Source organism: Chiloscyllium plagiosum, unplaced genomic scaffold, assembly GCF_037043375.1.
Source record: "Chiloscyllium plagiosum isolate Xiang-an unplaced genomic scaffold, Cpla_swu_hap1 HiC_scaffold_13, whole genome shotgun sequence".
NCBI classification, from domain to species: domain Eukaryota; kingdom Metazoa; phylum Chordata; class Chondrichthyes; order Orectolobiformes; family Hemiscylliidae; genus Chiloscyllium; species Chiloscyllium plagiosum.
In genome coordinates, this window is record NW_028270151.1 from 78827907 (window position 1) to 78941204 (window position 113298).

The window sequence follows — 113298 nt, forward strand, 5'->3', positions numbered from 1 at the left end:
TTCAGTATTCATGTATTTTGATTTTATTTTGGCCTGTAGTGTGTATTTGGTAATAACCTTCTCAGAAATCCAGACAGAGGGGTCAAGGAAAGGAAGAGTTGGACATGGGGAGTAAGAAAATACCTTAATTGAGATTTTAGGCACTGCAACCCAGATCCTAGCCACTCATAACCTGAACAAAATTCTCATTTCACCGTTGCTTCATTTGACAATTACCCTAAATCTATGCCCTCTGGTTCTTAGACCTTTCACCAATGGGAAATTTCTCCTATACACACTGTCCAAACCCCTCTCAATTTTACATTTCACCAACAAGTCTTTAGTCCTTCTGTTTCCCAGGAAGAACAGTTCCAACTGCTGAAGAAAACTTTATTTCCTCATCCACTTTGGTGGATCCTTTGCTTTCTTTAATGCCCTCACATTAACAGCACCAATACAATTGCCATCCTTGCACTTCTAAAGGTGAGAGTCTTTTTTTGTTTTAGAATCCGTACAGTGTGCAAACAAGCCCATCAGCCCAACAAGTCCACATGACCCTCTGAAGACTAACCCACCCAGACCCATTTCCCCCTACCCTATATTTACCCCGACTGATACACCTAACTTACCCATCCCTAAATATAATGAGCAATTTAACATGGCCAATTCACAAAACCTGCACATCTTTGGAATGTGGGAGGAAACCCACACAGACACAGGGTTGGGGGAATATGCAAACTCCACACAGACAGTCGCCAAAGGCTGAAATTGAACTCAGACCCTGGTGCTGTGAGGCAGCAGTACTAACCATTGAGCTACCATGCGACTCCACTAAATTAGGTAACTGGAAAGACTTATATGAGAGATGATTGTCCACAATGCAAAAAATTGAGGGTTTTAGACAAAGGGCAACCAAACATTTACACGTGACGATGCAAGAAGCTGAAGCCTTGGAAATATTGCAAATTAATTCAGCTCAGGAAGTAAGGGGTGGTAACGTTGGAGCTCCTGGCACTGAGGTAGATCCCTTCTGAATTGACCATAAAATCTTAGATTGGTTGGACAGCAAAAGAAGGCCATTCAGTCTGCAGTGTCCATGGCAGCCCTCTGTAAGTGCCCCTCAAATAGTCTTATTCACCCAACTTTTTCTCTGAGCCCTGCAACGTTTTTATCTTCAAACGTTAATGTAGCACCCTTTTGAAAGGCGTGATTGAGTCTGCCTCCTCCACACTCTCAGACAGTGAATTCAAAATCCTAAAGTCACTTGTTGTTCAAAAGGTGATTACTTCTGTCATCTTTGTTGCATACGAAAATATGATTAGGAACAAAACTAGGTCATTCAACCCTCGATTCTGGATTAGTGGTGCTGGAAGAGCACAGCAGTTCAGACAACATCCAAGGAGCAGCGAAATCGACATTTCGGGCAAAAGCCCTTCATCAGGAATAAAGGCAGAGCCTGAAGCATGGAGAGATAAGCTAGAGGAGGGTGGGGGTGGGGGTGGGGAGAAAGTAGCATAGAGTACAATAGGTGAGTGGGGGAAGGGATGAAGGCGATAGGTCAGGGAGGAGAGGGTGGAGTGGATAGATGGAAAAGGAGATAGGCAGGTAGGACAAGTCTGGACAAGTCATGGGGACAGTGCTGAGCTGGAAGTTTGGAACTAGGGTGAGGTGGGGGGAAGGGGAAATGAGGAAACTGTTGAAGTCCACATTGATGCCCGGGGGTTGAAGTGTTCCAAGGCGGAAGATGAGGCGTTCTTCCTCCAGGCGTCTGGTGGTGAGGGAGCGGCGGTGAAAGAAGCCCAGGACCTCCATGTCCTCGGCAGAGTGGGAGGGGGAGTTGAAATGTTGGGTCACGGGGCGGTGTGGTTGATTGGTGCGGGTGACCTGGAGATGTTCCCTAAAGTGCTCTGCTAGGAGGCGCCCAGTCTCCCCATTGTAGAGAAGACCGCATCGGGAGCAACGGATGTAATAAATGATATTAGTGGATGTGCAGGTAAAACTTTGATGAATGTGGAAGGCTCCTTTAGGGCCTTGGATGGAGATGAGGGAGGAGGTGTGGGCGCAGGTTTTACAATTCCTGCGGTGGCAGGGGAAGGTGCCAGGATGGGAGGGTGGGTTGTAGGGGGGGCGTGGACCTGACCAGGTAGTCACGGAGGGAACGGTCTTTGCGGAAGGTGGAAAGGGGTGGGGAGGGAAATATATCCCTGGTGGTGGGGTCTTTTTGGAGGTGGTGGAAATATCGGCGGATGATTTGGTTTATGCGAAGGTTGGTAGGGTGGAAGGTGAGCACCAGGGGCGTTCTGTCCTTGTTACGAGGACCCCTTCGCCCACCTCTAACACACTGCATCCACCTGGACACCCCGCGCTTGCCTATTACCTGCCCTCGACCTCTTCATTTCCAACTGCCGCCGGGACATTAACCGCGTCAACCTGTCTACCCCCCTCCCCCACTCCAACCTCTCACCCTCACAACGCGCAGACCTCCAATCCCTCTGCTCCAATCCCAACCTCACCATCAAGCCAACGGATAAAGGGGGCGCAGTAGTAGTCTGGCGCACTGACCTCTACACCGCTGAAGCCAAACGCTAACTCGAGGACACCGCTTCCTACTGCCCCCTCGACCATGACCCCACCCCCCATCACCAAACCATCATCTCCCAGACCATACAGAACCTTGTCACCTCAGGAGATCTCCCACCCACAGCTTCCAACCTCATAGTCCGGGAACCCCACACTGCCCGGTTCTACCTCCTTCCCAAGATCCACAAGCCTGACCACCCTGGCCGACCCATTGTCTCAGCATGCTGCTGCCCCACTGAATTCATCTCTACCTACCTCGACACTGTCCTATCTCCCCTAGTCTAGGAGCTCCCCACATATGTTTGAGACACCACCCACGCCCTCCAGCTCCTCCAAGACTTCAGTTTCCCCGGCCCCCAACGCCTCATCTGCACCATGGATATCCAATCCCTCTACACCTCCATCTGCCATGACCTGGGCCTCCAAGCCCTCCGTTTTTTCCTTTCCAGACGTCCCCAACAATACCCTTCCACCGACACTCTCATTCGTTTGGCCGAACTGGTCCTCACCCTTAACAATTTCTCCTTCGAATCCTCCCACTTCCTCCAGACCAAAGGGGTAGCCATGGGCACACGTATAGGCCCCAGCTATGCCTGTCTCTTTGTTGGCTACGTAGAACAGTTGATCTTCCGTAATTACACCGGCACCACTCCCCACCTCTTCCTCCGCTACATTGATGACTGCATTGGCGCCACCTCGTGCTCCCGCGAGGAGGTTGAGCAATTCATCAACTTCACCAACACATTCCACCCTGACCTTAAATTTACCTTGACCATCTCTGGCACCTCCCTCCCCTTCCTGGACCTTTCAACTCCATTAATGATGACCAACTTGACACTGACATTTTTTACAAACCCACCGACTCCCACAGCTACCTGGATTACACCTCTTCCCACCCTACCTCCTGCAAAAATGCCATTCCGTATTCCCAATTCCTCTGCCTCCGCCGGATCTGTTCCCAGGAGGACCAGTTCCACCACAGAACACACCAGATGGCCTCCTTCTTTAGAGACCGCAATTTCCCTTCCCACGTGGTTGAAGATGCCCTCCAACGCATCTCGTCCACATCCCGCACCTCCGCCCTCAGACCTCACCCCTCCAACCGTAACAAGGACAGAATGCCCCTGGTGCTCACCTTCCACCCTACCAACCTTTGCATAAACCAAATCATCCGCTGACATTTCTGCCACCTCCAAAAAGACCCCACCACCAGGGATATATTTCCCTCCCCACCCCTTTCCGCCTTCCACAAAGACCGTTCCCTCCGTGACTACCTGGTCAGGTCCACGCCCCCTACAACCCACCCTCCCATCCTGGCACTTTCCCCTGCCACCGCAGGAACTGTAAAACCTGCGCCCACACCTCCTTCCTCACCTCCATCCAAGGCCCTAAAGGAGCCTTCCACATCTATCAAAGTTTTACCTGCACATCCACTAATATCATTTATTGCATCCGTTGCTCCCGATGCGGTCTCCTCTACATTGGGGAGACTGGGCGCCTCCTAGCAGAGTGCTTTAGGGAACATCTCCGGGACACCCGCACCAATCAACCACACCGCCCCGTGGCCCAACATTTCAACTCCCCCTCCCACTCTGCCGAGGACATGGAGGTCCTGGGCCTCTTTCACCGCCGCTCCATCACCACCAGCCGCCTGGAGGAAGAACGCCTCATCTTCCGCCTTGGAACACTTCAACCCCCGGGCATCAATGTGGACTTCAACAATTTCCTCATTTCCCCTTCCCCCCCCCCCCACCCAGTTCCAAACTTCCAGCTCAGCACTGTCCCCATGACTTGTCCAGACTTGTCCTACCTGCCTATCTCCTTTTCCACCTATCCACTCCACCCTCTCCTCCCTGACCTGTCACCTTCATCCCCTCCCCCACTCAGCCATTGTACTCTATGCTACTTTCTCCCCACCCCCACCCTCCTCTAGCTTATCTCTCCACGCTTCAGGCTCTCTGCCTTTATTCCTGATGAAGGGCTTTTGCCCGAAACATCGATTTCGCTGCTCCTTGGATGCTGCCTGAACTGCTGTGCTCTTCCAGCACCACTAATCCAGAATCTGGTTTCCAGCATCTGCAGTCATTGCTTTTACCTCATTCAAACCTCGAGTCTGTTTCCCCATTCAATAAGATCATGACTGACTTGGCTGAGGCTCCAAGGTCACATTGCCCTGATAACCATTGACTCTTTTGTCACCTATGTTAAATCTTTGCTTTCTGGTTCTCTCTGTACAGCTTCTCTCTGTCTACTCTGACTAGATCCCTCATAATTTAATATCACTAGCAAATCTTCTTTCAACTTTCTCCAAGAAGAGACCCAGATTCTCTTTGCTGATAGAAGTTGGTGTAACGGAGACAACTTCAAGCCATATATCTTTGAGAGAGGTGAGGGAATGGAGACAATAATCTGTAGATGATTATTTTTACCTGTGAAGAGTGAGTGGCCATTCAAGCATAACAAGAAGGCCCAGTGATAATAGCGAATGGGAGCCTCTGAACACACTAGATATTTCCCAGATTGCCCCATGCACTCCTAGCACTCAACACTGGAAGAGACACATAGAGTTAGCAAGTTAGTTTAGATAAAGAGTCGTCATTGAGTCAGTCATTCGATGCAATAATGCCAGAGGATGTGAGAGGGAAAGAAGTATCTTGCCATTCCTAAGTAGAGATCCAGGAGCTATGATATTCTGTAGCAAAAACACAGCAATAGTGAAGCCTTGGTTCAGTTGTATCAGAAATTGGTTAGATTGCACCTGGAGTATTGGGTGCAGTTTTGGTCTCTTTACCTCAGGAAAGACATTATTGCCATAGAGGAAGTACAGGAAGGCTCACTCAACTTGTTCTCGGGATGGCGGGACTGCCCTATGAAGAAAGACTGGGAAAACTGGGACTGTGTTCTCTAGAGTTCAAAGAATGAGAGGTGATCTTGTTAAAAGTTAAAGCAGTACTTAGAGACATTGAAAGGATAGATGTAGATAAGATGTTTATTCTGGAGAGGGATCTAGAACCAAGGGGCACAATTTAAACATAAAAAGATCTGCCAACAAGATGATGAGATTTTTTTTTTACTCAGAGGGTCGGGAACTTTTGATAACTCGACCATAAAGGGCTATGGAAGTTTAACCTTTGAGCATGTTTAGGGTTGAGATTGATTGATAGATTTCTTATTCCCAGTGGTGTATAGGATTATGAGGAGGGGGCGGGTAAAAGCCATTGAAGGGTTCAGTTGGCCATAATCCTTCTGAATGTATAGCAGGCTCAATGGGCTGAATGGCCAATTCCTGTTCCTATGTTCCTGAGAGTAAAATAGGCAGATGTTTAATCAGCAAGGGAAAAAGTAGAAAGTGGAGTTGAGGACTTTATCAAACTATCCACAATTCCATTGACTTTCAGAAATGCAAATTATTCCATTAAGTTTGCTCACCCTTAGCTCAGTGAGGGCCTCTACCTTGGTGCTAATTCCAAAGGAATTACAAGTACTAGAAATTCCAGTTAGCAGTGACTCAAGTTCCAAAGAGTTTGGATTGTGCCATTGAAACCTGGGATGACCTGTGATCATAAATTCATAGGGTGCGATAAGTGTGAGGAAGCCTGATGAAGATTCAGAAAGGCCATATAGTCCTAGGCCTTCATGCTCATGATGTTTCTGAAGATATGAATGGCAGAAATCCAACATTGCTAGCTGTCTACCTACTCCAGGTCCTACTGAAAAAACAAGAAGGTGATTTTAGTGTCCGAGGTGCTGTTAACGATGTCCATTCAAAGTCTCCACAAAAATGGTGAGAAGAGAATTTCATTTCAAGTGAGTATTTGTTATTGTACTAATCCTTATTGTTTGCTGATGTCGGTGATTAATGATGGAAATGCTGTCACTATATACTGGAGAAGTCAGGTCTCAGAATGAAACCTGGCTTGATAGACCATATGTTTGATGTTTGCAGTTTGATTAAGATGGTGGTCAGCTACTGAACACACTCATGAGGCTATCAATATAATTTTATCTAAAATCACAAGTTTATTACATAAAAAGAAAAGCTATATATATATATTAAAAACACAATTTAGAAAAATCTTAAAATAAGCAGCAAGAGGAAGAATTCAACCTTTTCCTCAGCAATGTTCTTCACAGTCACTCAACCCCAGCAATCTCTCCAATGTTAACTCTTTAATTTTTGACTCAATTGATTCTTTCCAGCTGTTTCCTCTTGGGTTGTAGAAGCAACTTTCCAATTCCAATAGCCCCTGGAGATTTCCACTAGCTCTTGCCATCTGAGAACTTCGATAAACAACACTCTCAAGTCTGGAGATTTTCAAAAACCACTTTCCTATCAGAATGACTTCTTTCCTTATGCATTCAATCTACTAATGGTTCCTGTTCATTTGTTTCTCTGTGGTAAAGCTCAACTTTGTAAACATTCAGTAATTGTCTCCTCAGATAGCCGATCGAGTCATTTAATTTAAGTCATATGCTTCCTTGGAAGGACTGTCTCAGATTCACTTTGCACAAAATGACTTTCTGACCTTTATTTAAAACAAAGTAACCTTCAAGAACTGAAGGCTAAAATCTATTTTTCCTCCACTTTTGAACCAAACTTCCTAAATAATAACCACATACCAAAGACCAGTGTCACACAGGTTAATGTTGACTTGAATATTTTAGTTATGATAGCGCATTCAAATCTGTTAAGTATGCAATTTCTTAGTAATCAGTGGTTGTTTGAGATGCATAGCTACTGGAACAGCAGCACACAGGTGGGGATGTTGTGGGGTGGTTATGCTGTATGTCTGTCCAACTCGTGCTATGTGAATGTTCCTGGGGCCTCATTGGCAAATGGTAATGGTGAGGAGAGCACTGCGGAGGAGAAGTTATTAGGGCCGGGGCAAGGAGGGAAGTGTTCCTTCAGGTGGGAGAGTGTGGTCCTTGGTAGGCTTGCATGGGTGGAAGTCAGGGTAGCAGGAGTGAGCTGCAGCTTGAGCAGAGGCATCAGGCAGAAGGGACCATGAGTGAAGAGTCCTGTCAGTATTTGGAGGATCAGTGGGGTGAACTGGAGTTGGCATCCAACTACTAAGGACTGGCAAGGATGACCTGGGCATGAATGAACCCCCCTGAGTTTGACATAGCACAAGATGCAGAAGGTCTGGATGGTAAAATAATCTGACTCGGTGTCCAGGAGGAGCCAGTGACAGGAATACAAACAGTGTACTGACCTTCAGCTTTATTTCTACGCTGCACTTCAAATCCAATTGTAACCCCAAAATTAAATGTGCAAAGAGTGGAGATAGGAGCTACAGAGAGAAATGTTCAAGTTTGCTACCTGTCACCCCTGCTGAGTACAAGGCATCCTTGCTCTCATTGTTTAGCAACCAGTGCAAACTCCAAACAAAGAGCTGAGCTCCTCTCAATGTGTTTTTCTGTGTTTGGTGTGATCAGACAATGGTCGCCCATGATAAGGAGTTGTTTCTTTTGACGAAGCTTTTCATGAATGTTTTCCAGGTTCGATGCTGAGGAAGTGAGGGATCACCAAGTTGGAAGATATGTGCATTCCAGATGCTTTCTCCTTGTGTTATATTTTAAAGCAGAGGCTCTGAGCTGCCTGATGGCTCAATATTTGCTCCAGCAGGCAGCCAGTCTGCCTAGGCAACAACTCAGCAAAATCCAACACACAAAAGCTGCGAGGCTGTCCAATAACAGGCAGCACTACAAAGGAACAAGTTCTTAAAGCAAATGTAATGTTGTCATTTATCTCAAGAGGGTCGGAATGTAAAAGCAGCGATGTATTACTGAGACTTTATAAAGCTGTAGTTAGGCACCATTTAGAATACTGTGCCCAGTTTTGGGCCCCACACCACAGGAAGGACATACTGGCACTGGAGTGTGTCCAGCGGAGATTCACACAGACGATCCCTGGAATGCTAGGTCTAATATATGATGAATGGCTGAGGATCCTGGGATTGTATTCGTTAGAGTTTAGAAGGCTGAGGGGAGATCTAATAGAAACTTACAAGATAATGCATGGCTTAGAAAGGGTGGATGCTGGGAATTTGTTTCTATTAGGTGGGGAGACTAGGACCTGTGAAGTAGAGTGGGTCAATTTAAAATGGAAATGAGGAGACATTTCTTCAGCCAGAGAGTGGTGGGCCTACGGAATTCATTGCTATGGAGCGCAGTGGAGGCTTGGACGTTAAATGTCTTCAAGGCAGAGTTTGATAAATTCTTGATCTCGCAAGGAATTAAGGGATACGGGGAGAGTGCTGGTAAGTGGCATTAAAATGCCCATCATCATGATTGAATGGCAGAGTGGACTCAATGGGCCAAATAGCCTTACTTCCACTCCTATGTCTTATGCTCTTATGAGGGCATCACTGGCTAGGCAGCATTTATTGCCTATTCCTAATAGCCCAGAGGGCAGTTAAGAGTCAACCACATTACTGCGCATTTGGATTCACATGTAGACCAGACCAGGTAAGAATTGTAGTTTCCACCCGTAAAGGGGATTAGTGAACAGGATGGATTTTTCTCACAATAGACTCATGATCAACATTAGACTCCTTATCCCAGATTTTTAAAAATTGAATTCAAATTCTACCATCTGCCATGCAGTAACTTCAACAAACTAGGCACAAAACAATGACATTGCACCATGTATAAAAGAACCAGGAGACGATGCATGTGTCAGAGTAATAGAGGAGGAATGAAGATAGAATAAAAATGGACAGGATGTAAAGACAAACTCCAAAATGCTGCAGCTGCTGGAAATCAGAAACAAAAACAGCAGTGTAAAAATACGCATGCCATGAAATGAAATGAAAAGATGTTGATAGTTCAGAGTGGGAGTTGGCTATCTGGGCTGTGTGAGTACGATGCAGACTGATGCCGACGGCATGGATTCAGTCTCTAAAACAGCAATGTGCCCTGAAGTGGAGTGGAATCTGCCAACTTCTACTCTGACAGGGAGATCCTTCTGTTGCCAGGTCGACGAAACAGGTTTTCATCAGTTCTGGAACAGCATTTTAGGAATGTACCTAAGGCAATGGAACATTAATGCATAAGTGCAAGATATTGTGGATGCTGGAAATCTGAAGTAAAAAAAACAAATATAAGTCAGGGAGATGTGTGGAAAGAAGCAGAATTTATGTTTTAGACACTCGACTCTCACTCCGCCAATTTAAAGCTCCAGTTTGCAGTTATAGAGTCCAAAATGACTCTTAGCCACTTGTGTGCCATGTTTGTTTACATTTTTCACATTGACCTCATGGTCTTGTGCTATAACTAAACTTATGTCCTGTTTGTGGAACTGGAACTCAGTGTATTGTTGAGAAACATCCTGCTATTTAAACAGTTACAGTGAGAGGTTTGAGAGTGACTAACAGCCTGAAATTTCATCTATTCAGAGCTCATAATTTGTCTCTTGGTGCTTTTTCATTCATAAGTGCTACTATTGAAATTTGTTTCAGTGAATCACTGCGGGTGTCAACGGTAACTGGTATTAATTAGAACATAGAACATGATAGCTCAGGACAGACCCTTCGACCCTGGATGTTGTACCAACCTGTGAAACCAATCTGAAGCCCATCTAACCTATGGCTATTCCATTATCATCCATATATTAATCCAAATGACCATTTAAATGCCCTTAAAATTGATGAGTCTGCTACTGTTATAGGCAGGATGTTCACAACCCTATTACTCTCTGGGTAATGAGCCTACCTCCGACATCTGTTCTATATCTATTACCCCTCAATTTAAAGCTGTGTCCCCTCAGGCTAGCCATCACCATCTGAGGAAAAAGGCTTTCACTGTCCAGCCTATCTAATCCTCTGATCATCTCATATGTATCTATTAAGTTAGCTCTCAAACTTCTCTCAAATGAAAACAGCCTCAAGCTCCTCAGCCTTTCCTCGTAAATTGATCTTCAGAAAGTGGTCATGGTCTATCACCTTGGAGCTGGATGCCTAGGTGGTGAAGATATTTCTATTGTGCTGGTACTCAGCAATGATAGAAAACTGACTATTTGATCTGGACAGGAACTTGTTGGTGCATCCCATGCACATACTACCCTTGTCTTTTAAGGTGGTGAGGGCATTGCTTCAGAAAATTTGAAAAGCTCCAGCGATAGAGTCATAGAGTCATAGAGATGTATAGCACGGAAACAGACCCTTCAGTCCAACCCGTCCATGCAGACCAGATATCCCAACCCAATTTAGTCCCACCTGTCAACACCTGGCTCAGATCCCTCCAAACCCTTCCTATTCATATACCCATCCAAATGCCCCTTAAATGTTGCAATTGTACCAGCCTCCACCACTTCCTCTACCAGCTCATTCCATACACGTACCACCCACTGTGTGAAAAAGTTGCCCCTTAGGTCTCTTTTATATCTTTCACCTCTCACCCTAAACCTATGCCCTCTAGTTCTGGACTCCCTGACCCCAAGGAAAAGACTTTGCCTATTTACCCTATCCATGCCCCTCATGATTTTGTAAACCTCTATAAGGTCACCCCTCAGCCTCCGACGCTGCAGAGAAAACAGTCCCAGCTTGTTCAGCCTCTCCCTATAACTCAAATCCTCCAACCCTGGCAACATCCTTGAAAATCTTTTCTGCACCCTTTCAAGTTTCACAACATCCTTCCGATAGGAAGGAGACCAGAATTGCACGCAATATTCTAACAGTGGCCTAACCAATGTCCTGTACAGTCGTAACATGACCTCCCAACTCCTGTACTCAATACTCTGACCAATAAAGGAAAGCATACCAAACACCTTCTTCACTATCCTATCTACCTGCGACTCCACTTTCAAGGAGCTATGAACCTACACTCCAAGGTCTCTTTGTTCAGCAACACTCCCTAGGACTTTACCATTAAGTGTATAAGTCCTGCTAAGATTTGCTTTCCCAAAATGCAGCTCCTCACATTTATCTGAATTAAACTCCATCTGCCACTTCTCAGCCCAATGGCCCATCTGGTCAAGATCCTGTTGTAATCTTAGGTAACCCTCTTTACTGTCCACTACACCTCCAATTTTGGTGTCATCTGCAAACATACTAACTATACGTTTTATGCTTGCATTAAAATCATTTATATAAATGACAAAAAGTAGAGGACCCAGCACCGATCCTTGTGGCACTCCACTGGTTACAGGCCTCCAGTCTGAAAAACAACTCTCCATCACCACCCTCTGTCTTCTACCTTTGAGCCAGTTCTGCATCCAAATGGCTAGTTCTCCCTGAATTCCATAAGATCTAACCTTGCTAACCAGTCTCCCATGGGGAACCTTGTCAAACGCCTTACTGAAGTCCACATAGATCACATCCACCACTCTGCCCTCATCAATCCTCTTTGTTACTTCTTCAAAAAACTCAATCAAGTTTGTGAGACATGATTTCCCATGCACAAAGCCATGATGACTATCCCTAATCAATCATTGTCTTTCCAAATACATGTACATCCTGTCCCTCAGGATTCCCTCCAGCAACGTGCCCACCACCGAGGTCAGGCTCAATGGTCTATAGTTCCCTGGCTTGTCCTTACCACCCTTCTTAAACAATGGCACCACGTTAGCCAACCTCCAGTCTTCCAACACCTCACCTGTGACTATCGATGATACAAATATCTCAGCAAGGGGCCCAGTAATCACTTCTCTAGATTCCCATAGAGTTCTAGGATACACCTGATCAGGTCCTGGAGATCTATCCACCTTTATGCATTTCAAGACATTCAGCACTTCCTCCTCTGTAATATGGACATTTTTCAAGGTGTCACTATCTATTTCCCTACATTCCATATCTTCCATATACTTTTCCATAGTAAATACTGATGCAAAATACTTGTCATTAATGTATTTGTAAAAAATCTTTGGATTCTCCTTAATTCTATTTGCCAAAGCTGTCTCATGTCCCCTTTTTGCCCTCCTGATTTCCCTCTTAAGTATACTCTTACTGCCTTTATACTCTTCTAATGATTCACTCGATCTATCCTGTCATATCCTATCCTGACATATGCTTCCTTCTTTATCTTAACCAAACCCTCAATTTCTTTAGTCATCCAGCATTCCCTATACCTACAAGCCTTCCCTTTAACCCTAACAGGAACATACTTTCTCTGAATTCTCGTTATCTCATTTCTGACGGCTTCCCATTTTCCAGCCCTCCCTTTACCTGCGAACATCTTCCCCCAATTAGCTTTCAAAAGGTCTTGCCCAATACCGTCAAAATTGGCTTTTCTCAATTTAGAACTTCAACTTTTAGATCTGGTCTATCCTTTTCCATCACTATTTTCAATCTAATAGAATTATGGTTGCTGGCCCCAAAGTGCTCCCCCACTGACACCTCAGTCACCTGCCCTGCCTTAGATCCCAAGAGTAGGTCAAGTTTTGCACCTTCTCCAGTAGGTACATCCACATACTGAATCAGAAAATTGTCTTGTACACACTTAACAAATTCCTCTCCATCTAAACCTTTAACACTATGGCAGTCTCAGTTTATGTTTGGAAAGTTAAAATTCCCTTATTATTATTATTCTTAGAAATAGCTGAGATCTCCTTATAAGTTTGTTTCTCATTTCCCTTTGACTATTAGGGGATCTATAATACAATCCCAATAAGGTGATCATCCCTTTCTTATTTCTCAGTTCCACTCAAATAACTTCCCTGGCTGTATTTCTAGGAATATCCTCTCTCAGTACAGCTGTAATGCTATCCCTTATTAAAAACGCCACTTCCCCATCTCTCTTGCCTCCCTTTCTATCCTTCTTGTAGCATTTGTATCCTGGAACATTAAGCTGCCAGTCCTGCCCATCCCTGAGCCATGGTTCTGTAATTGCTATGATATCCCAGTGCCATGTTCCTAACCATGCCCTGAGTTCATCTGCCTTCCCTGTTAGGCCTCTTGCATTGAAATAAATGCAGTTTAATTTATCAGTCCGACCTTGTTCTCTGCTTTGTCTCTGCCCGCCCTGACTGTTTGACTCGCTTCTGTTCTCAACTGTACCAGTCTCAGATTGATTTCTTTCCTCACTATCTCCCTGGGTCACACACACACCTTACTAAATCCTCCCGAGCAGCTCTTGCAAATCTAGCTAACAGTATAAACCACCTGATGAAGGAACGGCGCTCCGAAAGCTCGTGCTTCCAATTAAACCTGTTGGACTATAGCCTGGCGTTGTGTGATTTTTAACTTAGTATATTAGTCCTAATCCAAAAACATTTAAAATCACACTCCAAAGAAAAACAAGACCTGTTGCAGAAAAGTGGTAAAGTAACATCCTTTAACCATAAAAGAAGCAAATTGTAAAAGTAGAGAGGTTTTGTCAAACTATACAAGGCACCAGTCAGACCACTGCTGGAATTCAGTGATCAGGTTTGCAGCTCCTTGGAATTATAGAGTCACAGGGATGTACAGCATGGAACAGATCCTTCAGTCCAACTCATTCGGGTCGATCAGGTATCCTAAATTTGTCTAGTCCCATTTGCCAGAATTTGGCCTATATTCCTCTAAACCCTTCCTATTCATATACCCATTGACGTGCCGTTTTAATACTGTGATTGTAACAGTCTCCACCACTTCCTCTGACAACTCATTCCATACATGTACCACCTGCTGTGTGAAAAAGTTGTTCCTTATCTAAGGAAGGATATACCACCTATGGAGGTAGTTCACAGAAGGTTTGCTCAGGTGATACCAAGAATAGAGGATTGTCTTGTGATGGGGGGTAGGATGGGTTAGCCCTGTACTTATTGGAGTTTAGAAGAATGAGAGACAGCTTTATTGAAACACGCAAGCTTCTAAGAAACCTTAAAAATCACACAACACCACGTTATAGTCCACCAGGTTTATTTGGAAGCACTAGCTTTTGGAGCACTGCTCCTTTATCAGGTGGTTGAAGAAGCGATGCTCTGAAAGCTAGTGCTTCCAAGTAAACCTGGTGGACTATAACGTGGTGTTATGTGATTTTTAACTTTGTACACCCCAGTCCAACACCGGCATCTCCAAATCATGACTAAGAAAACCCGACAGGGTAGGTACAGCAAGTTTCCCTTTGCGGGAGGGTCTAGGTCCAGAACCTTAGAAAAAAGGGGTTGCACATTTAAGACAGAAATGAGGTGGAATTTCTTCTCTTTGATGGTAGTGAAACTATGGAATTCTTTACTGCAGAGGACTATGGAAGCTATGTCATGTTGTATATTTGAGGCTGTGGGACGGTTTTTAACCAGGAAGGGAATCAGGGGGTATAGAGAAAAGACAGGAGGTTGGAGTTGAAAGCCATGATTGCATTAAATGGCATTTCAGACTCACCTATTTCTGCACCTACTGTTTATATTCTTATGGTCTTTTCTAGTCATTATCACATTGCTATTCATGGATTGTTGCTATGCATAGCTAAGCTGCCATGTTTCCTACATTACAACAGTGCTCATATTTGGAAAGGACATGCTAGCTGTCAAGTATTCTGGGAGGTTTTGAGAGTATGAAAGATGCTATATCATTACAGCTTCAAAAAGGGAAGGGAGAATTTTGTGAAAATAAAACTGCTTCATCAAGAGAAAGGGGCTATGTCAGAGAAAAACATTAAAACCAATACAGACTGACACTTCAAATTCTGTACACAATATAAGCCACAATAAGTAATACATAAAGTGCACCTGGATGCTCTGTGTTACAGACCCATATTTCTCAAACCGGAGAAGTATTCATTCTTGGAATCTGTTGTCCGAGACAGGTTGATGAAAGAGTTCATTGTGTACTGTGACAAAGGAACAACTCTTGGCAATGATTGAATCATTCATTGATGTCAGCTCAGGTACTCACTTCATAGACTTGGCTAAGTTATAACTTTCTCTAACATATTAAGAAGAGTGAAGCAATTATTTTCAGCCTCTTGCTACAAACTCCATAATCACACCACAATTTCCATCCCTGTTCATTGTCTCAGGCTAAACTAACTTGCTCAATATCTCAAATGAACTACCAAAATAATCCCCTCTTTAACACAAAGAGCAGTAACTTCCACCTCTAACAGTGCCTTTATCTGTGCTTGTTCCATTTTTGCTGCTGAGAACAGTGTTTACTCAAAGGTTTTCTTGACTGGCCCATCACTCTGCACCTCCATTGAATTAAATATTGCCCAAACCTCTGCAGGCTACGTCCAATGCTGCATTAAGTATCATTCACCCATCACCCATCCAAGGGTGGTGAGAAGGCTCATTGGTCAGTACTGCTGCCTCACGGTGCCAGGGACCCGGGCTCGATTCCAGCCTCATTTGGCTGGGTGGCATTTGTACATTCTGCCTGTGTCTGTGTGGGTTTCCTCCAGTTTCCTCCCACAGTCTAAAGATATGCAGGTTAGATGGATTGACCATGTTAAATTGCCCATAGTGTCTAGGGATATAAAGGTTAGGTGGATTAACCGTGGGGATTGCAGAGTTACAAGGATCGTGTAGGGGGTTGGGTCTGGATGGGATGCCCTTCAGAGGGTCAGTGTGGATTCGATGGACCAAATGGCCTGCTTCCACACTACAGGGATTCTCTGACAATTCAAAAATCTGACCCTTATTATCCGTGTTGGCTGTGAAGCATCATATATTATCCTGTGTTTACATCTCTCCTATAAATTTGCCACAGCTCACTTGCATTACACCTCTGCTTAAATCCTCCACTCCTATGTCTCTGACCACTTCACCATTTACCCCCATGACTGGCAGCCATGCTTTCAGCTACAACACTCAGGAGCCTGAATTATTTCGTCCACTTCATTCAGATTCTTTAAGATCAAACTTCTAAACAAACTTCAAACTTTTGGCCACCTCTCCAATTCTCTCCTTTGTTGACTCTTTGCTCATTTTCTTTTCTCATTATGGTCTAGTCAAATGCCTGGGATGCTTTTCTCTTTTTTTTATATATTTCAAAATTATACTTTATTCAGAAAAAATATTTTGATGATCTGTACAATTGGTCATGCCATACATACGTCAACATCTTTGCCTACAGAGATCGAGTAATCATTCATATATACAGATCTGTACATTTACCATCCATATGTTTAGTTGAGGCATCAGCAGAACCTACTGACTGCGTGGCCCCCTGTTCTTAGGCAGGCAGGTCTTTCCCCACCGCGCCTTGGCGGCAGCTGCCCCAAACTTCAGCGCGTCCCTCGACACGTAGTCCTGAACCTTGGAATGTGCCAGTCTGCAACACTCAGTCGGGGTCAACTCCTTCAGCTGGAAGATCAACAGGTTTCGGACCGCCCAGAGAGCGTCCTTCACCGAGTTGATGATCCTCCAGGCACAGTTGATGTTCATCTCGGTGTGCGTCCCGAGGAACAGGCCGTAGAGCACTGAGTCCCGCGTCACGGCGCTGCTCGGGACGAACATCGACAAACACCACTGATTTCTTTTCGTCAGTATTCACTCAGGAACAGGACATTGTTGCCGATGTGAATATTGAGTCACAATTAATTAGAATGGACGGCTTTGAGGTATGTAGGGAAGAGGTGTTGGAAATTCTGGAAAGGGTGAAAATAGATAAGTCCCCTGGGCCTGATGGCATTTATCCTAGGATTCTCTGGGAAGCAAGGGAGGAGATTGCAGAGCCATTGGCCTTGATTTTTATGTCCTCGTTGTCTACAGGAATAGTGCCAGTAGACTGGAGGATAGCAAATGTGGTTCCCTTGTTCAAGAACGGGAGTAGGGATAACCCTAGTAACTATAGGCCGGTGAGTCTCACTTCTGTTGTGGGCAAAGTCTAAGAGAGAATTGTAAGGGATAGGATTTATGAACATCTGGATAGAAATAATGTGATCAAGGATAGTCAGCATGGTTTTGTGAAGGGCAGGTCGTGCCTCACAAACCTTATTGAATTCTTTGAGAAGGTGACTAAGGAGGTAGACGAGGGTAAAGCGGTAGATGTGGTGTATATGGATTTTAGAAAGGTGTTTGATAAGGTTCCCCATGGTAGGCTACTGCAAGAAATACGGAGGTATGGCATTGAGGGTGAGTTGGAGGTTTGGATTAGGAATTGGCTGGCTGGAAGAAGACAGAGGGTAGTAGTTGATGGTAAAGGTTCATCGTGGAGTGCAGTTACTAGTGGTGTTCTGCAAGGATCTGTTTTGGGACCATTGCTGTTTGTCATTTTTATAAATGACCTGGAGGAGGGGCTAGAAGGTTGGGTGAGCAAGTTTGCGGATGATACGAAAGTCGGTGGAGTTGTTGACAGTGAGGAAGGATGTGTCAGGTTACAACGGGATATAGATAAGTTGCAGAGCTGGGCAGAAAGGTGGCAAATGGAGTTCAATGTAGCTAAGTGTGAGGTGATTCACTTTGGGAAGAGTAACAAAAAGACGGGGTACTGGGCTAATGGTCGGATACTTGGTAGTGTGGATGAGCAGAGGGATCTTGGTGTCCATGTACACAGATCTCTAAAAGTTGCCACCCAGGTAAATAGTGCGGTGAAGAAGGCATATGGCGTACTGGCTTTTATTGGTAGAGGAATTGAGTTCCGGAGCCCTGAGGTCATGTTGCAGTTGTATAAGACTCTGGTGCGCCCGCATCTGGAGTATTGTGTGCAGTTTTGGTCGCCATACTATAGGAAGGATGTGGAGGCACTGGAACGGTTGCAGAGGAGGTTTACTAGGATGTTGCCTGGTATGGTAGGAAGATCGTATGAGGAAAGGCTGAGGCACTTGGGGCTGTTTTCATTGGAGAAAAGAAGGTTTAGGGGTGACTTGATAGAGGTGTACAAGATGATTAGGGGTTTATATGGGGTTGACCATGAGAACCTTTTTCCACGTATGGAGTCAGCTATTACAAGGGGGCATAGCTTTAAATTAAGGGATGGTAGGTATAGGACAGATGTTAGGGGTAGGTTCTTTACTCAGCGAGTCGTGAGTTCATGGAATGCCCTGCCAGTAGCAGTGGTGGACTCTCCCTCTTTATGGGCATTTAAACGGGCATTGGATAGGCATATGGAGGATAGTGGGCTAGTGTAGGTTAGGTGGGCTTGGATCGGCGCAACATCGAGGGCCAAAGGGCCTGTACTGCGTTGTATTCTTCTATGTTCTATGTTCTATTCCTCTCCAGACTTCTTCTGCGCAAGCACATTCCAGAAGGAGGTGTGTGACAGTCTCATTTCCCCCCTCCCCTGCAGCCACTTCGAAGGCTGTGTGTGGTGCGGCTGAGAGTCCAGGCATGCATAAAGGATCTCACAGGCAGAGCCCTTCTCACCAGCAGCCAAACCATGTCTTGGTGCTTGTTGGAAAGTTCTGGCGATGAGGCATTCTGCCAAATGGCTTTGACAGTCTGCTCAGGGAACTGCTCGATAGGATCCGCCCTCTCCTTTTCCCGAAGGGTTTCAAGGACACTACGTGCTGACCACTTCCTGATGGACTTGTGGTCAAAGGTGTTTTTCTTCAAAAACTTCTCCACGAAGGACAGGTGATATGGAACGGTCCAACTACTCGGAGCGTTCCGCGGCAGCAAGGCCAGACCCAACCTTCGCAACACCGGGGACAGGTAGAACCTCAGTATGTAATGACACTTGGTGTTTGCGTACTGGGGATCCACGCACAGCTTGATGCAGCCACACACAAAGGTGGCCATCAGGGTGAGGGTGGCATTGGGTGTATTTTTTCCCCCGTTGCCCAGATTTTTGTACAGCGACTTCCTTTGGACCCGGTTCATCTTTGACCTCCATATAAACTAGGGGATGGCCTGGGTGACTGCAGCGGCACAGATTCTGGGAATAGGCCAGACCTGTGCCTCGTATAATAGCAATGACAGTGCCTCACACCTGATGACCAGGTTTTTTCCCGCGATGGAGAACGACCGTAGCTTCCATCTGCCCAGTCTCTGCCTCACTTTGCTGATACGCTCCTCCCAAGACTTGGCGCACGCCCCAGCCCCCCCGAACCAAATACCCAACACCTTCAGGTGGTCAGTCCTGACGGTGAAGGGGATCAAGAATTGGTTGGCCCAGTTCCCGAAGAGCATGGCCTCGCTCTTGCCTCGGTTTACCTTGGCCCCCGAGGCCCGTTCGAACTGGTCACATATGCACATGAGTCTGCGCACGGACAGCGGATCCGAGCAGAAAACGGTGACGTCATCCATGTACAGGGAGGCCTTTACCTGCAGGCCCCCGCTGCCAGGAAGAGTCACCCCTCTCAGGCTCGCATCCTTCCTGATGGACTTGGCAAATGGCTCTATGCAGCACACAAACAAGGCAGGAGAGAGGGGGCAGCCCTGCCTGACTCCAGATCTGACTGGGAAGCTATCTGATTCCCACCCATTGATTGAGACTGCACTGACAATGTTGGTGTAGAGCAGTCTGATCCAATTGCAGATTCCCTCCCCAAAGCCCATTTTGGAGAGAACATCTCTCATATACCTGTGTGATATCCTGTCAAAGGCTTTCTCCTGGTCCAGGCTGATCAGGCAGGTGTCCAACCCTCTGTCCTGCACGTAAGCGATCGTATCCCTGAGGAGTGCGAGACTCTCAGCGATCTTCCTGCCCGGCACAGCACAGGTTTGGTTAGGGTGAATCACCGACCCCAGAGCAGACCTGACCCGGTTGGCAATTACCTTTGACAGAATTTTGTAATTCGCATTCAATTGTGAGATTGATCTCCAATTTCTGAGTTCCTCCCTCTCCCCCTTCCGCTTGTAGATGCGGGTGATGATGCCTTTCCTCATAGATTCACTCATGGTACCTGCCCGAAGCATACTGACATACACCTCCAGCAGGTCCTGGCCAATCAAGTCCCACAGAGCAGAATAGAGCTCGACCGGTAAGCCGTCGCTTCCGGGAGTTTTATTCTTTTCGAAGGACTCGAGGGCCTTGGTCAGCTCGTCCAGAGATAGCGGCTGGTCCAGCCTCTCCTGTGTTCTGTTGTCTAAGACCTACGTGATAGAGGACAGGAACGACTGGGAGGCCGCGCTGTCGCTCGGCTTTGCGTCATACAGACTGGCATAGAAGGATTTGCTGATCCTCATGACGTCAGCCTGAGATGACGTTATCGAGCCATCTTCTTCCTTCAGGCTGCTGAGCACAGAGCTCTCTTTGTGCACCTTCTGGAAGAAGAAACGTGAGCACGTCTCATCCTGCTCCACCGAGCGGACCCTGGACCGGAAGATTATCTTGAAGGCCTCCGAGGCAAAGAGCGAGGCTTGCTGGCCCTTCACTTCCTTGAGGTCCTCTGTGACATCGACCCCCATCGTCTGCAGCAGGAGCAGGTTCTGCATACTTTCCTGGAGCTGGGACAGTTTTCCCCACCTCTCTCTCGCCTCCTGAACACCTTTGAGGATGAAGAACATCTTGATGTTCTCTTTTACTGTTTCCCACCAGTCCGCTGGGGACTCAAAGAGGGGCTTCACAGTTCTCCAACCTGCAAAGGCCCTCTTGAGCTCCTCAATGTTTCCCAGGGTCAACAGCTTTGTGTACAGCTTCCACATTCCCTTACCAGCCCACTGCTCGTCCTGTAGGTGACAGTCAGCCAGCAGGAGGGAGTGGTCAGAGAAGAACACCGGCTTGACGTTTGTGGATCTGACCGAAAGCGCTCGGGACGCAAACAGTTAATCTATCCTTGAGCGGATAGACCCATCTGCCCGTGACCAGGTGTATTACAAACTTTTTTTTTATTTCAAAAATATACTTTATTCATAAAATACTTTGATGATCTGTACAACTGAACATGCCATACATATGTATACATTCCGTTTGTTTGCATACCGAAAACAGAGTAATCATTCCTATTTACAGGTCTGTACGATTACATTTTTAGCTGAGGCGTCAGCAGAGCCCAAGTGACTGCGCGGGCCCCCTGTTCTTCTTTAGGCAGGCAGACATTACACGGTGGTCTTTCCCCACCGCCCCTTGGCGGCAGCTGCCCCAAGCTTCAGTGCGTCCCTCAACATGTAGTCCTGGACCTTGGAATGTGCCAGTCTGTAACACTCAGTTGGGGTCAACTCCTTCAGCTGGAAGATCAACAGGTTTCGGACCGTCCAGAGAGTGTCCTTCACCGAGTTGATGATCCTCCAGGCACAGTTGATGTTCGTCTCGGTGTGCGTTCTGGGAAACAGGCCGTAGAGCACCGAGTCCCGCGTCACCGCGCTGCTCGGGACGAACCTCGACAAATACCACTGGCATTTCTCTCCAGACTTCTTCTGCGTAGGCACATTCCAGAAGGAGGTGTGTGACAGTCTCATCCCCCCCGCAGCCGCTTCGAGGGCAGCATGCGGTGCGGCTGAGAGTCCAGGCGTGCATAAATGATCTCACAGGCAGAGCCCTTCTCACCACCAGCCAAGCCATGTCTTGGTGCTTGTTGGAAAGTTCTGGCGATGAGGCATTCTGCCAAATGGCTTTGACAGTCTGCTCAGGGAACCGCTCAATAGGATCCACCCTCTCCTTTTCCAGAAGGGTCTCAAGGACACTACGTGCTGACCACTTCCTGATGGACTTGTGGTCAAATATGTTTTTCTTCAAAAACTTCTCCTCGAAGGACAGGTGATACGGAACGGTCCAACTACTCGGAGCGTTCAGCGGCAGCGAGGCCAGACCCAACCTTCGCAAACACCGGGGACAGGTCGAACCTCAGTACGTAGTGACACTTGGTGTTTGTGTACTGGGGATCTACGCACAGCTTGATGCAGCCACACACAAAGGTGGCCATCAGGGTGAGGGTGGCATTGGGTGTATTTTTTCACCCGTTGCCCAGATCTTTGTACACCGAGCAGACCTGCCTGAGTGGAAAGTGGGTATTACAAACTTTTTTTTATTTCAAAATATACTTTATTCATAGAAATAAATCTTTGGTACTTGTACAATTTGTCATGTCGTCCATAGATATATACATTGCATGTCTTAAACATTACAAAGAACAGATTGAATTACTCTAATTTACAGTTATCCTATTTACAATTCCCTTTATTAACCATCCAGTCTCTTGTTATTTAGCTGTGGCTTCAGCAGAACCCACCTACTGAGTGGGTGCCCTGTTATACTAGAGCAAATGAACCCTTTTTAATCCCCAGTTTATGGGGTTACCGTTGTCCATTTGACTGTCCTGTCTCTGGGGAAGCTGTCTGCATCCCCATGGTGAGCACGAACTGCTGGACCTTCGCTGGGCTGAGGTAGCTATCCAGGCCCTCACTGGGGTCATTTACCTGCTCTGGAGTCATTGAGCCAAGGCAAGGGTCCGCACCGTCCAGTTCTGTGTCTGACAATGGGACTGTCAGAGGATCACAGCTCTCAGCTACCTGTAGTTGTGGGACAGTGGGTACCCCCTGGTTCTCAATGGGTAGAGGGTGGACTTCGGGGGGTCCGTTGTTTCCTGGTTGGGAGGAAATGCCCTCCTCTTTATCTACGGCGCTCTGTCTCTTCTTCTGGTGGTGATGACATTCTGTGCGCCCGTCTTCCCCATCTGAAGAGCTGGCCATCCCTCCCTCGTGCAGCTGTCTTTTCCCCCTTTGCTGGGAGGCTTTGGGGGCCTGGCCGGATTTTCTCTTCCTGTTTTTAACAGGTATCCACTCCTCTGCCTGCTCGATTACCTTCTCCTCCATTGCTTCCATCTGCCCAGCTAGAGCTAGGATCAGCTGCTGTGTCTCTCCGCTGGTTGCCACCTCCTCCACTCCGGCCTGTTCTTCTTTCTGGGTGCCACCAGACTGTTTCCCTGCTGTCTGGGTGCACATTACTGGTCTTTGGGGGTCCACGGCTCGCATTGCCACCTCCAGCCATCTGTGCGTAACTGGGGCCCCCCCGTCTTGGGAAGGTCTTGTACATGTGGCCTGCCTCTCTGCACAGGTTGCAGCTCTTTGCTTCCTGACAGTCCTTAGTCAGGTGACCCTCCTGTTTGCAGTTTCTGCAGATGGTCCCCTTGCAGTCCGCCGCCACGTGTCCCGACTTCCCGCAGGCTCGGCACACTTTCGGCTGCCCTGCATATGTCAGGTAGCCTCTGTTCCCTCCAATTGTGAAGCTCGAGGGTGGGTGAAGAGTGTTCCCATTGCCATCGACCTTCAGAGTCACCCTGACCTGCCACTTACTGGTCCAGATCCCAAAGGGGTCGATCACATCGGTGGCTTCTCCCTCAATTTGGACGTACCTTCTCAGGAAGGTCAGGACATCAGCCGCTGGAACATAGGGGTTGTACATATGGATTGTAACAACCCGATTCCTCTGTGCAGGAAGCACACACAATGGGGTTGCCGACAAGATGGAAAACAGCGGCTCCCCTTCCTTCTCCTTGAAGACCTTCAGGAGCTGTTCGCACTGCTTCACACTCCTGAAGGTCACATCAAAGTAGCCTGCCCTAGGGAAATCCTATAGGCAGTACACATCCGCTGCAGCGAACCCACAGCATCCCAGCAGCACTTTCTTGATAAACAGCATGCGGTCAAGCAGCGTACGATCCTCTATCTTCTTCACAGTCACCCGGACGGTGTTTCGAACCCCCTGCCCAGGGTTGCGGGCAGCTGTTGAGGCCATAGCTCTGAGGTTGGCTGGTCCCTGAATTGGTGTTAGGCTGAAGCCAGCATGAAGATCCACCAATAGCAGGTCAGCACAACCAAACGATCCTCCAACATCCAATCACAATCCAGCGATGATCTCCACTAGCTCTGATGACTCACAACTCGACCCCTGTCCTGATAAGAACAGACACTTGATCTTAGCCAAAAGGCCGAGAAGCAAACACTCAATAAATGCCAGTTGCTGGCTTACTGAGGTCCTGAAACTGATACAGTCTTTGTTACAGAATGGCTTTAGGGCGCAAGTGAATGAGTGGACACCTGTTTATTCACAAAAGCAACTTGTGTTGATCAACTTGGGAAAAATGTTCGAGGTTAGATGGTGTCATTCCCTTAGAAAGTCTGGAAGTGCTTCACAGTCAATGCGATTATTCAAATATAGCCAGCACTGGGTTGAAAAATAAACAGAGGCTATCCATTCCCACAAACAGCAAGGTGATCGCGACCACATGATGTCTGGAAGATATTAAGGATTAAATATTAAATATTGGCCAGGACATGGAGAGAACTTGATATATGCTGTGAGGCCATAGAGTCATAGACATATACAGCATGGAAACAGACCTTTCGGTCCAACCTGTCCATGCCGTCCAGATATCCCAACCCAATCTAGTCCCACCTGCCAGCACCCGGCCCATATCCCTCCAAACCCTTCCCATCCAAATGCCTCTTAAATGTTGCAATTGTACCAGCTTCCACCACTTCCTCTGGCAGCTCATTCCATACACGTACCACCCTCTGCGTGAAAAAGTTGCCCCTTAGGTCTCTTTTATATCTTTCCCCTCTCACCCTAAACCTATGCCCTCTAGTTCTGGACTTCCCAACCCCAGGGAAAAGACTTTGTCTATTTACCCTATCCATACCATTCATAATTTTGTAAACCTCTATAAGGTCACCCCTCAGCCTCCGACGCTCCAGGAAAAACAGCCCCAGCCCGTTCAGCCTCTCCCTAGAGCTCAAATCCACCAACCCTGGCAACATCTTTGTAGATCTTTTCTGAAACCTTTCAAGTCTCACAGCATCTTTCCGATAGGAAGGAGACCAGAATTGCATGCAATATTCCAACAGTGGCCTAACCAGAGGCAATATGACCTCCCAACTCTTGTACTCAATACTCTGATCAATAAAGGAAAGCATACCAAACGCCTTCTTCACTATCCTATCTCCCTGCGACTCCACTTTCAAGGAGCTATGAACCTGCACTCCAAGGTCTCTTTGTTCAGCAACACTCCCTTGGACCTTACCATTAAGTGTAAAAGTCTTGCGAAGATTTGTTTTCCCAAAATGCAGCACCTCGCTGAACACAAAGCTGTTGATCCCGGGACAAAGCCATGTTGACTATTTCTAATCAGTCCTTACCTTTCCAAATACATGTACATCCTATCCCTCAGGATTCCCTCCAAGAACTTGCCCACAACTGAGGTCAGGCTCACTGGTCTATAGTTCCCTGGCTTGTCTTTACCGCCCTTCTTAAACACTGGCACCGCATTTGCCAACCTCCAGTCTTCCGGCACCTCACCTATAACTATCGCAGATGCAAATATCTCAGTAAGAGGCCCAGCAATCACTTCTCTAGCTTCCCACAGAGTTCTCGGGTACACCTGATCAGGTCCTGGGGATTTATCATCCTTTACCCGTTTCAAGACATCCAGCACTTCCTCCTCTGTAATCTGGACATTTTGCAAGATGTCACCATTTATTTCCCTACAGTCTATATCTTTCATATCCTTTTCCACAGTAAATACTGATGCAAAATACTTGTTTAGTATCTCCCCCATTTTCTGTGGCTCCACACAAAGGCCGCCTTGCTGATCTTTGAGGGGCCCTATTCTCTCCCTAGCTACACTTTTGTCCTTAATGTATTTGTAAAAACCCTTTGGATTCTCCTCAATTCTATTTGCCAAAGCTATCTCATATCCCCTTTTTGCCCTCATGATTTCCCTCTTAAATATACTCCTACTGCCTTTATACTCTTCTAAGGATTCACTCGATCTATCCTGTCTATACCTGACATATGCTTCCTTTTTCTTAACCAACCCTCAATTTCTTTAGTCATCCAGCATTCCCTATAGTTACCAGCCTTCCCTTTCACCCTGACAGCAATATACATTTTCTGGATTCTCATTATCTCTTTTCTGAAGGCTTCCCATTTTCCAGCCGTCCCTTTACTTGTGAACATCTGCCTCCAATCAGCTGTCGAAGGTTCTTGCCTAATACCGTCAAAATTGGCCTTTCTCCAATTTAGAACTTCAACTTTTAGATCTGGTCTATCCTTTTCCATCACTATTTTCAATCTAATAGAATTATGGTCACTGGCCCCAAAGTGCTTGCCCACTGACACCTCAGTCACCTGCCCTGCCTTATTTCCCAAGAGTAGGTCAAGTTTTGCACCTTCTCTAGTAGGTACATCCACATACTGAATCAGAAAATTGTCTTGTATACACTTAACAAGTTCCTCTCCATCTGAACCTTTAACACTATGGCAGTCCCAGTCTATGTTTGGAAAGTTAAAATCCCCTACCATAACCACCCTATTATTCTTACAGATAGCTGAGATCTCCTTACAAGTTTGTTTCTCAATTTCCCTCTGACTATTAGGGGGTCTATAATACAGTCCCAGTAAGGTGATCATCCCTTTCTTATTTCTCAGTTCCACCCTAATAACTTCCCTGGATGTATTTCCAGGAATAACCTCCCTCAGCACAGCTGTAATGCTATCCCTTATCAAAAATGCCACTCCCCCTCTTCTCTTGCCTCCCTTTCTATCCTTCCTGTAGCATTTGTATCCTGGAACATTAAGCTGCCAGTCCTGCCCATCCCTGAGCCATGTTTCTGTAATTACTATGATATTCCCAGTCCCATGTTCCTAACCATGCCCTGAGTTCATCTGCCTTCCCTGTTAGGCCCCTTGCATTGAAATAAATGCAGTTTAATTTATTAGTCCTACCTTGTCCCTGCTTGCTCTGACTTATTGACTCACTTCTGTTCTCAGCTGTACCCGTCTCAGATTGATCTCTTTCCTCACTATCTCCCTGGATCCCATCCCCCCCACCTTACTAGTTTAAATCCTCCCGAGCAGTTCTAGCAAATTTCCCTGCCAGTATATTAGTCCCCTTCCAATTTAGGTGCAATCTGTCCTTCTTGTACAGGTCACTTCTACCCCAAAAGAGATTCCAATGATCCAAAAGTGTGAATCCTTCTCCCATACACCAGCTCCTCAGCCATGCAGTCATCTGCTCTATCCTCCTAATCCTGCCCTCACTAGCTTGTAGCACCGGGAGTAATCCAGATATTACTACTCTTGAGGACCTCCTTTTTAAATTTCTGCCTAACTCTGTGTAATCACCCTTTGGAATCTCAACCTTTCCCCTTCCTATGTTGTTGGTTCCAATGTGGGCAATGACCTCCTGCTGGCCCCTCTCCTCCTTGAGAACATTCTGCACCTTCTCTGAGACATCCTTGATCCTGGCACCAGGGAAATAACGCACCATTCTGCTTTTTCTCTGCTGGCCACAGAAACGTCTGTCTGTACATTGGACTACAGAATCCCCTAACACAATTGATCTCTTGGAAGCTGACGTACCCCTCGTTGCATTAAAGCCAGTCTCAATACCAGAAACTTGGCTGTTCATGCTACGTTCCCCTGAGAATCCATCACCCCCCCACATTTTCCAAAACATCATACCTGCTTGAAATGGGTATATCCACAAAAGACTCTTGCACTAGGTGCCTACTATTCTACATTGACCTGAGAAAGCAGATGGGAGTTTTGTTTGACATTTCGCCTGATACTCCCTGGCACCTCCAGCAGCCTGGACTCCTTCAGCTCTCTAGTGAAGGGCCAGTCTCGCTCCTGTTCTCAAGTGACTGGAAGGGACTTCGGCCTATAAATTTCCGAATGAGAGGCAAGATTGCTACTAATGAACACAGGTTAGCGCCACACATGCCATGTCTCAGCATGTATGATATTTAAATCTTCTCATTCAGATGTGAGAATGTCACCAATTGAGCCAAACGGAAGAAAATTCAGTTTTTAGACATTGGAATTAGAACGTAAGAGGTGGAATAGGCAATTCAGCCCTTTGAGCCTGCTCTGCCATTCGATATGATCATGGCTTGATCTTATCCTGGTCTCAAATCCACTTTACCTCCTGATCCCCATAGGCCTTCATCCCACTTTCCATCCATTTCTTTCTTGAACCTGTTGATTGACTTTGTCTCTGCACTGTGGGGCAGTGAGTTCCGCAGATTCACAACATGTATAACCTGACATTCCAGATCTTAACTAAGAAGGCTGACCAAAATCTTCATCAATATGGTCCATTTAAGCACAGCCTTTGAGGAAGGTAATGAGAAAGTGGTTTATGTTTGACTTCCGGACATTGAGATTTCCAGGATGATATGAGGGCTGAGGGAGCAGGTGCATGAGAGAACAGAATGAGACAAACAGAGAGATTCGGGGTTGGGGCGTTGAATTAGGATGTTACAGAGAGCGGGAGGATGGAACTATACAGAGCATTAAACATAACATTGAGAACTTTGAGCTTGAGATGTTGATGGACAGGCAACCAATATGGATCAATGGGTACAGCAGAGATCTATGTGCAAAATATCTGGTGCCCTTACAAACAGTCGTGATGAGATCTTGACAAGCCAGGAGTAGAGGTTGGGAAAGGCAGAAATTTGGAAATCAGTCCCCAAGCATATATTTACTAATATTAAATTGATGATGCATCTTTAAACAGAAAAGCTGGAAATGTTTTACTTTTTAAAAAAAAATTGCCTGCTCATTTCCCAAAATGAAGGGTTTATCTGAATTGCTAAAGTTGGTTTGTTCCGGTAAGTTTTTGTGAAATACTCAGTAAACAGAAGTCTCCATTGTCATCTGTTGACATGTTAATTCGGATCATTAAAAGGAACCAAAGAGCATAGAGATCTCCCGAGAGCTGCTGGAAATAGATTGTCTCTCACTTTCACCAGTCTTTCAACATATGGGACGGGATCAGGCTGCTGGCTTTTATCTTGGGAATTATTGGTCAGTCACTTTCTAATTCTTTTAGAGTAAAATTTGCTTAGTTTGAACGCTCACATTTTGGAATTTGAGCACTGTATTGGGGAAAGCTGTTAGCTTCTGTATTGTATGCATATTTTTGCCTAAGAGGGAGATTCATTGGGGTGGGGGGAGGGGGCGGGGTGTAATTTTGCATTGTATTTATCAAACGCACTTAAAAAACCACTACACACTACACACACACATACACTTTCTCACACTCACAACCCCCAACCCAGACAGACAAACACACACAGACAGACAAAGACCCACATGCACACATATATTTTGTGGGGTGAATTTGTACTTTCAGGATTACATTGTACTTTGCTCAAAAACTGCATGCATTCATGTAGAACTCTGAGCTCAAAAACTGGATGAATTTATGTAAAACTCCATTATCTCACTTTTTAGAATCAATCTAAACATCATGGCATAGACAGAGAACACAGGGGGCCCACACCTTCAACATATTGTCTAGCTATCACCATTATTAACAGCTAACCCGAGAATGCAACTTTTTTAAAAAAAGATTTTGTGATTTACACATGAAAGAAGTGAAACCATCACTGTATTTTAACAGATGAAAGGCTTAACAGACAATCAATTTTTCAATGTATAATTTCAGTTACATCACACTGCTATAAATTCTGTGTTAGGATTGAGCCATCCACTACCACCTGATGAAGGAGTGACGTTCAGAAAGCTAGTGTGCTTCCAATTAAACCTGTTGGACTATAACCTGGTGTTGTGTGATTTTTAACTTTGTACACCCCAGTCCAACACCGGCATCTCTGAATCATGACTTAAAAAACCAACATCACTGGCCTCCTAAATAGAATGTTGATTATTAACAGATAGCATCAATTATTTCTCCAGTTTAAACAATGACTGTCCTTTTGTTTGAGGTCTGTGGTGCCATCCTGTCTGTAAATGTGTTTGGCTGCATCATCCCACAATGATTTCATCTGGCTCAGAGTTAGGTTTCTGCTTTTTTGTGTGAGAGGAAGATCTCTCTTGTCCTATTGGCAACACTGGAACTGCAGACAGATCACTGCAGTCACTGCGGAAGGCAGGTTAGGAGGTAAATTGGAATCTTTTGCTGGGCCTTTACTGGAAGGCCCTGGTGAGCGAGGTGTGTGACCCGGATTCAGAACAGTGGGTACATTATACTTGGGAGAGGGGTGTGAACAATTGGGGAAATAACTCTGTCAGGCAAAGGGAAACCAAACTGTAGGAACCCTCCTCTCAGCCTGCAAGAAAACGGCCACCTACTTTCCCAGGACAGCTTGCTATATAGTTATTAGAATAGGAGACCACAGGAGCAGATGTAGGCCATTCAGCCTAGGGAGTATGCTCTGCCATTCAACAAGATTGTCACTGATTTGATAATCCTTCACTCCACTTTCTTGTCTCTTCCCAAAATTCTTGATTCCCATGATGATTAAAAAAATTGGGGCAGAAGGTGATCATGGGAAGGGGTTGCTGTGACGGCATGTTCACTTTGCTGTTCTTTCGCCTGGCTTCTGCTTCTTCCTGACGGCACATGTCGAGATCCTTGACCCCTTCCCAGATGCTCCTCCTCCACTTTTGACGATCTTGGGCCAGTGATTCCCAGGTGTCTGTGGGAATGCTGCACTTCACCAGTGAAGCCTCAAGGGTATCCCTGATGCGCTTCCTCTACCACCTCAGCCTTGAATATATTTAGACGCCCTGCCCCTGAATTCATCAAATTCACTACCCTGTGGTTGAATAAATTCCTCTTCAACTCAGTCTCAAATGTGCAAGCCATTACTCTGAGATTATGCCATCTGGCCCCAAAGTTTCCCACAGGAGAAACAGCATTTCCGCATCTACCCTGTCAAATCCCCCAGGAATCTAGTGTTTCAATAAGATCACTTCTTGTTCTTCCAAACTCCTGTGAGCATAGACACAAACTACTCAACCACTCCACAGAAAGCATACCTGGTTTCAGCCGAGTGAACCTCCTCCGAACTGCCTCTATCACCAGTACGTCACTCCTTACATAAGGGGCAACAAACTCTTTACAGCTGTGGTCTAACTAGTGCCTTGTATAGTTTTAGCAAAACCTCCCTGCTTTTATGTTTCGTTCCCTTTGAAATAAAAGCCAACATTCCATTTACCTTTCCTATTACCCAATGAATTTGGATGTTAGCATTTTGTGATTCATGGGCAAGATTCACGAATCCCTCTGATCCGTAGCTTTCTGCTGTCTTTCTCCATTTAAATAATGTTCAGCTGCTCTACTCTTCCTTCCAAAGTGCATAACCTCACATTTCCGCACATTATATTCAACCTGCCAAATTATTCCCACTCACTTAACCTATTCATATCTCTCTGCAGACTCTTTGGGTCATTGTTACCACTTGCCTTCTCTCCCACCCCCCTTGCTATTTTTGTTTCATCTGCAAACCTGTCTATTGTACATTCACTTTCCTCATCCAAGTCATCAATATATATTGTTAATAACTGCCGTCCCAGCATTGATCCCTTTTGCACACCATTAGTTATAGGTTTCCATCCTGAAAAACTCCCCCTTATCCTGACTCCCTGTCTACTACCAGTTAGTGCATCTTCTATCCATGTTTCCATACTACCTCCAACACCATAGGCTGTTATCTTATTAACCCAGTTTGGGTTCCACTAGGGCCACTCAGCTCCTGATCCCATTGCAACCTGCGTTCAAGCATTGATGCAATGTATGAAAACTAGAAGTGAGACGAGCATGACTGTCCTTGACATCAAAGCCAAGTGTGATCAAATGTGGCATCAAGGAACCCATCAAAACTGGAGTCAACAGGAATCAAGAGTAAACTCTCTGCTGGTGGAAGTCTTACATGGCACATCACAGAATGGTTATTGTTGGAAATCATTCATCTCAGTTCCAGGCCATCTCTGTAGGAGTTCCTCAGGGTAGTGTCCTGGGACCATGCATCTTTAGCTGCTTCAACAATGACCTTCTCTCCAACATAAGATCTACAAGGCACAAGTCAAGAGGGTGATGGAATATTCTGCACTTGCTTGGATGGGTGCAGCTCCAATAAAATTTCAGAAGCTTGACACCATCCAGGACAAAGCAGCCTGCTTGATTGACACCAAATCCTTCCACCACTGCCTCTCAGTAGCAGCAATATGTACTATCTACAGGTTGCACTGCAGAATTTTACCAAAGATCTTTAGACAGCGCCTTCCAAATCCATGACCAATTCCATATGGAAGGACAAGGGCAGTCGATACATGAGAATAACATGCCAGTTCAGCTTCAAGCCACTCACCACCCTGACTTGGAAATATATTGCTGTTTCTTCAGTGTTGCAGAGTTAACATCTCAATACAGGAATTCCCTCCCAAAGGACATTATAGATAGCAGATGGACTGCAGCGATTCAAGAAGGCAGCTCACCACCACCTTCTCAAGGGCAACTAGTGATGGACAATAAATGCTGGCCCTGCCAATGATTCCCAAAGCCAATGAGTAAATGAAACAAAGTAACCTAATGTATGGTATCTTATCAAATGCCTTCTGACAATTCAAATATGTTGTATCGACTGCTTTGCCCTTATTTATCCTGCTTGTTAGTTCCTCAAAGAATTCTGGTAATTTCTCAAGAATATTTCCCCTTCATTAATCCATGCTGACTCAGCTTGATCATATTATATAGTTTTAAATGCTCTGCTCGTCCATTTTTTAAAATACAAACCAGTACTTTTTCCATAACAGATGTTAAGCTAACTTGCCTGCTTCTTGTTTCCTTCACTTTTTAATTAATGGTACTACATTGGCAGTTTTCCAATGTGCTGGAACTTTCCAGAATCCAAGGATTCCTGGAAGATTTCTACCAATGTGTCTACTTACTCTGTAGCTACTTTCTTTAATACCCAGGATGCATTGAAACCTGGTTTTATAGATCATATTGATCCAAATCATCTGCTATTTCCTGGTTGACCATTATTATTTCCCTCTACCTGTATTCACTTTACCTTCTCTCCTTATTTTTATCAACTGAAAGAAGCTCTTACCATCCTTTTTGATGTTACTTGTCCGTCATGACGTTACCTATATTTACATTTCCCTATGCAGATAAAATATCAACAGAGGTAGGTGGCTAAAGCCTTGGATCTAGCATCAGCGCTGTGGCACCTTTTTTCATAGCCAACTCCGATGCATTAGGAGAATTGAAAATCTGAATCATTGTTCTCCTCTCCCACAGCTGGGGTCATCTCATCTGTCGATGATAAATTACGTTGGTGCACCACCAGTGAGCAAGAAGGGCAGCAACTGGACATCAGTCAGCTGTGTCCAGGCTGACTCCATGAAGACTGCATTCAGAAAGTTGGGGTAAATGTCAACAGCATATTTAACAAGCTCATTTTATATAGTGTGAAGCGTATTGGATTGTCCAGCCTATCCCTGTTGTTTCAACAGGGGATCAATACTTGAAAAACTTGGTTGCTTTGTCAACATTAATTAAGTAAGCTAGGTAGAAAGGAGTGTGGGAATTCTATTGGAATGTGTATTTTGACGTGAGTGGTATTTTTGGATTTGAGAATTTGGGTGTATATTTGGAATGTTGGATGTGTTTGTGGAAAGTGCTGGATTATATTTGAAATGCAAGAGCCGGGGTTAATTGGGCAAATGTAACTATAGGGAGAACTGGTAGCAAGCTTTATTTGATCCTGACGTGAACTCTCAGTTTGGTGGTTTCTGTACTAAAAGTAAAGGAAATCTCCCTTCAAGACAGCCCAACAAATAAACAGTCATGCAAAGATAGTAGAATTTCACCTTGGATTGGATATTCCTTCCATACTTTAGTTCACAAAACAAATCAACTTTTTCTAGGACCTGTTCCCATTTTGAAAAGTACTGCCTGATTTTCATTTGAAGAACAAGGCCAAGTGTAGTCTTTAGGTGGGTCTGAGGGAGAGATGGGAGTAAGATGTCAGAGTTTATGGATAAAGTTTAATTCTTTTTAAAAATCAAATATCCTGTTCTCATTTGGAAAGTTCTGTTCCGACATCCTCAAACTGGCATTGCTGTAATTACACTCTTACACCAATAGTGGGAGTATGTTGAAGCCGCCATTAAGCTATGTTAAAGTTGTAGCAGCGATCCAGGCCACTTGCTACAATCAATGGTTACCGGAGTTTGCCTTTCATTCAGAAATGGTCTAAATCCTGTTTATCTCTTCTGTTCCTCAATTGCTTTACCGGTGGTTACTTTCCAATCAACTGCCTTGATCTTTCCCAGTTCATGTGGTTGCTGCCTCCACAAACATTGGAACAATATTCTACAGCCTCCCAACTCCCTATGTGAGGATTTTGTTCCTCCTCTGTCTCCTGAATCTCTGATATTTCCCTCTCTGTCCTAAATCTCTGATACCTTGTAGCTATGGCCTTTTGTTCTGGGGCTACTGGCCATCAAATACTGGGAATATCTGGTGTCCAGCTATCCTGTCCCTTCCTGCATCTTGTGAATAATAATCCCACTGTATTATTTATTCTGATGGAAAATAATTAAGTTTTCCTTTGCATTCTGATTCCTTCATACTAGGCTTCAACCCCAGTGAATCTGTGTTCTCTTCATTGCAACATTACAGATCATTTCTGAAGTGTTATGAACTTCACTGATGTTATTATAGGGCAAGTCAGATCCCTGACTGAAACCTGGCTTTATAGATCATATTTTGATTTGGTTTGGTTTTTAAAAATGGTCTTTCCCCAAAACAACTGCACACAATGCAGCAAATACAGCTTGATAATAAAACAGGATATATTGACAAAAGAAATGAAAGTAAATAGATTAAACTGGGCTGTCTACTCATGACAAAAATTCAAAGATTTTTAAATGCACAGTAAAAAGCAGAATTCCATTAATCCCAAAACAATGCTTCATAAATTTAAAAACAATAGCTCTGCATAGTACCCAAAAATATCACTTGTCCACTAACCAAACTGAGGTTGTAAGCTTTCTAAAAAAAAATCATTCATAGGAAGTGGTTGTTGCTGGCCAAGTCAACCTCAATTGCCCAGAGGTAATCACATTGATATGGGTCCAGAGTCACATGTACACTGGACCAGCTAAGGATGGCAGATTTCCTTCCTAAATGACATTTGCGAACCAGGTAGGTTTTTATAACAATTGATAGCAGTCAGTTTTCAGCTTGATTTTGCTTCGGAATTTTATTTAATTCAAATTTACCATGATGGGATTTGAAGCCCTCAGAACATTAACTCAGAGATTTGAATTATTCGCCCAGCAATGTTACTAATACCCTGCCACCTCCCCGTGAATTCTGTATTTTCTGTCATTAATACCTTGAACACCACTAGTTTTTATGGAAAGTTTTATTAAGTGTCTATTTCTAACTAAAGTTTGGATGTACAAATTGACATCAGAAAATATTGACAAACTTAAAATCTCTTGAAGAATTTCATCAATCCTCTACCTTACTGGCCCACTCTATAACCTTGACTACAGTCAAGAGAACGGATGCACCCTATCCTTGCCCGCAGATTCTAATCCATACTCTCTCTATGCTAAGAGAAGTTTTTGTCAAGGTTCATCCCGAGCAGCTCTGTGACACAGGATGCACACTGAGAAAAACATTGACTGTGTCTGAAGGACCAGCAACTTGGTGAAAGACATTCATTGGTCTGCCTGAAACTTGTTGGTCTTCCAGAGCAAGGAGTTGACCCCAACTGAGTGTTGCAGACTGGCACATTCCAGGGTTCAGGATGACGTGCTGAAGTATGCGCAAAAGCTTGGGGCAGCTGCCGCCAAGGCGCAGTGGGAAAAGATCACTGATTGTGGTCATTCTGCTGAAGTTAAATGAGAGTCCGTTCAGTTATCAAACCTTCCCGGTACCTCAAATGTATTTAAATATCATCTTGTACAAGTAAGAAATGCCTTTGGTTTGTTTGTTGGATAGAATCAAACTCCAATCTTTGTCTTGTTTCTTCATATGCCACTGTACAGAACTGTACTGCTTAAGTGACTATGTATGTATATAAAGCTATTTTGAAATTAAAAAATACACTAAGCTTCTCAGGTATACAAACTACTTTGGTTGACACAAATGTTAGCTTTGTACCTTCCTTCCATTCAGAAAAAATATCTGCGTCATTTATTTTGACTGGGCTGAAATGAGGTTTGCACCCATAGCTGGGCACAAAGAGTATAAGAATATGAAAGGATAAAACTCAAAGAAAAAAGAAAGACGCACACAGATTCACATGCACACACAGACAAATGAGGAAGAGAATGAGTGGACTGAGACAAGAATCTGAGATATAGCTGCACAGATAGAACTGAGGGGTTAGATAGGGGATCACAGTGGAAAGATTTGAGAGGAAAGGAGGCACTAAAGGGAACATGCCCTCAGTAGGAATGAGGGGAAGAAGAACATCAGAGGGACAGAGAAGTGAGATGAGACCATATTTCCGACTAAGGGGTGGGCAATACCAAATTCAGCAACGTGTAACAAACACACTGAGAGAAGCAGGCATCTACTCTGAGGAAGTCAGTTCACTCACAGAGTCTTTTGTTTTGCAGCTGGCTGAAGCTGATGCTGTTGTTCTTCACAGCTCATTAATGATTATTGCAGAAAAGTGCGGTCTAGTCCCAGTTATGACTGAATATTACAACAAAGGTAGGTGTGTCTCCGCACTGACTCTCAGACTTACCTTCCTCTCTCTGTGCTCGTGGATAGTAACAATCTTCATTTCCCACCATCGACCGACCTGATAATGTGTCAGTAACTGATCAGACAACGGTTCCTCTCCATTCCCCAGTCCCCTCCACAATCAGCCGATGTTCTGGTGCCATTTCCCCCACATTTACTCAGCGAGTCGTGAGTTCATGGAATGCCCTGCCAGTAGCAGTGGTGGACTCTCCCGATTTATGGGCATTTAAACGGGCATTGGATAGGCATATGGAGGATATTGGGCTAGTGTAGGTTAGGTGGGCTTGGATCGGTGCCACATCGAGGGCCAAAGGGCCTGTACTGCGCTGTATTTTTCTATGTTCTATGTTCTATGTTCTATGTAGTGATCCTCAACCTCACCCAGGCTGACTCTCCACCAGCCATACCAAATAGTATCCAGTGTTGTCTTGGTGTTACTACAGAGGCAGGTATAAGTTCAAAGGGAGGGGTTCAAATCTTTTTTATTCTATTTGTCTAAAATACCAGCTGCTTGTGCATGATTTTCTCAAAAGCCCGTGCACTGGCATTCTGGGGAGGGCACAGTTACTTTGTCACTTGGAATAAGAGCACAGCCCTGGACAGTTGCACAGATACACCAGGGGCACGTGCCACCCAGAAGGATTCCTACATTTAGGAGCACTGGCTGTGACTGAAACTCCATTCACAAAGGGGTGATCAGACAGCAATGTGACAGTGAACCATGTCTCCACTGTACACACGGTCTGGCAGGAGCTGGCAGGATCACTTTTGCCTATGGGTTTTACCCTGTGGGCACCTTTCAGGCTGCAGAGTCTGTAACCCGTACTGAACAGCTGCACTCAAGTCAAGCAAGTAACTGAGCAAGAGTTAATCTTCCTTGTAATTCTGTTTCTATATCTACAGATAATCTTGAACCATGCAGGGACCCGGCTGCACACACAGAACGTTGTGAGATTCAGAAATTATATTTCTGTGATCAATGTTCCTATGGGGGAGGTGATGGTCCAGAGAGACAAGTAACGATTGAGAGATCCAGGATCTATGAAAATGCAGAATTATGAGTCTAATAATGACCCATGACCACTACTAATTGTAGATAAAACATATCTGGTTCTCTAATCCCCTATAGGGAACGGAACTGGCGTCCTTACTTGGTCTGGCATACATGGGACTCCAGGCCACACGGCAATGTGGTTGACTCTTAACTGTACCCTGGGCAAATTGGGGTGATAGTAAATGCTGACCTAGTTGGTGATGTTCTCAGTCCAAAAAAATGGTAATGGCATTCTCAAACTTGCAGGCACCTCTGTTGAACTTTACCTCCTCACTGGGACTGGGGCTGTATCTCCTCACTGGGACTGGGGCTGTATCTCCTCACTGGGTCTGGGGCTGTATCTCCTAACCGGGACTGGGGCTGTATGTCCTCACTGGGACTGGGGCTTTATCTCCTCACTGGGACTGGGACTGTTGCTCCTCACTGGAACTGGGGCTGTATCTCCTCACTGGGTCTGGGGCTGTATCTCCTCACCGGGACTGGGGCTGTATCTCCACACTGGGATTGGGCTGTATCTCCTCACTGGGACTGTGGCTCCTCACTGGAACTGGGGCTGTATCTCCTCACTGGGACTGGGGCTGTATCTCCTCACTGGGACTGGGGCTGTATCTCCTCACTGGGATTGGGCTGTATCTCCTCACTGGGTCTGGGGCTGTATCTCCTCACCGGGACTGGGGCTGTATCTCCTCATTGGGTCTGGGGCTGTATCTTCTCACTGGATCTGGGGCTGTATCTCATCACCGGGACTGGGCTGTATCTCCACACTAGGACTGGGGTTGCATCTCCTGACTGAGAATGGGGCTGTATCTCCTCATTGGGACTGGGGTTGTATCTCCTTACTGGGACTGGGGCTGTATCTCCTCAATGGACTGGGGCTATATCTCCTCACTGGGACTGGGGCTGTATCTCCTCACTGGGACTGGGGCTGTATCTCCTCATTGGGACTGGGGCTGTATCTCCTCACTGGGATTGGGCTGAATCTCCTCACTGGGTCTGGGGCTGTATCTCCTCACCGGGACTGGGGCTGTATCTCCTCATTGGGTCTGGGGCTGTATCTTCTCACTGGATCTGGGGCTGTATCTCATCACTGGGACTGGGCTGTATCTCCACACTAGGACTGGGGTTGCATCTCCTCACTGAGAATGGGGCTGTATCTCCTCACTGGGACTGGGGTTGTATCTCCTCACTGGGACTGGGGCTGTATCTCCTCAATGGACTGGGGCTGTATCTCCTCACTGGGACTGGGGTTGTATCTCCTCACTGGGACTGGGGCTGTATCTCCTCACTGGGACTGGGGCTGTATCTCCTCACTGGGACTGGGGCTGTATCTCCTCATTGGGACTGGGCTGTATCTTGCCACTTGGTCTGGGACTGTATCTCCTCACTGCGACTGGGGTTGTATCTCCTCACTGGGACTGGGGCTGTATCTCCTCAGTGGGACTGGGCAGTATCTCCTCACTGGGACTCAGGCTGGGATGTGTCTCCTCCCTGGGATTGGGGCTGTATCTCGTCTCTGGGACTGGGACTGTATCTCCTCACTGGTACTGGGCTGTATCTCCTCATTGGGATTGGGGCTGTATCTCGTCACTGGCACTGGGCTGTATGTCCTCACTGGGACTGGGGCTGTATGTCCTCACTGGGACTGGGCTGTATGTCCTCACTGGGACTGGGTTGTATGTCCTCACTGAGATTGGGGCTTTATCTCCTCACTGGGACTGGGACTGTGGCTCCTCACTGGAACTGGGGCTGTATCTCCTCACTGGAACTGGGGCTTTGTCTCCTCACTGGGCCCTAGCTGTATCTCCTCACTGGGATTGGGGTTGTATCTCCTCACTGGGACTTGGGCTGTGTCTCCTCATTGGGACTGGGGCTGTATCTCGCCACTAGGACTGGGACTGTATCTCCTCACTGGGACCGGGACCGTATCTTCTCACTGGGACTGGGCTGTATCTCCTCACTGGAACTAGGGCTGTATCTCCTCACTGGGATTGGGGTTATATCTCCTCACTGGGACTGGGGCTGAATCTCCTCACTGGGACTGGGGCTGTATCTCCTACTGGGACTGGGGCTGTATCTCCTCACTGGGACTGGGCTGTGTCTCCTCACTGGGACTGGGATTGTATCTCCTCACTGGCACTTCGGCTGTATCTCCTCACTGTGACTGGGGCTGTATCTCCTCATTGGGACTGGGGCTGTATCTCATCACTGGGACTGCGCTGTATCTCCACACTAGGACTGGGGTTGCATCTCCTGACTGAGAATGGGGCTGTATCTCCTCATTGGGACTGGGGTTGTATCTCCTTACTGGGACTGGGGCTGTATCTCCTCAATGGACTGGGGCTATATCTCCTCACTGGGACTGGGGCTGTATCTCCTCACTGGGACTGGGGCTGTATCTCCTCATTGGGACTGGGGCTGTATCTCCTCACTGGGATTGGGCTGAATCTCCTCACTGGGTCTGGGGCTGTATCTCCTCACCGGGACTGGGGCTGTATCTCCTCATTGGGTCTGGGGCTGTATCTTCTCACTGGATCTGGGGCTGTATCTCATCACTGGGACTGGGCTGTATCTCCACACTAGGACTGGGGTTGCATCTCCTCACTGAGAATGGGGCTGTATCTCCTCACTGGGACTGGGGTTGTATCTCCTCACTGGGACTGGGGCTGTATCTCCTCAATGGACTGGGGCTGTATCTCCTCACTGGGACTGGGGTTGTATCTCCTCACTGGGACTGGGGCTGTATCTCCTCACTGGGACTGGGGCTGTATCTCCTCACTGGGACTGGGGCTGTATCTCCTCATTGGGACTGGGCTGTATCTTGCCACTTGGACTGGGACTGTATCTCCTCACTGCGACTGGGGTTGTATCTCCTCACTGGGACTGGGGCTGTATCTCCTCAGTGGGACTGGGCAGTATCTCCTCACTGGGACTCAGGCTGGGATGTGTCTCCTCCCTGGGATTGGGGCTGTATCTCGTCTCTGGGACTGGGACTGTATCTCCTCACTGGTACTGGGCTGTATCTCCTCATTGGGATTGGGGCTGTATCTCGTCACTGGTACTGGGCTGTATGTCCTCACTGGGACTGGGGCTGTATGTCCTCACTGGGACTGGGCTGTATGTCCTCACTGGGACTGGGTTGTATGTCCTCACTGAGATTGGGGCTTTATCTCCTCACTGGGACTGGGACTGTGGCTCCTCACTGGAACTGGGGCTGTATCTCCTCACTGGAACTGGGGCTTTGTCTCCTCACTGGGCCCTAGCTGTATCTCCTCACTGGGATTGGGGTTGTATCTCCTCACTGGGACTTGGGCTGTGTCTCCTCATTGGGACTGGGGCTGTATCTCGCCACTAGGACTGGGACTGTATCTCCTCACTGGGACCGGGACCGTATCTTCTCACTGGGACTGGGCTGTATCTCCTCACTGGAACTAGGGCTGTATCTCCTCACTGGGATTGGGGTTATATCTCCTCACTGGGACTGGGGCTGAATCTCCTCACTGGGACTGGGGCTGTATCTCCTACTGGGACTGGGGCTGTATCTCCTCACTGGGACTGGGCTGTGTCTCCTCACTGGGACTGGGATTGTATCTCCTCACTGGCACTTCGGCTGTATCTCCTCACTGTGACTGGGGCTGTATCTCCTCATTGGGACTGGGGCTGTATCTCCTCACTGGGTCTGGGGCTGTATCTTCTCACTGGATCTGGGGCTGTATCTCATCACTGGGACTGGGCTGTATCTCCACACTAGGACTGGGGTTGCATCTCCTGACTGAGAATGGGGCTGTATCTCCTCACTGGGACTGGGGTTGTATCTCCTCACTGGGACTGGGGCTGTATCTCCTCAATGGACTGGGGCTGTATCTCCTCACTGGAACTGGGGCTGTATCTCCTCACCGGGACTGGGGCTGTATCTCCACACTGGGATTGGGCTGTATCTCCTCACTGGGACTGTGGCTCCTCACTGGAACTGGGGCTGTATCTCCTCACTGGGACTGGGGCTGTATCTTCTCATTGGGACTGGGGCTGTATCTCCTCACTGGGACTGGGCAGTATCTCCTCACTGGGACTCAGGCTGGGATGTGTCTCCTCCCTGGGATTGGGGCTGTATCTCGTCTCTGGGACTGGGACTGTATCTCCTCACTGGTACTGGGCTGTATCTCCTCATTGGGATTGGGGCTGTATCTCGTCACTGGTACTGGGCTGTATGTCCTCACTGGGACTGGGGCTGTATGTCCTAACTGGGACTGGGCTGTATGTCCTCACTGGGACTGGGTTGTATGTCCTCACTGAGATTGGGGCTTTATCTCCTCACTGGGACTGGGACTGTGGCTCCTCACTGGAACTGGGGCTGTATCTCCTCACTGGGACTGGGGCTGTATCTTCTCATTGGGACTGGGGCTGTATCTCCTCACTGGGACTGGGCAGTATCTCCTCACTGGGACTCAGGCTGGGATGTGTCTCCTCCCTGGGATTGGGGCTGTATCTCGTCTCTGGGACTGGGACTGTATCTCCTCACTGGTACTGGGCTGTATCTCCTCATTGGGATTGGGGCTGTATCTCGTCACTGGTACTGGGCTGTATGTCCTCACTGGGACTGGGGCTGTATGTCCTAACTGGGACTGGGCTGTATGTCCTCACTGGGACTGGGTTGTATGTCCTCACTGAGATTGGGGCTTTATCTCCTCACTGGGACTGGGACTGTGGCTCCTCACTGGAACTGGGGCTGTATCTCCTCACTGGAACTGGGGCTTTGTCTCCTCACTGGGCCCTAGCTGTATCTCCTCACTGGGATTGGGGTTGTATCTCCTCACTGGGACTTGGGCTGTGTCTCCTCATTGGGACTGGGGCTGTATCTCGCCACTAGGACTGGGACTATATCTCCTCACTGGGACCGGGACCGTATCTTCTCACTGGGACTGGGCTGTATCTCCTCACTGGAACTAGGGCTGTATCTCCTCACTGGGATTGGGGTTATATCTCCTCACTGGGACTGGGGCTGAATCTCCTCACTGGGACTGGGGCTGTATCTCCTACTGGGACTGGGGCTGTATCTCCTCACTGGGACTGGGCTGTGTCTCCTCACTGGGACTGGGATTGTATCTCCTCACTGGCACTTCGGCTGTATCTCCTCACTGTGACTGGGGCTGTATCTCCTCACTGGGACTGGGGCTGTATATCCTCACTGGGACTGGGACTGTATCTCCTCACTGGGACTGGGACTGTATCTCCTCACTGGGACTGGGGCTGTATCTCCTCACTGGGACTGGGGCTGTATCTCCTCACTGGGACTTGGGCTGTACCTCCTCATTGGGATTGGACCTGTATCCTCTCACTGGGACTGGGACTGTATCTCCTCCCTGGGACTGGGGCTATATCTCCTCACTGCGACTGGGGTTGTATCTCCTCGCTGGGACTGGGTCTGTATCTCCTCACTGGAACTGGGGCTGTGTCTCCTCACTGGGACTGGGGCTGTATCTCCTCATTGGGACTGGGGCTGTATCTCCTCACTGGGATTGGGCTGTATCTCATCACTGGGTCTGAGGCTGTATCTCCTCACCGTGAATGGGCCTGTATCTCCTCATTGCATCTGGGGCTGTATCTTCTCACTGGATCTGCGGCTGTATCTCATCACTGGTACTGGGCTGTATCTCCACACTAGGACTGGGGTTGCATCTCCTGACTGAGAATGGGGCTGTATCTCCTCACTGGGACTGGGGTTGTATCTCCTCACTGGGACTGGGACTGTATCTCCTCACTTGGACTGGGGCTATATCTCCTCACTGGGACTGGGCTGTATCTCCTCACTGCGACTGGGGTTGTATCTCCTCACTGGGACTGGGGTTGTATCTCCTCACTGGGTCTGGGGCTGTATCTCCTCACTGGGACTTGGGCTGTATCTCCTCACTGGGATTGGACCTGTATCTCGTCACTGGGATTGGGACTGTATCTCCACACTGGGACTGGGGCTATATCTCCTCACTGGGACTGGGGCTGTATCTCCTCACTAGGACTGGGGTTGCATCTCCTGACTGAGAATGGGGCTGTATCTCCTCATTGGGACTGGGGTTGTATCTCCTTACTGGGACTGGGGCTGTATCTCCTCAATGGACTGGGGCTATATCTCCTCACTGGGACTGGGGCTGTATCTCCTCACTGGGACTGGGGCTGTATCTCCTCATTGGGACTGGGGCTATATCTCCTCACTGTGACTGGGCTGTATCTCCTCACTGGGACTCAGGCTGGGATGTGTCTCCTCACTGGGATTGGGGCTGTATCTCGTCACTGGGACTGGGACTGTATCTCCTCACTGCTTCTGGGCTGTATCTCCTCATTGGGATTGGGGCTGTATCTCGTCACTGGGACTGGGACTGTATCTCCTCACTGGGACTGGGGCTATATCTCCTCACTGGGACTGGGGCTGTATCTCCTCACTGCGACTGGGTCTGAATCTCCTCACTGGGACTGGGGCTGTATCTCCTCCTGGGACTGGGGCTGTATCTCCTCACTGGGACTGGGCTGAGTGTCCTCACTGGGACTGGGGCTGTATCTCCTACTGGGACTGGGGCTGTATCTCCTCACTGGGACTGGGCTGTATCTCCTCACTGGGACTGGGACTGTATCTCCTCACTGGGACTGGGACTGTATCTCCTCACTGGGACTGGGACTGTATCTCCTCACTGGGACAGGAGCTGTGTCTCCTCACTGGGACTGGGCTGATTCTCCTCACTGGGATTGGGGCTGTATCTCCTCACTGGGTCTGGGGCTGTATCTCCTCACTGGGACTTGGGCTGTATCTCCTCACTGGGATTGGACCTGTATCTCGTCAATGGGACTGGGACTGTATCTCCTCACTGGGACTGGGGCTATATCTCCTCACTGGGACTGGGGCTGTTTCTCCTCACTGCGACTGGGATTGTATCTCCTCACTGGGACTGGGTCTGTATCTCCTCACTGGGATTGGGGCTGTATCTCCTCACCGGGACTGTGGCTGGGATGTGTCTCCTCACTGGGATTGGGGCTGTATCTCGTCACTGGGACTGGGACTGTATCTCCTCACTAGTTCTGGGCTGTATCTCCTCTTTGGGATTGGGGCTGTATCTCGTCACTGGTACTGGGCTGGGTTGTATGTCCTCACTGAGACTGTGGCTTTATCTCCTCACTGGGACTGGGACTGTGGCTCCTCACTGGAACTGGGGCTGTACCTCCTCACTGGGACTGGGGCTGTGTCTCCACACTGGGACTGGGCTGTATCTCCTCACTGGGATTGGGGCTGTATCTCCTCACTGGGACTTGGGCTGTACCTCCTCGCTGGGACTGGGGCTGTATCTCCTCACTGGGACTGGGGCTGTATCTCCTCACTGGGACTGGGCTGAGTGTCCTCACTGGGACTGGGGCTGTATCTCCTCACTGGGATTGGGCTGTATCTCCTCACTGGGACTGGGGCTGTACCTCCTCGCTGGGACTGGGCTGTATCTCCTCACTGGGACTGGGCTGTTTCTCCTCACTGGGATTGGGACTGTATCTCCTCACTGGGACTGGGACTATATCTCCTCACTGGGACTGGGACAGTATCTCCTCACTGGGACCGGTGCTTTATCTCCTCACTGGGATTGGGGTTGTATCTCCTCCTGGGACTGGGGCTGTATCTCCTCACTGGGACTGGGCTGAGTGTCCTCACTGGGACTGGGGCTGTATCTCCTACTGGGACTGGGGCTGTATCTCCTCACTGGGACTGGGCTGCATCTCCTCACTGGGACTGGGACTGTATCTCCTCACTGGGACTGGGACTGTATCTCCTCACTGGGACTGGGACTGTATCTCCTCACTGGGCCAAGAGCTGTGTCTCCTCACTGGGACTGGGCTGATTCTCCTCACTGGGATTGGGGCTGTATCTCCTCACTGGGACTGGGGCTGTATCTCCTCACTGGGACTTGGGCTGTATCTCCTCACTGGGATTGGGCCTGTATCTCGTCACTGGGACTGGGACTGTATCTCCTCACTGGGACTGGGGCTATATCTCCTCACTGGGACTGGGGCTGTTTCTCCTCACTGCGACTGGGATTGTTATTCCTCACTGGGACTGGGTCTGTATCTCCTCACTGGGATTGGGGCTGTATCTCCTCACTGGGACTGGGGCTGTATCTCCTCACTGGGACTGGGGCTGGGATGTGTCTCCTCACTGGGATTGGGGCTGTATCTCGTCACTGGGACTGGGACTGTATCTCCTCACTGGTTCTGGGCTGTATCTCCTCATTGGGATTGGGGCTGTATCTCGTCACTGGGACTGGGACTGTATCTCCTCACTGGTTCTGGGCTGTATCTCCTCATTGGGATTGGGGCTGTATCTCCTCACTGGGATTGGGGTTGTATCTCCTCACTGGGACTGGGACTGTATCTCCTCACTGGGACTGGGGCTGAATCTCCTCACTGGGACTGGGGCTGTATCTCCTACTGGGACTGGGGCTGTATCTCCTCACTGGGACTGGGCTGTGTCTCCTCACTGGGACTCGGGCTGTATCTCCTACTGGGACTGGGGCTGTATCTCCTCACTGGGACTGGGCTGTATCTCCTCACTGGGACTGGGACTGTATCTCCTCACTGGGACTGGGACTGTATCTCCTCACTGGGACAGGAGCTGTGTCTCCTCACTGGGACTGGGGCTGATTCTCGTCACTGCGACTGGGGTTGTATCTCCTCACTGGGACTGGGGCTGTATCTCCTCACTGGGACTGGGATTGTATCTCCTCACTGGCACATCGGCTGTATCTCCTCATTGGGACTGGGCTGTATCTTGCCACTTGGACTGGGGCTGTATCTCCTCACTAGGACTGGGACTGTATCTCCTCACTGCGACTGGGGTTGTATCTCCTCACTGGGATTGGGGTTGTATCTCCTCACTGGGACTGGGACTGTATCTCCTCACTGGGACTGGGGTTGAATCTCCTCACTGGGACTGGGGCTGTATCTCCTACTGGGACTGGGGCTGTATCTCCTCACTGGGACTGGGCTGTGTCTCCTCACTGGGACTGGGGCTGTATCTCCTACTGGGACTGGGGCTGTATCTCCTCACTGGGACTGGGCTGTATCTCCTCACTGGGACTGGGACTGTATCTCCTCACTGGGACTGGGACTGTATCTCCTCACTGGGACTGGGACTGTATCTCCTCACTGGGACAGGAGCTGTGTCTCCTCACTGGGACTGGGCTGATTCTCCTCACTGGGATTGGGGCTGTATCTCCTCACTGGGTCTGGGGCTGTATCTCCTCACTGGGACTTGGGCTGTATCTCCTCACTGGGATTGGACCTGTATCTCCTCACTGGGATTGGGACTGTATCTCCTCACTGGGACTGGGGCTATATCTCCTCACTGGGACTGGGGCTGTATCTCCTCACTTGGACTGGGGTTGCATCTCCTGACTGAGAATGGGGCTGTATCTCCTCACTGGGACTGGGGTTGTATCTCCTCACTGGGACTGGGACTGTATCTCCTCACTTGGACTGGGGCTATATCTCCTCACTGGGACTGGGCTGTATCTCCTCACTGGGACTCAGGCTGGGATGTGTCTCCTCACTGGGATTGGGGCTGTATCTCGTCACTGGGACTGGGACTGTATCTCCTCACTGCTTCTGGGCTGTATCTCCTCATTGGGATTGGGGCTGTATCTCGTCACTGGGACTGGGACTGTATCTCCTCACTGGGACTGGGGCTATATCTCCTCACTGGGACTGGGGCTGTATCTCCTCACTGCGACTGGGATTGTATCTCCTCACTGGGACTGGGTCTGAATCTCCTCACTGGGACTGGGGCTGTATCTCCTCCTGGGACTGGGGCTGTATCTCCTCACTGGGACTGGGCTGAGTGTCCTCACTGGGACTGGGGCTGTATCTCCTACTGGGACTGGGGCTGTATCTCCTCACTGGGACTGGGCTGTATCTCCTCACTGGGACTGGGACTGTATCTCCTCACTGGGACTGGGACTGTATCTCCTCACTGGGACTGGGACTGTATCTCCTCACTGGGACAGGAGCTGTGTCTCCTCACTGGGACTGGGCTGATTCTCCTCACTGGGATTGGGGCTGTATCTCCTCACTGGGTCTGGGGCTGTATCTCCTCACTGGGACTTGGGCTGTATCTCCTCACTGGGATTGGACCTGTATCTCGTCACTGGGACTGGGACTGTATCTCCTCACTGGGACTGGGGCTATATCTCCTCACTGGGACTGGGGCTGTTTCTCCTCACTGCGACTGGGATTGTATCTCCTCACTGGGACTGGGTCTGTATCTCCTCACTGGGATTGGGGCTGTATCTCCTCACTGGGACTGGGGCTGTATCTCCTCACCGGGACTGGGGCTGGGATGTGTCTCCTCACTGGGATTGGGGCTGTATCTCGTCACTGGGACTGGGACTGTATCTCCTCACTAGTTCTGGGCTGTATCTCCTCTTTGGGATTGGGGCTGTATCTCGTCACTGGTACTGGGCTGGGTTGTATGTCCTCACTGAGACTGGGGCTTTATCTCCTCACTGGGACTGGGACTGTGGCTCCTCACTGGAACTGGGGCTGTACCTCCTCACTGGGACTGGGGCTGTGTCTCCACACTGGGACTGGGCTGTATCTCCTCACTGGGATTGGGGCTGTATCTCCTCACTGGGACTTGGGCTGTACCTCCTCGCTGGGACTGGGGCTGTATCTCCTCACTGGGACTGGGGCTGTATCTCCTCACTGGGACTGGGCTGAGTGTCCTCACTGGGACTGGGGCTGTATCTCCTCACTGGGATTGGGCTGTATCTCCTCACTGGGACTGGGGCTGTACCTCCTCGCTGGGACTGGGCTGTATCTCCTCACTGGGACTGGGCTGTTTCTCCTCACTGGGATTGGGACTGTATCTCCTCACTGGGACTGGGACTATATCTCCTCACTGGGACTGGGACAGTATCTCCTCACTGGGACCGGTGCTTTATCTCCTCACTGGGATTGGGGTTGTATCTCCTCCTGGGACTGGGGCTGTATCTCCTCACTGGGACTGGGCTGAGTGTCCTCACTGGGACTGGGGCTGTATCTCCTACTGGGACTGGGGCTGTATCTCCTCACTGGGACTGGGCTGTATCTCCTCACTGGGACTGGGACTGTATCTCCTCACTGGGACTGGGACTGTATCTCCTCACTGGGACTGGGACTGTATCTCCTCACTGGGCCAAGAGCTGTGTCTCCTCACTGGGACTGGGCTGATTCTCCTCACTGGGATTGGGGCTGTATCTCCTCACTGGGACTGGGGCTGTATCTCCTCACTGGGACTTGGGCTGTATCTCCTCACTGGGATTGGACCTGTATCTCGTCACTGGGACTGGGACTGTATCTCCTCACTGGGACTGGGGCTATATCTCCTCACTGGGACTGGGGCTGTTTCTCCTCACTGCGACTGGGATTGTTATTCCTCACTGGGACTGGGTCTGTATCTCCTCACTGGGATTGGGGCTGTATCTCCTCACTGGGACTGGGGCTGTATCTCCTCACTGGGACTGGGGCTGGGATGTGTCTCCTCACTGGGATTGGGGCTGTATCTCGTCACTGGGACTGGGACTGTATCTCCTCACTGGTTCTGGGCTGTATCACCTCATTGGGATTGGGGCTGTATCTCGTCACTGGGACTGGGACTGTATCTCCTCACTGGTTCTGGGCTGTATCTCCTCATTGGGATTGGGGCTGTATCTCGTCACTGGTACTGGGCTGGGTTGTATGTCCTCACTGAGACTGGGGCTTTATCTCCTCACTGGGACTGGGTTCTGTGGCTCCTCACTGGAACTGGGGCTGTACCTCCTCACTGGGACTGGGGCTGTGTCTCCACACTGGGACTGGGCTGTATCTCCTCACTGGGATTGGGGCTGTATCTCCTCACTGGGACTTGGGCTGTATCTCCTCATTGGGACTGGGGCTGTGTCTCGCCACTAGGACTGGGACTGTATCTCCTCACTGGGACTGGGGCTGTATCTCCTCACTGGGATTGGGCTGTATCTCCTCACTGGGACTGGGGCTGTAGCTCCTCACTGGGACTGGGGCTGTATCTCCTCACTGGGACTGGGCTGTATGTCCTCACTGGGACTGGGGCTTTATCTCCTCACTGGGACTGGTGCCTGGTCTCCTGACAGGGACTGGGGCTGTATCTCCTCACTGGGACTGGGCAGTATCTCCTCACCGGGACTGGGGCTCTGTCTCCTCACTGGGACTGGGCTGTTTCTCCTCACTGTGATTGGGACTGTATCTCCTCACTGGGACTGGGACTGTATCTCCTCACTGGGACTGGGACAGTATCTCCTCACTGGGACCGGTGCTTTATCTCCTCACTGGGATTGGGGCATTATCTCCTCACTGGGATTGGGGCTGTTTCTCCTCACTGTGATTGGGACTGTATCTCCTCACTGGGACTGGGACTGTATCTCCTCACTGGGACTGGGACAGTATCTCCTCACTGGGACCGGTGCTTTATCTCCTCACTGGGATTGGGGCTGTATCTCCTCACTGGGATTGGGGCATTATCTCCTCATTGGTATTGAGACTGTATCTCGTCACTGGGACTGGGCTGTATGTCCTCGCTGGGACTGGGGCTGTATCCCCTCACTGGGACTGGGCTGTATCTCCTCACTGGGTCTGGGCTGTATGTCTTCACTGGGACTGGGGCTGTATCTCCTCACTGGGACTGGGGCTTTGTCTCTTCACTGGGATTGGAGCTGTATCTCCTCACTGGAATTGGGCTGTATCTCCTCAATGGACTGGGGCTGTATCTCGTAAATGGGACTGGGGCTGTATCTCGCCACTGGGACTGGGGCTGTATCGCCTCACTGGGACTGGGGCCTGGTCCCCTTACTGGGACTGGGGCTGTATCTCGTAACTGGGACTGGGGCTGTAGCTCCTCACTGGGACTGGGGCTGTATCTCCTCACTGGGACTGGGCTGTATGTCCTCACTGGGACTGGGGCTTTATCTCCTCACTGGGACTGGTGCCTGGTCTCCTGACAGGGACTGGGGCTGTATCTCCTCACTGGGACTGGGCAGTATCTCCTCACCGGGACTGGGGCTCTGTCTCCTCACTGGGACTGGGGCGGTATCTCCTCACTGGGACTGGGATTGTATCTCCTCACTGGGACCTATGCTGTGTCTCCTCACTGGGACTGGGATTGCATTTCCTCACTGGGATTGGGTCTGTATCTCGTCACTGGGACTGGGGCTGTATCCTCTCAGAGGGACTGGGGCTGTATCTCCTCACTGGGACTGGGCTGTATGTCCTCACAGGGACTGGGGCTGTATCTCCTCAGTGGGACTGGGATTGTATCTCCTCACTGGGACCTGTGCTGTGTCTCCTCACTGGGACTGGGATTGCATTTCCTCACTGGGATTGGGTCTGTATCTCGTCACTGGGACTGGGGCTGTATCCTCTCGCAGGGACTGGGGCTGTATCTCCTCACTGGGATTGGGATTGTATCTCCTCACTGGAACCTGTGCTGTGTCTCCTCACTGGGACTGGGGCTGTATCTCCTCACTGGGACTGGGATTGTATCTCCTCACTGGAACCTGTGCTGTGTCTCCTCACTGGGACCGCGGCTGTGTCTCCTCACTGGGACTGGGCTGTATTTCCTCATTGGGACTGGGGCTGTATCCTCTCACAGGGACTGGGGCTGTATCTCCTCACTGGGACTGGGTTGTGTCTCCTCACTGGGACTGGGGCTGTATCTCCTCACTGGGACTGGGTTGTATCTCCTCACTGGGACTGGGGCTGTATCTCCTCACTGGGACTGCAGCTGTATCTCCTCACTGGGACTGGGATTGTGTCTCCTCACTGGGACTGGGCTGTATCTCCTCACTGGGACTGGGATTGTATCTCCTCATTGGGACTGGGTTGCGTCTCCTCACTGGGATTGGGGCTGTATCTTCTCACTGCGACTGGGTTGTGTCTCCTCACTGGGACTCGGTTGTATCTCCTCGCTGGGACTGGGGCTGTATCTCCTCACTGGGACTGGTGCTGTATCTCCTCACTGGGACTGGGACAGTATCTCCTCACTGGGACCGGTGCTTTATCTCCTCACTGGGATTGGGGCATTATCTCCTCACTGGGATTGGGGCTGTTTCTCCTCACTGTGATTGGGACTGTATCTCCTCACTGGGACTGGGACTGTATCTCCTCACTGGGACTGGGACAGTATCTCCTCACTGGGACCGGTGCTTTATCTCCTCACTGGGATTGGGGCTGTATCTCCTCACTGGGATTGGGGCATTATCTCCTCATTGGTATTGAGACTGTATCTCGTCACTGGGACTGGGCTGTATGTCCTCGCTGGGACTGGGGCTGTATCCCCTCACTGGGACTGGGCTGTATCTCCTCACTGGGTCTGGGCTGTATGTCTTCACTGGGACTGGGGCTGTATCTCCTCACTGGGACTGGGGCTTTGTCTCTTCACTGGGATTGGAGCTGTATCTCCTCACTGGAATTGGGCTGTATCTCCTCAATGGACTGGGGCTGTATCTCGTAAATGGGACTGGGGCTGTATCTCGCCACTGGGACTGGGGCTGTATCGCCTCACTGGGACTGGGGCCTGGTCCCCTTACTGGGACTGGGGCTGTATCTCGTAACTGGGACTGGGGCTGTAGCTCCTCACTGGGACTGGGGCTGTATCTCCTCACTGGGACTGGGCTGTATGTCCTCACTGGGACTGGGGCTTTATCTCCTCACTGGGACTGGTGCCTGGTCTCCTGACAGGGACTGGGGCTGTATCTCCTCACTGGGACTGGGCAGTATCTCCTCACCGGGACTGGGGCTCTGTCTCCTCACTGGGACTGGGGCGGTATCTCCTCACTGGGACTGGGATTGTATCTCCTCACTGGGACCTATGCTGTGTCTCCTCACTGGGACTGGGATTGCATTTCCTCACTGGGATTGGGGCTGTATCTCGTCACTGGGACTGGGGCTGTATCCTCTCAGAGGGACTGGGGCTGTATCTCCTCACTGGGACTGGGCTGTATGTCCTCACAGGGACTGGGGCTGTATCTCCTCAGTGGGACTGGGATTGTATCTCCTCACTGGGACCTGTGCTGTGTCTCCTCACTGGGACTGGGATTGCATTTCCTCACTGGGATTGGGTCTGTATCTCGTCACTGGGACTGGGGCTGTATCCTCTCGCAGGGACTGGGGCTGTATCTCCTCACTGGGATTGGGATTGTATCTCCTCACTGGAACCTGTGCTGTGTCTCCTCACTGGGACTGGGGCTGTATCTCCTCACTGGGACTGGGATTGTATCTCCTCACTGGAACCTGTGCTGTGTCTCCTCACTGGGACCGCGGCTGTGTCTCCTCACTGGGACTGGGCTGTATTTCCTCATTGGGACTGGGGCTGTATCCTCTCACAGGGACTGGGGCTGTATCTCCTCACTGGGACTGGGTTGTGTCTCCTCACTGGGACTGGGGCTGTATCTCCTCACTGGGACTGGGTTGTATCTCCTCACTGGGACTGGGGCTGTATCTCCTCACTGGGACTGCAGCTGTATCTCCTCACTGGGACTGGGATTGTGTCTCCTCACTGGGACTGGGCTGTATCTCCTCACTGGGACTGGGATTGTATCTCCTCATTGGGACTGGGTTGCGTCTCCTCACTGGGATTGGGGCTGTATCTTCTCACTGCGACTGGGTTGTGTCTCCTCACTGGGACTCGGTTGTATCTCCTCGCTGGGACTGGGGCTGTATCTCCTCACTGGGACTGGTGCTGTATCTCCTCACTGGGACTGGTACTGTGTCTCCTCACTGGGACATGGGCTGTATATCCTCATTGGGATTGGGGCTGTATCTCGTCACTGGGACTGGGCTGTATGTCCTCACTGGGACTGGGGCTGTATTTCCTCACTGGGACTGGGCTGTATCTCCTCACTGGGACTGGGCTGTGACTCTTCACTGGGACTGGGGCTGTATCTCATAACTGGGACTGGGGCTGTATCTCGCCACTGGGACAGGGGCTGTATCTCCTCACTGGAACTGGGCTGTATGTCCTCACTGGGACTGGGGCTGTATCTCCTCACTGGGACTGGTGCCTGGTCTCCTGACAGGGACTGGGGCTGTATCTCCTCACTGGGACTGGGCAGTATCTCCTCACCGGGACTGGGGCTCTGTCTCCTCACTGGGACTGGGGCGGTATCTCCTCACTGGGACTGGGATTGTATCTCCTCGCTGGGACCTGTGCTGTGTCTCCTCACTGGGACTGGGATTGCATTTCCTCACTGGGATTGGGTCTGTATCTCGTCACTGGGACTGGGGCTGTATCCTCTCACAGGGACTGGGGCTGTATCTCCTCACTGGGACTGGGCTGTATGTCCTCACAGGGACTGGGGCTGTATCTCCTCACTGGGACTGGGATTGTATCTCCTCACTGGGACCTGTGCTGTGTCTCCTCACTGGGACTGGGATTGCATTTCCTCACTGGGATTGGGTCTGTATCTCGTCACTGGGACTGGGGCTGTATCCTCTCACAGGAACTGGGGCTGTATCTCCTCACTGGGACTGGATTGTGTCTCCTCACTGGGACTGGGGCTGTATCTCCTCACTGGGACTGGGCTGTATCTCCTCACTGGGTCTGGGGCTGTATCTCCTCACTGGGACTGGGGCTGTATCTCCTCACTGGGATTGGGGCTGTATCTTCTCACTGCGACTGGGTTGTGTCTCCTCACTGGGACTCGGTTGAATCTCCTCACTGGGACTGGGGCTGTATCTCCTCACTGGGACTGGGGCTGTACCTCCTCGCTGGGACTGGGGCTGTATCTCCTCACTGGGACTGGGGCTGTATCTCCTCACTGGGACTGGGGCCTGGTCTCCTCACTGGGAATGGGGCTGTGTCTCTTCACTGGGACTGGGGTTGTATCTCCTCACTGGAATTGGGCTGTGTCTCCTCACTGGGACTGGGGCTGTGTCTCCTCACTGGGACTGGACTGTATCTCCTCATTGGGATTGTGGCTGTATCTCGTCACTGGGACTGGGGCTGTATGTCCTCACTGGGGCTGGGGCTGTATCTCCTCACTGGGACTGGGGCGGTATCTCCTCACTGGGACTGGGATTGTATCTCCTCACTGGGACTGGGGCTGTGTCTCTTCACTGGGACTGGGGCTGTATCTCCTCACTGGAATTGGGCTGTGTCTCCTCACTGGGACTGGGGCCGTATCTCGCCACTGGGACTGGGGCTGTATCTCCTCACTGGGACTGGGGTCTGGTCTCCTCACTGGGACTGGGGCTGTGTCTCCTCACAGGGACTGGGGCTGTATATCCTCACTGGGACTGGGGCAGTATCTCCTCACTGGGACTGGGATTGTATCTCCTCACTGGGACCTGTGCTGTGTCTCCTCACTGGGACTGGGATTGTATTTCCTCACTGGGATTGGGTCTGTATCTCGTCACTGGGACAGGGGCTGTATCCTCTCACCGGGACTGGGGCGGTATCTCCTTACTGGGATTGGGTTGTGTCTCCTCACTGGGACTGGGGCTGTATCTCCTCACTGTGACTGCGCTGTATCTCCTCACTGGGACTGGGGCTGTATCTCCTCACTGGGACTGGGCTGTATGTCCTCACTGGGACTGCAGCTGTATCTCCTCACTGGGACTGCAGCTGTATCTCCTCACTGGGACTGGGCTGTATGTCCTCACTGGGACTGGGTTGTATCTCCTCACTGGGTATGGGGCTGTGTCTCCACACTGGGATTGGGGCTGTATCTCCTCACTGGGACTGGGGCTGTACCTCCTCGCTGGGACTGGGGCTGTATCTCCTCACTGGGACTGGGTTGTATCTCCTCACTGGGACTGGGTTGTATCTCCTCACTGGGACTCGGTTGTATCTCCTCATTGGGACTGGGGCTGTACCTCCTCGCCTGGTTTGGAGCTGTATCTCCTCACTGGGACTGGGGCTGTGTCTCCTCACTGGGACTGGGGCTGTGTCTCCTCACTCGGACTGGGCTGTATCTCCTCACTGGGACTGGGACTGTATCTCCTCACTGGGACTGGGACTGTATCTCCTCACTGGGACTGGGACTGTATCTCCTCACTGGGACAGGAGCTGTGTCTCCTCACTGGGACTGGGCTGATTCTCCTCACTGGGATTGGGGCTGTATCTCCTCACTGGGTCTGGGGCTGTATCTCCTCACTGGGACTTGGGCTGTATCTCCTCACTGGGATTGGACCTGTATCTCGTCACTGGGACTGGGACTGTATCTCCTCACTGGGACTGGGGTTATATCTCCTCACTGGGACTGGGGCTGTTTCTCCTCACTGCGACTGGGATTGTATCTCCTCACTGGGACTGGGTCTGTATCTCCTCACTGGGATTGGGGCTGTATCTCCTCACTGGGACTGGGGCTGTATCTCCTCACCGGGACTGGGGCTGGGATGTGTCTCCTCACTGGGATTGGGGCTGTATCTCGTCACTGGGACAGGGACTGTATCTCCTCTCTAGTTCTGGGCTGTATCTCCTCTTTGGGATTGGGGCTGTATCTCGTCACTGGTACTGGGCTGGGTTGTATGTCCTCACTGAGACTGGGGCTTTATCTCCTCACTGGGACTGGGACTGTGGCTCCTCACTGGAACTGGGGCTTTACCTCCTCACTGGGACTGGGGCTGTGTCTCCACACTGGGACTGGGCTGTATCTCCTCACTGGGATTGGGGCTGTATCTCCTACTGGGACTGGGGCTGTATCTCCTCACTGGGACTGAGCTGTATCTCCTCACTGGGACTGGGACTGTATCTCCTCACTGGGACTGGGACTGTATCTCCTCACTGGGACTGGGACTGTATCTCCTCACTGGGCCAAGAGCTGTGTCTCCTCACTGGGACTGGGCTGATTCTCCTCACTGGGATTGGGGCTGTATCTCCTCACTGGGACTGGGGCTGTATCTCCTCACTGGGACTTGGGCTGTATCTCCTCACTGGGATTGGACCTGTATCTCGTCACTGGGACTGGGACTGTATCTCCTCACTGGGACTGGGGCTATATCTCCTCACTGGGACTGGGGCTGTTTCTCCTCACTGCGACTGGGATTGTTATTCCTCACTGGGACTGGGTCTGTATCTCCTCACTGGGATTGGGGCTGTATCTCCTCACTGGGACTGGGGCTGTATCTCCTCACTGGGACTTGGGCTGTATCTCCTCATTGGGATTGGACCTGTATCTCGTCACTGGGACTGGGACTGTATCTCCTCACTGGGACTGGGGCTATATCTCCTCACTGGGACTGGGGCTGTATCTCCTCACTAGGACTGGGGTTGCATCTCCTGACTGAGAATGGGGCTGTATCTCCTCACTGGGACTGGGGTTGTATCTCCTCACTGGGACTGGGACTGTATCTCCTCACTTGGACTGGGGCTATATCTCCTCACTGGGACTGGGCTGTATCTCCTCACTGGGACTCAGGCTGGGATGTGTCTCCTCACTGGGATTGGGGCTGTATCTCGTCACTGGGACTGGGACTGTATCTCCTCACTGGTTCTGGGCTGTATCTCCTCATTGGGATTGGGGCTGTATCTCGTCACTGGGACTGGGACTGTATCTCCTCACTGGTTCTGGGCTGTATCCCCTCATTGGGATTGGGGCTGTATCTCGTCACTGGTACTGGGCTGGGTTGTATGTCCTCACTGAGACTGGGGCTTTATCTCCTCACTGGGACTGGGTTCTGTCGCTCCTCACTGGAACTGGGGCTGTACCTCCTCACTGGGACTGGGGCTGTGTCTCCACACTGGGACTGGGCTGTATCTCCTCACTGGGATTGGGGCTGTATCTCCTCACTGGGACTTGGGCTGTATCTCCTCATTGGGACTGGGGCTGTGTCTCGCCACTAGGACTGGGACTGTATCTCCTCACTGGGACTTGGGCTGTATCTCCTCATTGGGATTGGGGCTGTATCTCCTCACTGGGACTGGGATTGTATCTCCTCACTGGGACCTGTGCTGTGTCTCCTCACTGGGACTGGGATTGCATTTCCTCACTGGGATTGGGTCTGTATCTCGTCACTGGGACTGGGGCTGTATCCTCTCACAGGAACTGGGGCTGTATCTCCTCACTGGGACTGGATTGTGTCTCCTCACTGGGACTGGGGCTGTATCTCCTCACTGGGACTGGGCTGTATCTCCTCACTGGGTCTGGGGCTGTATCTCCTCACTGGGACTGGGGCTGTATCTCCTCACTGGGATTGGGGCTGTATCTTCTCACTGCGACTGGGTTGTGTCTCCTCACTGGGACTCGGTTGAATCTCCTCACTGGGACTGGGGCTGTATCTCCTCACTGGGACTGGGGCTGTACCTCCTCGCTGGGACTGGGGCTGTATCTCCTCACTGGGACTGGGGCTGTATCTCCTCACTGGGACTGGGGCCTGGTCTCCTCACTGGGAATGGGGCTGTGTCTCTTCACTGGGACTGGGGTTGTATCTCCTCACTGGAATTGGGCTGTGTCTCCTCACTGGGACTGGGGCTGTGTCTCCTCACTGGGACTGGACTGTATCTCCTCATTGGGATTGTGGCTGTATCTCGTCACTGGGACTGGGGCTGTATGTCCTCACTGGGACTGGGGCTGTATCTCCTCACTGGGACTGGGGCGGTATCTCCTCACTGGGACTGGGATTGTATCTCCTCACTGGGACTGGGGCTGTGTCTCTTCACTGGGACTGGGGCTGTATCTCCTCACTGGAATTGGGCTGTGTCTCCTCACTGGGACTGGGGCCGTATCTCGCCACTGGGATTGGGGCTGTATCTCCTCACTGGGACTGGGGTCTGGTCTCCTCACTGGGACTGGGGCTGTGTCTCCTCACAGGGACTGGGGCTGTATATCCTCACTGGGACTGGGGCAGTATCTCCTCACTGGGACTGGGATTGTATCTCCTCACTGGGACCTGTGCTGTGTCTCCTCACTGGGACTGGGATTGTATTTCCTCACTGGGATTGGGTCTGTATCTCGTCACTGGGACTGGGGCTGTATCCTCTCACCGGGACTGGGGCGGTATCTCCTTACTGGGATTGGGTTGTGTCTCCTCACTGGGACTGGGGCTGTATCTCCTCACTGTGACTGCGCTGTATCTCCTCACTGGGACTGGGGCTGTATCTCCTCACTGGGACTGGGCTGTATGTCCTCACTGGGACTGCAGCTGTATCTCCTCACTGGGACTGCAGCTGTATCTCCTCACTGGGACTGGGCTGTATGTCCTCACTGGGACTGGGTTGTATCTCCTCACTGGGTATGGGGCTGTGTCTCCTCACTGGGATTGGGGCTGTATCTCCTCACTGGGACTGGGGCTGTACCTCCTCGCTGGGACTGGGGCTGTATCTCCTCACTGGGACTGGGTTGTATCTCCTCACTGGGACTGGGTTGTATCTCCTCACTGGGACTCGGTTGTATCTCCTCATTGGGACTGGGGCTGTACCTCCTCGCCTGGTTTGGAGCTGTATCTCCTCACTGGGACTGGGGCTGTGTCTCCTCACTGGGACTGGGGCTGTGTCTCCTCACTCGGACTGGGCTGTATCTCCTCACTGGGACTGGGACTGTATCTCCTCACTGGGACTGGGACTGTATCTCCTCACTGGGACTGGGACTGTATCTCCTCACTGGGACAGGAGCTGTGTCTCCTCACTGGGACTGGGCTGATTCTCCTCACTGGGATTGGGGCTGTATCTCCTCACTGGGTCTGGGGCTGTATCTCCTCACTGGGACTTGGGCTGTATCTCCTCACTGGGATTGGACCTGTATCTCGTCACTGGGACTGGGACTGTATCTCCTCACTGGGACTGGGGTTATATCTCCTCACTGGGACTGGGGCTGTTTCTCCTCACTGCGACTGGGATTGTATCTCCTCACTGGGACTGGGTCTGTATCTCCTCACTGGGATTGGGGCTGTATCTCCTCACTGGGACTGGGGCTGTATCTCCTCACCGGGACTGGGGCTGGGATGTGTCTCCTCACTGGGATTGGGGCTGTATCTCGTCACTGGGACAGGGACTGTATCTCCTCTCTAGTTCTGGGCTGTATCTCCTCTTTGGGATTGGGGCTGTATCTCGTCACTGGTACTGGGCTGGGTTGTATGTCCTCACTGAGACTGGGGCTTTATCTCCTCACTGGGACTGGGACTGTGGCTCCTCACTGGAACTGGGGCTTTACCTCCTCACTGGGACTGGGGCTGTGTCTCCACACTGGGACTGGGCTGTATCTCCTCACTGGGATTGGGGCTGTATCTCCTACTGGGACTGGGGCTGTATCTCCTCACTGGGACTGAGCTGTATCTCCTCACTGGGACTGGGACTGTATCTCCTCACTGGGACTGGGACTGTATCTCCTCACTGGGACTGGGACTGTATCTCCTCACTGGGCCAAGAGCTGTGTCTCCTCACTGGGACTGGGCTGATTCTCCTCACTGGGATTGGGGCTGTATCTCCTCACTGGGACTGGGGCTGTATCTCCTCACTGGGACTTGGGCTGTATCTCCTCACTGGGATTGGACCTGTATCTCGTCACTGGGACTGGGACTGTATCTCCTCACTGGGACTGGGGCTATATCTCCTCACTGGGACTGGGGCTGTTTCTCCTCACTGCGACTGGGATTGTTATTCCTCACTGGGACTGGGTCTGTATCTCCTCACTGGGATTGGGGCTGTATCTCCTCACTGGGACTGGGGCTGTATCTCCTCACTGGGACTTGGGCTGTATCTCCTCACTGGGATTGGACCTGTATCTCGTCACTGGGACTGGGACTGTATCTCCTCACTGGGACTGGGGCTATATCTCCTCACTGGGACTGGGGCTGTATCTCCTCACTAGGACTGGGGTTGCATCTCCTGACTGAGAATGGGGCTGTATCTCCTCACTGGGACTGGGGTTGTATCTCCTCACTGGGACTGGGACTGTATCTCCTCACTTGGACTGGGGCTATATCTCCTCACTGGGACTGGGCTGTATCTCCTCACTGGGACTCAGGCTGGGATGTGTCTCCTCACTGGGATTGGGGCTGTATCTCGTCACTGGGACTGGGACTGTATCTCCTCACTGGTTCTGGGCTGTATCTCCTCATTGGGATTGGGGGTGTATCTCGTCACTGGGACTGGGACTGTATCTCCACACTGGTTCTGGGCTGTATCTCCTCATTGGGATTGGGGCTGTATCTCGTCACTGGTACTGGGCTGGGTTGTATGTCCTCACTGAGACTGGGGCTTTATCTCCTCACTGGGACTGGGTTCTGTCGCTCCTCACTGGAACTGGGGCTGTACCTCCTCACTGGGACTGGGGCTGTGTCTCCACACTGGGACTGGGCTGTATCTCCTCACTGGGATTGGGGCTGTATCTCCTCACTGGGACTTGGGCTGTATCTCCTCATTGGGACTGGGGCTGTGTCTCGCCACTAGGACTGGGACTGTATCTCCTCACTGGGACTTGGGCTGTATCTCCTCATTGGGATTGGGGCTGTATCTCGTCACTGGGACTGGGCTGTATGTCCTCACTGGGACTGGGGCTGTATCCCCTCACTGGGACTGGGCTGTATCTCCTCACTGGTTATGGGCTGTATGTCTTCACTGGGACTGGGGCTGTATCTCCTCACTGGGACTGGGGCTTTGTCTCTTCACTGGGATTGGAGCTGTATCTCCTCACTGGAATTGGGCAGTATCTCCTCACAAGGACTGGGGCTGTATCTCGTAACTGGGACTGGGGCTGTATCTCGCCACTGGGACAGGGGCTGTATCTCCTCACTGGGACTGGGGCCTGGTCCCCTTACTGGGACTGGGGCTGTATCTCGTAACTGGGACTGGGGCTGTAGCTCCTCACTGGGACTGGGGCTGTATCTCCTCACTGGGACTGGGCTGTATGTCCTCACTGGGACTGGTGCCTGGTCTCCTGACAGGGACTGGGGCTGTATCTCCTCACTGGGACTGGGCAGTATCTCCTCACCGGGACTGGGGCTCTGTCTCCTCACTGGGACTGGGGCGGTATCTCCTCACTGGGACTGGGATTGTATTTCCTCACTGGGATTGGGTCTGTATCTCGTCACTGGGACTGGGGCTGTATCCTCTCACAGGGACTGGGGCTGTATCTCCTCACTGGGACTGGGCTGTATGTCCTCACAGGGACTGGGGCTGTATCTCCTCAGTGGGACTGGGATTGTATCTCCTCACTGGGACCTGTGCTGTGTCTCCTCACTGGGACTGGGATTGCATTTCCTCACTGGGATTGGGTCTGTATCTCCTCACTGGGACTGGGTTGTGTCTCCTCACTGGGACTGGGGCTGTATCTCCACACTGGGACTGGGTTGTATCTCCTCACTGGGACTGGGGCTGTATCTCCTCACTGGGACTGCAGCTGTGTCTCCTCACTGGGACTGGGATTGTGTCTCCTCACTGGGACTGGGCTGTATCTCCTCACTGGGACTGGGATTGTATCTCCTCATTGGGACTGGGTTGCGTCTCCTCACTGGGATTGGGGCTGTATCTTCTCACTGCGACTGGGTTGTGTCTCCTCACTGGGACTCGGTTGTATCTCCTCGCTGGGACTGGGGCTGTATCTCCTCACTGGGACTGGTGCTGTATCTCCTCACTGGGACTGGTACTGTGTCTCCTCACTGGGACATGGGCTGTATATCCTCATTGGGATTGGGGCTGTATCTCGTCACTGGGACTGGGCTGTATGTCCTCACTGGGACTGGGGCTGTATTTCCTCACTGGGACTGGGCTGTATCTCCTCACTGGGACTGGGCTGTGACTCTTCACTGGGACTGGGGCTGTATCTCATAACTGGGACTGGGGCTGTATCTCGCCACTGGGACAGGGGCTGTATCTCCTCACTGGAACTGGGCTGTATGTCCTCACTGGGACTGGGGCTGTATCGCCTCACTGGGACTGGTGCCTGGTCTCCTGACAGGGACTGGGGCTGTATCTCCTCACTGGGACTGGGCAGTATCTCCTCACCGGGACTGGGGCTCTGTCTCCTCACTGGGACTGGGGCGGTATCTCCTCATTGGGACTGGGATTGTATCTCCTCGCTGGGACCTGTGCTGTGTCTCCTCACTGGGACTGGGATTGCATTTCCTCACTGGGATTGGGTCTGTATCTCGTCACTGGGACTGGGGCTGTATCCTCTCACAGGGACTGGGGCTGTATCTCCTCACTGGGACTGGGCTGTATGTCCTCACAGGGACTGGGGCTGTATCTCCTCACTGCGACTGGGATTGTATCTCCTCACTGGGACCTGTGCTGTGTCTCCTCACTGGGACTGGGATTGCATTTCCTCACTGGGATTGGGTCTGTATCTCGTCACTGGGACTGGGGCTGTATCCTCTCACAGGAACTGGGGCTGTATCTCCTCACTGGGACTGGGTTGTGTCTCCTCACTGGGACTGGGGCTGTATCTCCTCACTGGGACTGGGTTGTATCTCCTCACTGGGACTGGGGCTGTATCTCCTCACTGGGACTGGGGCTGTATCTCCTCACTGGGATTGGGGCTGTATCTTCTCACTGCGACTGGGTTGTGTCTCCTCACTGGGACTCGGTTGAATCTCCTCACTGGGACTGGGGCTGTATCTCCTCACTGGGACTGGGGCTGTACCTCCTCGCTGGGACTGGGGCTGTATCTCCTCACTGGGACTGGGGCTGTATCTCCTCATTGGGATTGTGGCTGTGTCTCCTCACTGGGACTGGGGCTGTGTCTCTTCACTGGGACTGGGGTTGTATCTCCTCACTGGAATTTGGCTGTGTCTCCTCACTGGGACTGGGGCTGTGTCTCCTCACTGGGACTGGGCTGTATCTCCTCATTGGGATTGTGGCTGTATCTCGTCACTGGGACTGGGGCTGTATGTCCTCACTGGGACTGGGGCTGTATCTCCTCACTGGGACTGGGATTGTATCTCCTCACTGGGACTGGGGCTGTGTCTCTTCACTGGGACTGGGGCTGTATCTCCTCACTGGAATTGGGCTGTGTCTCCTCACTGGGACTGGGGCCGTATCTCGCCACTGGGACTGGGGCTGTATCTCCTCACTGGGACTGGGGTCTGGTCTCCTCACTAGGACTGGGGCTGTGTCTCCTCACAGGGACTGGGGCTGTATATCCTCACTGGGACTGGGGCAGTATCTCCTCACTGGGACTGGGATTGTATCTCCTCACTGGGACCTGTGCTGTGTCTCCTCACTGGGACTGGGATTGTATTTCCTCACTGGGATTGGGTCTGTATCTCGTCACTGGGACTGGGGCTGTATCCTCTCACCGGGACTGGGGCGGTATCTCCTCACCGGGATTGGGTTGTGTCTCCTCACTGGGACTGGGGCTGTATCTCCTCACTGTGACTGGGCTGTATCTCCTCACTGGGTCTGGGGCTGTATCTCCTCACTGGGACTGGGCTGTATGTCCTCACTGGGACTGCAGCTGTATCTCCTCACTGGGACTGCAGCTGTATCTCCTCACTGGGACTGGGCTGTATGTCCTCACTGGGACTGGGTTGTATCTCCTCACTGGGTATGGGGCTGTGTCTCCTCACTGGGATTGGGGCTGTATCTCCTCACTGGGACTGGGGCTGTACCTCCTCGCTGGGACTGGGGCTGTATCTCCTCACTGGGACTGGGTTGTATCTCCTCACTGGGACTGGGTTGTATCTCCTCACTGGGACTCGGTAGTATCTCCTCATTGGGACTGGGGCTGTACCTCCTCGCCTGGTTTGGAGCTGTATCTCCTCACTGGGACTGGGGCTGTGTCTCCTCACTGGGACTGGGGCTGTGTCTCCTCACTGGGACTGGGCTGTATCTCCTCATTGCGACTGGGCTGTATGTCCTCACTGGGACTGGGCTGTATGTCCTCACTGGGACTGGGGCTGTATTTCCTCACTGGGATTGGGTCTGTATCTCGTCACTGGGACTGGGGCTGTATCCTCTCACCGGGACTGGGGCTGTATCTCCTCACTGGGACTGGGGTCTGGTCTCCTCACTGGGACTGGGGCTGTGTCTCCTCACAGGGACTGGGGCTGTATATCCTCACTGGGACTGCAGCTGTATCTCCTCACTGGGACTGGGCTGTATGTCCTCACTGGGACTGCAGCTGTATCTCCTCACTAGTGCAGCTGTATCTCCTCACTGGGACTGGGCTGTATGTCCTCACTGGGACAGGGTTGTATCTCCTCACTGGGTATGGGGCTGTGTCTCCTCACTGGGATTGGGGCTGTATCTCCTCACTGGGACTGGGGCTGTACCTCCTCGCTGGGACTGGGGCTGTATCTCCTCACTGGGACTGGGGCTCTACCACCTCGCTGGGACTGGGGCTGTATTTCCTCACTGGGACTGGGGCTGTATCTCCTCACTGGGACTGGTACTGTGTCTCCTCACTGGGACTTGGGCTGTATCTCCTCATTGGTATTGGGGCTGTATCTCGTCACTGGGACTGGGCTGTATGTCCTCACTGGGACTGGGGCTGTATTTCCTCACTGGGACTGGGCTGTATGTCCTCACTGGGACTGGGCTGTGAATCTTCACTGGGACTGGGGCTGTATCTCGTAACTGGGACTGGGGCTGTATCTTGCCACTGGGACAGGGGCTGTATCTCCTCACTGGAACTGGGCTGTATGTCCTCACTGGGACTGGGGCTGTATCTCCTCACTGGGACTGGTGCCTGGTCTCCTGACAGGGACTGGGGCTGTATCTCCTCACTGGGACTGGGCAGTATCTCCTCACCGGGACTGGGGCTCTGTCTCCTCACTGGGACTGGGGCGGTATCTCCTCACTGGACTGGGATTGTATCTCCTCGCTGGGACCTGTGCTGTGTCTCCTCACTGGGACTGGGATGCATTTCCTCACTGGGATTGGGTCTGTATCTCGTCACTGGGATTGGGGCTGTATCCTCTCACAGGGACTGGGGCTGTATCGCCTCACTGGGACTGGGTTGTGTCTCCTCACTGGGACTGGGGCTGTATCTCCTCACTGGGACTGGGTTGTATCTCCTCACTGGGACTGGGGCTGTATCTCCTCACTGGGACTGGGGCTGTATCTCCTCACTGGGACAGGGGCTGGGATGTGTCTCCTCACTGGGATTGGGGCTGTATCTTCTCACTGCGACTGGGTTGTGTCTCCTCACTGGGACTCGGTTGTATCTCCTCACTGGGACTGGGGCTGTATCTCCTCACTGGGACTGGGGCTGTACCTCCTCACTGGGACTGGGCTGTATCTCCTCATTGGGATTGGGGCTGTATCTCCTCACTGGGACTGGGGCTGTATGTCCTCACTGGGACTGGGGCTGTATCTCCTCACTGGGACTGGGGCGGAATCTCCTCACTGGGACTGGGATTGTATCTCCTCACTGGGACTGGGGCAGTATCTCCTCACTGGGACTGGGATTGTATGTCCTCACTGGGACCTGTGCTGTGTCACCTCACTGGGACTGGGATTGTATTTCCTCACTGGGATTGGGTCTGTATCTCGTCACTGGGACTGGGGCTGTATCCTCTCACCGGGACTGGGGCGGTATCTCCTCACTGGGATTGGGTTGTGTCTCCTCACTGGGACTGGGGCTGTATCTCCTCACTGGGACCTGGCTGTATCTCCTCACTGGGACTGGGGCTGTATCTCCTCACTGGGTATGGGGCTGTGTCTCCTCACTGGGATTGTGGCTGTATCTCGTCACTGGGACTGGGGCTGTATGTCCTCACTGGGACTGGGGCTGTATCTCCTCACTGGGACTGGGGCGGTATCTCCTCACTGGGACTGGGGCCGTATCTCGCCACTGGGACTGGGGCTGTATCTCCTCACTGGGACCGGGGTCTGGTCTCCTCACTGGGACTGGGGCTGTGTCTCCTCACAGGGACTGGGGCTGTATATCCTCACTGGGACTGGGGCAGTATCTCCTCACTGGGACTGGGATTGTATTTCCTCACTGGGATTGGGTCTGTATCTCGTCACTGGGACTGGGGCTGTATCCTCTCACCGGGACTGGGGCGGTATCTCCTCACTGGGATTGGGTTGTGTCTCCTCACTGGGACTGGGGCTGTATCTCCTCACTGGGACTGGGCTGTATCTCCTCACTGGGACTGGGGCTGTATCTCCTCACTGGGACTGGGCTGTATCTCCTCACTGGGACTTGGGCTGTATCTCCTCACTGGGACTGGGCTGTATGTCCTCACTGGGACTGCAGCTGTATCTCCTCACTGGGACTGCAGCTGTATCTCCTCACTGGGACTGGGCTGTATGTCCTCACTGGGACTGGGTTGTATCTCCTCACTGGGTATGGGGCTGTGTCTCCTCACTGGGATTGGGGCTGTATCTCCTCACTGGGACTGGGGCTGTACCTCCTCACTGGGACTGGGTTGTATCTCCTCACTGGGACTGGGTTGTATCTCCTCACTGGGACTCGGTTGTATCTCCTCATTGGGACTGGGGCTGTACCTCCTCGCCTGGTTTGAAGCTGTATCTCCTCACTGGGACTGGGGCTGTGTCTCCTCACTGGGACTGGGGCTGTGTCTCCTCACTGGGACTGGGCTGTATCTCCTCATTGCGACTGGGCTGTATGTCCTCACTGGGACTGGGCTGTATGTCCTCACTGGGACTGGGGCTGTATTTCCTCACTGGGATTGGGTCTGTATCTCGTCACTGGGACTGGCGCTGTATCCTCTCACCGGGACTGGGGCGGTATCTCCTCACTGGGATTGGTTGTGTCTCCTCACTGGGACTGGGGCTGTATCTCCTCACTGGGACTGGGCTGTATCTCCTCACTGGGACTGGGGCTGTATCTCCTCACTGGGACTGGGCTGTATGTCCTCACTGGGACTGCAGCTGTATCTCCTCACTGGGACTGCAGCTGTATCTCCTCACTGGGACTGGGCTGTATGTCCTCACTGGGACTGGGTTGTATCTCCTCACTGGGTATGGGGCTGTGTCTCCTCACTGGGATTGGGGCTGTATCTCCTCACTGGGACTGGGGCTGTACCTCCTCGCTGGGACTGGGGCTGTATCTCCTCACTGGGACTGGGGCTCTACCTCCTCGCTGGGACTGGGGCTGTATTTCCTCACTGGGACTGTGGCTGTATCTCCTCACTGGGACTGGTACTGTGTCTCCTCACTGGGACTTGGGCTGTATCTCCTCATTGGGATTGGGGCTGTATCTCGTCACTGGGACTGGGCTGTATGTCCTCACTGGGACTGGGGCTGTATTTCCTCACTGGGACTGGGCTGTATCTCCTCACTGGGACTGGGCTGTGACTCTTCACTGGGACTGGGGCTGTATCTCGTAACTGGGACTGGGGCTGTATCTCGCCACTGGGACAGGGGCTGTATCTCCTCACTGGAACTGGGCTGTATGTCCTCACTTGGACTGGGGCTGTATCTCCTCACTGGGACTGGTGCCTGGTCTCCTGACAGGGACTGGGGCTGTATCTCCTCACTGGGACTGGGCAGTATCTCCTCACCGGGACTGGGGCTCTGTCTCCTCACTGGGACTGGGGCGGTATCTCCTCACTGGACTGGGATTGTATCTCCTCCCTGGGACCTGTGCTGTGTCTCCTCACTGGGACTGGGATTGCATTTCCTCACTGGGATTGGGTCTGTATCTCGTCACTGGGACTGGGGCTGTATCCTCTCACAGGAACTGGGGCTGTATCTCCTCACTGGGACTGGGTTGTGTCTCCTCACTGGGACTGGGGCTGTATCTCCTCACTGGGACTGGGTTGTATCTCCTCACTGGGACTGGGGCTGTATCTCCTCACTGGGACTGGGGCTGTATCTCCTCACTGGGACTGGGATTGTATCTCCTCACTGGGACTGGGTTGCGTCTCCTCACTGGGATTGGGGCTGTATCTTCTCACTGCGACTGGGTTGTGTCTCCTCACTGGGACTCGGTTGTATTTACTCACTGGGACTGGGGCTGTATCTCCTCACTGGGACTGGGGCTGTACCTCCTCGCTGGGACTGGGGCTGTATCTCCTCACTGGGACTGGGGCTGTATCTCCTCACTGGGACTGGGGCTGTATCTCCTCACTGGGACTGGGGCTGTGTCTCTTCACTGGGACTGGGGTTGTATCTCCTCACTGGTATTGGGCTGTGTCTCCTCACTGGGACTGGGGCTGTGTCTCCTTACTGGGACTGGGCTGTATCTCCTCATTGGGATTGTGGCTGTATCTCGTCACTGGGACTGGGGCTGTATGTCCTCACTGGGACTGGTGCTGTATCTCCTCACTGGAATTGGGCTGTGTCTCCTCACTGGGACTGGGGCCGTATCTCGCCACTGGGACTGGGGCTGTATCTCCTCACTGGGACTGGGGGCTGATCTCCTCACTGGGACTGGGGCTGTGTCTCCTCACAGGGACTGGGGCTGTATATCCTCACTGGGACTGGGGCAGTATCTCCTCACTGGGACTGGGATTGTATCTCCTCACTGGGACCTGTGCTGTGTCTCCTCACTGGGACTGGGATTGTATTTCCTCACTGGGAATGGGTCTGTATCTCGTCACTGGGACTGGGGCTGTATCCTCTCACAGGAACTGGGGCTGTATCTCCTCACTGGGACTGGGTTGTGTCTCCTCACTGGGACTGGGGCTGTATCTCCTCACTGGGACTGGGTTGTATCTCCTCACTGGGACTGGGGCTGTATCTCCTCACTGGGACTGGTGCTGTATCTCCTCAATGGGATTGGGGCTGTATCTTCTCACTGCGACTGGGTTGTGTCTCCTCACTGGGACTCGGTTGAATCTCCTCACTGGGACTGGGGCTGTATCTCCTCACTGGGACTGGGGCTGTACCTCCTCGCTGGGACTGGGGCTGTATCTCCTCACTGGGACTGGGGCTGTATCTCCTCACTGGGACTGGGGCCTGGTCTCCTCACTGGGACTGGGGCTGTGTCTCTTCACTGGGACTGGGGTTGTATCTCCTCACTGGAATTTGGCTGTGTCTCCTCACTGGGACTGGGGCTGTGTCTCCTCACTGGGACTGGGCTGTATCTCCTCATTGGGATTGTGGCTGTATCTCGTCACTGGGACTGGGGCTGTATGTCCTCACTGGGACTGGGGCTGTATCTCCTCACTGGGACTGGGATTGTATCTCCTCACTGGGACTGGGGCTGTGTCTCTTCACTGGGACTGGGGCTGTATCTCCTCACTGGAATTGGGCTGTGTCTCCTCACTGGGACTGGGGCCGTATCTCGCCACTGGGACTGGGGCTGTATCTCCTCACTGGGACTGGGGTCTGGTCTCCTCACTGGGACTGGGGCTGTGTCTCCTCACAGGGACTGGGGCTGTATATCCTCACTGGGACTGGGGCTGTATCTCCTCACTGGGACTGGGATTGTATCTCCTCACTGGGACCTGTGCTGTGTCTCCTCACTGGGACTGGGATTGTATTTCCTCACTGGGATTGGGTCTGTATCTCGTCACTGGGACTGGGGCTGTATCCTCTCACCGGGACTGGGGCGGTATCTCGTCACTGGGATTGGGTTGTGTCTCCTCACTGGGACTGGGGCTCTATCTCCTCACTGTGACTGGGCTGTATCTCCTCACTGGGTCTGGGGCTGTATCTCCTCACTGGGACTGGGCTGTATGTCCTCACTGGGACTGCAGCTGTATCTCCTCATTGGGACTGCAGCTGTATCTCCTCACTGGGACTGGGCTGTATGTCCTCACTGGGACTGGGTTGTATCTCCTCACTGGGTATGTGGCTGTGTCTCCTCACTGGGATTGGGGCTGTATCTCCTCACTGGTTCTGGGGCTGTACCTCCTCGCTGGGACTGGGGCTGTATCTCCTCACTGGGACTGGGTTGTATCTCCTCACTGGGACTGGGTTGTATCTCCTCACTGGGACTCGGTAGTATCTCCTCATTGGGACTGGGGCTGTACCTCCTCGCCTGGTTTGGAGCTGTATCTCCTCACTGGGACTGGGGCTGTGTCTCCTCACTGGGACTGGGGCTGTGTCTCCTCACTGGGACTGGGCTGTATCTCCTCATTGCGACTGGGCTGTATGTCCTCACTGGGACTGGGCTGTATGTCCTCACTGGGACTGGGGCTGTATTTCCTCACTGGGATTGGGTCTGTATCTCGTCACTGGGACTGGGGCTGTATCCTCTCACCGGGACTGGGGCTGTATCTCCTCACTGGGACTGGGGTCTGGTCTCCTCACTGGGACTGGGGCTGTGTCTCCTCACAGGGACTGGGGCTGTATATCCTCACTGGGACTGCAGCTGTATCTCCTCACTGGGACTGGTGCTGTATCTCCTCACTGGGACTGGTACTGTGTCTCCTCACTGGGACATGGGCTGTATATCCTCATTGGGATTGGGGCTGTATCTCGTCACTGGGACTGGGCTGTATGTCCTCACTGGGACTGGGGCTGTATTTCCTCACTGGGACTGGGCTGTATCTCCTCACTGGGACTGGGCTGTGACTCTTCACTGGGACTGGGGCTGTATCTCATAACTGGGACTGGGGCTGTATCTCGCCACTGGGACAGGGGCTGTATCTCCTCACTGGAACTGGGCTGTATGTCCTCACTGGGACTGGGGCTGTATCGCCTCACTGGGACTGGTGCCTGGTCTCCTGACAGGGACTGGGGCTGTATCTCCTCACTGGGACTGGGCAGTATCTCCTCACCGGGACTGGGGCTCTGTCTCCTCACTGGGACTGGGGCGGTATCTCCTCATTGGGACTGGGATTGTATCTCCTCGCTGGGACCTGTGCTGTGTCTCCTCACTGGGACTGGGATTGCATTTCCTCACTGGGATTGGGTCTGTATCTCGTCACTGGGACTGGGGCTGTATCCTCTCACAGGGACTGGGGCTGTATCTCCTCACTGGGACTGGGCTGTATGTCCTCACAGGGACTGGGGCTGTATCTCCTCACTGCGACTGGGATTGTATCTCCTCACTGGGACCTGTGCTGTGTCTCCTCACTGGGACTGGGATTGCATTTCCTCACTGGGATTGGGTCTGTATCTCGTCACTGGGACTGGGGCTGTATCCTCTCACAGGAACTGGGGCTGTATCTCCTCACTGGGACTGGGTTGTGTCTCCTCACTGGGACTGGGGCTGTATCTCCTCACTGGGACTGGGTTGTATCTCCTCACTGGGACTGGGGCTGTATCTCCTCACTGGGACTGGGGCTGTATCTCCTCACTGGGATTGGGGCTGTATCTTCTCACTGCGACTGGGTTGTGTCTCCTCACTGGGACTCGGTTGAATCTCCTCACTGGGACTGGGGCTGTATCTCCTCACTGGGACTGGGGCTGTACCTCCTCGCTGGGACTGGGGCTGTATCTCCTCACTGGGACTGGGGCTGTATCTCCTCATTGGGATTGTGGCTGTGTCTCCTCACTGGGACTGGGGCTGTGTCTCTTCACTGGGACTGGGGTTGTATCTCCTCACTGGAATTTGGCTGTGTCTCCTCACTGGGACTGGGGCTGTGTCTCCTCACTGGGACTGGGCTGTATCTCCTCATTGGGATTGTGGCTGTATCTCGTCACTGGGACTGGGGCTGTATGTCCTCACTGGGACTGGGGCTGTATCTCCTCACTGGGACTGGGATTGTATCTCCTCACTGGGACTGGGGCTGTGTCTCTTCACTGGGACTGGGGCTGTATCTCCTCACTGGAATTGGGCTGTGTCTCCTCACTGGGACTGGGGCCGTATCTCGCCACTGGGACTGGGGCTGTATCTCCTCACTGGGACTGGGGTCTGGTCTCCTCACTAGGACTGGGGCTGTGTCTCCTCACAGGGACTGGGGCTGTATATCCTCACTGGGACTGGGGCAGTATCTCCTCACTGGGACTGGGATTGTATCTCCTCACTGGGACCTGTGCTGTGTCTCCGCACTGGGACTGGGATTGTATTTCCTCACTGGGATTGGGTCTGTATCTCGTCACTGGGACTGGGGCTGTATCCTCTCACCGGGACTGGGGCGGTATCTCCTCACCGGGATTGGGTTGTGTCTCCTCACTGGGACTGGGGCTGTATCTCCTCACTGTGACTGGGCTGTATCTCCTCACTGGGTCTGGGGCTGTATCTCCTCACTGGGACTGGGCTGTATGTCCTCACTGGGACTGCAGCTGTATCTCCTCACTGGGACTGCAGCTGTATCTCCTCACTGGGACTGGGCTGTATGTCCTCACTGGGACTGGGTTGTATCTCCTCACTGGGTATGGGGCTGTGTCTCCTCACTGGGATTGGGGCTGTATCTCCTCACTGGGACTGGGGCTGTACCTCCTCGCTGGGACTGGGGCTGTATCTCCTCACTGGGACTGGGTTGTATCTCCTCACTGGGACTGGGTTGTATCTCCTCACTGGGACTCGGTAGTATCTCCTCATTGGGACTGGGGCTGTACCTCCTCGCCTGGTTTGGAGCTGTATCTCCTCACTGGGACTGGGGCTGTGTCTCCTCACTGGGACTGGGGCTGTGTCTCCTCACTGGGACTGGGCTGTATCTCCTCATTGCGACTGGGCTGTATGTCCTCACTGGGACTGGGCTGTATGTCCTCACTGGGACTGGGGCTGTATTTCCTCACTGGGATTGGGTCTGTATCTCGTCACTGGGACTGGGGCTGTATCCTCTCACCGGGACTGGGGCTGTATCTCCTCACTGGGACTGGGGTCTGGTCTCCACACTGGGACTGGGGCTGTGTCTCCTCACAGGGACTGGGGCTGTATATCCTCACTGGGACTGCAGCTGTATCTCCTCACTGGGACTGGGCTGTATGTCCTCACTGGGACTGCAGCTGTATCTCCTCACTAGTGCAGCTGTATCTCCTCACTGGGACTGGGCTGTATGTCCTCACTGGGACAGGGTTGTATCTCCTCACTGGGTATGGGGCTGTGTCTCCTCACTGGGATTGGGGCTGTATCTCCTCACTGGGACTGGGGCTGTACCTCCTCGCTGGGACTGGGGCTGTATCTCCTCACTGGGACTGGGGCTCTACCACCTCGCTGGGACTGGGGCTGTATTTCCTCACTGGGACTGGGGCTGTATCTCCTCACTGGGACTGGTACTGTGTCTCCTCACTGGGACTTGGGCTGTATCTCCTCATTGGTATTGGGGCTGTATCTCGTCACTGGGACTGGGCTGTATGTCCTCACTGGGACTGGGGCTGTATTTCCTCACTGGGACTGGGCTGTATGTCCTCACTGGGACTGGGCTGTGAATCTTCACTGGGACTGGGGCTGTATCTCGTAACTGGGACTGGGGCTGTATCTTGCCACTGGGACAGGGGCTGTATCTCCTCACTGGAACTGGGCTGTATGTCCTCACTGGGACTGGGGCTGTATCTCCTCACTGGGACTGGTGCCTGGTCTCCTGACAGGGACTGGGGCTGTATCTCCTCACTGGGACTGGGCAGTATCTCCTCACCGGGACTGGGGCTCTGTCTCCTCACTGGGACTGGGGCGGTATCTCCTCACTGGACTGGGATTGTATCTCCTCGCTGGGACCTGTGCTGTGTCTCCTCACTGGGACTGGGATGCATTTCCTCACTGGGATTGGGTCTGTATCTCGTCACTGGGATTGGGGCTGTATCCTCTCACAGGGACTGGGGCTGTATCGCCTCACTGGGACTGGGTTGTGTCTCCTCACTGGGACTGGGGCTGTATCTCCTCACTGGGACTGGGTTGTATCTCCTCACTGGGACTGGGGCTGCATCTCCTCACTGGGACTGGGGCTGTATCTCCTCACTGGGACAGGGGCTGGGATGTGTCTCCTCACTGGGATTGGGGCTGTATCTTCTCACTGCGACTGGGTTGTGTCTCCTCACTGGGACTCGGTTGTATCTCCTCACTGGGACTGGGGCTGTATCTCCTCACTGGGACTGGGGCTGTACCTCCTCACTGGGACTGGGCTGTATCTCCTCATTGGGATTGGGGCTGTATCTCCTCACTGGGACTGGGGCTGTATGTCCTCACTGGGACTGGGGCTGTATCTCCTCACTGGGACTGGGGCGGAATCTCCTCACTGGGACTGGGATTGTATCTCCTCACTGGGACTGGGGCAGTATCTCCTCACTGGGACTGGGATTGTATGTCCTCACTGGGACCTGTGCTGTGTCACCTCACTGGGACTGGGATTGTATTTCCTCACTGGGATTGGGTCTGTATCTCGTCACTGGGACTGGGGCTGTATCCTCTCACCGGGACTGGGGCGGTATCTCCTCACTGGGATTGGGTTGTGTCTCCTCACTGGGACTGGGGCTGTATCTCCTCACTGGGACCTGGCTGTATCTCCTCACTGGGACTGGGGCTGTATCTCCTCACTGGGTATGGGGCTGTGTCTCCTCACTGGGATTGTGGCTGTATCTCGTCACTGGGACTGGGGCTGTATGTCCTCACTGGGACTGGGGCTGTATCTCCTCACAGGGACTGGGGCGGTATCTCCTCACTGGGACTGGGGCCGTATCTCGCCACTGGGACTGGGGCTGTATCTCCTCACTGGGACCGGGGTCTGGTCTCCTCACTGGGACTGGGGCTGTGTCTCCTCACAGGGACTGGGGCTGTATATCCTCACTGGGACTGGGGCAGTATCTCCTCACTGGGACTGGGATTGTATTTCCTCACTGGGATTGGGTCTGTATCTCGTCACTGGGACTGGGGCTGTATCCTCTCACCGGGACTGGGGCGGTATCTCCTCACTGGGATTGGGTTGTGTCTCCTCACTGGGACTGGGGCTGTATCTCCTCACTGGGACTGGGCTGTATCTCCTCACTGGGACTGGGGCTGTATCTCCTCACTGGGACTGGGCTGTATCTCCTCACTGGGACTTGGGCTGTATCTCCTCACTGGGACTGGGCTGTATGTCCTCACTGGGACTGCAGCTGTATCTCCTCACTGGGACTGCAGCTGTATCTCCTCACTGGGACTGGGCTGTATGTCCTCACTGGGACTGGGTTGTATCTCCTCACTGGGTATGGGGCTGTGTCTCCTCACTGGGATTGGGGCTGTATCTCCTCACTGGGACTGGGGCTGTACCTCCTCACTGGGACTGGGTTGTATCTCCTCACTGGGACTGGGTTGTATCTCCTCACTGGGACTCGGTTGTATCTCCTCATTGGGACTGGGGCTGTACCTCCTCGCCTGGTTTGAAGCTGTATCTCCTCACTGGGACTGGGGCTGTGTCTCCTCACTGGGACTGGGGCTGTGTCTCCTCACTGGGACTGGGCTGTATCTCCTCATTGCGACTGGGCTGTATGTCCTCACTGGGACTGGGCTGTATGTCCTCACTGGGACTGGGGCTGTATTTCCTCACTGGGATTGGGTCTGTATCTCGTCACTGGGACTGGCGCTGTATCCTCTCACCGGGACTGGGGCGGTATCTCCTCACTGGGATTGGTTGTGTCTCCTCACTGGGACTGGGGCTGTATCTCCTCACTGGGACTGGGCTGTATCTCCTCACTGGGACTGGGGCTGTATCTCCTCACTGGGACTGGGCTGTATGTCCTCACTGGGACTGCAGCTGTATCTCCTCACTGGGACTGCAGCTGTATCTCCTCACTGGGACTGGGCTGTATGTCCTCACTGGGACTGGGTTGTATCTCCTCACTGGGTATGGGGCTGTGTCTCCTCACTGGGATTGGGGCTGTATCTCCTCACTGGGACTGGGGCTGTACCTCCTCGCTGGGACTGGGGCTGTATCTCCTCACTGGGACTGGGGCTCTACCTCCTCGCTGGGACTGGGGCTGTATTTCCTCACTGGGACTGTGGCTGTATCTCCTCACTGGGACTGGTACTGTGTCTCCTCACTGGGACTTGGGCTGTATCTCCTCATTGGGATTGGGGCTGTATCTCGTCACTGGGACTGGGCTGTATGTCCTCACTGGGACTGGGGCTGTATTTCCTCACTGGGACTGGGCTGTATCTCCTCACTGGGACTGGGCTGTGACTCTTCACTGGGACTGGGGCTGTATCTCGTAACTGGGACTGGGGCTGTATCTCGCCACTGGGACAGGGGCTGTATCTCCTCACTGGAACTGGGCTGTATGTCCTCACTTGGACTGGGGCTGTATCTCCTCACTGGGACTGGTGCCTGGTCTCCTGACAGGGACTGGGGCTGTATCTCCTCACTGGGACTGGGCAGTATCTCCTCACCGGGACTGGGGCTCTGTCTCCTCACTGGGACTGGGGCGGTATCTCCTCACTGGACTGGGATTGTATCTCCTCCCTGGGACCTGTGCTGTGTCTCCTCACTGGGACTGGGATTGCATTTCCTCACTGGGATTGGGTCTGTATCTCGTCACTGGGACTGGGGCTGTATCCTCTCACAGGAACTGGGGCTGTATCTCCTCACTGGGACTGGGTTGTGTCTCCTCACTGGGACTGGGGCTGTATCTCCTCACTGGGACTGGGTTGTATCTCCTCACTGGGACTGGGGCTGTATCTCCTCACTGGGACTGGGGCTGTATCTCCTCACTGGGACTGGGATTGTATCTCCTCACTGGGACTGGGTTGCGTCTCCTCACTGGGATTGGGGCTGTATCTTCTCACTGCGACTGGGTTGTGTCTCCTCACTGGGACTCGGTTGTATTTACTCACTGGGACTGGGGCTGTATCTCCTCACTGGGACTGGGGCTGTACCTCCTCGCTGGGACTGGGGCTGTATCTCCTCACTGGGACTGGGGCTGTATCTCCTCACTGGGACTGGGGCTGTATCTCCTCACTGGGACTGGGGCTGTGTCTCTTCACTGGGACTGGGGTTGTATCTCCTCACTGGTATTGGGCTGTGTCTCCTCACTGGGACTGGGGCTGTGTCTCCTTACTGGGACTGGGCTGTATCTCCTCATTGGGATTGTGGCTGTATCTCGTCACTGGGACTGGGGCTGTATGTCCTCACTGGGACTGGTGCTGTATCTCCTCACTGGAATTGGGCTGTGTCTCCTCACTGGGACTGGGGCCGTATCTCGCCACTGGGACTGGGGCTGTATCTCCTCACTGGGACTGGGGGCTGATCTCCTCACTGGGACTGGGGCTGTGTCTCCTCACTGGGACTGGGGCTGTATATCCTCACTGGGACTGGGGCAGTATCTCCTCACTGGGACTGGGATTGTATCTCCTCACTGGGACCTGTGCTGTGTCTCCTCACTGGGACTGGGATTGTATTTCCTCACTGGGAATGGGTCTGTATCTCGTCACTGGGACTGGGGCTGTATCCTCTCACAGGAACTGGGGCTGTATCTCCTCACTGGGACTGGGTTGTGTCTCCTCACTGGGACTGGGGCTGTATCTCCTCACTGGGACTGGGTTGTATCTCCTCACTGGGACTGGGGCTGTATCTCCTCACTGGGACTGGTGCTGTATCTCCTCAATGGGATTGGGGCTGTATCTTCTCACTGCGACTGGGTTGTGTCTCCTCACTGGGACTCGGTTGAATCTCCTCACTGGGACTGGGGCTGTATCTCCTCACTGGGACTGGGGCTGTACCTCCTCGCTGGGACTGGGGCTGTATCTCCTCACTGGGACTGGGGCTGTATCTCCTCACTGGGACTGGGGCCTGGTCTCCTCACTGGGACTGGGGCTGTGTCTCTTCACTGGGACTGGGGTTGTATCTCCTCACTGGAATTTGGCTGTGTCTCCTCACTGGGACTGGGGCTGTGTCTCCTCACTGGGACTGGGCTGTATCTCCTCATTGGGATTGTGGCTGTATCTCGTCACTGGGACTGGGGCTGTATGTCCTCACTGGGACTGGGGCTGTATCTCCTCACTGGGACTGGGATTGTATCTCCTCACTGGGACTGGGGCTGTGTCTCTTCACTGGGACTGGGGCTGTATCTCCTCACTGGAATTGGGCTGTGTCTCCTCACTGGGACTGGGGCCGTATCTCGCCACTGGGACTGGGGCTGTATCTCCTCACTGGGACTGGGGTCTGGTCTCCTCACTGGGACTGGGGCTGTGTCTCCTCACAGGGACTGGGGCTGTATATCCTCACTGGGACTGGGGCTGTATCTCCTCACTGGGACTGGGATTGTATCTCCTCACTGGGACCTGTGCTGTGTCTCCTCACTGGGACTGGGATTGTATTTCCTCACTGGGATTGGGTCTGTATCTCGTCACTGGGACTGGGGCTGTATCCTCTCACCGGGACTGGGGCGGTATCTCGTCACTGGGATTGGGTTGTGTCTCCTCACTGGGACTGGGGCTCTATCTCCTCACTGTGACTGGGCTGTATCTCCTCACTGGGTCTGGGGCTGTATCTCCTCACTGGGACTGGGCTGTATGTCCTCACTGGGACTGCAGCTGTATCTCCTCATTGGGACTGCAGCTGTATCTCCTCACTGGGACTGGGCTGTATGTCCTCACTGGGACTGGGTTGTATCTCCTCACTGGGTATGTGGCTGTGTCTCCTCACTGGGATTGGGGCTGTATCTCCTCACTGGTTCTGGGGCTGTACCTCCTCGCTGGGACTGGGGCTGTATCTCCTCACTGGGACTGGGTTGTATCTCCTCACTGGGACTGGGTTGTATCTCCTCACTGGGACTCGGTAGTATCTCCTCATTGGGACTGGGGCTGTACCTCCTCGCCTGGTTTGGAGCTGTATCTCCTCACTGGGACTGGGGCTGTGTCTCCTCACTGGGACTGGGGCTGTGTCTCCTCACTGGGACTGGGCTGTATCTCCTCATTGCGACTGGGCTGTATGTCCTCACTGGGACTGGGCTGTATGTCCTCACTGGGACTGGGGCTGTATTTCCTCACTGGGATTGGGTCTGTATCTCGTCACTGGGACTGGGGCTGTATCCTCTCACCGGGACTGGGGCTGTATCTCCTCACTGGGACTGGGGTCTGGTCTCCTCACTGGGACTGGGGCTGTGTCTCCTCACAGGGACTGGGGCTGTATATCCTCACTGGGACTGCAGCTGTATCTCCTCACTGGGACTGGGCTGTATGTCCTCACTGGGACTGCAGCTGTATCTCCTCACTAGTGCAGCTGTATCTCCTCACTGCGACTGGGCTGTATGTCCTCACTGGGACAGGGTTGTATCTCCTCACTGGGTATGGGGCTGTGTCTCCTCACTGGGATTGGGGCTGTATCTCCTCACTGGGACTGGGGCTGTACCTCCTCGCTGGGACTGGGGCTGTATCTCCTCACTGGGACTGGGGCTCTACCTCCTCGCTGGGACTGGGGCTGTATTTCCTCACTGGGACTGGGGCTGAATCTCCTCACTGGGACTGGTACTGTGTCTCCTCACTGGGACTTGGGCTGTATCTCCTCATTGGTATTGAGGCTGTATCTCGTCACTGGGACTGGGCTGTATGTCCTCACTGGGACTGGGGCTGTATTTCCTCACTGGGACTGGGCTGTATGTCCTCACTGGGACTGGGCTGTGAATCTTCACTGGGACTGGGGCTGTATCTCGTAACTGGGACTGGGGCTGTATCTTGCCACTGGGACAGGGGCTGTATCTCCTCACTGGAACTGGGCTGTATGTCCTCACTGGGACTGGGGCTGTATTTCCTCACTGGGACTGGTGCCTGGTCTCCTGACAGGGACTGGGGCTGTATCTCCTCACTGGGACTGGGCAGTATCTCCTCACCGGGACTGGGGCTCTGTCTCCTCACTGGGACTGGGGCGGTATCTCCTCACTGGACTGGGATTGTATCTCCTCGCTGGGACCTGTGCTGTGTCTCCTCACTGGGACTGGGATGCATTTCCTCACTGGGATTGGGTCTGTATCTCGTCACTGGGATTGGGGCTGTATCCTCTCACAGGGACTGGGGCTGTATCTCCTCACTGGGACTGGGTTGTGTCTCCTCACTGGGACTGGGGTTGTATCTCCTCACTGGGACTGGGTTGTATCTCCTCACTGGGACTGGGGCTGTATCTCCTCACTGGGACTGGGGCTGTATCTCCTCACTGGGACTGGGATTGTATCTCCTCACTGGGACTGGGTTGCGTCTCCTCACTGGGATTGGGGCTGTATCTTCTCACTGCGACTGGGTTGTGTCTCCTCACTGGGACTCGGTTGTATCTCCTCACTGGGACTGGGGCTGTATCTCCTCACTGGGACTGGGGCTGTACCTCCTCACTGGGACTGGGCTGTATCTCCTCATTGGGATTGGGGCTGTATCTCCTCACTGGGACTGGGGCTGTATGTCCTCACTGGGACTGGGGCTGTATCTCCTCACTGGGACTGGGGCGGAATCTCCTCACTGGGACTGGGATTGTATCTCCTCACTGGGACTGGGGCAGTATCTCCTCACTGGGACTGGGATTGTATGTCCTCACTGGGACCTGTGCTGTGTCTCCTCACTGGGACTGGGATTGTATTTCCTCACTGGGATTGGGTCTGTATCTCGTCACTGGGACTGGGGCTGTATCCTCTCACCGGGACTGGGGCGGTATCTCCTCACTGGGATTGGGCTGTGTCTCCTCACTGGGACTGGGGCTGTATCTCCTCACTGGGACTGGGCTGTATCTCCTCACTGGGACTGGGGCTGTATCTCCTCACTGGGACTGGGCTGTATGTCCTCACTGGGACTGCAGCTGTATCTCCTCACTGGGACTGCAGCTGTATCTCCTCACTGGGACTGGGCTGTATGTCCTCACTGGGACTGGGTTGTATCTCCTCACTGGGTATGGGGCTGTGTCTCCTCACTGGGATTGGGGCTGTATCTCCTCACTGGGACTGGGGCTGTACCTCCTCACTGGGACTGGGTTGTATCTCCTCACTGGGACTGGGTTGTATCTCCTCACTGGGACTCGGTTGTATCTCCTCATTGGGACTGGGGCTGTACCTCCTCGCCTGGTTTGAAGCTGTATCTCCTCACTGGGACTGGGGCTGTGTCTCCTCACTGGGACTGGGGCTGTGTCTCCTCACTGGGACTGGGCTGTATCTCCTCATTGCGACTGGGCTGTATGTCCTCACTGGGACTGGGCTGTATGTCCTCACTGGGACTGGGGCTGTATTTCCTCACTGGGATTGGGTCTGTATCTCGTCACTGGGACTGGCGCTGTATCCTCTCACCGGGACTGGGGCGGTATCTCCTCACTGGGATTGGTTGTGTCTCCTCACTGGGACTGGGGCTGTATCTCCTCACTGGGACTGGGGCTGTATCTCCTCACTGGGACTGGGGCTGTATCTCCTCACTGGGACTGGGCTGTATGTCCTCACTGGGACTGCAGCTGTATCTCCTCACTGGGACTGCAGCTGTATCTCCTCACTGGGACTGGGCTGTATGTCCTCACTGGGACTGGGTTGTATCTCCTCACTGGGTATGGGGCTGTGTCTCCTCACTGGGATTGGGGCTGTATCTCCTCACTGGGACTGGGGCTGTACCTCCTCGCTGGGACTGGGGCTGTATCTCCTCACTGGGACTGGGGCTCTACCTCCTCGCTGGGACTGGGGCTGTATTTCCTCACTGGGACTGTGGCTGTATCTCCTCACTGGGACTGGTACTGTGTCTCCTCACTGGGACTTGGGCTGTATCTCCTCATTGGGATTGGGGCTGTATCTCGTCACTGGGACTGGGCTGTATGTCCTCACTGGGACTGGGGCTGTATTTCCTCACTGGGACTGGGCTGTATCTCCTCACTGGGACTGGGGCTGTGTCTCCTCACAGGGGCTGGGGCTGTATATCCTCACTGGGACTGGGGCAGTATCTCCTCACTGGGACTGGGATTGTATCTCCTCACTGGGACCTGTGCTGTGTCTCCTCACTGGGACTGGGATTGTATTTCCTCACTGGGAATGGGTCTGTATCTCGTCACTGGGACTGGGGCTGTATCCTCTCACAGGAACTGGGGCTGTATCTCCTCACTGGGACTGGGTTGTGTCTCCTCACTGGGACTGGGGCTGTATCTCCTCACTGGGACTGGGATGCATTTCCTCACTGGGATTGGGTCTGTATCTCGTCACTGGGATTGGGGCTGTATCCTCTCACAGGGACTGGGGCTGTATCTCCTCACTGGGACTGGGTTGTGTCTCCTCACTGGGACTGGGGCTGTGTCTCCTCACTGGGACTGGGTTGTATCTCCTCACTGGGACTGGGGCTGTATCTCCTCACTGGGACTGGGGCTGTATCTCCTCACTGGGACTGGGATTGTATCTCCTCACTGGGACTGGGTTGCGTCTCCTCACTGGGATTGGGGCTGTATCTTCTCACTGCGACTGGGTTGTGTCTCCTCACTGGGACTCGGTTGTATCTCCTCACTGGGACTGGGGCTGTATCTCCTCACTGGGACTGGGGCTGTACCTCCTCACTGGGACTGGGCTGTATCTCCTCATTGGGATTGGGGCTGTATCTCCTCACTGGGACTGGGGCTGTATGTCCTCACTGGGACTGGGGCTGTATCTCCTCACTGGGACTGGGGCGGTATCTCCTCACTGGGACTGGGATTGTATCTCCTCACTGGGACTGGGGCAGTATCTCCTCACTGGGACTGGGATTGTATGTCCTCACTGGGACCTGTGCTGTGTCTCCTCACTGGGACTGGGATTGTATTTCCTCACTGGGATTGGGTCTGTATCTCGTCACTGGGACTGGGGCTGTATCCTCTCACCGGGACTGGGGCGGTATCTCCTCACTGGGATTGGGCTGTGTCTCCTCACTGGGACTGGGGCTGTATCTCCTCACTGGGACTGGGCTGTATCTCCTCACTGGGACTGGGGCTGTATCTCCTCACTGGGAATGGGCTGTATGTCCTCACTGGGACTGCAGCTGTATCTCCTCACTGGGACTGCAGCTGTATCTCCTCACTGGGACTGGGCTGTATGTCCTCACTGGGACTGCAGCTGTATCTCCTCACTGGGACTGCAGCTGTATCTCCTCACTGGGACTGGGCTGTATGTCCTCACTGGGACTGGGTTGTATCTCCTCACTGGGACTGGGTTGTATCTCCTCACTGGGACTGGGTTGTATCTCCTCACTGGGACTCGGTTGTATCTCCTCATTGGGACTGGGGCTGTACCTCCTCGCCTGGTTTGAAGCTGTATCTCCTCACTGGGACTGGGGCTGTGTCTCCTCACTGGGACTGGGGCTGTGTCTCCTCACTGGGACTGGGCTGTATCTCCTCATTGCGACTGGGCTGTATGTCCTCACTGGGACTGGGCTGTATGTCCTCACTGGGACTGGGGCTGTATTTCCTCACTGGGATTGGGTCTGTATCTCGTCACTGGGACTGGCGCTGTATCCTCTCACCGGGACTGGGGCGGTATCTCCTCACTGGGATTGGTTGTGTCTCCTCACTGGGACTGGGGCTGTATCTCCTCACTGGGACTGGGCTGTATCTCCTCACTGGGACTGGGGCTGTATCTCCTCACTGGGACTGGGCTGTATGTCCTCACTAGGACTGCAGCTGTATCTCCTCACTGGGACTGCAGCTGTATCTCCTCACTGGGACTGGGCTGTATGTCCTCACTGGGACTGGGTTGTATCTCCTCACTGGGTATGGGGCTGTGTCTCCTCACTGGGATTGGGGCTGTATCTCCTCACTGGGACTGGGGCTGTACCTCCTCGCTGGGACTGGGGCTGTATCTCCTCACTGGGACTGGGGCTCTACCTCCTCGCTGGGACTGGGGCTGTATTTCCTCACTGGGACTGTGGCTGTATCTCCTCACTGGGACTGGTACTGTGTCTCCTCACTGGGACTTGGGCTGTATCTCCTCATTGGGATTGGGGCTGTATCTCGTCACTGGGACTGGGCTGTATGTCCTCACTGGGACTGGGGCTGTATTTCCTCACTGGGACTGGGCTGTATCTCCTCACTGGGACTGGGGCTGTGTCTCCTCACAGGGACTGGGGCTGTATATCCTCACTGGGACTGGGGCAGTATCTCCTCACTGGGACTGGGATTGTATCTCCTCACTGGGACCTGTGCTGTGTCTCCTCACTGGGACTGGGATTGTATTTCCTCACTGGGAATGGGTCTGTATCTCGTCACTGGGACTGGGGCTGTATCCTCTCACAGGAACTGGGGCTGTATCTCCTCACTGGGACTGGGTTGTGTCTCCTCACTGGGACTGGGGCTGTATCTCCTCACTGGGACTGGGTTGTATCTCCTCACTGGGACTGGGGCTGTATCTCCTCACTGGGACTGGTGCTGTATCTCCTCACTGGGATTGGGGCTGTATCTTCTCACTGCGACTGGGTTGTGTCTCCTCACTGGGACTCGGTTGAATCTCCTCACTGGGACTGGGGCTGTATCTCCTCACTGGGACTGGGGCTGTACCTCCTCGCTGGGACTGGGGCTGTATCTCCTCACTGGGACTGGGGCTGTATCTCCTCACTGGGACTGGGGCCTGGTCTCCTCACTGGGACTGGGGCTGTGTCTCTTCACTGGGACTGGGGTTGTATCTCCTCACTGGAATTTGGCTGTGTCTCCTCACTGGGACTGGGGCTGTGTCTCCTCACTGGGACTGGGCTGTATCTCCTCATTGGGATTGTGGCTGTATCTCGTCACTGGGACTGGGGCTGTATGTCCTCACTGGGACTGGGGCTGTATCTCCTCACTGGGACTGGGATTGTATCTCCTCACTGGGACTGGGGCTGTGTCTCTTCACTGGGACTGGGGCTGTATCTCCTCACTGGAATTGGGCTGTGTCTCCTCACTGGGACTGGGGCCGTATCTCGCCACTGGGACTGGGGCTGTATCTCCTCACTGGGACTGGGGTCTGGTCTCCTCACTAGGACTGGGGCTGTGTCTCCTCACAGGGACTGGGGCTGTATATCCTCACTGGGACTGGGGCAGTATCTCCTCACTGGGACTGGGATTGTATCTCCTCACTGGGACCTGTGCTGTGTCTCCTCACTGGGATTGGGTTGTGTCTCCTCACTGGGACTGGGGCTGTATCTCCTCACTGTGACTGGGCTGTATCTCCTCACTGGGTCTGGGGCTGTATCTCCTCACTGGGACTGGGCTGTATGTCCTCACTGGGACTGCAGCTGTATCTCCTCACTGGGACTGCAGCTGTATCTCCTCACTGGGACTGGGCTGTATGTCCTCACTGGGACTGGGTTGTATCTCCTCACTGGGTATGTGGCTGTGTCTCCTCACTGGGATTGGGGCTGTATCTCCTCACTGGTTCTGGGGCTGTACCTCCTCGCTGGGACTGGGGCTGTATCTCCTCACTGGGACTGGGTTGTATCTCCTCACTGGGACTGGGTTGTATCTCCTCACTGGGACTCGGTAGTATCTCCTCATTGGGACTGGGGCTGTACCTCCTCGCCTGGTTTGGAGCTGTATCTCCTCACTGGGACTGGGGCTGTGTCTCCTCACTGGGACTGGGGCTGTGTCTCCTCACTGGGACTGGGCTGTATCTCCTCATTGCGACTGGGCTGCATGTCCTCACTGGGACTGGGCTGTATGTCCTCACTGGGACTGGGGCTGTATTTCCTCACTGGGATTGGGTCTGTATCTCGTCACTGGGACTGGGGCTGTATCCTCTCACCGGGACTGGGGCTGTATCTCCTCACTGGGACTGGGGTCTGGTCTCCTCACTGGGACTGGGGCTGTGTCTCCTCACAGGGACTGGGGCTGTATATCCTCACTGGGACTGCAGCTGTATCTCCTCACTGGGACTGGGCTGTATGTCCTCACTGGGACTGGGGCTGTACCTCCTCGCTGGGACTGGGGCTGTATCTCCTCACTGGGACTGGGGCTCTACCTCCTCGCTGGGACTGGGGCTGTATTTCCTCACTGGGACTGGGGCTGAATCTCCTCACTGGGACTGGTACTGTGTCTCCTCACTGGGACTTGGGCTGTATCTCCTCATTGGTATTGAGGCTGTATCTCGTCACTGGGACTGGGCTGTATGTCCTCACTGGGACTGGGGCTGTATTTCCTCACTGGGACTGGGCTGTATGTCCTCACTGGGACTGGGCTGTGAATCTTCACTGGGACTGGGGCTGTATCTCGTAACTGGGACTGGGGCTGTATCTTGCCACTGGGACAGGGGCTGTATCTCCTCACTGGAACTGGGCTGTATGTCCTCACTGGGACTGGGGCTGTATCTCCTCACTGGGTCTGGTGCCTGGTCTCCTGACAGGGACTGGGGCTGTATCTCCTCACTGGGACTGGGCAGTATCTCCTCACCGGGACTGGGGCTCTGTCTCCTCACTGGGACTGGGGCGGTATCTCCTCACTGGACTGGGATTGTATCTCCTCGCTGGGACCTGTGCTGTGTCTCCTCACTGGGACTGGGATGCATTTCCTCACTGGGATTGGGTCTGTATCTCGTCACTGGGATTGGGGCTGTATCCTCTCACAGGGACTGGGGCTGTATCTCCTCACTGGGACTGGGTTGTGTCTCCTCACTGGGACTGGGGCTGTATCTCCTCACTGGGACTGGGTTGTATCTCCTCACTGGGACTGGGGCTGTATCTCCTCACTGGGACTGGGATTGTATCTCCTCACTGGGACTGGGATTGTATCTCCTCACTGGGACTGGGTTGCGTCTCCTCACTGGGATTGGGGCTGTATCTTCTCACTGCGACTGGGTTGTGTCTCCTCACTGGGACTCGGTTGTATCTCCTCACTGGGACTGGGGCTGTATCTCCTCACTGGGACTGGGGCTGTACCTCCTCACTGGGACTGGGCTGTATCTCCTCATTGGGATTGGGGCTGTATCTCCTCACTGGGACTGGGGCTGTATGTCCTCACTGGGACTGGGGCTGTATCTCCTCACTGGGACTGGGGCGGTATCTCCTCACTGGGACTGGGATTGTATCTCCTCACTGGGACTGGGGCAGTATCTCCTCACTGGGACTGGGATTGTATGTCCTCACTGGGACCTGTGCTGTGTCTCCTCACTGGGACTGGGATTGTATTTCCTCACTGGGATTGGGTCTGTATCTCGTCACTGGGACTGGGGCTGTATCCTCTCACCGGGACTGGGGCGGTATCTCCTCACTGGGATTGGGTTGTGTCTCCTCACTGGGACTGGGGCTGTATCTCCTCACTGGGACTGGGCTGTATCTCCTCACTGGGACTGGGGCTGTATCTCCTCACTGGGTATGGGGCTGTGTCTCCTCACTGGGATTGTGGCTGTATCTCGTCACTGGGACTGGGGCTGTATGTCCTCACTGGGACTGGGGCTGTATCTCCTCACTGGGACTGGGGCGGTATCTCCTCACTGGGACTGGGGCCGTATCTCGCCACTGGGACTGGGGCTGTATCTCCTCACTGGGAACGGGGTCTGGTCTCCTCACTGGGACTGGGGCTGTGTCTCCTCACAGGGACTGGGGCTGTATATCCTCACTGGGACTGGGGCAGTATCTCCTCACTGGGACTGGGATTGTATTTCCTCACTGGGATTGGGTCTGTATCTCGTCACTGGGACTGGGGCTGTATCCTCTCACCGGGACTGGGGCGGTATCTCCTCACTGGGATTGGGCTGTGTCTCCTCACTGGGACTGGGGCTGTATCTCCTCACTGGGACTGGGCTGTATCTCCTCACTGGGACTGGGGCTGTATCTCCTCACTGGGACTGGGCTGTATGTCCTCACTGGGACTGCAGCTGTATCTCCTCACTGGGACTGCAGCTGTATCTCCTCACTGGGACTGGGCTGTATGTCCTCACTGGGACTGGGTTGTATCTCCTCACTGGGTATGGGGCTGTGTCTCCTCACTGGGATTGGGGCTGTATCTCCTCACTGGGACTGGGGCTGTACCTCCTCACTGGGACTGGGTTGTATCTCCTCACTGGGACTGGGTTGTATCTCCTCACTGGGACTCGGTTGTATCTCCTCATTGGGACTGGGGCTGTACCTCCTCGCCTGGTTTGAAGCTGTATCTCCTCACTGGGACTGGGGCTGTGTCTCCTCACTGGGACTGGGGCTGTGTCTCCTCACTGGGACTGGGCTGTATCTCCTCATTGCGACTGGGCTGTATGTCCTCACTGGGACTGGGCTGTATGTCCTCACTGGGACTGGGGCTGTATTTCCTCACTGGGATTGGGTCTGTATCTCGTCACTGGGACTGGCGCTGTATCCTCTCACCGGGACTGGGGCGGTATCTCCTCACTGGGATTGGTTGTGTCTCCTCACTGGGACTGGGGCTGTATCTCCTCACTGGGACTGGGCTGTATCTCCTCACTGGGACTGGGGCTGTATCTCCTCACTGGGACTGGGCTGTATGTCCTCACTGGGACTGCAGCTGTATCTCCTCACTGGGACTGCAGCTGTATCTCCTCACTGGGACTGGGCTGTATGTCCTCACTGGGACTGGGTTGTATCTCCTCACTGGGTATGGGGCTGTGTCTCCTCACTGGGATTGGGGCTGTATCTCCTCACTGGGACTGGGGCTGTACCTCCTCGCTGGGACTGGGGCTGTATCTCCTCACTGGGACTGGGGCTCTACCTCCTCGCTGGGACTGGGGCTGTATTTCCTCACTGGGACTGTGGCTGTATCTCCTCACTGGGACTGGTACTGTGTCTCCTCACTGGGACTTGGGCTGTATCTCCTCATTGGGATTGGGGCTGTATCTCGTCACTGGGACTGGGCTGTATGTCTTCACTGGGACTGGGGCTGTATTTCCTCACTGGGACTGGGCTGTATCTCCTCACTGGGACTGGGCTGTGACTCTTCACTGGGACTGGGGCTGTATCTCGTAACTGGGACTGGGGCTGTATCTCGCCACTGGGACAGGGGCTGTATCTCCTCACTGGAACTGGGCTGTATGTCCTCACTTGGACTGGGGCTGTATCTCCTCACTGGGACTGGTGCCTGGTCTCCTGACAGGGACTGGGGCTGTATCTCCTCACTGGGACTGGGCAGTATCTCCTCACCGGGACTGGGGCTCTGTCTCCTCACTGGGACTGGGGCGGTATCTCCTCACTGGACTGGGATTGTATCTCCTCCCTGGGACCTGTGCTGTGTCTCCTCACTGGGACTGGGATTGCATTTCCTCACTGGGATTGGGTCTGTATCTCGTCACTGGGACTGGGGCTGTATCCTCTCACAGGAACTGGGGCTGTATCTCCTCACTGGGACTGGGTTGTGTCTCCTCACTGGGACTGGGGCTGTATCTCCTCACTGGGACTGGGTTGTATCTCCTCACTGGGACTGGGGCTGTATCTCCTCACTGGGACTGGGGCTGTATCTCCTCACTGGGACTGGGATTGTATCTCCTCACTGGGACTGGGTTGCGTCTCCTCACTGGGATTGGGGCTGTATCTTCTCACTGCGACTGGGTTGTGTCTCCTCACTGGGACTCGGTTGTATTTCCTCACTGGGACTGGGGCTGTATCTCCTCACTGGGACTGGGGCTGTACCTCCTCGCTGGGACTGGGGCTGTATCTCCTCACTGGGACTGGGGCTGTATCTCCTCACTGGGACTGGGGCTGTATCTCCTCACTGGGACTGGGGCTGTGTCTCTTCACTGGGACTGTGGTTGTATCTACTCACTGGTATTGGGCTGTGTCTCCTCACTGGGACTGGGGCTGTGTCTCCTTACTGGGACTGGGCTGTATCTCCTCATTGGGATTGTGGCTGTATCTCGTCACTGGGACTGGGGCTGTATGTCCTCACTGGGACTGGTGCTGTATCTCCTCACTGGAATTGGGCTGTGTCTCCTCACTGGGACTGGGGCCGTATCTCGCCACTGGGACTGGGGCTGTATCTCCTCACTGGGACTGGGGGCTGATCTCCTCACTGGGACTGGGGCTGTGTCTCCTCACAGGGACTGGGGCTGTATATCCTCACTGGGACTGGGGCAGTATCTCCTCACTGGGACTGGGATTGTATCTCCTCACTGGGACCTGTGCTGTGTCTCCTCACTGGGACTGGGATTGTATTTCCTCACTGGGAATGGGTCTGTATCTCGTCACTGGGACTGGGGCTGTATCCTCTCACCGGGACTGGGGCAGTATCTCCTCACTGGGATTGGGTTGTGTCTCCTCACTGGGACTGGGGCTGTATCTCCTCACTGGGACTGGGCTGTATCTCCTCACTGGGACTGGGGCTGTATCTCCTCACTGGGACTGGGCTGTATGTCCTCACTGGGACTGCAGCTGTATCTCCTCACTGGGACTGCAGCTGTATCTCCTCACTGGGACTGGGCTGTATGTCCTCACTGGGACTGGGTTGTATCTCCTCACTGGGTATGGGGCTGTACTTCCTCGCTGGGACTGGGGCTGTATCTCCTCACTGGGACTGGGTTGTATCTCCTCACTGGGACTGCAGCTGTATCTCCTCATTGGGACTGGGTTGTATCTCCTCACTGGGACTCGGTTGTATCTCCTCATTTGGACTGGGGCTGTACCTCCTCGCCTGGATTGGAGCTGTATCTCCTCACTGGGACTGGGGCTGTGTCGCCTCACTGGGACTGGGGCTGTGTCTCCTCACTGGTACTGGGCTGTATCTCCTCATTGCGACTGGGCTGTATGTCCTCACTGGGACTGGACTGTATGTCCTCACTGGGACTGGGGCTGTATTTCCTCACTGGGATTGTGTCTGTATCTCGCCACTGGGACTGGGGCTGTATCCTCTCACCGGGACTGGGGCGGTATCTCCTCACTGGGACTGAGTTGTGTCTCCTCACTGGGACTGGGGCTGTATCTCCTCACTGGGACTGGGCTGTATCTCCTCACTGGGACTGGGGCTGTATCTCCTCACTGGGACTGGGCTGTATGTCCTCACTGGGACTGCAGCTGTATCTCCTCACTGGGACTGCAGCTGTATCTCCTCACTGGGACTGGGCTGTATGTCCTCACTGGGACTGGGTTGTATCTCCTCACTGGGTATGGGGCTGTGTCTCCTCACTGGGACTGGGGCTGTACCTCCTCGCTGGGACTGGGGCTGTATCTCCTCACTGGGACTGGGTTGTATCTCCTCACTGGGACTCGGTTGTATCTCCTCACTGGGACTGGGGCTGTACCTCCTCGCCTGGATTGGAGCTGTATCTCCTCACTGGGACTGGGGCTGTGTCTCCTCACTGGGACTGGGGCTGTGTCTCCTCACTGGGACTGGGCTGTATTTCCTCATTGGGACTGGGTTGTATGTCCTCACTGGGACTGGGCTGTATGTCCTCACTGGGACTGGGGCTGTATCTCCTCACTGGGACTGGGGCTGTGTCTCTTCACTGGGATTGGAGCTGTATCTCCTCACTGGAATTGGGCTGTATCCCCTCACTGGGACTGGGGCTGTGACTCTTCACTGGGACTGGGGCTGTATCTCCTCACTGGAATTGGGCTGTATCTCCTCACTGGGACTTGGTCTGTATCTCGTAACTGGGACTGCGACTGTATCTCGCCTCTGGAATTGGAGCTGTATCTCCTCACTGGGACTGGGGCCTGGTCCCCTCACTGAGACTGGGGCTGTATCTCCTCACTGGGACTCAGGCGGTATCTCCTCACTGGGACTGGGCTGTATCTCCTCACTGGGATTGGGGCTGTATCTCCTCACTGGGACTGGGCTGTATGTCCTCACTGGGAATGGGGCTGTGTCTCCTCACTGGGACTGGGATTGTATCTCCTCACTGGGATTGTGTCTGTATCTCGTCACTGGAACTGGGGCTGTATCCTCTCACAGGGACTGGGGCTGTATCTCCTCACTGGGATTGGGGCTGTATCTCCTCACTGGGACTGGGGCTGTATCTCCTCACTGGGACTGGGTTGCTTCTCCTCACTGGGATTGGGGCTGCATCTCATCACTCGGGGTGGGGCTATGTCTCCTCACTGGCACTGGGCCACTTTTGAAGATTTGTCTTCCAGTGCTGTAAGCTTGAAGTTGTCTCTTTCGTCAAGAGTTATTATAGATGATGAGATTCTATGTTTTAAAAGTATTGATGCGATGTTCCTGCCTCAGACAGATCACAGGGCTGATTGTTCACTGTCCACCACAGTGACTTAGAGAAGTGCAAATACTTAGAGTCATAGCGGTTTATAGCATGGAAACAGGCCCCTCAGCCCAACCTGTCCATGCCTCCCACTTTACACAGTAATCGCGTCCCGTTTGCCTGCACTTGGTCCATATCCTTCCATAATTACTCTATCCAAATATCTGTTTTTTAAATGACAAAATTGTACTTGCTGCCACCATTGTGTCTAGCAGCCCAGACACTGACCACTCTCTGTGTGAAAGAAATGTCCCTCTGGACCCTTTTGTATTTCTTCCCGTGAGGATGCTCAGGTTCTGATGGGTGTCAGTGGCTCACGTTGCGGCCGCTGTTAAAAGGAAACAGGTTTGTTCAGATTTCCAGTGGTCTTGTGGTTATGTTACTGGGTTAGTAACCTAGATGCCAGCCTAACAATCCAGAAATATGTGTTTAAATCCCACAACATCAGCTGATGATGATTAAATCCAGCATTTAAATATATCTGGACTTATTAATTGTATGCACGAAATAACGAGATCTTCACAAAACCTCATCTATTCACCACTGGCCAGGTGCAGCAGGCCTGTCGAAATGTGGTTGATTCTTAATCAATCACTTCTCTCTACATTGTACCAATTCTGCGACTGTCTGAACTACTGCTCTAAAAAGCCCTGGCCAGCCACCCAATTCTTGTGTTCAAGAAGGCTGCATTGCTCAACATAAATTATGGAAGAAAAATGAACACTGGCCCCGTCTGTGGTGCCCAAATTCAGAGAACGAATAGGGAAAAAAAAGACGCAAATAGTTGCCCTTAAAGGGGAAAACTATAATCCCCGTGAATTAGAAGGATCGAAGCAGAGAGCTAGGCCTCTGGATTATTCATTCAGTAAAATTACTGGCACACTCCCACCTTGCCTCAAAGAGAAAGGGCAGCTAGTTATACACGAGGATGGAGGATGAATCACTACATAAAGAACTTGTTCCCGTTGGTGGAAGAATGAGGAACCATTGGACACTTATTAAAGGGGATTGGCAAAAAAACCAAAGACAACATGGGGAATAACCTTCCTGCATTACAAATGGTTAGAATCTGGAATGGGAATGTTGTGGGAGGAGATTTGATTGCGGCTTTCAATGATCTGAGAAGATAAATATTGTGAGACAAATTTGAAGAAGAGATTGGAGTTTTGAAGCAAATGAATCGGCACATATACAAAAACCCAAATGACCTCCCTCTGCACTATAACCATTCCTTCGCTCTTTGATTCTGTGTCTTATAAAGGAGTATGAATAATTCAATTTTAAGGTTTTTACCAAGAGATCTTTATGTGTCAAATGCTATAACATCAGTGTTTAAAATTGGATTTATCTGACTCCACCTGCTTGCTAGGCATGCCTAATGCAATACTAATGATCTAATCTGAACCACGTTTTTGCCTCTATCGCATGTCAAAAGATGTTAATTTTGGCTTCTGAGTTGTGGAGTTATTTTCCATTTTAGATTGCACAGTCCTTCAATATGAAACTTAAGTCCCACACTGTACCACTAAGTTGAATCTTTGAATCGCTTTTGTGTTCAGTCTTAAAAACCAATCACAGGTCAACCAGGGACAGATGATGAGTACCACGTTTGTTTTCTGCAGTTCATGCATGAAATGCAATTATACAACAAAATGGTCCATGCTGACATGGGAGTACAAACTAGAGACAAATTGTTCCTGGACGGAGAAAGTTATTTCCTCCTATAACACTGAAGGCTTTTGCCTAACAAAAATCTCTTCAAGCACATTTGTGTGACTCTTTGTTTAGACCTCTGAAATCGGTAGAGTCATTGAGATGTACAGTATGGAAACAGACCCTTCGGTCCAACTTGTTCATGCCCACCAGATAGTTTACATTATTCTAGTACCATTTGCCAGCATTTGGCCTTCCTATTCATATACCCAATGTCTTTTAAATGTTGCAATTGTACCAGCCTCCACCACTTCCTCTGACAGCTCCTTCCATACACACACCATTCTCTGCGTGAGTAAGTTGTTCCTTAAGTCCCTTTTAAATCTTTCCCCTCTCACCCTAAATCTGTGCCCTCTAGATTTGGACTTCTGTGCAATAGTTTTCCAGGGGAGAGAGTTATAGAATTCCATGGTGTCTTGTGCCTCTATCGCATTGAAGATTTGGATGTCGTAACAAATGGCCCAGATGTAAATTTAAGGTTGTGCATCTTGTTTGGGATTCCCACACCATCTGTGATTAGTTCTATTTATCTTATCTTAAACACTTCAATTAGATTATTCTTTCATCTTAAACTCTGAAGGAACTACAGGTCTTGATTATGTGGTTTGGCAATGACTTACCCCATTCAGTCTTGATTTTACAACGTACCTTGAAGATCGTGCATGCACTGTTGACTGCTGTTGTGTTTGACTTCAGTTGTATATATAGTGGCTATTGTGAAGGATCAGACTTTGACCTGGGACACTCTGAAAGGCAAGAAGGCATGCAATTCAACTCTTAAACGAACTGGTTGGATTATTCCAATGGGGTTGCTCATTGCCCAGGACAAAGTCCAGAATTGCAGCCTTTATAACTGTAAGTAGATGCTGTTTTGTTTGACTGGAAGTATATGTTATTGGATAACATTAGCTTTGTTCAGTCAGAACCTCGTTCCCATCCCTTTATCTGTGTTGTGAACACTGTGGCTAGTGGCTGCCTAATGGTGAAGTATTTCTGTTTTCTCAGCCATGATTTCCTATCCTCTAGCCATGGGGGGACATGTTGGCTCAGTGGTTAGCACTGCTGCCTCACAGCAGCAGGAATCCAGGTTCAATTCCAGCCTCAGGCGACTGTATGTGTGGAGTTTACACATTTTCCCCGTGTCTATGTGAGTTTCCTCTGGGCACTCTGCGGTTTCCTCCCACAGTTCAAGGATTACGTGGATTGGCCAAGCTAAGTTGCCCATTGTGGCCAGGAATATGTTGGTTAAGTAGATTAGCCATGGGATATGCAGGCCTACAGTGATAGGGGAGGGGCATGGGTCTGGTTAAGCTGCTCTTTGACAGGTCAGTGTGGACTCAATGATCTGAATGACCTGCTTCCACACTGTAGGGATTCTATGAGATGTGATTCCTTTACACTTCCTTTCACTGTTGATTGCTGTGGTGGGATCTCTGTCAGGAACTCACAGTCTTAGCCAAGTTTATCTGAGTTGTTACTGCAGCTCTGACCATTGATAGACTTAGCTCCATGTGAGCTCAATCTCTTTGGACTCTGCTACTTCCCACTACGCCGTAGGAAAACGTACTTGGAGTCAATAGGTGATTTGGAATACTGGATTGATGTTAAAAATAGAGAGACTGATCCTATGCTCATTTAAGTAAAGAGAGTTGTGGCCTTCTTGTTCTGACAGTGTCCTTTCAATCCAGTCCTCAAGATCTCACTTTTTCCCATAACCATCTCGCAACTCTCTCTCCTGTCACCAGCTTGGCAAACCTCCCTCATAGCAGCCGTACCTTTCCATTAGACATCTTCCTTCTAGGTTTTCCAATGTTATGTTAACTCCCTCTTTCACGTCCTTAACCAAACCCGCATCACCCGTATCCCTGCTTCCACAATTTGCTGTCTCTCCATTCTGTTATACACAGTGAGACCTGTCTTCCCATTCTGAAGGAGCTGGCCCAGACCTGGATGGGCCAAATGTACTCCTGCTGTACTGTGGTAGTGATGCAGAACCTTTCCTGTTCCAAATATCTGGCCCTTTTGTCTTGATTCTGCCTCCAATGGTGACTGTGTTGAATTCCTATTGCTGCTGCTAACAACTGTTACTTTTGCAACAAATCAACGTTCTTTAGTGAAAGCTGTGCTGCAGGGGTAGATCCTGACTCCAAGCTGTACTCTCAGTGTGCTTTCAGATACACAGCTTGTTTCCGAGCTCTTTGCGTAACAATTCACAACAGGTGATTGGAAATCATCAGGCCACTTTATATTTGCCCGACCTTTTATATCCATTTGGAACTCAGAGACTGGGAGACCCACATGTCAGTTGTCTGGAGGCCGTTTTACAACCTTCCACAGCCGAGATGTGGTCACACTGGGAGTTTCAGTACTCAGATGTCAAACAACCTCTGCTGTAAATGTGGAGCCCTGTCTAATTTGACAGGTTGCGGGCATAAAGGCATAGGGTCGCATGGTGGCTCAGCCATTAGTACTGCTGCCTCACAGCACCAGGAACCCAGGCAACTGTCTGTGTGGAGTTTGCACACTCTCCCCGTGTTCTCTGGATGCTCTGGTTTCCTCCCACAGTCTGAAGATGTGCAGGTTATCCGGATTGGCCATGCAAAATTGCCCATAGTGTCCAGGGATATGCAGGCTAGGTGGATTAGCCTTGGAAACAGCAGGGTTATGGGGATAGGAATGTGGGATGCTGTTCAGGGGAGTAGTGTGGACTCGATGGACCAAATGGCCTGCTTCTGCACTGTAGGGATTCTACGAATGATTCTATACCTCACCAGTTCTATGTTTCTGTCCTCTGTTGAATCATACAATTGTTACAGTGTAGATGGAGGTCATTCAGCCCGAAGTGCCTATACTGGTTCTATTACCTCAGGCAAATCTTCTGCCTTTTTTCCATATCCCTGTGCACTGTTCCTAGCCAAATATTATCTAATGCCTGTTTGAATGCCTCACCACATTACCAGCTAGAGCATTCCATGCCCTATCTAAAAGGTAAAATCATTTACCAGAACAGAGCGCTTCTTTCCCATTAGAGAAAGTGACAACTACATGCTGAACATGCAGGTCATCATACCTCAGGCAAGGGGGAAAGAGTGACAAGAGTCCAAAAGTGGATGCAGGAACTGAGCCCACACTATTAGCATCACTCGACATGATAAACCTGCTATCCAGTCATCAGAGCTAACTGACTTGCTGAGTTAAAAAGTATTTTTTCACATCACCAGACAGGATTGAAGAAGCTGGGGATACTTTATGGCCCAAGGCCGGAATCAAACCTGGACCCAGGTTCTAGTCCCGCCTCGGGTAACTATCCGTATGGAGTTTGCACATTCTCCCGATGTCTGTGTAGGTTTCCTCTGGGTGCTCCGGTTACCTCCCACAGTCCAAAGATGTGCAGGTTAGGAGAATTGGCTATGCTAAATTGCCCAGTGTTCGGTGCATTAATCAGTGGGAAATGGGTCTGGGTGGGTTACCCTTTGGAGGGTCAGTGTCAATTTATTGGTCCGAAGGGCCTTTTTCCACACTGTAGGGAATCTAATCTAATTTAATCTAATCAGTCTATCCCCATATCCAAAGTGTGTCAATATCCTGTGTCAAGGGAGAAGGTGGAGTGGCAGTTATTCTGTACCCCTGTGGTTGACCGATGCTCCTAAACCATAGTTAAGTCACTAGTTGGATGTAGATACGGTGAGACATTGGCAGCAGTTTATGAGTATTCCAATGAGGTCCTGCTTCAGAGAATGCTATTGCGGACAATGGGAGTGAGGTGCTTTGAGCAGTGTGGGAGATTGGGAGGGGTGTGAGATCATAGAATCCCTACGGTGTGGAAGCAGTTTGTTCGGCCCATCGAGTCTGCACCAACCCTCCAAAGTGGATCACACCCCAGCCAAACCCCACACTATCCCTGTACGTTTCCCATCAATCAGCTAGCTATGTTTCTGATAGATCCTTGATTGAATTTTTTTCATTGATTTCTGAAATCTTTGGCGTAATGACAACATGACTGCTGAGAGTGAAAATCAAACCAATTCCATAATTTCTAAAAACATATTACTGATTAAAATTTCTTTCAGGTGCCTGGCAGAGAAGGGGGATGTTACATTCATTAAGCATACAACTGTTTTCGACAACACTGATGGTATGTGTCCTTTAATGCTCCATATACGAGATAACACCATCTGATCATTCAATGAATGAACCTTCTATTCAGTCGTCCAGTTTGATCCATATTAATTATTTGATGAAATTGAGAGAGTAGGTATCGGGGTAACATGTGTTCCATCATTGTATGGTTAATAGGCCCTGGAACTCCATGAGACCTACATTTTAGACCATTAGATGTTTTTTCCATTCATTTGTGGGACGTAGGCACCGCTGGCTGGCCAGCGTTTATTGCCCGTCCCCAATTGCCCCTGAGAAGGTCTTGAAGGCCATTCAGCCCAGTGAGTCTGCTCTGGCTTTCAGTGAGCTCATGGCTGATCTGATAATCCTCCATATTCCCCATACACTTTAATAATCATATCCAACAAAATTCCATGGCTAAATTGGATGGCCCACCAGAGCAGGCATGATGGGAGCTGCTGTCCAGAAGAGTTGGATGGGTGCATCTACCTGAGAAAGGTTTGGCTCGGGAATCTTGACTCGTGAATACGATTTAAAGCCAATTATCCCCAAGGCCACCTAGATTTACAGGTGGTTCCAGGTTTCCTGGAACTGGCCTATAATTCCTGAAGGCTGTCCAATGAACCCTGTCAGATATTGCAATGGCCCCATGATAGGGAAGGTGCCTCATTCTCAGGCACTCAGCGACTTTATCTAAATCCTCATTGTTTTGCAACCTCCTCTTCTCCGAAGAGAAGAACTCAGCTTCTCGAGTCTACCTTCATGACCAAAGTCCCTCACTCCAAAAATCATCAAAAGCTTAAACACATGTACCAACAGATTCAAGAACAGCTTCTTTCCCATTGTTGTTGGACTTCTAAATGGAATGGACCTCTCAAATTTTAAATTTAATGTTGATCTCACTCTTTGTGCACATTCTCTGCAGCCGTAACATTGTATTCCTCACTCTGTTCTATTAGCTTTCTGCACTTTGTGTGATATGATCTGCCCGTACCGCATGCAAAACAAAACATTTCACTGTAACTAAGTACATGTGACAATAATAAATCACATCATATCAAAAACATTTTTGTAAATATTTTCTGCAACCTCGCCAAAGCCTTAATATCCTTCCTAAAATGTAATGCTCTGGAATTCTTAGTTAAGACTGAACCAAAAGGTCATTATAATGTTCTTGTTTTTGTACTCTGTGCCTTTACTAACAAAGTTCAAAGCCTTGTGCCTTTCTCAACCTGCCCTGTCATCTTTATTGATTCATGCATATGTCGTCCCAACACTCTCTATTCAGGCCCTTTAGAGAATTGTACCCTGTCGGACAAACCCTAATGATACAGAGTTTTTTGAGACATATCAGTGACACATTTAAGCAAATCTATAGGAAAAATATGTGTGAATAAGTAAACTAAAGAAACCCTAAGAACTCAATAAACAGTAACATTGCCTCAACAATAGCACTCTGTCTCAGTCAGCACATGTGGTTTTAGATCTGACTGCAAATATTTGAGCAGAAACTTTTGTTGGATGCTTGAGTGCAGTATTGTGGATTAGAGACAAGATTAGGAAAAAAACTGAGATCAGAGGAATGGTTCTGATAAAATTAATGAGGTATTCAACAGACATGGAGGAAATGCTTCACCTTTGCCAAGTTACTGGGAACTGAGAGTCAGCACCATGTAAAACAAAGGGAGTAATTCACTATCGATCATTCCATTTTACTACCCAAGACAAATTTCACCTTCATGAAGTCAATCCAAAGCTACTTTCTGATCTAGTACAGAAGCTTATACAGCCTCATATTCAGTCCCATATTAATTTACTTTCAAAGTCATCTTGGAAATGTTAATTATTTTATTATTAACCATTCTGAGGCTTTCTTATTGGAGTATTAGCAAAGAAGCCTGGGATCACTTTCCTCAGTGGTTCTATTTCACGTGAGGTAAGAAGGGAATCAAACTGTGATGTGATGTGATGTGATGGAAGGACTGGATTATTTGAGGTCAGTTGCTCTGTAGGTAAGGTTTTGAATCTGTGTGTCACTGCTCTGTGTATTCTAAACCAATTGATGTTTCACTTTCAAGGTAATTCACAAGAGGAGTGGGCTGCAGGTCTCAACTCCAGTGACTTTAAGCTGCTGTGCCTCAATGGCACTCAGGCTCCAGTAACAGATTATAAGACGTGTCACTTGGCACAAGTACCAGCTCAGACATTTGCATCTTGTGTAGAGACAAGGGGTCAAGTGCTGCAGTTTTTAAAAGACCAACGAGTGAGTATTTGGGTTTGACTAAATGTTTGGGGCTTGCCTGTGTACACTGTGTTTAGTGTTTACTGTTTAATTATAATCAGAATCAATCTTTCGGTTTGAGTTATGGAGTCATACAGTTTGGAAAAAGATCCTTCAGTCCAACTTTAAGCTATCACAAACTTTAAAGAATTATATACCTGCACTCCTAAGTTCCTCTGTTCTACAACACTGCCAAGGCTTAACCATTAATTGTATAAGCCCTTCCCATATTTATCCAGATTGAATTCCATCTGCCATTTTTCAACCCATTGACCCATTTGATCAAGATCCTTTTGTGATTTTAGAAAACCTTCTTTACTGTCACCCGTTTTGGTGTCATCCGCAAACTTATTAGCTATGCATTCTATATTCTCATCAAAATAACTTATATAAATGACAAATGAAAGAGGACCCAGAACCGATCCTTGTAGAACACCACTGGTCACAGGCCTCCAGTCTGAAAAGCAACCCTCCACCATTACTCTCTGTCTCCTGCCATTAAGCCAATTATGTATCCAATTGGCAAGATCACCAAAAATCATTGACCTCATCGTTGACCTCATTGCAAACATTTCAGAATGGTGTACGATCAGGAATGGACTTTACTCAGTACCTGACTTATGATGCATCTGCCTTAGGAGAATTGGACAATGGAAAAGCATTTAATCAATGCTGTACCTTACTGGGAATATTTGAGGCAGTGTATGAGAGTATTCACTGTATTTAATCTGTGCTGCACCAGACCTGGTCTATTCCTCACCTGGCAGAGAAAATAATAACTTCCCTTGAAAATTTCAGCGTAGTTTATTTAAATGTGACACACTAATCAGTAATGGGCGTTCTCTAGCTTCAGAAAAAGACATGTCTGAAAATTGGAGGGAGAATGTATTGCTGAGCAATGATCAAATCTCAGGCATGGTGGCTCAGTGGTTAGCACTGCTGCCTCACAGGGCCAGAGACCTGGGTTCAATTCCTGCCTAGGCAACGGTCTGTGTGGAGTTTGCACGTTCTCCCCGTGTCTGCATGGGTTTCCTCTGGGTGTTCCGGTTTCCTCCCACAGTCCAAACATGTGCAGGTTAGGTGAATTGGCCACGCTAAATTGCCCGTACTGTTAGTTGTAGGGGAATGGGTCTGGGTGGGTTGCGCTTCGGCAGTTCGGCGTGGACTTGTTGGGCTGAAGGGCCTGTTTCCACACTGTAGGGAATCTAATCATCAGTGTGGGAGTGGTGTATCTCATTGGACAGGAGTGGACCATGTGAATTTTAACATGGTATCTGACTGTACCCAGGGTTAAACAACTCCAGTAGGATTTTTCAGGTTTGTCTGGCAACCAACCAGGTGTGGATATTTCCTGGGAAATGTAAGAACCCCTTCTTGAAATTGAGTCATCACTCAACATAATCCATAAATCCTCACAGTTCAGAGACAGGAAACATCTCCTTCTATGTCCTGAAACTCAGTAAAAGGTTTATCATCTCATCCTGTAGTATTTGTGTTGTGGTCCAAGCATGAAAGATGACTGGATTAAACCAGAGTACCCTGGAAGGGAAAACTATCACAAAATGTTTTGACAAGCCGGTGAAGCTAGACAACTCACACTGTTCTTTTGCAGTAAACAGTTGAGTAGTTTCCTTAACAGGACACAACCATCAGTCTAACCAAAGATGTTTTGCTTACCACTCAGGTGTGATACCAGGTTTGTAGGCACTACATCCCAATAACTGGTGGATTGTATCAAATGTCTCTCTGCTTGTTTGTGTTGGCAGTATGCCAAATGTGTTCTACCAGACCCTGCTTGCTAAACCCAGAACATAGTGTCCTACATATTAAATTTGATTCTACTATTGAATAACATTAACTAAATAATTCCCACTGTGCTGAGGATTACACTAGAAACGAGCTGAACAAGATGTGACTGTGTGATTTATTTGCATGTTATGGAAGCGATATGTATTCGTGCACAGGACCCTTTTCTGTGTAGACAAGCAGAATTTGGCCATATATTGCACCTTTGTCTTTGGAAGCTGCCAAAAATGCTGTCTCTCCATGGTAACACACTGAGCAATCAGAATCTACCTGCCTAGCCCAATCTTTTTGAGCTAACGAAGACATTGAAAGTTAACAGTTCCGACAGTATCACCACGTCAATCATGGCTTAAGCTATCAGCACTTTGTTCTCATGTTATATAAGTTGGTGTTCCCTCTCCTAAGTTGGGTTCTTTGTGTTCGAATTTTGATGAGTGGAAGGCTTTGACTTTATGTCTCTTTTCAGCCATGTTTTAATAACCTAACCATATTAGAATTTACTTGGGGAGGGCAAGGTTTTATTTTACCAGCATCCGAATCTTAAACCTGAGTGATCAAAACTTATTTGAGGATAATGGAAGCATTAGTCTACTGGGCAGGAAATGTGACTTTTTTTGTAAAACTTCAATTTTATGTGCAACCATTTTATTAGAATTCCACAAATATCATGGGTATGTTAAATTCTAATTAACCTGAAAAACTACACTTACAGTGACATTTTTGGAATCTGTTTATAAATACTGTAGCTTTGTGAAATGCTTGCTAGTGGCATGGTGGCTTAGTGGTTAGCACTGCTGCCTCACAGTGTCAGGAACTCAATTCCAGCCTCAGATGACTGTCTGTATGGAGTTTGTACATTTTCCCTATGTCTGCATGGGTTTCCTCCGGGTGCTCCGGTTTCCTCCCACAGTCCAAGGATGTGCAGGTTAGGTGAATTGACCATGCTAAATTTCCCATTGTGCCCAAGGATGTGTTGGTTAGGTGGACAAGCCAAAGGAAATGGAGGAATAAGGTAGGGGTGTGAGTCTGGGTGGGTTGCTTTTCGGAGAGTTGGTGCAGAATTGTTGGGCTGAGTGGCCTGTTTCCAAGCTGTAGGGATTCTGTGGCTTTCCCAAAGGCTAAATGATTAGAAATCCTTATCAGCATTAACAGGATTGATTTTCACTACCTCTAAATACAACCAATTGATTAGGTCAAGAGATTAAATACTGTTCTAGTTGTTAGAGAGTCATTGAATCATGCAGCACGGAGTCTGGCCTTTGTCCCAAATTGGTCCATGCTGACCAAACTGTCCATCTATACTAACCCCATTTCCCTGCATTTAATCTATATCCTTCTAATCCTTTCCTATCCATGCATTTGTCCAAATGGTTTTTAAATGTTGATAATGTACCCGCCTCAACCACTTCCACAGCTCATTTTACATGCATATCATCCTCTGTGTAAAAGAAGTTGCCCCTCAGGTTCCCTTTTATTCTTTCCCCTTTAATCTTAATCTGATGCCCTCTCGTGCTCAATTCCCCAACCCCGGGAAAAAGACTGAGTGCATTCACCCTATCCATGCCTCTCATGATCTTATATACCTCTATAATGTGCCCCCTCAGTCTTCTATACTTCCTGCACAAAGGAAAAAGTCCTAGCTTGTTCAACCTCTAACTATAATTCACATCATTGAGATCAGGCAATATCCTTCTAAATTTCTCCTGAACTCTTTCCAGTTTAATAACATCCTTCCTAGACCAAAACTGAACACAATACTCCAAGTCTGGCCCCATCAATGTCCTGGATAACAGCAACACAACTTTCCAGCTTCTATACTCAATCCCTGACTGATGAAGACCAGTGAGCCAAAAGCATTCTTCATGGCCCTGTCTACCTGTGACTCCACTTTCAGAGAACTGTGAACCCAAACTCCAAGATCCCTCTGTTCCACTACAATCCTTAAAGCCCGGCCATTTACCATGAAACTCCTACCTTGACTTGACTTGACTTTCCAAAATGCAAGGCCTCACACTTATCTCTATTAAACTCCTTTTGCCATTTCCAGGCCCACTTCCCCAGCTGATCAAAGTCCTGCTGCAATTTCTGATAACCTTCCTCACTGTCCATGATACTACCTATTTTAGTGTCATCAGCAAATTTACTAATCATGCCTTGTACATTCTCATCATTGATATAGATAACAAACAACAATGGGTCCAGCATCGACCCCTGAGGCACTCCACTAGTCACAGGCCTCCAATCCAACAAGCATCCTTCCTTCCAATATTACCCTCTGCTTCCTACCATTAAGCCAATTTTGTATCCAATGCTCCCGGATTCCATATAATCTAACCTTCCAGAGAAGCCTGTCATGTGGACACTTAACAAAGGCCTTATTGAAATCCATATAGACAACCACCTGATGAAGGAGCAGCACTCTGAATGCTAGTGCTTCCAGGGCTATAACTTAGTGTTGTGCGATTTTTAACTTTGTACACCCCAGTCCAACACTGGCATCTCCAAATCATATAGTCTACATCTATGTCTCTGCCCTCGTCAACTTTCCTGTTGACTTCATTAGAGAATTCTAACAAATTTGTGAGGCATGATCTCCCATGCACAAAGCCATGCTGACTACTCCTAATCAAACCTTATCTTTCCAAATGAATGTATATCTTATCTCTCACAATCTTCTCAAGTAACTTACCCACCACAGATACAAAGCTCACTGGACTATTGTTGAATTGAATTGCTAAATTGAATTGAATTAGAGTGCGCTTTATTGTCGCATATGCTCAATTGAATACAGTGAAAAGTTTATACGTCACCACTTACCGCACCATTGTAGATACAAAAGTAACTAGATACAGCTTCTTCAGATACAAGATCTTAGCCTTTTGGCTCAGATCTATTCTTATCAGAATGGGTGTCAACTTGTGCTGCCTGACCTGCTGTGCTTTTCCAGTACCACTCTAATCTAAGTTAAAAATCACACAACACCAGGTTATAGTCCAATAGGTTTAACTGGAAGCACACTAACTTTCGGAGCGCTGCTCCTTCATCAGGTGGTTGTGGAGGGCTCAATTGTAAGACACAGAATTTATAGCAAAAGTTTACAGTGTGATGTAACTGAAATTATACATTGAAAAATACCTTGATTGTTTGTGGAGTCTTTCATCTGTTCGAATGCCATGATAGTTTCACTTCTTTCATGTGTAAATCACAAAACTTTTTTTAAAAGTTGCATTCTCAGGTTAACTGTAACAATGGGTGTTAGCTAGACAAAATGTTGAAGGTGTTAGCCCCCTGTGTTCTCTGTCTGTGCCATAATGTTTAGACTGATTCTAATCTAAAAAATGAGTTAACAGAGTCTTACATAAATTCATGCAGTTTATGAGCAAAGAACAATGTAACTCTACAAGTACAAATTCACCCCACAAGCGTATATGTATATGCGTGTGTGTGTGTGTGTCTGGGGTGGGGGTTTGTGAGTGTCTGTGAGAGAGAGTGTATATGTGTGCATGAGTGTAGAGTGGTCTAAGTCTCTGAGAAGATGCAAGTGTGTGCGAGGAGGCAACTTCACCATCTCTGAGGTTAAGGAGGTGGTGGGCGGGCGCCTCCTTGTCATTGACGTCATATACAGGAATGCACCCCTGAGACTGATTAATGCATGTGCCCGAGCGGGTAAACCTGTGCTGTACCGGACAGGAAGATCGCTGAGAGTCTTGCGCTCCTCAGGGATACAATCACCTACATGCAGGATAAGGGGGTGGACACTTGCCTCATCAGCTTGGACCAGGAGTATGCCTTTGACAGGATATCGCGTACCTGGGAGATGTTCTCTCCAAAATGGACTTTGGGGATGGAATCTGCAATTTGATCCAACTGCTCTATACCAACATTGTCAGTGCAGTCTCAATCAATGGGTGGGAATCAGAAAGCTTCTCGATCAGATCCAGAGTCAGGCAGGGCTGCCCTCTCCCTCCTGCTTTGTTTGTGTGATGTATAGAACCATTTGCCAAGACCATCAGGAAGGATGCGAGCCTGAAAGGAGTGACTATTGCTGGCAGTGGTGGTTCTACAGTTAAGGCCTCCCTGTACATTGGATGATGTCACCACCTTCTGCTTGGATCCACTGTCAGTTCACAGACACTTTATTTTATTTTCCGGGGGCCAAGGTCAATCAAGGCAAGAGTGAGGCCATGCTCTTTGGAAACTGGGCCGACCAATCCTCTATCCCCTTCACCATCAAGACAGACCAGCTGAAGGTGCTGGGTATTTGATTCAGAGGGGCTGGGGCATGTATTAAGTGTTGGGAGGAACATGTCACTAAAATAAGGCAGAAACTGGTCACTTTCCATCGTGGGTGAAAATCTGGTCATCCGGTGTGAAGTACTCTCAGTGTTGTTGTACGTGGCGCAGGTCTGGCCTATTCCCCATACCTGCCACAGTCACCTGGGCCATCTTCCACTTCATGTGGAGATCGAAGATGAACCGTATCTGAAGGGACACAATGTATAAAGATCTAGACGAAGGGGGAGAAAACACACCCAACCCTACCCTCACCCTGATGGCCACCTTTGTGTGTGGCTGCATCAAGCTGTGCGTGGATCCCCGGTACGCAAACACCAAGTGTCACTACATACTGAGGTTCTACCTGTCCCCGGTGTTGCGCAGGATGGGCCTGGCCTCGCTGCCGCGGAACGCACCGAGTAGTTGGACCGTTCCGTATCACCTGTCCTTTGTAAGAGAAACACTTTTGACCACAAGTCCATCAGGAAGTGATCAGCACCCAGTGGCCTTGAGAGCTTTTGGAAAAAGGAGAAGGTGGAGCCTGTCAAGCAGTTCCCTGCGCAGACTGTCAAAGTCATTTGGCAGAATGTCTCATCGCCAGAACTTTCCAACAAGCACCAAGATGTGGCTTGGCTGGTAGTGAGAAGGGCTACGTCTGTGAGATCCTTCATGCGCGCCCGGACTCTCTGCACCACTGCATGCTGCCCTCGAAGCGGCTGTGGAAGGTACGAGACCGTCACATACCTCCTTCCGGAATGTGCCTATACAAAGGATGACTATAGAGGAATGCAATGGTGTTTGTCAAGGTTTGTCCCGAGCAGTGCCATGACGTGGGACTCCGTGCTCTATGGTCTGTTGCCCGGTCGCACACCGAGACGAACTGTGCCTGGAGGACCATCAACTCAGTGAAAGACGCGCTTTGGTTTGCCTCAAACATGTTGGTCTTCCAGTTGAAGGAGTAGACCCTGACTGAGTGTTACAGACTGGCACATTAATGAAGCAGGACTATGTGCTGAGGGACGCGTTGAAGCTTGGGGCAGCTGCTGCCAAGATGTGGGGTGGTGGGGAAAGACCACGGTGTAAGGTCCTTCTGCCGAAGAATAATGGGGGTGCATTCAGCAATTGGGCCCCGCTGATGACTCAGCTAAATGCCAAGAAGTTGATGGTAAACATAGATAATTGTGAACATCAATGACTCGATTTGTTCCCTGAAAGTAAAGGCAGTATATACCTGAATGGCATCATCAACTGTACATGTACCAAGGATTTCTATGAATCAAGTATATTTTTGTTATTAATTTTTTTTTAAAACTTAGCAAATTGAGAAATAAAATGCCCAGCATTGCAGAAATAAAAGTTCAGAATAATGGTTTTTCACTCACATCGCACTCTAGGCTGCTCCAGGTCCTGGCTGTAGACTGCACTAAGCTTCACCTTGAGGATCATGAGGATCGGAGACTGTCCTAGTATCACCTCAAGACCAGGAGATCACGCTGCGGTCATGTCAGGCCGAGAGCTTTGGGAACTCTCAATTTGGACTCGAATATCTCAATGATTAATTGTTCATGCCGTAAGTAAAAGTAGAGTTGAAAAACCATCTGCTGATCCTGTCAGAGGTGCAGCTAAGGGTTAGACCTCTGGAATAAGACTGATGACTATTGTAGGGATTGAGAGTGGTGTATATCTTGCACCTTGAGAAAATTGGTAATGTGGAAGTGGTAAGAAATGAGCATTTTCTTTGAGATATGACACAAGGTTTATGCTCCTCTGGTAATCTTTGTGTATTGGTGTGCCATTGCGCTGAAATATTTGTCCACTCTTGCTCTGGGTTTTTATGAAGAGTAGTAGACTAGATTCCCTACAGTGTGGAAACAGGCCCTTCAGCCCAACAAGTCCACACCGACTCTCCGAAGAGCAACCCACCCAATCCCATTTCCCTCTGACTAATGCACCTAACACTATTGGAAATTTAGCGTGGCCAATTCACCTGACCTGCACATGTTTGGACTGTGGTAGGAAATCAAAGCATCCAGAGAAAACCCATGCAGACATGGGGAGAATGTGCAAACTCCACACAGACAGTCACCTGAGGTGGGAATTGAACCTGGGCCCCTGGTGCTGTGAGGCAGCAGTGCTAACCACTGAGGCACCGTGTTAATTACCCACCGGGTTAATTAATTATGTAAGAAATTAGTGCCAGTCAGTGTCTCCCCTCATCCGACCGTAAAATATAATTTATGGGCAGAACATGGGAGTAAATTTATTCCATCAGTGATCGGTGGTTTCTCAATGCAGCTCAAACATGGTCATGGTGGGTCTGAGGAGGACCAGTTTGCAATGTTTGATTCGACCAAATATCACGGCAGGCAGCTCTTGTTTTCAGACGCAACTCGGTGTCTGATTGAAGTGCCCACCACAAGTTTCAGGGCTTATGCCCGAAACGTCGATTCTCCTGCTCCTTTGATGCTGCTTGACCTGCTGCGCTTTTCCAGCGACACATTTTTCAGCTCTGATCTCCAGCATCTGCAGTCCTCACTTTCTCCATGAGGAAGGGAGCCAGGGATCCTGGGCCAAGGTAAGGCAGGAATATTGGTAGGAGTGGATTGACCAACTTAGAGAGAGGGCAAGGGGTATGGTGGTAGATTGGGAGAACAGGTAGCTATGAGAAGAGGGGATACAAATCGTTGGATGGTGTGCCACCAAAACAGGCACTGCTGAAAGACTGTATCATCTCTTTGTTCTTGCCCTTTTATCAAAAATCCAGTTACCCTCTTTCACCTGGCTGCCTATGTAAATTATGTTATGGCTAGAGCAGTGTGTTACTAGGATCTGTTGTGCTTATAACAAGATAATTGTAGGCTAACAGCTGTCGCACACATCCATATTATGTCTGACCCACTGTCCCAGCCAGTCCCAGAGTGTGAAAGGACAGTGTCTGACCCACTGTCCCAGCCAGTCCCAGAGTATGAAAGATTAGTTTCTGACCCACTGTCCCAGCCAGACCCAGAGTGTGAAAGGATAGTGTCCGACCCACTGTCCCAGTCATTCCCAGAGTATGAAAGGACAGTGTCTGACCCACTGTCCCAGCCAGTCCCAGAGTGTGAAAGGACAGTGTCTGACCCACTGCCCCAGTCAGTCCCAGAGTGTGAAAGGACAGTCTCTGACCCACTGTCCCAGCCAGTCCCAGAGTGTGAAAGATTAGTTTCTGACTCACTGTCCCAGCCAGACCCAGAGTGTGAAAGGATAGTGTCTGACCCACTGTCCCAGTCAGTCCCAGAGTGTGAAAGATTAGTTTCTGACTCACTGTCCCAGCCAGACCCAGAGTGTGAAAGGATAGTGTCTGACCCACTGTCCCAGTCAGTCCCAGAGTGTGAATGATTAGTTTCTGACCCACTGTCCCAGCCAGTCCCAGAGTGTGAAAGGACAGTGTCTGACCCACTGTCCCAGTCATTCCCAGAGTATGAGAGGACAGTGTCTGACCCACTGTCCCAGCCAGTCCCAGAGTGTGAAAGGACAGTGTCTGACCCACTGTCCCAGCCAGTCTCAGAGTGTGAAAGGACAGTGTCTGACCCACTGTCCCAACCAGTCCCAGCGTGTGAAAGATTAGTTTCTGACCCACTGTCCCAGCCAGACCCAGAGTGTGAAAGATTAGTATCTGACCCACTGTCCCAGCCAGACCCAGAGTGTGAAAGGATAGTGTCTGACCCACTGTCCCAGTCAGTCCCAGAGTGTGAAAGGACAGTGTCTGACCCACTGTCCCAGTCAGTCCCAGAGTGTGAAAGGACAGTGTCTGACCCACTGTCCCAGCCAGTCTCAGAGTGTGAAAGGACAGTGTCTGACCCACTGTCCCAGTCAGTCCCAAAGTGTGAAAGTACAGTGTCTGACCCACTGTCCCAGTCAGTCCCAGAGCGTGAAAGGACAGTGTCTGACCCATTGTCCCAACCAGTCCCAGAGTGTGAAAGGACAGTGTCTGACCCAGTGTCCCAGTCAGTCCCAGAGTGTGAAAGGACAGTGTCTGATCCACTGTCCCAGTCAGTCCCAAAGTGTGAAAGTACAGTGTCTGACCCACTGTCCCAGTCAGTCCCAGAGCGTGAAAGGACAGTGTCTGACCCATTGTCCCAACCAGTCCCAGAGTGTGAAAGGCCAATTTTACATCCAATTTGCCAACTTACAATGGATCCGTGCAACATTATCTTTAGGACCAGCCTACTTGTGGGACCAAATACTTTAGTAAAGGCCACGTAGACAATATCCACTGCCTCACACTCATCAATCGTCATCGTCACTTCATCAACAACTCAATCAAGTTTGTGAGTCAAGACCCATCCTTCATAAAACCAGCTGACTATCCCTATTAAGTCCATTCTTTTCCAAACGCAAGTTAATCCTGTTCCTAATAATCCTTTCCAATAACTTCCCTACCACTCATGTAAGGCTCACTGGCCTATCAGTTTCTGAATTATCCCTCTTGCCCTTCTTAAACAGAGGTACAGCATTGGTTATTGTCCAGTGTACTTGGACTTTGCCTGCAGCTAAACACAATACAAAGACCTCTGTCAAGGCCCTTGCAAACTCCTCCCTTGTCTTCTTCAGTATTCTGGGATAGATCCCCTCAGGTACTGGGGACTTATCTCCCTTAATGTTTTTCAAGATACCCAACACCTCCTCCTTCTTAATAGCGATATGCCCCAGACTACCAACATTTTAAAAATAGGAATGTAAGTGGTGAGGGTGAAACAAAGAGTTTACAGAGGGATATTGACAGCTGAAGTGAGTGGGCAAAAATGGGGTAGACAGAATACAATTCAATGCGGGTAAGTGTGACCTTATGCACTTTGGCAGGAAGAATAAAGAATTTGTTTCCCCTTGTACCCAGACGGCATAATCTTAGAGTAAGGGATTGTGTATTTATGAGGACAATCTTTTACTTCAGAGGCTGGTGAATCTGTGGAATTTTATCCCCAGAGGGCTGTAGAGCCTGCTTTGGTAGATATATTCAAGACTGAGATAGACAGATTTTGAATCAGTAACAGAATCAAGGGTTATCGGGAAAGGGCAGGAAAGTGGAGTTGAAGATTATATGATCAGCCAGGATCATATTCAATGACAGAGCAGCCTGGGTGGGCTTTGTATGTTCTTATTGAATGTTTGACCCAGTCTCCACCTTGCTGTTCAGAACTGGTCACATGCATTTGGATGTCAAAGAGCAAGCAAATTAAATAGAAGCTGAGTTTGTCAGCCTTTGAAAATTTCCTTCCATAATAATGAACAGGTGGAAGTTGTAGACTGATGGACCAGAAGCTGAGACGTTAGGAGATCTGACTATTACTCTCTCATTGACATTTTCGTTTATTACAGAATTCCCTGAAATCTATCATCTTGGCCATTGCCAGGCCCCACGTTGAGTCGGGTACGATTTCTCCATTGACCTTGCTATCTCTTCATTCTTCCCTCTCGCCGGGCTGATACCAGCCTCAGTTCAGTGATAGCCCCTCTATTTCCTGCTGAATTATTTGTACACACTGAACTTACTAAACCTCCATTATTACAAAAACGTGACCTCCGGCAAGAATTTTAATCCATTTAAACTGTAGTTGTGAAGTTTAGCAAATGTGGGAAGATGCACAAATGCGAGGAGATACAGTTGATTCACACTTTATGTCAAACCATGCATTCAAATCTAACCCAGACATTACAATGACATCTCCTCTGATTGGCCACCGTTGTGTTATGACTCAGTTACAGTCTTGTACGTTTAAATTGCTTCAATAAAGAACCATCAAAAACACCAATGTGGATGCCCCTCACATTTATTGAGACCATGTGGCATGTATTGCATTCAGCATTGCCTTTAGTACATAAGCAATTAGTTGCTCTGAGTTAACAGGAAAATAAATTTTCTTGGTTAAATTAGTCAAATCTCAATATTTATCATTATGTGTTAGTGCTAGTGAATTTGTAAATATGTGGATGTTGATCATATTTGTTTTTACTAATGGGGACAGAAATAATGGATAATATAGACTACATGGGTTGAGATATTGAGAGGGTTTTAATTCTCCTGGACAGCCTGGAAAAGATTACAAACACAAAAATGAGAGAACAGCTCCTAAAACAGCAACTTTAGGATCAACCTCTATCAGACGACTTGCCTGTTCTCCAGAAGACATCACAATTTTCAATATTTCAGTGAAGCTGTGGGCTTCTGATGTTAGCTTTGGTTTAAGTCGATAGCCCAGATCTTGGGAATCTTGGCAGTTAAGCAAGGTGAGAATGGCCAGATCCAGCAGGTAAGCAATTTTCCAGGCATTCTTGTGGGTCAAGAGAGAGAGGTGTGTTTCTTTCCAGTTCTCACGGTAATCTGTTTCCCAAACTTCCCCATCAGACACCTTCCTTCCAGCTCTACATCACTTCCAAAGAGACTCATCTCTCCCATTCCCAAATCTTCCCTTAATTTCTTTCTGTGGCAGACTCTTCTCAGCTTGAGAAATTTCT

General features: G+C 50.9%; 1 pseudogene; it reads left to right on the plus strand.

The window, feature by feature from the left end:
* The first annotated feature begins 31869 nt into the window (after positions 1–31869).
* LOC122556283 (serotransferrin-B-like) lies at positions 31870–112208 on the plus strand (annotated as a pseudogene).
* Positions 112209–113298: the final 1090 nt, after the last annotated feature.